This window comes from Mixophyes fleayi, chromosome 5 (assembly GCF_038048845.1).
Source record: "Mixophyes fleayi isolate aMixFle1 chromosome 5, aMixFle1.hap1, whole genome shotgun sequence".
Taxonomy (NCBI): domain Eukaryota; kingdom Metazoa; phylum Chordata; class Amphibia; order Anura; family Limnodynastidae; genus Mixophyes; species Mixophyes fleayi.
In genome coordinates this window covers 277,634,251-277,756,921 of record NC_134406.1, presented here as the reverse complement: position 1 = coordinate 277,756,921, position 122,671 = coordinate 277,634,251, and the positions used below count along the sequence as shown (strand labels likewise).

Sequence of the window (122,671 nt, the reverse complement as noted above, 5' to 3'; positions counted from 1 at the left end):
GGGGTGTGCGCTGCTCTGGGACGACTGCAGAGCATCTTTTCTCTTGATTTGTATGTGTACTCAGGAGTCGCCCTATACAGACGGCGTGATGGCGTTTTATATGCAGCTGATGTTATACAGACGCGAGGAATAATCAGGACCCCATTGTCCTCTCACTCGTTGTTCAATCTGTGGGCAGAACCCCAGGTGTGATCCCAGCACCCCCTGATTGTCAGATATAATTGACATATTTTTGGGAGCTGCCTTTTTTGGGGTCCCAGGATAAAGGCACCCCGACATTTAGCATCAGCGCCACCAATTGTTAGAAAGAAAGCAAGAAGCTGAAATGGAGAAGTGGTGATAAACATCAGTTACCATCATTCACTGTTCCAGCCGGATCCCCAATCTCACAGTACGGTGTTACGGGGCAGCTACAGGTGAATGCGCCACTGATAATAGGCGCATTCACAGAAACAGTGATGTTAGGCGTATGCGCAGTTCTGCGTGTTAAAAATGACCCTTATTGTTCCCACATTACAAAACCCATGTTCCCCGTCCCCCAATGCATCTCTTCTAGTTATAATGAGACTTTTCTGCAACGTCACATGAACACAGAGGGCGACTTTCACCTCTGTAACATACAGACATAAATCCATCTGAAATCATTGTATAATCCACCCCCTCTTCACCTATATAATAACTTGTCAAATCTAGAAATTTGAAACGTTGCTCCCATAATCTAGAGCTGGCGGTTTGGACTCTTGAAATACGTCGGCCGCGGATTAGTGAAAAGCTTCAAATATCTAGTGTTTGTTTAATCCGTGTCTTAATCCCCTCATTAAATCAGCCCGTCCTACACCTGGTACCCGGCTCCTTCACCATCTGATCCTGAACTGCAGGAAGATGCCGATGATTGTGATATTTATCATTGATGGAGATTCCGCTGATTAGGATATTTGTCGTTATCGGAAATTCCGCTGATTGGGATATTTATCATTGATGGAGATTCCGCTGATTGGGATATTTATCATTGATGGAGATTCCGCTGATTGGGATATTTGTCGTTATCGGAAATTCTGCTGATTGGGATATTTATCATTGATGGAGATTCCGCTGATTGGGATATTTATCATTGATGGAGATTCCGCTGATTGGGATATTTATCATTGATGGAGATTCCGCTGATTGGGACATTTCCGATGGCTGTATCTGTGCCTCTGGTTTGTCCCGGGAGCAGTCCCTATTTCACCCTCTCCTTGCCAGTCCCACCTGTCACTCACTCATCGGCTCAGCATGTGATAGAGACATCCTAGAGCCACGGCTCCTCCTCCCTGTATCTCTCCTGAGCAGCACACAGACCTGTCTCCTGCTCCCCCACCCTCTCTCTCCATAACACAGGAGCCTGCAGTCTGGGTCTGTGATGCTTCCCAGCTGGGATTCCCTCCTGTCTGACAGCGGAGGGGGAGGCAGAGAGAGGAGGAGCAGCATCAACAAGCAATAGCAGGCAAAACACCATCCGTCTCCTACAGCATCCCCTTCTGCCTTCTCTCCTAATAAGGGGATGCCTTCTGGAGGAGACGGCCCAGGCTGTCTGCCAGCCAGATCCTAGAGCACACGTCCTGCACCCCGTGTGTCACGGACAAAAGGGACATAGTGACAGCAGCAGGAGCAGGTGCTGGGGAGGACATATCTCCAGAATAACCCAGACCTGTCACCCGGATCTGAGGGTATGACCTCCCTCCCCTGCACGCTCAACACCGATTCCCGCCTTCCACAACAAAGGATCATGGGATAATAGCGCTCCTCGCACGCCAAGCCACTGGGATAACTCCACTAGTACCGCTATTTGGGATTGCCTCGCTGGAACACCCATATTTATCCACCACAAGCTTTTTCCCAAACCTGTTCCTCTCCCAAAGGATTAATGTCCGGAAACATTCTAACACGAAGATTTGTTGTAGACATAACAAGTGCAGCCCACAGTGCCCAGTGCCCCCTGGTCCTTTCCTGGTACCTTCCATGTAAACCTAAGGTTTTCACCCCGTGAAATGCCCTGTCCTTTGTGGGGTGCAGCTGGCCTGGGGGTATAGTCTGCCCATGCACCCAGCTACGTACGGAGCTGCATACATGGAATTTGAGTCATATTAGCATCTAATCTTTGTGAATTCACCTTCTGTACAGTATATGAAGCTGGTAACAACACCAGATATTGTGTCATTGTATATCCGTGTATCTGCAGTGTTTGTCCTTGACACTGGTTATTTTGCATGAGACACTGACTAAGCTTCATCCATGTGCTAACTGGAGGTCACACTGAATGTGTTCCCCTATTATCTTGTTGTGTAGGTATTGTTAGCTAATAATAGGCATTGCTGCTCAGCTGGATGAGATAATTGTGTGCTCACATCTCTCTATCACCTCTCGCAGTGCATTGTATGAGGAGGAGTGTGACAAGTGTCCCTGGGTTGTGTGGTGTGTTGTCTCACACTTATTGTCTGTCTGTATGTTGAATTCACGTCAGTTGTGCCCCTCCTTAATCCACCAGCATCTGATAGCCCTGGATCGCTTGTGATGAGCTCTGCAAAGAGTTAATAGAGGGCTCTGCACACGTGTATTTCCTTGTAAGTAGTATTAATGGTGAGTGGCATTGAGAGCCAGCGGCTGATTTGAATACAGGTGCAGGGGCACATTTCTCCTAAATCCCTCCCTGCTATACTTTATCATACCCCAATCATCAGGCAAGACCATAACAGCCACCAATGAGCCACAAGAAGACCACGGGCATTGGGTAGCTGGAGGGTGAAGCTACATATTGGCTGAGAATACCACGAGTGGCCCTTGTCTTCTGGTTTACCCATATCTGCGTTTTGGTTTCTCACTGGAGCGTGGAATAGTTTTATTTGGCTAAACACTGACGTTGGTCTCTCCGGTTCTCTATGTCTTCTGGATATTTTGTCCTTATCCACCTTCTGCATATTCTTTGCTTGAATTGGACTTGAAGATCATTTTTATTGATTTTGTTTGTGTTCTAAGAGTGGCAGATACCCCCTTCGTGTGATCAACATTTCTATTGGCACCAAGGAAGATAGGGAGCAGGACGTACCCATGGGATAAGGATGCCCGTCCGAAGAGGTCACGTCGCCCCTCAGAACACTTTCCTGGACACAATTATACGGAAATTTGAAGGACAAAGTAAGTGACGTGAGAACAAATTGTATTATTCACTTTGCTACCTCAGGACCATCCTTATGCTTCCTGACAAAGGGGCAGTGCCAGCTGGTGCCCCCTCTGCCAGGGAGCAGCTGTGCATCCACTATTCTGTCTCACTCTCTGTTCCTGCGTCACCACCTGCTATTTCCCCTTTCTATGTTCTCCCCGTCTGTGCCTCACACATTCACTGTATTATCTCTCCCAGTCCCTTTCCTGGCTGTCTAAATATCTGTCCTCCTTAGTGTTACTCTCTAATGTTCCAGACCCCTGTTTAGGTCTCTATATGTCACTGTTTTATCTCTGCTCTGGACAGGTTTAATCTCATATAGGACGGACGTCACAGAGGACAATTTCAGTCCCTGTGTAGCTGGACCTGTAGATTGCAAACTTCTCAGTAATTGTTGCTATAGCTCCCTGTATCTTCCCTTCATCCAGAATGTATCCGGCTCAGTAATGAGGCAGCTCTCCATCGCCGGCCTGGGGTCAGGAAGCTGTGTTAGAGTTTCTCTCTGTAATGAAATAATGTGTATTGCAGAATTATGTCATGTGGAATGTTTGGAAGCTGCGTGTTACACGTTACAGTTCTCTGCTGCGGAACCTCTTCCAGCTCTGTGTGTTTTCAGGACATTGGACTTCCAGTGTTCTGCTTTACTACTGATAAGATTGCAATTAAACTGTAATGACCTCGGGGTAAGGGGCTGTGTGTCTGCTGTGTACAGTGTGCGGCAGCAAAGCATCAAGTGTGCGGCCAACAACTTCTCATCCTGGTGTTAAAGGAACAGAAATGTGTTTTGTATAAAATGTTACTGGCTGCAAGTCTGTGCTGGAACTGGCACCGGGGTGGTGCACTCAGTGTACGGAGCCAGCGCGGCTGATCTGGCAGCACCAGGTGATTCCGTTCTATTCATTATTTCACAAACTTCCCTGGTTCTGTTCCATGTGCTGGGAACAATGCAATGTACATGGATAAATGTATACTATAGCGTGTGATGGGAACACGGCATTGTACACGGGTGAACATATACTGTAGCGTTCTAGGTTATCCACGTGATGGGAACACGGCATTGTACATGGATGAACATATACTGTAGCGTTCTAGGTTATCCACGTGATGGGAACACGGCATTGTACACGGGTGAACATATACTGTAGCGTTCTAGGTTTTCCACGTGATGGGAACACGGCATTGTACACGGGTGAACATATACTGTAGCGTTCTAGGTTATCCACGTGATGGGAACACGGCATTGTACATGGATGAACATATACTGTAGCGTTCTAGGTTTTCCATGTGTTGCATTTTCACAGGAAGGTCCAGGATTTTCCTTTGGAAAATCTACCGGTATCTACCTGGATTTGAAGGATTTTTGCACGTCATTGGATTAATGACTTCATGTGGAAGTCTCCCACCTGTTTTCAGTTTTGAGCCCCAACCTCAGGGTACAAGACCCCATATAGGAGAGCCACTATACCCACATGGGCTATTCCCCATACATAGAGGAGACCTGTACTGCCGGCTTACATGTGGGTGTTACCATTCCATTTTGGGCTGATTTCATCAATCTGTAAGGAGTATCGCTGACCTCAGTTATCCTGCACGTCCTGGGGGTCATTCCCCTCCTCGACCAGGTCTGGCCAGGGTGGGTTAGTTCTCATGTGTCAACCCCACACCATAGAGTTAAGTCGAGGAATATATCCGTGAAGTGAAAGCGATAAATGATCTGATTCATCTGTTAGTCTTAGTCCCATCTAGGTGTCTACACAATTATATGTTTTGTCTTCTCTATGTAATTTTCATAGATATTAGAGTTTTTGGAGCTGATTTATCAGACAGTCCTATTGCTGGGGTTACGGCTGTCACTGACGGTCCCTTCGCTGGGGGGGGGAGGTTCCAGGGTTGGGTTTTCTGTGCCTATTTGAATATGGTGGTGCTACTTATAGTGACATAATACGTGTTCTGTTCTGTTTCAGAATGAAGATTACAGATTAAAATCAATAACATTATTTGAATAAATTATTTGTTAATGTGTGAAGGTTTTTAAATATGTTTTATAATTCGTTTGAAGTAATGTTTATCTTTAATTCATTTTTTTAACGCCTGGACCTAAAGTCTGAGCAAGTTGGCTCATGCATGAGCACATCTGCGAAGACTGACCGACACGGCGGTAAATTAAGCAGCTGGAGGGCGCAGCTATTGTGATTTAAATTGCAATGTCACATTCTCTGTACTTGTCCATCTTGGCCTGTATGAGTATACTGTAAGTATTTAATATATTCATATTTCAGTGTAAACCGTAGCCTCATCTGTTACAGGGTGCGCAGTCACGCTTGCCATAAGAGAGCGTTGAATGTAAAGACGCCGTACACTCCAGGGTGTTCTGTGGAGTGTGGGGCGCACGTACTCTGTGCTGTACATCTTCAGCCCAGACCATTGTACCAATAACACGTAACTGCCACCTCACAGCTGTCACTGCAGTCCCTAATTTCACGCTCTCTGTATTTGCTCGCTATATCTCAGTATTAGTGGTCTGCATAGTACTACTTCTCGCACAGAACACGAGTCTTCTACATGTATGAACAGCCACTTCTTGTGCATTCATATGTTTATCAGATGTTTCTAGGGAGGCCACGTCTGTGTAATGGTCATAGGCTACCAAATTGTTATATTAAGGGGCCCATTTCTGAATGGGGGGAATCCCACTTCTCTGGTGAATACGGGTACTTTAGTCACAGTTCGGGCTTCTCCCATCTATTGAGGGGTTACTGGTGGTGAAGAGTTGTTCCGTATAATATCACTCACGTGCTCCTGCTGTGTTTTATGTAGGTAGTTTTCTATGCCTGTGAATCTGTGTGTGTGACCGGTATTAGATTTCATCTCTGAGATCCGGGACTTGTGGTCCCAGACGTGGTGAGTTTGTATTTTTAGGCCAATGTTAGGCCCAAAGCAAAAGCCCCATCCGAAGCAAGAATAGAGTCAGAATCAATCAGATTTCCAGCATATTTATAAGTAGCCAATGACTACATCAGTGCGTGTGTTGTCACAACATGGTGCCCCTGTGACATAGACAGTGGTTTGGTGTTTGAAAACAGTTATATTTCACTTAGGGTCCTAACGTTGTGCTTTTAAAAATCCCAGGAGAATGTCTGTACTATCTGAGCTGCTGAAGGGCTATAGACTTGAAAAGCCAGAAAAGGGTCCAGGGGTTATAGCTAGAGAGAGAGGGCGGGGTCCATCCATTTGGTACATTACCTGAGTGGTGCAGGTAAAAAGGCTTCAGCTCAGCTCAGTCTCTCACTGCCTGAGGACAGGAGCCTAATATCTGCCTGTCAGTTACTGTGCTGAAACTTCTCTTTGTTTTGTCTTAGTTTGTTAGTCAGGAGTGACCGATGTTTAGTTAGAGTCGGACAGGAAGGTATTTATTTTGGAGTTTTCTTTTGTTTTCTTACTGAATAAGACAGGCTGAGGACAGTTGCACAAAACCTTTGGGCTTGTGTGTAGTCTCTCAGCTGCTATAAACACCCTCTATCCCAGGACTTGGTACTGGGCCCCCCACCCGATGACACCTCTTACATCTGATTTGTCCTGACCACCACGTGTGTGACTAAATTAACCACTGATCCCAAATCCCCCAAGACAGAAACTGCCCTTGTGTGTCCAGTATTAAGTCAGATCTACTGGGTCTTTGTTTTGATTTATCTCTCGCTGAGTCGGGGACTCCGCTGGGCTCTCGCTGAGTCGTGGGGACTCCGCTGGGCTCTCGCTGAGTCATGGGGACTCCGCTGGGCTCTCGCTGAGTCGGGGACTCCGCTGGGCTCTCGCTGAGTCGGGGACTCCGCTGGGCTCTCGCTGAGTCGGGGACTCCGCTGGGCTCTCGCTGAGTCGGGGGCTCCGCTGGGCTCTCGCTGAGTCGGGGGCTCCGCTGGGCTCTCGCTGAGTAACGGGGGCTCTCGCTGAGTCGCGGAAGCTCTGCTGGGTTCTCGCTGAGTCGGGGACTCTGCTGGGCTCTCGCTGAGTCGGGGACTTTGCTGGGCTCTCGCTGAGTCGGAGGCTCTGCTGGGCTCTCGCTGAGTCGTGGGAGATCTGCTGGGCTCTCGTTGAGTCGGGGACTCTGCTGGACTCTCGCTGAGTCGGGGGCTCTGCTGGGCTCTCGCTGAGTCGCGGGAGCTCTGCTGGGCTCTCGCTGAGTCGCGGGAGCTCTGCTGGGCTCTCGCTGAGTCGCGGGACCTCTGCTGGGCTCTCGCTGAGTCGCGGGAGCTCTGCTGGGCTCTCGCTGAGTCGCGGGAGCTCTGCTGGGCTCTCGCTGAGTAACGGGGCTCTGCTGGGCTCTCTCTGAGTAACGGCGGCTCTGCTGGGCTCTCGCTGAGTAACGGCGGCTCTGCTGGGTTCTCGCTGAGTAACGGGGGCTCTGCTGGGCTCTCGCTGATTAACGGGGGCTCTGCTGGGCTCTCACTGAGTCATTTGGTTCCCTACTGGGCTCTCGCTGAGTCGCTGAGGGTTTTGCTGGACTTGCTCTGAGTCGCTAGGGGTTCTGCAGGGCTCGCACTGAGTGTGGGGCTCTGCTGGGCTCGCACTGAGTGTGGGGCTCTGCTGGGCTCGCTCTGAGTCGCTGGGGTTCTGCAGAGCTCGCACTGAGTGTGGGGCTCTGCAGTATGAGTTTTAGTGTTCCTGCTCTGTCACATCATTTTTATGTACAAAAATAATTGAATGTACTTTCAAGCATATTTACATTGTCCCCCACAGAGCTTGCAATCTTTGAATAGTGCAGAGCTGTGCTTATGAATGAAACAGTCAATGAGTTTTCCATTATTTGCATCTACCTCTGGTCTGAGCGCCCAGATTGTGGATTTTAGTTTTACTTAATTAAAAAAATGTAAAAAGTTTGAAAATAGATTCAATTTATTAAAGAATTAAAATGTAAAAACCTTCTTACATTACACAATGATATATTCCAAGAATAAATGAACAGTTTAAATGATTTTAATGTGTTATTGCTGTCCTGAGATGTCGGTAACAGAACAGTTATTGGTACATGATCCGTGCTCCCCCATCAGAAGACATAATGTGATCTTACCGCCAGGACGGTTATCCGGCAGGACTCCTACGTATAGGACAAAGAGACACCGAGCGGTGACTGGAGAAACAGCCCTGTAATCAACGGCAGCTGCGGCTTCCTCCATCTGATAAATCTGCCACAGGATTCCCAAACCTTCTGTGTTGTCCGATTATCATCGGATCCTCTTTCAAGCATTTGAAAATAAGGACAAACAGATGAGTAATATTAGTGACATTATCTGTCCACAGATCTCAGGCTGATATGTGCCTGACTGATGTTTGGACATAAGTCTGTTTACATGTCGTATGCTGCGTGCAATTCATGTCTGAACCCAAATGACACTTACTACTGCCTGTGACTTGAACGGCGGCACAGGGGAGGGAAGGGTGGACTAACGTATGCTATGTACAATAGAGGCCGTGTACAGTAACAGCCGTGTGCAGTAACGGCCGTGTGCAGTAACGGCCGTGTACAGTAGAGGCCATGTACAGTAACGGCCGTGTGCAGTAAGGGCCGTGTACAGTAGAGGCCATGTACAGTAACGGCCGTGTACAGTAAGGGCCGTGTACAGTAGAGGCCATGTACAGTAGGGGCCTGGTGCAGTAAAGGACGCATACAGTAATGGCCACGTATAGTAGAGGCCGTGTACAGTAAAGGCCGTGTACAGTAGAGGCCGTGTACAGTAGGGGCCGTGTACAGTAGAGGCCATGTACAGTAGAGGCCATGTACAGTAAAGGCCGTGTACAGTAGGGGCCGTGTACAGTAGAGGCCGTGTACAGTAGAGGCCGTGTACAGTAAGGGCTGTGTACAGTAAGGGCCGTGTACAGTAGAGGCCGTGTACAGTAGAGGCCGTGTACAGTAGGGGCCGTGTATAGTAAGGGCCGTGTACAGTAGAGGCCGTGTACAGTAGAGGCCGTGTACAGTAGAGGCCGTGTACAGTAAGGGCTGTGTACAGTAAGGGCCGTGTACAGTAGAGGCCGTGTACAGTAGAGGCCGTGTACAGTAGGGGCCGTGTATAGTAAGGGCCGTGTACAGTAGAGGCCGTGTACAGTAGAGGCCGTGTACAGTAAGGGCCGTGTACAGTAGAGGCCATGTACAGTAGAGGCCGTGTACAGTAGAGGCCGTGTACAGTAGGGGCTGTGTACAGTAAGGGCCGTGTACAGTAGAGGCCGTGTACAGTAGGGACCGTGTATAGTAGGGACCGTGTATAGTAGAGGCCGTGTATAGTAGAGGCCGTGTACAGTAGGGGCCGTGTATAGTAGAGGCCACATACAGTAAAGAGGCGCTGAAGCAGATTCCGGCCCTGGGTATCTCCGTTTCAGACATCTCATTTGCCCCAACTACAGGACAGGTGTAAGCACCGACTGATAGTGATCACTGACATTGTCATTGTTTGAAAAACTACATGTATGTGTGAACTGCATGTATGTGTGCCTCTAGATAGCACAGAACATGTGTATGTAAGTAAGAGAGACTAGGACAACACATTGTATGTACACTAGACACTAAGAACATCCTGATTTATGTGTTTAATGTCTTTCACTCCTTGCTGGATTGTTGTCAAGGATCTTATGGTAAATATGTAAAATAAATTCTGCTAATCAGCTCCAGCTGTTACCAGCCCTAAGTATAAATGTATTGGTATCAGGAGAGGTATTATGGGGCAGATACAGATTGGGCTCCTGTCCTACCCTGTGCTGCTCTATCCCCTACAGTAGTTTCCTGTTGGAGGGGCGCCGAGCGTCGTATCTGGAAGTGAATGTTCCCGGAGAGAAGAGTTAATCTCTTGCAAAGGATCATTGGTCCTAATTCTCTGCTTGGGCGATTGGTTTATCTCTTAATCCATGACTTTCCCTTTTATCAGCTGATTCCTGAATCTTAGCGAGAGGTCTCTGCCCGCTGTTGTAATGTTCGGGTGCCCGACACGTGTACAACGTTGGCCTGATTCACGTCCGTTTGCCGTTATTTGTGTGAAATAGCTCTGTGTGTCCTCGGACCTCACCTCAACTTCATGTAATTCAGGTCTGAAGGAAAATGACATCTACAGCTTGAGAGGCGGAAGGAGGTCGGAAGGGCGGCCATAGGTAATATACAGGGAGGTTGTTCTAACACAGATGCAGCCGATTTAAGTCCTGAGGTCTCGTAAGTGCGTCTGGTTCAGCCGGATCATTTGCAGCACCTACAGGGCAGGTGTAAGTCTGACTGATAGTGAGACTGTCAGGGCAACGTACACGTTAACATATGCACAAGAGATAGCACAGAACATGTGTATGTAAGGAAAATGTACTATATAAATGCTTTGTATGTACAGTACCCATTAAGACCATCTTGATGTATTTATGATGTATTTAGATGATGTATAATGGTACCTTATATTGTATGTGTGCTGTGTATTAAGGTACAGTTATACTATGTACTGTCTTGTTGGCTCTCTGTACGGCGCTGCAAACCTCATGTGGCGCCTTATAAATAAAGATGAATAATACGCTGCCCCGTACGCAGCAAGCTGCGATGCTCTGTGTGATCTGACACCTTCTATCATATACAAAAGTGGAAGCTGCTCAAATCAAATTATAGGCCATAACAGGTGCTTGAAAGGGTGGGGTTATCCTGCAAAGAACATACACACAACATTTTTCCCCCAGCACACTGCTATAGCCAGCAACAGATCTGCCATTTCTACTGTAGATAAAAATGCAAAAGTCTTTGTTGCACACATTTGCAAATGTATGTTTAAGCCATCCGCCACGCCAAGGCGCTTTTGCTAATAGGATGGTCCTACTCTAAACAATGAGAGTCCCATATATTTGGGCCATACATATGTACCTTCTATCATATCCAGCATTCACATTTTCAGCAATTTGTGCTACAGTAGCTCTTCTGTGGGATTGGACCAGACGGGCTAGTCTTTACTACCACGCACATGAATAAGCTTTGGTTACTAACCGCTACATACCCGGAACACCCCACAGGACCTGCCGTTTTGGAGAAGCTGTGACCCATCCGTCTAGCTATCACAGTTTGGCCCTTGTCAAAGTCGCACAGATCCTTATGTTGCCCATTTTTCCTGCTTCCAACTCATCAACTTCAATAACTGACTGTTCACTTACTGCCTAATATATCCCACACCCTGACAGGTGCCATTGTAATGATATAATCGGTGTTATTCACTTCTCTTGTTATTGATTATAATGTTGTGACTGATCAGTGTGTGTATGTTGCATTTAGTACATAGGACCCACATTTACTGGTAGATAAGTTTGTGTGATATGCATCAAATTGACATATTGTAAGACAGAGATTAATGTACACGTTACAAGGTAAGTGGCAGGGAGATTTTATAAAGAGGGCGTAAAATAATAGAACCAATAATTCGCTTTTATCCAGGGAATATACCTGGTGATAAGAGGTGGTGACATAATGTGGGTGAGTCCTCTGTGGGGGCTGTTACCTGATTTTGTCAGGATGGACCATCTATGCCACCCTGTCTGTTGTTGCTGGGAACCGGCTGGGCTTACTTTGCCACCGTTCCCTTTCATTATCCAAATGCGCCCTCTTGCCGCAGTAGGAGGGGCTTACAAATGCTGCCACCACTGGACTCCTTCACGGCATCCAGAGCCGCGTTCCTTCTGGGTAACTGTCGCTGCAAGTGTACCCCATTGCTGGTGTACCTGGGCTGGTACTCCTGACCTCTTACTATGGAACAGGGTTGATGTGGATGGATCCCCCCTGGCCTATCACACTGGCCAGAGCTGCTGGTATCGGAAAGCTGGGTCCAAACCTCAGAACAGCCAGAAACGGATTAGATTTGGGTCTAATCTATAGGTCCAGAGCTGGATTAAGGCTTTGAGGGGCCCGGGGCACTTAAATAGGGGGGCCCCTATGATGTAGCATGGTTATCGTTTTAGACAAATAAACAGGCAATACTGTGTGCACTACTGTTAGGTGCACACAGTTCTGCCTTCACGAGCAGTACCCGGTGAAGCGGGACATACCTCCCAACTGTCCTATGCGAGACAGTCACCCAAATTCGGGACTGTCCCATCAGATTCAGGACAGTTGGCGGACTGTCCTGCTCTCTCCTACCTGTTCTTGTCACTGTCACCACTTGTGGCTGCTGGTAACTTTAGCTCATTTGCTGGTTGTCTGGATCCTGGAATATTGGTGGCCCTATTTCGGAAAAAAAAATGGGTACATAAAATTTAGAAAACTGCAAACAGTCCCAGTGTTAAATTAATAGCACTCACATTTTATAATTAGGCCTCCCTCCAGCCACAACATTAAAATAATAATATTTACATTTGCTAAATAGATCTCTTTCCCTCCAACCAACCCTGACATTAGATAGCAAACACATTTAATATATAAACCTATTTCCCTCCCTCCAAACAGCCCCAACAATTATTTAAATAGCATTTACATTTAACAAATATTACCATTTCCCACAACAATCCCAGGCATTAAATATTTCATAATCACATTTAATAAATAGACCTCATTATCCCCAAACAGTCCCACAATCAATTAATAGCTCCCAAACCACCCCAGGATTAAATTAAAGGTCCAATTACTCCATCTTAAATTCATAGGACCCACTATTAAATTAAATAGCCCCACCATCACCTCACAAATAAAATAACATCCAATAATTAGCCCCCACGTGCACTCCACAATTAAATTAATAGCCTACCTACATTATATTAAGACCCCCCCCTCCCACACTACAGTCATTTACTGGCCCCCACACACAGTGCATTAATTCACTGGCCCCACACACACACTGCATTAATTCACTGGCCCCCCCACACACACACTGCATTCAAATTCTGATACACACAAACACACTACATTCATATGCCTACCCCCACACACACACACACACACATATATGCTGATCACACACACTTTGCAATGACATGACAAAACACACACACACACTAATAACACTTCCCTTCTTCCATCTGCGCCGTGCGCTCTCTGCAGCACTTCACACATTAGACGACATCTGTCATGTGGTGCACGTCCCATGTGACACAAGAGCTCTCAGTAATAGGCCGAATGTTTGGCCTATCACTGAGTGGGAGGGGGGACGGATCAGAAGGATCGCATGCGACAGTGGGGCCACTGCCGCCGCATCTGACAGCAACTGTAAAGTGAGTTCATGCGGGGGGGGGGGGGCCCTCGGAGAGAGGTGGGCCTGGGGCACATGCCCTCTGTGCCCCCCCCCTTAATCCAGCTATGTGTAGGTCACAGGAAATACAGCAGAGAAGAAGTTGTCAAAGCAGGATCTTGAAGCAAGTGATGTTTATTTGCTCAAGTGTCCTAATAAGGACAGTTCATACTGGTTAAAGGTACCAGTGATCAGAAAGTCAGATGGAACAATAATGGTAGATTTTAGTACAAACCAGTGGTGTTTTATATAGTTTTGGACACAGCGTAGAAGAGGGTAAGTCCCCCCCCCCTGAACTCTTTGCTGGCCCCAAGAAGTCTGAGTTATTTTTAGTATCAGAATGCAATATGTTTCCCCAAACATGGATTTAAATGCAATTTATACTTAACAAAATTTACACTTATCTGTGATATCTTATATCACGTGCGATTTACAATGTTCAGACAGGTCCTAATATTTTTGACGAAATGGCCACTCAGGAACAACAGTAACAACCTCCTGTGGTGCATTTAGATTAAAGGACATGTTGGTTACTCACATGAATCGACTTAATTAGCCTTAATGAGGACTTCCTCTCAAAGATACACAACAGACTCCTCATACAAATGCTTATTGCATCAGACATATACCTCAGGAAAGAATGCATTTCCTATACAAAGTGCCACACGATAAAGCAAAACCAGTACATCTGCAATTATACAAATAAGCGCCCTGCGCTATTTCCTTTAAATAAATTCATACAAAAAGTTATTTATAAGTGATCCAGCCACACCGATCTATGCTACACCTGTGTATATTATGGCGTGGTGGCGTTGCCTCTGTATAGACGTGTGTAAGCAGTAGCACCCCCATATGTCTAGGAGGGTACAGTAGACTCATGTGTGATATATGTATATATATATATATATCTAAAACACTGATGGTCAACCCAATATACTTCAAGGCACATATGTGCTTCCCTCCAACCTCTAAGTCAGTGTTTCCCAAGCCCGGTCCTCAGGGACCCCGAGCAGTGCAGGTTTTCCGGGTCACATAGGGACCCCGAGCAGTGCAGGTTTTCCGGGTCACATAGGGACCCCGAGCAGTGCAGGTTTTCCGGGTCACATAGGGCCCCCGAGCAGTGCAGGTTTTCCGGGTCACATAGGGACCCCGAGCAGTGCAGGTTTTCCGGGTCACATAGGGACCCCGAGCAGTGCAGGTTTTCCGGGTCACATAGGGCCCCCGAGTAGTGCAGGTTTTCCGGGTCACATAGGGACCCCGAGCAGTGCAGGTTTTCCGGGTCACATAGGGACCCCGAGCAGTGCAGGTTTTCCGGGTCACATAGGGACCCCGAGCAGTGCAGGTTTTCCGGGTCACATAGGGACCCCGAGCAGTGCAGGTTTTCCGGGTCACATAGGGCCCCCGAGTAGTGCAGGTTTTCCGGGTCACATAGGGACCCCGAGCAGTGCAGGTTTTCCGGGTCACATAGGGACCCCGAGCAGTGCAGGTTTTCCGGGTCACATAGGGACCCCGAGCAGTGCAGGTTTTCCGGGTCACATAGGGACCCAGAGCAGTGCAGGTTTATTACTTACATAAGTCTAAATCAGGGGTCTTCTACATTTAATACCTTCTGCCTACTTTTGTATCTTTGTTGATGGTAAAAAAAAATTACCGCCCTCCGGTGCCGCAGTAACTCAATTTAGCTTAAGTGGAAAGTAATTTTTAGAGGGGAGGGGATTGTATTATATAAGTAGCAGCTACTTGCAAAACTATTTTTGAAAAGGTCAAACTCTGCAGTCTTACATGTACAGGTTACTGTATTCACAGATATACATGCGGGAGCAGGTTGTTGGTGTACACTGTAACACTTTGTGACACACTGTAAAACACTGTAACACTTTGTGACACACTGTAACACTCTGACACACACTGTAACACACTGTAACACTCTGACACACACTGTAACACTCTGACACACATTGTAACACTCTGACACACATTGTAACACACTGTGACACTCTGTAACACTCTGACACACTCTTTGACACACTGTAACACTCTGACACACACTGTAACACTCTGTGACACACTGTAACACTCTGACACACATTGTAACACACTGTAACACTCTGACACACACTGTAACACTCTGACACACATTGTAACACTCTGACACACATTGTAACACACTGTGACACTTTGTGACACTCTGTAACACTCTGACACACTCTTTGACACACTGTAACACTCTGACACACACTGTAACACACTTTGACACACATTGTAACACTCTGTGACACACTGTAACACTGACACACATTGTAACACACTGTAACACTCTGTGACACACTGTAACACTCTGACACACTCTTTGGCACACTGTAACACTCTGACACACACTGTAACACACTTTGACACATTGTAACACTCTGACACACATTGTAACACTCTGACACACTCTTTGACACACTGTAACACTCTGACACACACTGTAACACACTTTGACACACATTGTAACACTCTGTGACACACTGTAACACTGACACACATTGTAACACACTGTAACACTCTGTGACACACTGTAACACTCTGACACACTCTTTGGCACACTGTAACACTCTGACACACACTGTAACACACTTTGACACATTGTAACACTCTGACACACATTGTAACACTCTGTAACACACTGCAACACTCTGACACACTCTTTGACACACTGTAACACTCTGACACACATTGTAACACTCTGACACACATTGTAACACTCTGTGACACAGTGTGACACTTTGTGACACTCTGTAACACACTGTAACACTCTGACACACTCTTTGACACACTGTAACACTCTGACACACACTGTAACACACTTTGACACACATTGTAACACTCTGTGACACACTGTAACACTCTGACACACATTGTAACACACTGTAACACTCTGACACACACTGTAACACTCTGACACACACTGTGACACATTGTAACACTCTGACACACATTGTAACACTCTGTGACACACTGTGACACATTGTAACACTCAGGATACACTTCTTGTGGTGGACAGTCTCTCTGATCCTTATATTAAGTCTAATATACTTATTAGGTGTCTGCAGTCTGTACCTATGACTATCACTGGTTAAGGGGACATCCTCCATCCTTATACACAGTTACTGTAACGTTATACGAGTCTGTACTGATTCTATCTCACTAAGATCTCTCTGTTTTCTCTTGTAGGTCGGAAGTTCATTATAGCGAACGCCCGTGTGGAAAACTGCGCTGTGATTTACTGTAACGATGGCTTCTGCTCCATGTGCGGATACACGCGGGCTGAGGTCATGCAGAGACCCTGCACCTGCGACTTCTTGTACGGCCCCCGTACCGCCTCCAGCGCGGTGTCACAGATCGCTCAGGCCCTGGTGGGATCGGAGGAGCGTAAGGTGGAGATTTCCTTCTACCGCAAGGACGGTAAGTCTGGGATCTGTTCTGTTCCTTCGGGTTCTCAGATGTTGTAATATGTTGTGGTCCTGCCAGACTGAGCCGAGTCGCCGTATGAATGTCACCGTGTGAGCAGTAATTACAGGATAGGGATATAACATATTCCTGTAACATGTCATAGAGGGACAACTAGACAATGGGCCCGGTGCAGACATGTGCAGTATTTGTGGCCCAAAGCTGCATACGCAAAAATAGGGATATTTCAGCCCATTTGCTGAGTCGCGTGAATCTCAAAATACATCCAGCTCCGCATCTATAGAATATGCGCCAGTCTGCAGCAGATTACTTACACCCACATACACAGAATCAGGGACAACACATTCGCTATTAGGCCTGATATACACATATATAACCGTCCTTCATCCTATAATATCTGCACAATCGGTGAAGACAGTGCCCAGCAGCTTCAGAATCGGCCAATCAGAAGCGGTTATCTAGCGCTGGCGATTGTTATCATCATTAGTGTATCTAGGCGGCTATGTACTAGGCCTCACATCTCCGGGATTGCGCCCTTACAGTACTAGGTCTGTGATACAACGCAGGGGCGTGGCTACTTGTCTTCTCTTGTGGGCGTGTCCAGAGTGAAATCACGCAAAGCAACTCTGCTGCATCTCGGTGTGTCCTTGTGGTGGATACATCGTGATCAGTGAGAGGGGTTTACACATTCTTTTATTTCAGAGTCTATACATTTTCCCTAATTGATTATTTGTAAATAATTAAAGCTCATTAGCTCATGTTAACGTTGTTTCTAACCTATCTACATGTGAGCTGGCAGTTTTGTGTGTGTAAAGATAACATCTGAGCTCTCTCATTCCCCTCCAATCCCCATTGAATGTGATTGACCTCGTCAGTCAGGATTACTGTTAGATTAGAGAAGTTCCTATGTCTATGCTGCCTTAGGGGGCAAATGGTAGATAACGGGGAGTCCAACCCTTCAGGTAGAATAGCAAAGTGGGACCCCTGTGTCGCAGTGATGTGAGCTGGAGGTGTATAACTGTACAGATAGGTATAAAGACACTGTCATAATGCAGCTTATTACACACATAAGAATCAGTGTAGATATAAACAAAGGTTACAACCTGTTAGTACAGTACAAGTAATTATTCATCAATCCAGAAAATGACACCAATAACTGTGGTCTATGATAGCACCAATATAATGTAACATAAGACTTATCCTGTATGTCTCAGTCTCCAGATAGAATTTACCATAGATGAAAATTTCAGACTGTAATAGCTCCTTATGGAGGTAGAGACGTCCACAATCCATTATGCAGAAGGCGATCTAGTCGCAATGTTGTAGCAGAAACACTTCTCGTTAGTCCAAATGTTTAAAGTCAGTGGTGTAGGTAGGTCCTCTATAATATAGTGGTAGCAGGACGGAGAGAAACGTACCCCTTGTAGGGTTATAGGTGCCCCGGTCTCCTTGAGTCCCTTCCATAGATACCCGACGTGTACGCCAAGAGTGGTTGTCTTGGGGGCGGAATAGTTGCGGCCACAGCTAGATCCGAACTGCGCATGCGGCTGGCGGTGTGAAAGTGCCGTTCTCTGACCTGCACTGACAGTTCAGCGGTGTGAGTGAACGGAGTGTTTGTAGTGTCCACAAAAATGCAATAACCAACGCGTTTCACCTCCAGGCTTCGTCGGGGATATAGGTGTATACATAGGGGAATGTGAGATTTATAAAAGCGCCATAGCCAGAAGTGTTCCGCAATTGGTGGATAGAAAGCCAGTCTGCTATTGGTTCAATACCTCACTGGCAGTAACCTTGGCTAATAGGAAAGGGGTTGATAATGGAGGGAATACATGGTCTATTAAAATAAATGGCTGCTGAAAATAAATAAATTTATATGTAAACCCATATATAGAAAAAATACATAGAAAAAATTATATATATGAGCTGAGGAGCCATATATTAAATATAGTGGTATAGTGATGTTATATTTGAAGAAAGCAACGCACAATAAACAGAAAGTAGGTTGTATGAGGACATTACCCCTTATTAAGCGCCCCCTACCATGTGAGAGCAGCCAACCACTTGTCAGGTTGTTGGAGTACAGTGAAATAGAGTAATGATAAGATGGAGATGTCTGTATAGTGTTCAGGATGTAATAGGGAATGAGACTATAGAATAGGAGACAGGGATGTCTCTTACTGACGGGAAAAAATAGGGACAACTATGAGGCTGGTTAGTGCTTATGGAAAGTTTCCAAGCTCACAGTCGATGTTTGATCCCCCTGGTGTTTTCATATTGAAAATCCATTTGGATTGTTCCCAGGATTATGAGCCCTATATAATGTAACGACCCCGTGATGCCAAGTAATGTAAGTTCAGCGGATCGTGTGCAGGATGGGTGCAGAGGGCTCTGACCTTCCTGATATGCCTCACATGTAATGTTCTTGTAAACCGCCGGGGCATTGTACGAGATGAATAACCGCGTCAGTGAGGTTGGTGTCAGTACGTCCTTCTCATCCAGTATTACTGGAGAAACACCGGATATTACCAGCGACACTGCCGGGTTAATTTATCTTATACAAAGGAAGGGTTAAGTGACACGTAGCGTCAGAGCACTGCGCCACCTCACAGCACTGCGCCAGGGGTGTCTCATTTTCCCATTTTGCAGCAATGTTGGGACGGGGACCAGTAGGTGTGGTCAGTAACGGACGGGGGACCAGTAGGTGGGGTCAGCAACAGACGGTGGACCAGTAGGTGGGGTCAGCAACAGACGGGGGACCAGTAGGTGGGGTCAGCAACAGACGGGGGACCAGTAGGTGGGGTCAGCAACAGACGGGGGACCAGTAGGTGGGGTCAGCAACAGACGGGGGACCAGTAGGTGGGGTCAGCAACAGACGGGGGACCAGTAGGTGGGGTCAGCAACAGACGGGGGACCAGTAGGTGTGGTCAGTAACAGACGGGGGACCAGTAGGTGTGGTCAGTAAGGGACGGGAGACCTGGAGACCAGTAGGTGTGGTCAGTAGGGGACGGGGACCAGTGGGTGTGGTCAGTGACGGACGGGGGACCAGTAGGTGTGGTCAGTGACGGATGGGGGACCAGTAGGTGGGGTCAGCAACGGACGGGGGACCAGTAGGTGGGGTCAGCAACGGACGGGGGACCAGTAGGTGTGGTCAGTAACGGACGAGAGACCTGGAGACCAGTAGGTGTGGTCAGTAGGGGACGGGGACCAGTAGGTGTGGTCAGTGACGGACGGGGGACCAGTAGGTGTGGTCAGTAACGGTTGGGAGACCAGTAGGTGTGGTCAGTAACGTACGGGAGACCAGGAGGTGTGGTCAGCAACGGACAGGGGACCAGTAGGTGGGGTCAGCAACGGACGGGGGACCAGTAGGTGTGGTCAGTAACGGACGGGAGACCTGGAGGCCAGTAGGTGTGGTCAGTAGGGGACGGGGACCAGTAGGTGTGGTCAGTGACAGACGGGAGACCAGTAGGTGTGGTCAGTAACGGACGGGAGACCAGTAGGTGTGGTCAGCAACGGACGGGAGACCAGTAGGTGTGGTCAGTAACGGACGGGGGACCAGTAGGTGCGGTCGGTGACGGATGGGAGACCAGTAGGTGTGGTCAGCAACGGACGGGAGACCAGTAGGTGTGGTCAGTCGGCCCATCCAGTCACATATCGGGTTTATGAATGTGCATTATGTGTAGATATCGCGCCGTGTGTATGAGGCCTTCTATTAGTTTGTGAGATAGGATTATAGTCAGGGCCGGCGCTCGCTACCTAGACGCCCCCATTTGGACGCCCCACGCCTCACACCTTTTCCTTTTGTTGTGTGATCATAGCTCAGCGCCGCACTCAGAGCCCATTACTAACATGAGGAGCAGCGTTCGGTGGCTTCACAGGTAACATAATTGCGGCTGCAGCTGGCGCTTAATGAAGGGGTGACGGATATAGACGGTGAATGAGAGGAGCTATGTTACTTATCCAGTGATTTAGGCGCCCCCAATCCCTGGTGCCGTCTCCTCTCACCCCCCGGACCCCATGTTGGACAGGAATGAAGCGCTGGCATGAGATGAATACAGAGGGACATGTGGCGTCGGGAGCATCGGGAAGGAGTTGGGTTGTTAAGTGCTTTGTATCTGCAGGTTCTGTGCGCTGAGGATCCGCCAAGATACAGCATTTGGCACAATCTTTTCAAGGTGATATGAAAAACAGATTTCTATTTATAAACACGTTCCATTTCTGCTGGAACATGATGAGGAGATTTACTGCCTCTCGGTGAGAGCGCTGCGGCTGGGAGTGATGTAAATCTGAGCACACATAAGTGTACGGCGCGGTGTCTGTATACGCAGCGTAATATATACTGAGCCGCTCCGTCTCCTCAGACGCAGTTTCTGTATACGCAGCGCAATATACGCAGCGTAATGTGTACTGAGTCGCTCCAATCTCCGCTCCGTCTCACTTTTTCTGTGACATATATGAATTTGTGGCGTTTGTATATTCTCCCTGTGTTTGCGTGGGTTTCCTCCGGGTGCTCCGGTTTCCTCCCACACTCCAAAAACATACTGGTAGGTTAATTGGCTGCCGACAAAATTGACCCTAGTCTGTGTGTGTGTGTGTGTGTGTGTGTGTGTCTGTGTGTATGTTAGGGAATTTAGACTGTAAGCCCCAATGGTGCAGGGACTGATGTGAGTGAGTTCTCTGTACAGCGCTGCAGATTTGGTGGTGCTATATAAATACATGGTGATGATGATGGAATATTTGCCTCGGATTAGTCTACTAAGGTGTGAAATGTGTGATTTGCTTTGTAGGGGAGATAAGAATAATCAGGTTGTGGCCCCATGTGAGTGAGGAAATATTAAGTAGGTGTAAAATAACAAAATTGAAACAAATTGCTGGTTTGAGGTATTACAGCTGTGTAATAGTGATGTTATATCAGGTATTCAGGTGGGGGCAGGGGGGCATCTGACCCCAGACCGGTCCCATAGTGGGCTATATAACCCATATATCTAATATGAGGATGATAATGATCCGGATTTGTCTGTCAGAGTTTAGATGGAGCAGTGTCTGCTGGTTGTTATTAATGCATTTATAGTACACCTTTCTGAACTAACTATTTAGTGGAGAAGTGGAGAAGTGGAGAAGTGGAGAAGTGTAGAAGTGGAGAAGTGGAGAAGTGTAGAAGTGGAGAAGTGGAGAAGTGGAGAAGTGTAGAAGTGGAGAAGTGGAGAAGTGTAGAAGTGGAGAAGTGGAGAAGTGGAGAAGTGGAGAAGTGGGGAAGTGGAGAAGTGGAGAAGTGGGGAAGTGGAGAAGTGGAGAAGTGGAGAAGTGGAGAAGTGGAGAAGTGGAGAAGTGGAGAAGTGGAGAAGTGTGCTTCTGTTGTGTGACCATTATCAGCAGAACCCAAAAAAAAATTAGATTTATTTTGTTTTAAAATGTAATGTTTTTTTAGTGAAAGTAATCTTGAGTGACATCTGTATGAAGTGGGGAACCAGTGTGTGTGTGTGTGTGTGTATGTGTGTCTCCGAACACACAGACACCCTGACCCTACATGCGCAGAGCCCCTCCAAAAACCTCTATGTTCTACATTTTAAATATTTTTCAATACTTGTGAAGGGTCATTCAGTGACATCTATATTAGGTGGGGAAAAGGGTGTTTGTGTGTGACCATCACTGCAGCTTTACGCCCCAAAAAACCTCTATATTGTAAAAATGTTTGTTTTTCAATACTTGTTGGATAAGGACTGGGATAGGGACAGGAACTGGGATAGGGACAGGAACTGGGATAGGAACAGGGACTGGGATAGGTACAAGGACTGGGATAAGGACAGGGAGAGGGCTAGGGACAGGACCTTGGATAGGAACTGGGATAGGGACTGGGATTGGGACAGGGAGAGGGCTAGGGAAAGGAACTGGCATAGGAACTGGGATAGGGACAAGGACTGGGATAGGGACAGGAACTGGGCTAGGGAGAGGGCTAGGGAAAGGAACTGGGCTAGGAACTGGAACTGGGCTAGGAATAGGAACAGGAACTGGGATAGGGACCGGGATAGGGACAGGAACTGGGATAGGAACAGGAACTGGGCTAGGGACTGGAACTGGGATATGGACAGGGACTGGGATAGAGACTGGAACTGGGATAGGGACAGGAACTGGGATAGGGACTGGAATTGGCATAGGAACAGGAACTGGGATAGGGACAGGGATTGGGACAGGGAGAGGGCTAGGGACAGGAACTGGCATAGGAACAGGAACTGGGATAGGGACAAGGACTGGGATAGGGACAGGAACTGGGCTAGGGATAGGAGCTGGGATAGGGACAGGGACTGGGATAGGGACAGAAACTGGGATAGTGCAGGGACTGGGATAGGGACAGGAACTGGACTAGGAAGAGGAACTGGAATAGGGACAGGAACTGGGATAGGGCAGGGAGTGGGATAAGGACAGGAACTGGGATAGGGACAGGAACTGGGATTGGTACAGGGACTGGGATAGGGACTGGAACTGGGCTAGGGACTGGAACTGGGCTAGTGACAGGGACTGGGATAGGGACTGGGATAGGGACAGGAAGTGGGATAGGGACTGGAACTGGGATAGGGACAGGAAGTGGGACAGGGACTGGGATAGGTAGAGGGCTAGGGACTGGAACTGGCATAGGAACAGGAACTGGGATATGGACAGGAACTGGGCTAGGAACTGTAACTGGGCTAGGAACAGGAACTGGGACAGGAACTGGGCTAGGAACTGGAACTGGGCTAGGAACTGGAACTGGGATAAGAACAGGGACTGGGATAGGAACAGGAACTGGGATAGGGACAGGGACTGGGATAGGGACAAGAACTGGGATAGGTACAGGGACTGGGATAGGTACAGGGACTGGCATAGGGACAGGGACTGGGATAGGGACAAGAACTGGGATAGGTACAGGGACTGGGATAGGTACAGGGACTGGCATAGGAACTGGGATAGGGACTAGGAGAGGGCTAGGGACAGAAACTGGGCTAGGAACTGGAACTGGGCTAGGAACAGGAACTGGGATAGGGACTGGGATAGGAACAGGAACTGGGATAGGAACTGGTACTGGGCTAGGAACTGGAACTGGGATAAGAACAGGAACTGGGATAGGGACTGGGGTAGGAACAGGAACTGGGATAGGAACTGGAACTGGGCTAGGAACTGGAACTGGGATAAGAACAGGATCTGGGATAGGGACTGGGGTAGGAACAGGAACTGGGATAGGTACAGGGACTGGGATAGGTACAGGGACTGGGCTAGAAACAGGAACAGGAAAATAAGAGTGTGTGTTAATGAGATGGAGAGGAGCAGAGTGTAGGATAATATGATACGCTGGGATGGAGAGGAGCAGAGTGGGGAGTGAGGTAGAGGAGGGTGATACATAACTGAGCACTTTGTTACAACCTGTAAATGTAAATGTGGAATAATCTCCCTTAGAGGACACTTGATACAATCTTGCATCAATTAGGTTTTCGAGTATCCATTCCAGGTCTCAGCCGATCCTGGGAAGGAGACATCCGGCACTCACTGCTAATAAGCAGGAATGTTAGGAGCTGACTGGGGTCGATGGAGGTGTCAGCTGGGCCGGAGCTCTCACCAATTACTGGATGTGGTTTTGAAGATTTACAAGAACAAAAGGGAGAAGGGCAGAAAGTATTGATCGTTACGCTGTGTGTTCTGCCCCGAGGGTCCTGTCTTCCTGTTATATAAGAGGTGTTTGTGATATCCGAGGTATAAGGAATATTCTATGTATTCACTGTTACCCTTATTGTTGCTCCTGTGTCCCCTGTTATTTCTCATTGTAAATTACATAAATTGGTCTATTTATTTAGTAGTTCCCTGTGACAAGAACAACCACTTATTGCTGCAGTAAAGAATGATTATAGGTACAATGTAACAGATAAATATCGCTGAGCTGCCCTTGTGGAGCGGGAGGGGTTAACTGACTGCGCAATGGAACTGAAAGACCAGATAGGTTGGAAAAAATGTGAAAAGTTTACAAATAGATTATATTTATTCAAAATAGAAAAAAGCTTTGTCATTAAAAAATTGTTTTTTTCCAAGTACAGTCATGACAGCAGTACAAGGTCCGCCATGGAGACCATTATTTGTGTAAGACGATGACATTGTGACCGCTATTGAAAGAGCCGGATTATCAGCCCATCTAGGGCCCAGGGGTCTCCGGTTTTTATAGATGTTTTTTCTTTGACAAACGGAGGAGGGGAGGGGGCTCCAAACCAGCATGGTCCCGGAGCCTCATTGGGGTCTTATTCTCTCTCTGCCTATTGCTGCCAGAATCCCCTGTGTTTGCTGACAGTAGGGGCCTTGGGCGTGTGTTATAGCCTGATCAAGCTACACCACACTCTAGGGGACCTGGTGCCACAATTAGGGGGGTGTGACGATGTCAGTGTGGGGGGGATGTCTGATCCCTCATTGTTGTTGCAGAATACAGACGCTCAGTAATACTGTATGACAGAAACTGACACCACTTTGTATAAATCTGTTATACTGTGTCTAGGTGCTCTGAGCCTCAACAACCAATCAGAAATGAGCTTTCATCCGTTTGGTTCACATGAGCCTATGAGAGCAGGCTGTGGACTGGGGCACATTGTGCACCTTTGTACAATGTTAGTAATTGCCCGTTAATAAGTGTTTCCTGGTATTTCTCTCTTGTGTTATGTCATTTCCATCACACAGAATAAATGTCCGGAACAGCCGACACGTGGGAGGATCTGTATTATCCATTAATTCCCTTTGGCCATTAACCTCTTTTACAATAACATATTCTTCAACCCAGCATTTGTTATACAAGGAAATTACTTTGTTTAAAATGTGTTTTAGAAAAGCTGAACGACGTCTCCGGGACTCTGTGATACGAAGCAGCCGCGTCTCTGTCCGGATGTCACCGGAGGTGGTGACAGTGGGGTGGGCAGGAGATGATCATCAGAGCTCCTGGGGGCCACAGAGACCCTAACATCACACATAAGGGCCTATTCATCAAGTCACGTATACTGAGCGCAATGTGCGTATGTTGTAAAATGCACGTAAATCAGCGCAGCGCAGATTCATCAAGGAGCGATGTGAAGATACGTGCGCTGGTGAATAAGGGTCTAGGTCTGCTCTGCTCTAATACACAAGACCCCGCAGGATACATCTAATACAGATGTGGATTATAGATTTGCAAAAGAACCTACAGGAAAATTTAAAAAAAAATGTAATTAATGCCACCTGTTAATAATACAGGTATTACTGATATGAAAGGTTTTTTATAATTTTTTTCTCCCATGAAATACATTTATTAGGATGTTATTAATATCTACTGAACATAAAATACATTCTTACAGTTGCTCCTGATTGCAGACACATGTTCTAGCTGCATACACAGCCGTCATCACTAGTGATCAGGAGGTAGACTGACCCTGTAGCTGTACACACAGCCGCCATCACTAGTGATCAGGAGGTAGACTGACCCTGTAGCTGTATACACAGCCATCCTCACTAGTGATCAGGAGGTAGACTGACCCTGTAGCTGTATACACAGCCGTCCTCACTAGTGATCAGGAGGTAGACTGACCCTGTAGCTGTATACACAGCCATCCTCACTAGTGATCAGGAGGTAGACTGACCCTGTAGCTGCATACACAGCCGCCATCACTAGTGATCAGGAGGTAGACTGACCCTGTAGCTGTACACACAGCCGTCCTCACTGCTGATCAGGAGGTAGACTGACCCTGTAGCTGTATACACAGCTGTCATCACTGCTGATCAGGAGGTAGACTGACCCTGTAGCTGTATACACAGCCGCCATCACTAGTGATCAGGAGGTAGACTGACCCTGTAGCTGTATACACAGCCGTCCTCACTGCTGATCAGGAGGTAGACTGACCCTGTAGCTGTATACACAGCCGTCCTCACTAGTGATTAGGAGGTAGACTGACCCTGTAGCTGTATACACAGCCGTCCTCACTAGTGATCAGGAGGTAGACTGACCCTGTAGCTGCATACACAGCTGTCATCACTGCTGATCAGGAGGTAGACTGACCCTGTAGCTGTATACACAGCCGTCCTCACTGCTGATCAGGAGGTAGACTGACCCTGTAGCTGCATACACAGCCATCCTCACTGCTGATCAGGAGGTAGACTGACCCTGTAGCTGTACACACAGCCGTCCTCACTAGTGATCAGGAGGTAGACTGACCCTGTAGCTGCATACACAGCCATCCTCACTAGTGATCAGGAGGTAGACTGACCCTGTAGCTGCATACACAGCCATCCTCACTGCTGATCAGGAGGTAGACTGACCCTGTAGCTGTACACACAGCTGTCATCACTAGTGATCAGGAGGTAGACTGACCCTGTAGCTGTACACACAGCCGTCCTCACTAGTGATCAGGAGGTAGACTGACCCTGTAGCTGTACACACAGCCGTCCTCACTAGTGATCAGGAGGTAGACTGACCCTGTAGCTGCATACACAGCCATCCTCACTGCTGATCAGGAGGTAGACTGACCCTGTAGCTGTACACACAGCTGTCATCACTAGTGATCAGGAGGTAGACTGACCCTGTAGCTGCATACACAGCCGTCCTCACTGCTGATCAGGAGGTAGACTGACCCTGTAGCTGTATACACAGCCGTCCTCACTAGTGATCAGGAGGTAGACTGACCCTGTAGCTGTACACACAGCCGCCATCACTAGTGATCAGGAGGTAGACTGACCCTGTAGCTGTATACACAGCCATCCTCACTAGTGATCAGGAGGTAGACTGACCCTGTAGCTGCATACACAGCTGTCATCACTAGTGATCAGGAGGTAGACTGACCCTGTAGCTGTATACACAGCTGTCATCACTGCTGATCAGGAGGTAGACTGACCCTGTAGCTGCATACACAGCCGCCATCACTAGTGATCAGGAGGTAGACTGACCCTGTAGCTGTATACACAGCCGTCCTCACTAGTGATCAGGAGGTAGACTGACCCTGTAGCTGTATACACAGCTGTCATCACTGCTGATCAGGAGGTAGACTGACCCTGTAGCTGTATACACAGCCGCCATCACTAGTGATCAGGAGGTAGACTGACCCTGTAGCTGTACACACAGCCGCCATCACTAGTGATCAGGAAGTAGACTGACCCTGTAGCTGTACACACAGCCGTCCTCACTGCTGATCAGGAGGTAGACTGACCCTGTAGCTGTATACACAGCCGTCCTCACTGCTGATCAGGAGGTAGACTGACCCTGTAGCTGTATACACAGCCGTCCTCACTAGTGATCAGGAGGTAGACTGACCCTGTAGCTGTATACACAGCCGTCCTCACTGCTGATCAGGAGGTAGACTGACCCTGTAGCTGCATACACAGCTGTCATCACTGCTGATCAGGAGGTAGACTGACCCTGTAGCTGTATACACAGCCGCCATCACTAGTGATCAGGAGGTAGACTGACCCTGTAGCTGTATACACAGCCATCCTCACTAGTGATCAGGAGGTAGACTGACCCTGTAGCTGCATACACAGCCATCCTCACTGCTGATCAGGAGGTAGACTGACCCTGTAGCTGTACACACAGCTGTCATCACTAGTGATCAGGAGGTAGACTGACCCTGTAGCTGCATACACAGCCGTCCTCACTGCTGATCAGGAGGTAGACTGACCCTGTAGCTGTATACACAGCCGTCCTCACTGCTGATCAGGAGGTAGACTGACCCTGTAGCTGTATACACAGCCGTCCTCACTAGTGATCAGGAGGTAGACTGACCCTGTAGCTGTACACACAGCTGTCTTTACTGCTGATCAGGAGGTAGACTGACCCTGTAGCTGTATACACAGCTGTCATCACTGCTAATCAGGAGGTAGACTGACCCTGTAGCTGCATACACAGCCGTCCTCACTAGTGATCAGGAGGTAGACTGACCCTGTAGCTGTATACACAGCCGTCCTCACTGCTGATCAGGAGGTAGACTGACCCTGTAGCTGTATACACAGCTGTCCTCACTGCTGATCAGGAGGTAGACTGACCCTGTAGCTGTATACACAGCCGCCATCACTAGTGATCAGGAGGTAGACTGACCCTGTAGCTGTATACACAGCCATCATCACTAGTGATCAGGAGGTAGACTGACCCTGTAGCTGTATACACAGCCATCATCACTAGTGATCAGGAGGTAGACTGACCCTGTAGCTGCATACACAGCCATCATCACTACTGATCAGGAGGTAGACTGACCCTGTAGCTGCATACACAGCCGTCATCACTACTGATCAGGAGGTAGACTGACCCTGTAGCTGTATACACAGCCGCCATCACTGCTGATCAGGAGGTAGACTGACCCTGTAGCTGTATACACAGCTGTCATCACTAGTGATCAGGAGGTAGACTGACCCTGTAGCTGCATACACAGCCGTCCTCACTAGTGATCAGGAGGTAGACTGACCCTGTAGCTGCATACACAGCCGTCCTCACTAGTGATCAGGAGGTAGACTGACCCTGTAGCTGCATACACAGCCGTCCTCACTAGTGATCAGGAGGTAGACTAGCCCTGTAGCTGTATACACAGCCGTCCTCACTAGTGATCAGGAGGTAGACTGACCCTGTAGCTGTACACACAGCCGCCATCACTAGTGATCAGGAGGTAGACTGACCCTGTAGCTGTATACACAGCCGCCATCACTAGTGATCAGGAGGTAGACTGACCCTGTAGCTGTACACACAGCTGTCATCACTAGTGATCAGGAGGTAGACTAGCCCTGTAGCTGTATACACAGCCGTCCTCACTAGTGATCAGGAGGTAGACTGACCCTGTAGCTGTACACACAGCCGCCATCACTAGTGATCAGGAGGTAGACTGACCCTGTAGCTGTATACACAGCCGTCCTCACTGCTGATCAGGAGGTAGACTGACCCTGTAGCTGTACACACAGCCGCCATCACTAGTGATCAGGAGGTAGACTGACCCTGTAGCTGTATACACAGCTGTCATCACTAGTGATCAGGAGGTAGACTGACCCTGTAGCTGTATACACAGCTGTCATCACTAGTGATCAGGAGGTAGACTGACCCTGTAGCTGTATACACAGCCGTCCTCACTGCTGATCAGGAGGTAGACTGACCCTGTAGCTGTATACACAGCTGTCATCACTAGTGATCAGGAGGTAGACTGACCCTGTAGCTGTATACACAGCCGCCATCACTAGTGATCAGGAGGTAGACTGACCCTGTAGCTGCATACACAGCCGTCCTCACTGCTGATCAGGAGGTAGACTGACCCTGTAGCTGCATACACAGCTGTCATCACTGCTGATCAGGAGGTAGACTGACCCTGTAGCTGTATACACAGCCGTCCTCACTAGTGATCAGGAGGTAGACTGACCCTGTAGCTGTATACACAGCCGTCCTCACTAGTGATCAGGAGGTAGACTGACCCTGTAGCTGTACACACAGCTGTCATCACTACTGATCAGGAGGTAGACTGACCCTGTAGCTGTATACACAGCCGCCATCACTAGTGATCAGGAGGTAGACTGACCCTGTAGCTGTATACACAGCCGTCCTCACTAGTGATCAGGAGGTAGACTGACCCTGTAGCTGTATACACAGCCGTCCTCACTACTGATCAGGAGGTAGACTGACCCTGTAGCTGTATACACAGCCGCCATCACTACTGATCAGGAGGTAGACTGACCCTGTAGCTGTATACACAGCCGTCCTCACTGCTGATCAGGAGGTAGACTGACCCTGTAGCTGTATACACAGCCGTCCTCACTAGTGATCAGGAGGTAGACTGACCCTGTAGCTGTACACACAGCCGTCCTCACTAGTGATCAGGAGGTAGACTGACCCTGTAGCTGCATACACAGCTGTCATCACTGCTGATCAGGAGGTAGACTGACCCTGTAGCTGTATACACAGCCGTCCTCACTGCTGATCAGGAGGTAGACTGACCCTGTAGCTGTACACACAGCTGTCATCACTAGTGATCAGGAGGTAGACTGACCCTGTAGCTGTACACACAGCCGTCCTCACTAGTGATCAGGAGGTAGACTGACCCTGTAGCTGCATACACAGCCGCCATCACTAGTGATCAGGAGGTAGACTGACCCTGTAGCTGTATACACAGCCGTCCTCACTAGTGATCAGGAGGTAGACTGACCCTGTAGCTGTACACACAGCTGTCATCACTGCTGATCAGGAGGTAGACTGACCCTGTAGCTGTATACACAGCCGCCATCACTGCTGATCAGGAGGTAGACTGACCCTGTAGCTGTATACACAGCCGCCATCACTAGTGATCAGGAGGTAGACTGACCCTGTAGCTGTATACACAGCCGTCCTCACTAGTGATCAGGAGGTAGACTGACCCTGTAGCTGTATACACAGCTGTCATCACTGCTGATCAGGAGGTAGACTGACCCTGTAGCTGTATACACAGCCGCCATCACTAGTGATCAGGAGGTAGACTGACCCTGTAGCTGCATACACAGCCGTCCTCACTGCTGATCAGGAGGTAGACTGACCCTGTAGCTGTATACACAGCCGTCCTCACTAGTGATCAGGAGGTAGACTGACCCTGTAGCTGTACACACAGCCGCCATCACTAGTGATCAGGAGGTAGACTGACCCTGTAGCTGCATACACAGCCGCCATCACTAGTGATCAGGAGGTAGACTGACCCTGTAGCTGTATACACAGCCATCATCACTAGTGATCAGGAGGTAGACTGACCCTGTAGCTGTACACACAGCCGTCCTCACTGCTGATCAGGAGGTAGACTGACCCTGTAGCTGTATACACAGCTGTCATCACTAGTGATCAGGAGGTAGACTGACCCTGTAGCTGTATACACAGCCGTCATCACTAGTGATCAGGAGGTAGACTCACCGTGTTGCTGTATACACAGCTGTCTTCACTAGTGATCAGGAGGTAGACCCACCCTGTAGCTGTACACACAGCTGTCATCACTGCTGATCAGGAGGTAGACTGACCCTGTAGCTGTACACACAGCTGTCATCACTGCTGATCAGGAGGTAGACTGACCCTGTAGCTGTATACACAGCCGCCATCACTAGTGATCAGGAGGTAGACTGACCCTGTAGCTGTATACACAGCCGCCATCACTAGTGATCAGGAGGTAGACTGACCCTGTAGCTGTATACACAGCCGCCATCACTAGTGATCAGGAGGTAGACTAGCCCTGTAGCTGTATACACAGCCGTCCTCACTAGTGATCAGGAGGTAGACTGACCCTGTAGCTGTACACACAGCCGCCATCACTAGTGATCAGGAGGTAGACTGACCCTGTAGCTGCATACACAGCCGCCATCACTAGTGATCAGGAGGTAGACTGACTCTGTAGCTGTATACACAGCTGTCATCACTAGTGATCAGGAGGTAGACTGACCCTGTAGCTGTATACACAGCCGTCCTCACTAGTGATCAGGAGGTAGACTAGCCCTGTAGCTGTATACACAGCCGTCCTCACTAGTGATCAGGAGGTAGACTGACCCTGTAGCTGTACACACAGCCGCCATCACTAGTGATCAGGAGGTAGACTGACCCTGTAGCTGTATACACAGCCGTCCTCACTGCTGATCAGGAGGTAGACTGACCCTGTAGCTGTACACACAGCCGCCATCACTAGTGATCAGGAGGTAGACTGACCCTGTAGCTGTATACACAGCTGTCATCACTAGTGATCAGGAGGTAGACTGACCCTGTAGCTGTATACACAGCTGTCATCACTGCTGATCAGGAGGTAGACTGACCCTGTAGCTGTATACACAGCCGCCATCACTAGTGATCAGGAGGTAGACTGACCCTGTAGCTGTATACACAGCCGTCCTCACTAGTGATCAGGAGGTAGACTGACCCTGTAGCTGTATACACAGCCGCCATCACTAGTGATCAGGAGGTAGACTGACCCTGTAGCTGCATACACAGCCGTCCTCACTGCTGATCAGGAGGTAGACTGACCCTGTAGCTGTATACACAGCCGTCCTCACTGCTGATCAGGAGGTAGACTGACCCTGTAGCTGTATACACAGCCGTCCTCACTAGTGATCAGGAGGTAGACTGACCCTGTAGCTGTACACACAGCCGTCCTCACTAGTGATCAGGAGGTAGACTGACCCTGTAGCTGCATACACAGCTGTCATCACTGCTGATCAGGAGGTAGACTGACCCTGTAGCTGTATACACAGCCGTCCTCACTAGTGATCAGGAGGTAGACTGACCCTGTAGCTGTATACACAGCCGTCCTCACTAGTGATCAGGAGGTAGACTGACCCTGTAGCTGTACACACAGCTGTCATCACTACTGATCAGGAGGTAGACTGACCCTGTAGCTGTATACACAGCCGCCATCACTAGTGATCAGGAGGTAGACTGACCCTGTAGCTGTATACACAGCCGTCCTCACTAGTGATCAGGAGGTAGACTGACCCTGTAGCTGTATACACAGCCGTCCTCACTACTGATCAGGAGGTAGACTGACCCTGTAGCTGTATACACAGCCGCCATCACTACTGATCAGGAGGTAGACTGACCCTGTAGCTGTATACACAGCCGTCCTCACTGCTGATCAGGAGGTAGACTGACCCTGTAGCTGTATACACAGCCGTCCTCACTAGTGATCAGGAGGTAGACTGACCCTGTAGCTGTACACACAGCCGTCCTCACTAGTGATCAGGAGGTAGACTGACCCTGTAGCTGCATACACAGCTGTCATCACTGCTGATCAGGAGGTAGACTGACCCTGTAGCTGTATACACAGCCGTCCTCACTGCTGATCAGGAGGTAGACTGACCCTGTAGCTGTACACACAGCTGTCATCACTAGTGATCAGGAGGTAGACTGACCCTGTAGCTGTACACACAGCCGTCCTCACTAGTGATCAGGAGGTAGACTGACCCTGTAGCTGCATACACAGCCGCCATCACTAGTGATCAGGAGGTAGACTGACCCTGTAGCTGTATACACAGCCGTCCTCACTAGTGATCAGGAGGTAGACTGACCCTGTAGCTGTACACACAGCTGTCATCACTGCTGATCAGGAGGTAGACTGACCCTGTAGCTGTATACACAGCCATCCTCACTAGTGATCAGGAGGTAGACTGACCCTGTAGCTGTATACACAGCCGCCATCACTGCTGATCAGGAGGTAGACTGACCCTGTAGCTGTATACACAGCCGCCATCACTGCTGATCAGGAGGTAGACTGACCCTGTAGCTGTACACACAGCCGCCATCACTGCTGATCAGGAGGTAGACTGACCCTGTAGCTGTATACACAGCCGCCATCACTAGTGATCAGGAGGTAGACTGACCCTGTAGCTGTATACACAGCCGTCCTCACTAGTGATCAGGAGGTAGACTGACCCTGTAGCTGTATACACAGCTGTCATCACTGCTGATCAGGAGGTAGACTGACCCTGTAGCTGTATACACAGCCGCCATCACTAGTGATCAGGAGGTAGACTGACCCTGTAGCTGCATACACAGCCGTCCTCACTGCTGATCAGGAGGTAGACTGACCCTGTAGCTGTATACACAGCCGTCCTCACTAGTGATCAGGAGGTAGACTGACCCTGTAGCTGTACACACAGCCGCCATCACTAGTGATCAGGAGGTAGACTGACCCTGTAGCTGCATACACAGCCGCCATCACTAGTGATCAGGAGGTAGACTGACCCTGTAGCTGTATACACAGCCATCATCACTAGTGATCAGGAGGTAGACTGACCCTGTAGCTGTATACACAGCCGTCCTCACTGCTGATCAGGAGGTAGACTGACCCTGTAGCTGTACACACAGCCGTCCTCACTGCTGATCAGGAGATAGACTGACCCTGTAGCTGTATACACAGCTGTCATCACTAGTGATCAGGAGGTAGACTGACCCTGTAGCTGTATACACAGCCGTCATCACTAGTGATCAGGAGGTAGACTGACCCTGTAGCTGTATACACAGCTGTCATCACTAGTGATCAGGAGGTAGACTGACCCTGTAGCTGTACACACAGCCGTCATCACTGCTGATCAGGAGGTAGACTGACCCTGTAGCTGTACACACAGCTGTCATCACTGCTGATCAGGAGGTAGACTGACCCTGTAGCTGTATACACAGCCGCCATCACTAGTGATCAGGAGGTAGACTGACCCTGTAGCTGCATACACAGCCATCCTCACTGCTGATCAGGAGGTAGACTGACCCTGTAGCTGTACACACAGCTGTCATCACTAGTGATCAGGAGGTAGACTGACCCTGTAGCTGCATACACAGCCGCCATCACTAGTGATCAGGAGGTAGACTGACTCTGTAGCTGTATACACAGCTGTCATCACTAGTGATCAGGAGGTAGACTGACCCTGTAGCTGTATACACAGCCGTCATCACTGCTGATCAGGAGGTAGACTGACCCTGTAGCTGTATACACAGCTGTCATCACTAGTGATCAGGAGGTAGACTGACCCTGTAGCTGTATACACAGCTGTCATCACTAGTGATCAGGAGGTAGACTGACCCTGTAGCTGTATACACAGCTGTCATCACTAGTGATCAGGAGGTAGACTGACCCTGTAGCTGTACACACAGCTGTCATCACTAGTGATCAGGAGGTAGACTGACCCTGTAGCTGTATACACAGCCGTCATCACTAGTGATCAGGAGGTAGACTGACCCTGTAGCTGTATACACAGCCGCCATCACTAGTGATCAGGAGGTAGACTGACCCTGTAGCTGTATACACAGCCGCCATCACTAGTGATCAGGAGGTAGACTGACCCTGTAGCTGTACACACAGCCGCCATCACTGCTGATCAGGAGGTAGACTGACCCTGTAGCTGTATACACAGCCGTCATCACTAGTGATCAGGAGGTAGACTGACCCTGTAGCTGTATACACAGCCGTCCTCACTAGTGATCAGGAGGTAGACTGACCCTGTAGCTGTATACACAGCCGCCATCACTGCTGATCAGGAGGTAGACTGACCCTGTAGCTGTATACACAGCTGTCATCACTAGTGATCAGGAGGTAGACTGACCCTGTAGCTGTACACACAGCTGTCATCACTAGTGATCAGGAGGTAGACTGACCCTGTAGCTGTATACACAGCCGTCATCACTAGTGATCAGGAGGTAGACTGACCCTGTAGCTGTATACACAGCCGCCATCACTAGTGATCAGGAGGTAGACTGACCCTGTAGCTGTATACACAGCCGCCATCACTAGTGATCAGGAGGTAGACTGACCCTGTAGCTGTACACACAGCCGCCATCACTAGTGATCAGGAGGTAGACTGACCCTGTAGCTGTATACACAGCCGCCATCACTAGTGATCAGGAGGTAGACTGACCCTGTAGCTGTACACACAGCCGCCATCACTGCTGATCAGGAGGTAGACTGACCCTGTAGCTGTACACACAGCCGTCCTCACTAGTGATCAGGAGGTAGACTGACCCTGTAGCTGTACACACAGCCGCCATCACTAGTGATCAGGAGGTAGACTGACCCTGTAGCTGTACACACAGCCGCCATCACTAGTGATCAGGAGGTAGACTGACCCTGTAGCTGTATACACAGCCGCCATCACTGCTGATCAGGAGGTAGACTGACCCTGTAGCTGTACACACAGCCGTCCTCACTAGTGATCAGGAGGTAGACTGACCCTGTAGCTGTACACACAGCCGTCCTCACTAGTGATCAGGAGGTAGACTGACCCTGTAGCTGTACACACAGCTGTCATCACTGCTGATCAGGAGGTAGACTGACCCTGTAGCTGTACACACAGCCGTCATCACTAGTGATCAGGAGGTAGACTGACCCTGTAGCTGTACACACAGCCGCCATCACTAGTGATCAGGAGGTAGACTGACCCTGTAGCTGTATACACAGCCGCCATCACTGCTGATCAGGAGGTAGACTGACCCTGTAGCTGTACACACAGCCGTCCTCACTAGTGATCAGGAGGTAGACTGACCCTGTAGCTGTACACACAGCCGTCCTCACTAGTGATCAGGAGGTAGACTGACCCTGTAGCTGTATACACAGCCGTCCTCACTAGTGATCAGGAGGTAGACTGACCCTGTAGCTGTATACACAGCCGTCATCACTAGTGATCAGGAGGTAGACTGACCCTGTAGCTGTACACACAGCCGTCCTCACTAGTGATCAGGAGGTAGACTGACCCTGTAGCTGTATACACAGCCGCCATCACTGCTGATCAGGAGGTAGACTAGCCCTGTAGCTGGAGCAAGTGATGCGGCAGAAAATGAAATAACATTGAGACGCTCAGGCCTTGACCTGGAGGTGGCTGCGTGCGCTGGAGTTTGGGACGTCCTTACTGTAAACAGATTACATCAGAACCCCCCTTCCCCGCCCTGTTCATAGGCTGTAGTAAGTGTCCTTTGCATTGACAGACGTATCTCCCGGTTCTGGGGATGCCCAGAGTCATTTTGCAGAGGACACCCTCACAATCGGCAGATATGTACCTTGGGGGATCGGCCCATAGAGTGGGGGATAAATGTATAAACGAGTTGAGGACGTTAAGTAAAACTGTCGTCCTTTCATGTAAAACCCCACGACTGACCTGAGCACAACCAATCGGATTTGGGGGCAGATTTATCACCAGGTCTATAAATTGGATTTTATTACACTTGTTGCAGCAATAAAGAAATCTCTTATCTCTGGTATTTATCAGTAAAATATTGGTTAGCGACCTGAAGGATATTCAGCTACTGCAGCAAAACTGTCCCGGGGCCCTAAGAGTTAACGTCTTACTTCTCCGGGACAGTTTCCGTAGTTATACGCAAACAAGAACTGACTTCCCAGCTCACGGAGTGGATGTTAAATCCAGATTTGAGCTTTCTGTTCCACCAATGTAGACATTTAAATGCAGTTTCTATATTTAATTTATAAAAAATGATTTTTAACGTTTGTATTGAAAATGATGGATTCCCATAATGAGGGGGCAATAGGCCGGTATAATGTAACCGTCAGCAGTAAAGGCACCCGGTGAACTTTTCTCTCCTGTTTGTTTACAATCCCCCAACTCACAGCAACTACGTAATGTCCCCGTCTCTCAATCTCCGCTGAAGAACAATCTGTGTAGACTAATTGGGTGATTGAGAAATATTTATTCTTATCGCTGGAGATTAGATAGAGGCTCCCGCATAGGGAGGTGGTGGGAATACAACACAGATCCCGTGTCAGTGACGTGTGGCTGTTATACAACAGAGGATTCTGTCCACCCCCAATAATGCCACAGACAACCTGCTAGATCCTCAGTGACTAGAATTCCAAACCTTATACAATGTCTCCATCACATGAGTCTCTCAGGACGACCGTTACAGACCAAATGCAAAAACAAAATACTTAATTCTTTCAAAGTTCAAATCCTGAGCATCCAGCATCCAGTTGTGAATGTGCGATGTGCGCTCAGCATGTCACAGATTGTAGAGACTGGCAGAAGCTTCTCAGGGAATCCAGCCCGTACTTTCATGTAGGTCCCAAATAAGGTAAAAGAGTTATCAGAATCTATTCCTACTTATCCTACTTATCCTGGTAATGTGAGTGCTGCTTCAGGAGAAATCATGGGGGAAAGTAATAGTAAATTATAGATTTGTAGAGAAATAAATGGGGAATGTGAGTCAGGTGCACTGAGTATAAACCGATCAGCCACAACATTAAAACCACCTGCCTAATATTGTGTAGGTTCCCTCGTGCTGCTAAAACAGCTCTGACCCATTGAGGCATGGACTCCATAAGACCTCTGAGGTGTCCTGTGGTATCTGGCACCAAGACATTAGCAGCAGATCCTTTAAGTCCTGGAAGTTGTGAGGTGGGTCCTCCGTGGCTCAGACTTTTTTTCCGGCACATCCCACAGATGCTCCATTGGATGGAGATTTGGGGAATTTGGAGGCAACACCTTGAACTCTTTGTCATGTTCCTCAAACCATTCCTGAAAAGTTTTTGCAGTGTGACAGGGCGCATTATCCTGCTGAAAGAGGTCACTGCCATCAGGGATTACCGCTGCCATGAGGGGTGCACTTGGTCAGCAGCAATGTTCAGGTAGGTGGTACGTGTCATAGTAACATCCACATGAATGCCAGGACCCAGGTTTCCCAGCAGAACATTGCCCAGAGCATCACACTGCCTCCGCCGGCTGCCATCTCTTCCCCAGGTAAACGATACACACGCGCCTGACGTCATTCATCAGACCAGGCCACCTACTTCCATTGCTCCATGGGCCACTTCTGGCGCTCACGAGCCCATTATAGGCACTTTCACCGGTGGACAGGGGTTCGCAGGGGCACTCTGACCGGTCTGCAGCTCCTCACGCAGCCCCATACGCTGCGATGCTCTGTGTGATCTGACACCTTTCTACCATAACCAGTATTACATTTTTCATCATTTGTGCTACAGTAGCTCCTCTGTGGGATCAGACCAGACGGGCTAGTCTTCCTCCCCACACACACACACCCATGACCCTGTCCCCGGTTCATCGCTTGTCCTTCCTTGGACCACTTTTGGTAGGTACTAACCACTGCATACTGGGAACACCCCACAGGAGCTGCCAATATGGAGATGCTTTGTTCTCATCTTCCTACTCTACCTCCTGTCCTCTTGATCCCATTCCCTCACAAATGGGTATGTCCCTGTCTCCTGTGCTCATTCCCCCTCTAACTAAAATCTGTAATCTATCTCTTCTACTGGTATTTTTCCATCACTATACAAGCATGCAGTGATTACTCCAATTCTAAAAAAACTAAATTATGACCCAAACTCTCTCTCAAATTACCGCCCCATCTCCCAGCTCCCGTGCCCCTCCAAGCTTCTCGAAAGAATTGCCTACACTCACCTCACACACTTTCTTACAGCAAACAACCTATTGGATCCTCTTCAGTCAGGCTTTTGTTCTCAACACTCCACAGAGACTTCACTGACCAAGGTTGTCAATGATTTGATCACAGCAAAAAGTAAAAACCAATACTCTCTTCTAATTCTCCTGGATCTCTCTGCTGCATTTGACACTGTTGACCACTCTCTCCTCATACAAACGCTACAATCCCTAGGTCTTGAAGGCACTGTTCTATCCTGGTTCTCATCCTACCTATCTAATCGCTCTTTCAGTGTTAATTTCTCTGGATCCACCTCTGCTCCGCTTCCTTTATCAGTTGGAGACCACAAGGCTCAGTCCTAGGTCCTCTGCTATTCTCTATCTACACCACTTCTCTTGGAAAACTAATTAGCTCCTTTGGCTTTCAGTATCATTTCTATGCGGATAATACACAAATCTGTCTATTCTCTCCTGATCTTTCACCATCTGTGTTGTCTCACGTTACTGACTGTCTTTCTGCCATTTCATCTTGGATGTCTTCTCGCCAACTCAAACTAAATCTTTCAAAAACTGAATTAATAATATTCCCACCCAAAAACAGAAGCTTCCTGCCTGACATTTTTATTTCTGTCGATAACATGACCATAAATCCCACCCCGCAAGCTCGCTGCCTAGGTGTAATCCTTGATTCACAACTGTTATTTATCCCCCACATCAACTCTATATCTAAATCATGTTACATACACCTAAAGAACATTTCCAGAATACGCACATATCTGACACAAGACACCACAAAAACATTAATTCATGCACTTATCATCTCCCGCTTCGACTATTGCAATTCCCTCCTTACTGGTCTTCCCAAAGTCAGACTTGAACCCCTACAATCTATTTTGCACGCAGCGGCTAGACTGATTTTCCTTACTAACCATTCTTCCTCTGCTGAGCCACTCTGTCAGTCTCTACATTGGCTGCCTGTATTTCAACGAATCCAATATAAAATTCTTCTACTAACATACAAGGCTGTCAACAAAATTGCACCGACATACATCTCCTCACTTGTCTCAAAATATCTCCCTACTGGACACCTCCGTTCTGCACAAGATCTACGTCTCTCTTCCACTCTCATCCCATCCTCCCATTCTCGGTTACAGGACTTTTTTTGGGCTGCACCCATTTTGTGGAATTCCCTCCCACGCACAGTAAGACTTTCCTGTAGTCTTCAAACCTTCAAGCGTTCACTGAAAACCCATCTCTACAGGCAAGCTTATAGTATTCCTCTACCACCATCTTAATCTCCCATATTTCCACCCTCTACACAGCTAACACAAGACAAGAACCCTCTGACCAACACTGCCACACACAGCCCACTCAGTACTTTTACCTTCGCATTCTAGCTGGTCCAATGTGCAATATGATGTAGCACATGCCCTTGTGTTTCAAACTCCCATTGTCCTATAGATTGTAAGCTTGCGAGCAGGGTTCTCTTACCTCTCTGTATGTATTACCCAGTATTGTCTTGTTAATGTTTGTTCCCAATTGTAAAGCGCTACGGAATGTGCTGGCGCTATATAAATAAATGATAATGATGATGATGATGATGCTCTGACCCAGCCATCTAGCTATCACAGTTTGGCCCCTGTCATAGTCGCTCAGATCCTTATTCCTGCTTCCAACACATTAACTTTAAGAACTGACTGTTCAGTTGCTGCCTAATATATCCCAGCTCTGACCGGTGCCATTGTAACGATATAATCAATATTATTCACTTTACTTGTCAGTGGTTTTAATGTTGTGGCTGATCAGTGTTTATTCTGTATAGTTTAGTAAGTTATGAATCATCTTCCTCTGTATTGTGCCTCTAACTAATAAATCATATTTAATGTACTTTAATGTTATTTGTCTAATTAGCTAATTTCCTGGCAGTTAAATTATTGAATAAAGTGCTTGTCGCCAGTAGTAAAGTAATTCAAATAATATAAATTATTTATGTAAAAGCAGAGTTGTTTTGTACGGAAACTGAGTGTTTGTTGGCACGAAGCAGCTGAATGACGTCGGCTTTCTCTCAGACTAAGGGACAGAATTATCAAACCTTCTGAAAGGGAAGAGGGAAGGTGTTGCCCATAGCAACCAATCAGATTCTAGCTGTCATTTACCCAATACAGTGTATGAAATGACAGCTGGGACGTGAATGGTTGCTATGGGCAACATCTCCACTCTTACATTTCAGAAGGTTTGATAAATCTAACTCTAACGCTTTGTAGATTTTTTTTTTTTTTTTTACAAAAAACCTTCAAACAAATTATATAACAACTATTTTTATGGTTGTTTGGCCAGTCCTAGTTTATATCGTAAAATAAATAATTTATATTCTGTTAGAGAAAATCACGGCACGTTGTCCTCTGGGTTCCGCTCTGCGCGAAATTGTATGCAAGATAAATAGTCCATTTGCAGACAGGACACACAAAGACTAATACAAACACAGCTGAGGAAAGGGGAAAACGCAACTATTGGTGACTGGCGTTTCTGTGGCGCTCCCTGTGATATAGATGGCGGATGGTGGAGACACGGAATATGAACCGGTTACTGTAGGAATCATACAATAGTCATCACGGGCGCTCTGGTTACCTGTATGTTTGTAGTAACTGTGCTGCTGGGAATACAGCCAGGACAGTTGTTCCCCATGTCCGGCGGCTGCTGCTGTCACCAAGGAGGACGAGAGCTGGTAACAGCAATGTCAGCGTCTAATGTTTAACTGTTATATCTGTGGGAGGTCGGCACAGAGATGATCTAAAGCGCAGCCACCGCTAACTGCCTCCTGCATGATACCACTAACATCCTCCTGCTCTCCCAGGGGCCGCAAGTCCTCCAGCCTTCCCAGGAGCCTCACATCCTCCAGCCCTCCCAGGAGCCGCGAGTCCTCCAGCCTTCCCAGGGGCCTCACATCCTCCAGCCCTCCCAGGAGCCGCGAGTCCTCCAGCCTTCCCAGGGGCCTCACATCCTCCAGCCCTCCCAGGGGCCTCACATCCTCCAGCCTTCCCAGGGGCCTCACATCCTCCAGCCCTCCCAGGGGCCGTGAGTCCTCCAGCCTTCTCAGGGGCCGCGAGTCCTCCAACCTTCTCAGGGGCCGCACATCCTCCAGCCTTCCCAGGGGCCTCACATCCTCCAGCCCTCCCAGGGGCCTCACATCCTCCAGCCCTCCCAGGGGCCTCACATCCTCCAGCCTTCCCAGGGACGCAGAGATCATGTCTGGGGGATTACATGGAGACACACAGGAATCACGTCTGGGGGAGTACATGGAGACACGCAGGAATCACGTCTGGGGGAGTACATGGAAACACCCAGAGATCACGTCTGGGGGAGTACATGGAGACACGCAGGGATCACGTCTGGGGGAGTACATGGAGAAACGCAGGAATCATGTCTGGGGGAGTACATGGAGACATGCAGGAATCACGTCTAGGGGGGGGACATGGAAACACGCAGGGATCACGTCTGGGGGAGTACATGGAGACACGCAGGGATCACGTCTGGGGGAGTACATGGAAACACGCAGGGATCACGTCTGGGGGAGTACATGGAGACATGCAGGGATCACGTCTGGGGGAGTACATGGAGACGATCTGGGGGAGTACATGGAGACACGCAGGGATCACGTCTAGGGGAGTACATGGAGACACGCAGGAATCACGTCTGGGGGAGTACATGGAGACACGCAGGGATCACGTCTGGGGAGTACATGGAGACACGCAGGGATCACGTCAGGGGAGTACATGGAGACACGCAGGGATCACGTCAGGGGAGTACATGGTGACGCGCAGGGATCACGTCTGGGGGAGTACATGGAGACACGCAGGGATCACGTCTGGGGGAGTACATGGAGACACGCAGGGATCACGTCTGTGGGAGTACATGGAGACACGCATGGATCACGTCTGGGGGAGTACATGGAGACACGCAGGGATCACGTCAGGGGAGTACATGGAGACACGCAGGGATCACGTCTGGGGGAGTACATGGAGACACGCAGGGATCACGTCTGGGGGAGTACATGGAGACACGCAGGGATCACGTCTGGGGGAGTCCATGGAGACACGCAGGGATCACGTCAGGGGAGTACATGGAGACACGCAGGGATCACGTCTGGGGGAGTACATGGAGACACGCAGGGATCACGTCTGGGGGAGTACATGGAGACACGCAGGGATCACGTCTGGGGGAGTACATGGAGACATGCAGGGATCACGTCAGGGGGAGTACATGGAGACACGCAGGAATCACGTCTGGGGGAGTACATGGAGACACGCAGGGATCACGTCTGGGGGAGTACATGGAGACACGCAGGGATCACGTCAGGGGAGTACATGGAGACACTCAGAGATCACGTCTGGGGGAGTACATGGAGACACGCAGGAATCACGTCTGGGGGAGTACATGGAGACACGCAGGAATCACGTCTGGGGGAGTACATGGAGACACGCAGGGATCACGTCTGGGGGAGTACATGGAGACACGCAGGGATCACGTCAGGGGAGTACATGGAGACACGCAGGGATCACGTCAGGGGAGTACATGGAGACACGCAGGGATCACGTCTGGGGGAGTACATGGAGACACGCAGGTATCACGTCTGGGGGAGTCCATGGAAACACGCAGGGATCATTTCTGGGGGAGTACATGGAGACACGCAGGGATCACGTCTGGGGGAGTACATGGAGACACGCAGGGATCACGTCTGGGGGAGTACATGGAGACACGCAGGGATCACGTCTGGGGGAGTACATGGAGACACGCAGGGATCACGTCTGGGGGAGTACATGGAGACATGCAGGGATCACGTCTGGGGGAGTACATGGAGACACGCAGGAATCACGTCTGGGGGAGTACATGGAAACACGCAGGGATCACGTCTGGGGGAGTACATGGAGACACGCAGGGATCACGTCAGGGGAGTACATGGAGACACGCAGGGATCACGTCTGGGGGAGTACATGGAAACACGCAGGGATCACGTCTGGGGGAGTACATGGAGACACGCAGGGATCACGTCTGGGGGAGTACATGGAGACACGCAGGGATCACGTCTGGGGGAGTACATGGAGACACGCAGGGATCACGTCAGGGGAGTACATGGAGACACGCAGGGATCACGTCTGGGGGAGTACATGGAAACACGCAGGGATCACGTCTGGGGGAGTACATGGAGACACGCAGGGATCACGTCTGGGGGAGTACATGGAGACACGCAGGGATCACGTCTGGGGGAGTCCATGGAAACACGCAGGGATCACGTCTGGGGGAGTCCATGGAGACACGCAGGGATCACGTCTGGGGGAGTACATGGAGACACTCAGGGATCACGTCTGGGGGAGTACATGGAGACATGCAGGGATCACGTCTGGGGGAGTACATGGAGACACGCAGGGATCACGTCAGGGGAGTACATGGAGACACGCAGGGATCACGTCTGGGGAGTACATGGAGACACGCAGGGATCACGCCTGGGGGAGTACATGGAGACACGCAGGGATCACGCCTGGGGGAGTACATGGAGACACGCAGGGATCACGCCTGGGGGAGTACATGGAGACACGCAGGGATCACGTCTGGGGGAGTACATGGAGACACGCAGGGATCACGTCTGGGGGAGTACATGGAGACACGCAGGGATCACGCCTGGGGGAGTATATGGAGACACGCAGGGATACTTTCAGGGGAGTACATGGAGACACGCAGGTATCACGTCTGGGGGAGTACATGGAGACACGCAGGTATCACGTCTGGGGGAGTCCATGGAAACACGCAGGGATCACGTCTGGGGGAGTACATGGAGACACTCAGGGATCACGTCTGGGGGAGTACATGGAGACACTCAGGGATCACGTCTGGGGGAGTACATGGAGACGATCTGGGGGAGTACATGGAGACATGCAGGAATCACGTCAGGGGAGTACATGGAAACACGCAGGGATCACGTCTGGGGGAGTACATGGAGACACTCAGGGATCACGTCTGGGGGAGTACATGGAGACATGCAGGGATCACGTCTGGGGGAGTACATGGAGACACGCAGGGATCACGTCAGGGGAGTACATGGAGACATGCAGGGATCACGTCTGGGGGAGTACATGGAGACATGCAGGGATCACGTCTGGGGGAGTACATGGAGACACGCAGGGATCACGTCTGTGGGAGTACATGGAGACACGCAGGGATCACGTCAGGGGAGTACATGGAGACACGCAGGGATCACGTCAGGGGAGTACATGGAGACAGGGATGTCTAGGGCATCACACAGAAATAAATGAATAATATTATGAGGAGAAACACGTATGATGTGTTTTGCAGAAGGACGCACTGTTGTATACTGTGATGATGATAGAATAACACAATAGATTGTAAGCTTGTGGGCAGTGGTGTCCTCTTACCTCTCTATATTACCCAGTATTGTTTATTACTGTAAAGCGCTACAGAATCTGCTGGCGCTATATAAATAAACGATGATGATGATGTACATGTGGTCCATGTAATTACCACACATTACTCTCACTCTTCCAGACACGTAACACGTCTCATTCCCACAGCTCATCATTCTTTCATGAGCGAGTCATGTACATGTCTCAGATCTCAGCATGTTGCCTTCATACCGTCAGTGATCAGATGGGAAACATGAGCCGTGTTCATTGGACACATTTGTTCGCTGTTGACGTGGTCTGAATGTGTCACCGCACAGGACACTGTCCCTAATCGTGGCCAAATCCCGACAAACATTATTTTGGTTACATTGTATCCTGTAATATTTCCGTATAGTGCATGTGACATCCTGCATGATCCTCATATAGATACATATTCTACCCCTAGTGTGACGCCACGTGACTGTAATAGCCCCTCACATCCCTTATAACCAGATCCAAGGACACTTCCCCTCGTTATCACCTCCGGTAACCTCAGACCTCTTCTTGTGTCAGTTTCGTCCTCTACTCGGATTTCTAAGGGTAAAAGGCTCCGTGTCGGACACTTGATCTGTAACATTGGAGATGGTTTATTTATTAACTCCTGGAGCCCGGTCTCTGTATTCCTGTGTCCGTCCCATCAGTCTCCGGAGATTCCTCTCATGTTTCCCGCTGAGACTGTCTGTGTGACATCTGCTGAGACTTCTACAGTAAATATCCCGGACGCTGTCATCTGGTTTGTTATTAAACTGCCCTTATGATCGATCTCTTCTCCAACGTGTGTCACCTCCTCCAGACTCCACATCCAGGGACCCAATGGGGCCCCAGTGAGGGTGAGGAAACGTACAGATATAATACCACCATCTTGTGCTATTATTTGGGTATCTAGATCTCTCTAAGACTTAAGGGGAGCACAGTGGCCTAGTGGTTAGCACTTCTGCCTCACAGCACAATTCCCAAACATGGTCTTATCTGTGTAGAGTTTGTATGTTCTCCCCGTGTTTGCGTGGGTTTCCTCCGGGTGCTCCGGTTTCCTCCCACACTCCAAAAACATACTGGTAGGTTAATTGGCTGCTATCAAAATTGACCCTAGTCTGTCTGTGTGTGTATATTAGGGAATTTAGGGCCTGATTCATTAAAGATCTTAACTTAAGAAACTTCTTTTTCAGTCTCCTTGACAAAACCATGTTACAATGCAAGGGGTGCAAATTAGTATTCTGTTTTGCACATAAGTTAAATACTGCCTGTTTTTTCATGTAGCACACAAATATCAACTTTAAATTTCAGTGTACAAATAAGCTATAAAGTATTTGTGTGCTACATGAAAAAACAGGCAGTATTTAACTTATGTGCAAAATAGAATACTAATTTGCACCCCTTGCATTGTAAAATGGTTTTGTCCAGGAGACTGAAATAAGAAGTTTCTTAAGTTAAGATCCTTAATGAATCAGGCCCTCAGACTGTAAGCTCCAATGGGGCAAGGACTGATGTGTGTGAGTTCTCTGTACAACGCTGCGGAATTAGCGGCGCTATATAAATAAATGATGATGATGATGACTTGTGTAGCCAAAGCTGATAGATCCGGATGTTCTGCCTGACTGATGATGAAGCTCTATTAATGTGGTTGTATGATGGGCACATAGAAGGCGAGATGTGGTCATTGTCGGACTACATCTACCATTGAAGGCTCCACATAGCCCAGTATCTCGATTCTTGGCCCAGACTGTGCTCCCCCTGCTGGACACTATCGGTAGTGACAGGAGAGAGGTGTAAGGAGCAGAATCATTGTTGTAAATGATTGAGACTAAGGGGTGGGGATGGCATTGACTGTAAGCGCTGCTATGTAAAGGACATTTCCCAGATGTGTATTCTTTGAACAAGGGACCTTTTTGCATTTGCCCCTTCCCCGATGCAGTTGTTACAATGACATTACATAAAGTGCAGCTGTGAATGATCAGTCTTCTGCTGGTTGGAGATTTGGATTAAATTGTGCCATGGGGAGATATCTATTCATAGAACACCTGCGTCCTCTGTGATTGTAGGGGGTCTTAGGGAATGTATCCCTCCTGCGGTACATAGGTCACATCCAGGTATATCTGACACAATTCAGGAGTCCAAGGAAACATAATTAGCTCTCAAGGGTTGGCTGGAAATAGCTTTTTTATCTCTCCGTCACCCTTAACAAGCTCCTCCGCTACGTTTCCTCTCACAGCGCTGTCCATAATTAGTCAATGATGCTTCCACTGTCAAGGACGTTACCAGCTATTAACCATGAGAGGAGGGGTGGTCTCCTTCCATCTCTCTAACATATTATCTAATTACCTGGAGGGAAGCCAGAGGACACGTTACCTGTAGAGAGGACAGTGGGATATTACTTGTGGGGACACGTTACCTGTAGAGAGGACAGTGGGATATTACTTGTGGGGACACGTTACCTGTAGAGAGGACAGTGGGGACATTACTTGTGGGGACACGTTACCTGTAGAGAGGACAGTGGGATATTACTTGTGGGGACACGTTACCTGTAGAGAGGACAGTGGGGACATTACTAGTGGGGACACGTTACCTGTAGAGAGGACAGTGGGATATTACTTGTGGGGACACGTTACCTGTAGAGAGGACAGTGGGGACATTACTTGTGGGGACACGTTACCTGTAGAGAGGACAGTGGGGACATTACTTGTGGGGAAACGTTACCTGTAGAGAGGACAGTGGGGACATTACTTGTGGGGACACGTTACCTGTAGAGAGGACAGTGGGGACATTACTAGTGGGGACACGTTACCTGCAGAGAGGACAGTGGGGACATTACTTGTGGGGACATGTTACCTGTAGAGAGGACAGTGGGGACATTACTTGTGGGGACACGTTACCTGTAGAGAGGACAGTGGGGACATTACTTGTGGGGACACGTTACCTGTAGAGAGGACAGTGGGATATTACTTGTGGGGACACGTTACCTTGTGGGGACTTGTGGGATATTACTTATGGGGACACGTTACCTGTAGAGAGGACAGTGGGGACATTACTTGTGGGGACAAGTTACCTGTAGAGAGGACAGTGGGGACATTACTTGTGGGGACATGTTACCTGTAGAGAGGACAGTGGGGACATTACTTGTGAGGACACGTTACCTTTAGAGAAGACAGTGGGGACATTACTTGTGGGGACACGTTACCTGTAGAGAGGACAGTGGGGACATTACTTGTGGGGACAAGTTACCTGTAGAGAGGACAGTGGGACATCACTTGTGAGGACATGTTACCTGTAGAGAGGACAGTGGGGACATCACTTGTGAGGACACGTTACCTGTAGAGAGGACAGTGGGGACATCACTTGTGAGGACACGTTACCTGTAGAGAGGACAGTGGGGACATTACTTGTGGGGACATGTTACCTGTAGAGAGGACAGTGGGGACATTACTTGTGAGGACATGTTACCTGTAGAGAGGACAGTGGGGACATTACTTGTGGGGACACGTTACCTGTAGAGAGGACAGTGGGGACATTACTTGTGGGGACATGTTACTTGTAGAGAGGACAGTGGGACATCACTTGTGAGGACATGTTACCTGTAGAGAGGACAGTGGGGACATCACTTGTGAGGACACGTTACCTGTAGAGAGGACAGTGGGGACATTACTTGTGGGGACATGTTACCTGTAGAGAGGACAGTGGGGACATTACTTGTGAGGACATGTTACCTGTAGAGAGGACAGTGGGGACATTACTTGTGGGGACACGTTACCTGTAGAGAGGACAGTGGGGACATTACTTGTGGGGACATGTTACTTGTAGAGAGGACAGTGGGACATCACTTGTGAGGACATGTTACCTGTAGAGAGGACAGTGGGGACATCACTTGTGAGGACACGTTACCTGTAGAGAGGACAGTGGGGACATTACTTGTGGGGACATGTTACCTGTAGAGAGGACAGTGGGGACATTACTTGTGGGGACACGTTACCTGTAGAGAGGACAGTGGGGACATTACTTGTGGGGACATGTTACCTGTAGAGAGGACAGTGGGGACATTACTTGTGAGGACATGTTACCTGTAGAGAGGACAGTGGGGACATTACTTGTGGGGACACGTTACCTGTAGAGAGGACAGTGGGGACATTACTTGTGGGGACATGTTACTTGTAGAGAGGACAGTGGGACATCACTTGTGAGGACATGTTACCTGTAGAGAGGACAGTGGGGACATTACTTGTGGGGACATGTTACTTGTAGAGAGGACAGTGGGGACATCACCTGTGGGGACATGTTACCTGTAGAGAGGACAGTGGGGACATCACTTGTGGGGACACGTTACCTGTAGAGAGGACAGTGGGGACATTACTTGTGGGGACACGTTACCTGTAGAGAGGACAGTGGGGACATTACTTGTGGGGACATGTTACCTGTAGAGAGGACAGTGGGGACATTACTTGTGAGGACAAGTTACCTGTAGAGAGGACAGTGGGGACATTACTTGTGGGGACATGTTACCTGTAGAGAGGACAGTGGGGACATTATTTGTGAGGACACGTTACCTGTAGAGAGGACAGTGGGGACATTACTTGTGAGGACACGTTACCTTTAGAGAAGACAGTGGGGACATTACTTGTGGGAACACGTTACCTGTAGAGAGGACAGTGGGGACATTACTTGTGGGGACAAGTTACCTGTAGAGAGGACAGTGGGACATCACTTGTGAGGACATGTTACCTGTAGAGAGGACAGTGGGGACATCACTTGTGAGGACACGTTACCTGTAGAGAGGACAGTGGGGACATTACTTGTGGGGACATGTTACCTGTAGAGAGGACAGTGGGGACATTACTTGTGGGGACACGTTACCTGTAGAGAGGACAGTGGGGACATTACTTGTGGGGACATGTTACCTGTAGAGAGGACAGTGGGGACATTACTTGTGAGGACAAGTTACCTGTAGAGAGGACAGTGGGACATCACTTGTGAGGACATGTTACCTGTAGAGAGGACAGTGGGGACATTACTTGTGGGGACACGTTACCTGTAGAGAGGACAGTGGGGACATTACTTGTGGGGACATGTTACTTGTAGAGAGGACAGTAGGACATCACTTGTGAGGACATGTTACCTGTAGAGAGGACAGTGGGGACATCACTTGTGGGGACATGTTACCTGTAGAGAGGACAGTGGGGACATCACTTGTGAGGACATGTTACCTGTAGAGAGGACAGTGGGGACATTACTTGTGAGGACAAGTTACCTGTAGAGAGGACAGTGGGACAACACTTGTGAGGACATGTTACCTGTCAGAGAGGACAGCGGGGACATTACTTGTGGGGACATGTTACCTGTAGAGAGGACAGTGGGACATCACTTGTGAGGACATGTTACCTGTAGAGAGGACAGTGGGGACATCACTTGTGAGGACATGTTACCTGTAGAGAGGACAGTGGGGACATCACTTGTGGGGCATGTTACCTGTAGAGAGGACAGTGGGGACATCACTTGTGAGGACATGTTACCTGTAGAGAGGACAGTGGGGACATTACTTGTGGGGACACGTTACCTGTAGAGAGGACAGTGGGGACATTACTTGTGGGGACATGTTACCTGTAGAGAGGACAGTGGGGACATTACTTGTGGGGACACGTTACCTGTAGAGAGGACAGTGGGGACATCACTTGTGAGGACATGTTACCTGTAGAGAGGACAGTGGGACATCACTTGTAAGGACATGTTACCTGTAGAGAGGACAGTGGGGACATCACTTGTGGGGACATGTTACCTGTAGAGAGGACAGTGGGGACATTACTTGTGGGGACACGTTACCTGTAGAGAGAACAGTGGGGACATTACTAGTGGGGACACGTTACCTGTAGAGAGGACAGTGGGGACATCACTTGTGAGGACATGTTACCTGTAGAGAGGACAGTGGGACATCACTTGTAAGGACACGTTACCTGTAGAGAGGACAGTGGGGACATTACTTGTGGGGACATGTTATCTGTAGAGAGGACAGTGGGGACATCACTTGTGGGGACATGTTACCTGTAGAGAGGACAGTGGGGACATTACTTGTGGGGACACGTTACCTGTAGAGAGAACAGTGGGGACATTATTTGTGAGGACACGTTACCTGCAGAGAGGACAGTGGAGACACGTTACCTGTAGAGAGGACAGTGTGGACATTACTTGTGGGGACACGTTACCTGTAGAGAGGACAGTGGGGACATCACTTGTGAGGACATGTTACCTGTAGAGAGTACAGTGGGACATCACTTGTAAGGACATGTTACCTGTAGAGAGGACAGTGGGGACATCACTTGTGGGGACATGTTACCTGTAGAGAGGACAGTGGGGACATTACTTGTGGGGCATGTTACCTGTAGAGAGGACAGTGGGGACATCACTTGTGAGGACATGTTACCTGTAGAGAGGACAGTGGGGACATTACTTGTGGGGACACGTTACCTGTAGAGAGGACAGTGGGGACATTACTTGTGGGGACATGTTACCTGTAGAGAGGACAGTGGGGACATTACTTGTGGGGACACGTTACCTGTAGAGAGGACAGTGGGGACATCACTTGTGAGGACATGTTACCTGTAGAGAGGACAGTGGGACATCACTTGTAAGGACATGTTACCTGTAGAGAGGACAGTGGGGACATCACTTGTGGGGACATGTTACCTGTAGAGAGGACAGTGGGGACATTACTTGTGGGGACACGTTACCTGTAGAGAGAACAGTGGGGACATTACTAGTGGGGACACGTTACCTGTAGAGAGGACAGTGGGGACATCACTTGTGAGGACATGTTACCTGTAGAGAGGACAGTGGGACATCACTTGTAAGGACACGTTACCTGTAGAGAGGACAGTGGGGACATTACTTGTGGGGACATGTTATCTGTAGAGAGGACAGTGGGGACATCACTTGTGGGGACATGTTACCTGTAGAGAGGACAGTGGGGACATTACTTGTGGGGACACGTTACCTGTAGAGAGAACAGTGGGGACATTATTTGTGAGGACACGTTACCTGCAGAGAGGACAGTGGAGACACGTTACCTGTAGAGAGGACAGTGTGGACATTACTTGTGGGGACACGTTACCTGTAGAGAGGACAGTGGGGACATCACTTGTGAGGACATGTTACCTGTAGAGAGTACAGTGGGACATCACTTGTAAGGACATGTTACCTGTAGAGAGGACAGTGGGGACATCACTTGTGGGGACATGTTACCTGTAGAGAGGACAGTGGGGACATTACTTGTGAGGACACGTTACCTGCAGAGAGGACAGTGGAGACACGTTACCTGTAGAGAGGATAGTGTGGACATTACTTGTGGAGACACGTTACCTGTAGAGAGGACAGTGGGGACATTACTTGTGAGGACATGTTACCTGTAGAGAGGACAGTGGGGACATCACTTGTGGGGACATGTTACCTGTAGAGAGGACAGTGGGGACATTACTTGTGAGGACACGTTACCTGCAGAGAGGACAGTGGAGACACGTTACCTGTAGAGAGGATAGTGTGGACATTACTTGTGGAGACACGTTACCTGTAGAGAGGACAGTGTGGACATTACTTGTGGGGACATGTTACCTGTAGAGAGGACAGTGGGGACACGTTACCTGTAGAGAGGACAGTGGGGACATTACTTGTGGGGACACGTTACCAGTAGAGAGGGCAGTGGGGACATTACTTGTGGGGACACGTTACCTGTAGAGAGGACAGTGGGGACATTACGTGTGGGGACACGTTACCTGTAGAGAGGACAGTGGGGACATTACTTGTGAGGACACATTACCTGTAGAGAGGACAGTGGGGACATTACTTGTGGGGACACGTTACCTGCAGAGAGGACAGTGGGGACATTACTTGTGGGGACACGTTACCTGCAGAGAGGACAGTGGGGACATTACTTGTGGGAACACGTTACCCAAAGAGGTTATATCGGCTAATGACTTTTAGTGTGGGGACTGTTGTCCGTACAAGACACAGACACAGGGGGTAATTTAAACCCCCCCCCCCCCCCCCGAAGTACCGCTGCATTATAGATATTACCGTTATATCGGTTATATTTACCTGGCTTGCAAAAAGCCAGCGTTAAAAGTACCATAATAACGGTAATAGTTTTAGCGCGGCGGTACTACGGGGGGAATTGAATTCCCTGCACAGAATTGAAGAAGACTTTTGGGCAGGGTCATACAAGAGTTTTCAGGGTTCCTTGTATATTCAGTTACAGGGCCTAATTGTGCAGCTGAGAATTATATATTGGGGGGATTTCAGAAATGTGTTTTTGGAAATCATTGAAAAACTCCTTCCTAGAATCTTATTAACACATAATATAAGGAGTTATTTACACTGTACACTTAGGGGCAGAGTATTAAGCCATAAACCAAGTGCAGATGGCTTTTTCCTCATAGTTTAGGCATGTTAAAGTAACACATTTGTTAGCAAACACCGAGCGCCGGAGATATAGGTATTTCTCGCATTAGACTAGGGGGTAAATGTATGAACGTGCGGGTTCTTCAACACCCGCGAATTCAGCTTCTTCGGCGATTAAATTTAAAGCGGCGCTGCCTTGTAAAGGGAAGTTTCCCTTTACAAGTCAGCGCCACTTTAAATTTAATCGCCGAAGACGCTGAACTCGCGGGTGTTGAAGAACCCGCATGTTAATACATTTACCCCTAGGTATCCACAGGCCCTACAGTTTTCTATGGGGTCTGCAGGCTGGGCCTAACTTTTTGGAGCTTGTTCCCGATAGAGAAATCCATCTGAAGATGATAAGGTTTAGTACGGATACCGGCTCTATCCTAAGGTCGCGCCCGTGAAGTAATGACTGGATCAGAATCTGTAGTTGTTAGTGAAGGAAGTCACCGCCGGACGACCTCTTATCAGACGCGCTGTCCCAGGATGGCTCTTTAATAAATGGCCGCGTTCAGTCGGACCTTATCAATTCCATAATGAATGATACTTAACCGGGAGGGAATACGGCCATTAGTAAAATAGGCCCCAAAATATTTATTGCTAATGAATTCATTGTTAGATATAAAAAATAATGTTAAGGACTTGTAAGTGTAGATGCAGTGTCTGTATCATTATGCAAGAAGCATTTTAACGTAGAAAATAAAATTTAACTATGCCCAGTTTTTACCAAAAACATCCAGTTGTTATGTATTGTTTACCTTGTATTAAACAATTTATATGGGCTCACATGTTTTATAGTAACGGAGAGGAAACATTGTACATACAGTGGTGTAGACGGAGAGTAGACCGTCCAGTTTATCCCTTCGTCCTCCAGACTCCCAGGTGATCCATGGGAGGGTAAATGTCTGAGATACTGAGATGACCAGTATACTGTGTGCACACAGATACAGCTTGTATCAGACATGGTTCTATAGCACAGACTGTGTATTACCCAGATGACCAGTATACTGTGTGCACACAGATACAGCTTGTATCAGACATGGTTCTATAGCACAGACTGTGTATTACTGAGATGACCAGTATACTGTGTGCACACAGATACAGCTTGTATCAGACATGGTCCGATAGCACAGACTGTGTATTACCCAGATGACCAGTATACTGTGTGCACACAGATACAGCTTGTATCAGACATGGTTCTATAGCACAGACTGTGTATTACCCAGATGACCAGTATACTGTGTGCACACAGATACAGCTTGTATCAGACATGGTCCGATAGCACAGGCTGGGTAGTTGGTCCTACTGTCTCTCATCACCCCTCCCTGTAGAATGTAAGTCCTCGTGGGCAGGGTCCTATCTACCTATTGTGCGATCTCTGCCTCCTGTACCTCGTACATCCTGTCAGGTCTTTTGCTGCACCCTGTGTTAGTCCCTATAGCATTACTCACATCTGTGCTACTGACGTGTATTATCTCATCTATTTGTTACTTGCTTCTGTATCCGGCGCCTTATTAATAAGTAAATAAATAAATAATAATAATAATAATAATAATACATGAAACAACTACAGTGTTTGCACATAACTATATTTCCCAGAATGCTGTGATCAGGGAGGGGCTCTGTATTGCAGACCGAGCCCCCGCTCTGGCTAGGGCTACGGTGCAGTAATAAGCAGTACGGCTCCGGCAGTGTAAGAGTCACACCGGACTCCCTGAGTATATGGTCTGAGCACATTAGTGGCTGAATCTACAGCTTGTCACACCGGGATGTAATTAATCATTCATGCCAGGCTCTGGTCTCTGAATACCTTACAAGATAAAAGAATAGTGGCTCCCGGAGAAGCAGTGAGCTAATGACAGGCAGGTTTTTAAAGACTGATAAATGATTGAATAAATAGGTTTTCAGCCAGTGGTGTCTCTGTACAGCTGCTCCCCCTACAGGTGCGAGCGTAGAACTGCAGCCGGTTCCTATAAGATTTCTGTCTGTGGAATTTCTCCTAAATGTCCCTGTTCTAATGTACTGACTCCCCAATCATTATAACTTTGTATGTCCTCCATTAGACTGTAAGCTTTTACCTCTCTGTATATCCCATTATATATATATAAACAATGAATGAAATGCATTGTCTTTTAAAATAATTTTAGATATATTGTCTCTTTTATATAATTAATAAGTATTTTGCCCCATGAGATGAATGAATAGTATTTAATTGTGCCCATTTCTGCAGTCTGATACACCTACGGGGCCCCGCGGATGGCCGTCTAACCTTCAAAAGGGCCGCACAACCCTTAATCACAGTAATAAATTAAAACAAAGGACACCCAGTGGTAACCTCCTTATAGTAAACTGAAATGTAATCACTAAATTACTTTACTAGCAGAGTTCAAGACCTTTTTTCTACACTACATTATATGTATAAGTTCTTTCATTGAAGTTACGGTAAGTGCCATAGATACTTCTGTTCACTGGATAACGCAGCGTTCAGCTGTCCGTGTGTCAGCGCCTGTTCTGGGGGCCACAGAACAACTTTTGAAGGGTTTCTGCTTTACTCTTTCATAAACATTTCTGCTATCTGTGGCGGAACAACCACGTCAGGCAAAGAGACCTTCCATTGTGACAGCAGCCTGAAAAATGGCCGTTAATCTCCTTTACCAGAAAGTGGGAGGCACAACAGGTCACATGTGGCAGGTAACTCAGTAGAGCTGCAAATAACTGTCATAGTTTCCAGACCACACAACAGGTCACATGTGGCAGGTAACTCAGTAGAGCTGCAAATAACTGTCATAGTTTCCAGACCACCTAGCAGGTCACATGTTCCAGGTCACCCAGCAGGTGCACAGGGAGAGTTCACTAACTGTCACAGTTTGCAGAGTGTGTTGACAACAGTCACTTTTTCCAGAGGACAATGGTAATGCATTGTTGTAAACAGGCAGACTTTTTGCAAAATAACTGAAATGAAGCAACCGATTAAAATGTCAATATGTTTCTGCAACTCTGCAGACCAAGACATTTAATTTGGTATATGATGTGCTTAGACAACAGCATCATAGAAATAAGTCACTCATAAAAGTCATACTTATGCTATTACTATATAGATAGTACATTGAATGAAAGAGACACATGTCTGTAATAACATAGCAGGTAATCAAATGTTACAGACTATAACAAACAATTATGACAGTAAGGCAGAAGGGAGCTGGGGGCCGCAGGTGACGGCTCAGAGGGCCACCAGTTGCCCATCGCTGGTTGCCAAAAGCAGAGAGGTAATTGTCCAAAGCCAGGGGTCATACACAGGTACAATCCAAGGATAAGTAGGATCGCTGGTCTGAAGGTTGATGATCATTAACCTGCAATGTGAGCTTGCAGCGAGCTGCGTTCTATAGATCCAGGAAAGAGGTCAGAGCATCGGGTGCGAACAGGTCATTGCCAGAAGCTGGTCATTAGGAGACTTCCAGGTCTGCAAACATATAATGGAATCATCAGGGGTGAAGCAACATGTAAACTGCAGCTGAATGGACGTATCTGCTTATCTCTCATCTGATCATTGCTCACATAGAAGAAGAGGAGATTACACAGTTCTATGAAGAAGTGTATTGGACCCAGTTAAACATGGAGCAATAACTAGAAAAAACAGAATCCACTATCACAAATAAAGAGAAACTACACAGCGCCACCTATTGTCCCTCCAGTGTAATCACTCAAGTAATACTTAGCCTGTAGATGTTGTTATTCTCTAACAAAATCAATGCTAGAGAAAGCATATTGGTGTCAGACACTGCCTATGTGACCTAGTGGAAGGTGCAACAGACAGAATTATAGCTGATGCCTTGATAAAAACACCACCAAGATCAAAGATGGGACTCATATGATAAATACATGTCGAGAAGGGGTATTACAGTATGGTTATTTATATACTAATAATGAATACTAATGCACCGTTTGTTTTTTGTATTATAAAAGTTGTTAATAAAGTTTAACAGAAATACATGGAAGACAGGAAACTAGAAGGTGACAGTTGAGTGCGATGTTAGTTGCTGCAGTGTAAGAAGCGGCTTCAATACAGTTGGACAATATCCTGAATTATCTGCTGCTAACAACAGTGCATATCGTGCAGTATCATGGCTACTGTGCAACGAGTCCCATGTTCCAAGTCACCCAGCATAGCTGCAAATAACTGTCACAGTTTCCACACCACCCAGCAGGTCACATGTTCCAGGTCAGCCAGCAGGTGCACAGAGAGAGTTCACTAACTGTCACAGTAAGATGCTGTCTATACTGTATATTATATAGGTACTACAATACAGGTTGATGGGTTCTTACTAGAGGAAGATGAAATTGAATTAGAAGAAGTAGGTACATGAATGAATAAAGGGTGGGGGGTTGGAGAAGAGAGGTACGAGAGGAGCTTATAGGTGATGATTGGAGAAGAGACTTTGTCTATTCAGAAATGTAATCATTGTTTTCATCTTATTTGTTGAGAGAAACATACTATAAACATCTCTGAGAAGATGTCATGTCAGAAGGAAGAGAATATATGAAATGCTTGAGCCATGCTGCCATCTAGTGGACATAACTTTTTTTACATCCAGTTATCACTGCATTAATACCTGGTGTGATTGTTCCAGAGCTGCGTGTTCTGAGGGTTATTTTGCAAAGTGCAGAACGTTCTCTGTGTGATGCAAAATCAGCTTCAGAACCACCGTGCGCCTCAGTCTGTGCTAGTGTGCCTATATAATGTGGGACTAAGGAGAAATAGGGGCTCAGTCACTTGTGGACACGTGCGCTAAGAACAGACGCACCTAAAAAAGCTCATTTATAGTTATGTGTGGAGTCTCTGGCATCTGAGAGGACCACACGTCCTAGTGGGTTCTTGGAAATCACCTAGCAGATTGTCGCAACCAAAACGTAGTTTATACTGGAGATGATAATATAGACAGACGAATACACAATCACCAGACAGATGCGATTATTTACAGGTACAACACACACGTGATGGAAGCACAGTTCCTGGTCACCAATCCACCAGCATATGTCAGTACTCCCAAACACAGGTTATATCCCCTTTAATATTCCCACAGTGGTGGATCTAGTGGTGGGGGGATTAGTGTGTGTCTATATTAGGGAATTTAGACTGTAAGCTCCAATGGGGCAGGGACTGATGTGAATGAGTTCTCTGTACAGCGCTGCGGAATTAGTGGAGCTATATAAATAAATGATGATGATGATGATAGTAGCAGGATTGTGATAGGTGGGAAAATAATAAGACTTAACCGTGAGTGTCCCCTCCTTTCCCCCTCTATGGTGGTTGGGGACCATTGGCTCCTAGTGGAGAAGATGCCTAGGAGTCTAATCCAGGGTGCTGTATAACAATGACCTTGCTGGCTAAACATGAAAAGTTTTATAGTATTATATCTGTGTACAGTACCACAGAGTAACAAGAGATGACAGTAAACTATGAGACAGCTCAGAGGACACAGAAAGGGCCGATGGATCTCAGATGTCTTTATGCTCTAGTCACACGAGTCCAAAGATCGCACCGGTGGTTCCACAGAACCTTAAGAAACTTTGTGTCCAAGTAACGGCTCAAAGCTCAAATCATGTGGCCCAACGTGACCGATCACCTGCATTATATTATATATATATTTAGAGTTAAATACTGGAGAAGGGTATTGGGAAGCCTGAGATATATAACATTATACACTGACAGCATAGGGGGGATATAGAGCCCTGGAAGTGGTACTGATTTCAGGGATCCTGGTACTCAGATAACTTGCCTGGCTCAGTTTCCGGTTGGTCAGCCCAATCTGTTATACTGGGGCCACACTCTGCTCTCATTGGATCATGGAGACCAGTTTTCGGGTTCAGATTGATTCTTCTCTTTGGGAACCAGTTTTCTGTTTCTCAGTAGTTTTATTGTGAGTTTAGTTGCATTGCCCTAGTGGGGTACAACTGCTGGACACAAATGATGGGGTACAACTGAGGGGGCACAACTGAGGGGACACAACTGAGGGGGCACAACTGAGGGGGCACAACTGAGGGGACACAACTGAGGGGGCACAACTGAGGGTCACAACTGAGGGGGCACAACTGAAGGGGCACAACTGAGGGGGCACAACTGAGGGGGCACAACTGATGGGGCATAACTGAGGGTCACAACTGAGGGGGCACAACTGAGGGTCACAACTGAGGGGGCACAACTGAGGGGGACAACTGAGGGTGCACAACTGAGGGGACACAACTGAGGGGGCACAAATGATGGGGTACAACTGAGGGGGCACAACTGAGGGGACACAACTGAGGGGGCACAACTGAGGGGGCACAACTGATGGGGCACAACTGAGGGGGCACAACTGAGGGGACACAACTGATGGGGCACAAATGATGGGGTACAACTGAGGGGACACAACTGAGGGGGCACAACTGATGGGACACAACTGATGGGGCACAACTGAGGGGGCACAACTTATGGGGCACAACTGAGGGGACACAACTGAGGGTCACAACTGAGGGGGCACAACTGAGGGGACACAACTGAGGGGAAAAAACTGAGGGGACACAACTGAGGGGGCACAACTGATGGGGCATAACTGAGGGTCACAACTGAGGGGGCACAACTGAGGGTCACAACTGAGGGGGCACAACTGAGGGTGCACAACTGAGGGGACACAACTGAGGGGGCACAACTGAGGGAGCACAAATGATGGGGCACAACTGAGGGGGCACAACTGAGGGTCACAACTTAGGGGACACAACTGAGGGGGCACAACTGAGGGGGACAACTGAGGGTGCACAACTGAGGGGACACAACTGAGGGTGCACAACTGAGGGGGCACAACTGAGGGGGTACAACCGAGGGGACACAACTGATGGGGCACAAATGATGGGGTACAACTGATGGGGCACAACTGAGGGGACACAACTGAGGGGGCACAACTGATGGGGCACAACTGAGGGGGCACAACTCATGGGGCACAACTGAGGGGACACAACTGAGGGGGCACAAATGATGGGGTACAACTGATGGGGCACAACTGAGGGGGCACAACTGAGGGGACACAACTGAGGGGACACAACTCATGGGGCACAACTGAGGGGACACAACTAAAGGTGCACAACTGAGGGGACACAACTGATGGGGCACAACTGAGGGGGCACAACTGATGGGGCACAACTGATGGGGCACAAATGATGGGGTACAACTGATGGGGCACAACTGAGGGGACACAACTTAGGGGACACAACTGAGGGGGCACAACTGAGGGGGCACAACTGAGGGGGCACAACTGAGGGTCACAACTGAGGGGGCACAACTGAGGGGGCACAACTGATGGGACACAACTGAGGGGGCACAACTGACGGGGCACAACTCATGGGACACAACTGAGGGGGCACAACTCATGGGGCACAACTCATGGGGTACAACTGATGGGGTGCAGACCGTTCCATGTTTTATCATCTTACCACATTTTAATTTTGATAATTTTATTTGCTTTTATTTACTGGTGTAAATAATCTATTCTGGCCCTGATTTATATTTCAGATACGTCTCAGCCTTGTGTACACATACTTATTGTTCACCTGCCCGGTGGCCACATTGGTTTTTAGTTTTGTTAATCTGTACTCATTCCCCACATGAAGAGCTTTTGCTTTAAGAATAACTGCTATATAAAATATATTTATCCAGTCTCTATGCACAGCCGTCAGGCTTATATTTACAAAGTCTGTATAATCTGGTGTTAGTCGACATCTAAAGGGCTACACTAAGAAACTAATAGGGGTTGGAAAAGTGGAGATGTTGCCTATAGCCATCAATCAGATTCTAGCTGTCATTTTGTAGAATGTACTAAATAAATGACAGCTAGAATGTGATTGGTTGCTATATTATTATTATTATTATTATTATTATCGTTTATTTGTTAGGCGCCACAAGGTATCCGCAGCGCCGTACATGGTACAAACAGTAGACTATACAGGGTAAAACAATACAGAACAGTAAACACAAAATACCAGAACTTCAGAAACTCCAGGCAGGCAAATACTGTAAAGACGGAGCGGAAGAACAGGTATGGAGACGGGAGGGGGGGCCTGCTCATACGAGCTTACATCCTAAGGGAGGGTAGACAAAATCAGGCACAAGAGGGAGCCAGTGAAGCAAGGGGGAGAGAAAAAGGAGCCAGTGAAAGGTTAGGTGGATGGTTGGTAGGCCTTAAGGAACAGGTGAGTTTTAAGTGCCCGCTTGAAGGAGCACAGATTGGGTGAGAGACGGATGGAGCGAGGGAGGTCGTTCCAGTGAAGGGGGGCAGCTCGGGTGAAGTCTTGTATTCTAGAGTGGGAAGAAGTAATCAGAGTGGAGGAGAGGCGGTGATCATTGCCTGAGTGCAGGGAACGGGCGGGAGTGTGGATGGAGAGGAGGTTAGAGATATAAGGGGCAGTAGACTGGGAGAGAGCCTTGTAGGTGGTGGTGAGGAGTTTGAAAAGGATTCTGTAGGGGAAGGGGAGCCAGTGTAAGGCAAGGCAGAGAGGGGAGGCAGAGGAGGAGCGGCGTGAGAGGAAGATGAGTCTCGCAGCTGCATTAAGTATAGAGCGGAGGGGGGCGAGGTGGGAGCAGGGGAGGCCAATAAGGAGGAGATTGCAGTAGTCGAGGCGGGAGATGATGAGAGCATGGATGACAGTTTTGGTGGCATCTTGAGAGAGGAAAGGACGGATCCGGGCAATGTTACGGAGTTGGAAGCGACAGGCTTGGGCAAGGGATTGTGATGTGGGGGGCAAAAGAGAGAGAGGAGTCAAGAGTGACTCCTAGGCAGCGGAGTTGGGTGACAGAGGAGATAGTGGAGTTGTTAACAGTTATAGAGAGGTCATGGTGGGAACGGCGTCTGAGTGGGGGAAAGACAATGAGTTCAGTTTTGGAGATGTTAATTTTAAGAAAGCGTGAAGACATCCAGGAGGAGATGGCTGAGAGGCAGTCAGTTACACGAGAGAGGAGGGAGGAGGAAAGATCAGGAGAAGAGAAGTAGAGTTAAATATAGTCAGCATATAGGTGATACTGAAGACCGAACGAAGAGATGAGAGCTCCAAGGGAGGAAGTATAGAGCGAAAAGAGTAAAGGGCCAAGAACAGAGCCCTGAGGGACTCCAACAGGGAGAGGGGAGGGGGTGGAGGAAGAACCAGACGTGGATACAGAGAAGGAGCGGTTAGCAAGGTATGAGGTGAACCAGGCATGAACAGAGCCAGAGAAGCCGAGAGAGAGAAGAGTATGCAGCAGGAGGGGGTGGTCCACGGTGTCGAAGGCCGCAGAGAGGTCGAGGAGGATGAGTATGGAGTAGTGACCCTTGGATTTGGCTGATAGGAGATCATTAGTAACTTTAGCCAGGGCTGTTTCGGTGGAGTGGAGGGGGCGGTAGCCGGATTGGAGAGGGTTAAGGAGGGAGTTGTCTGAGAGGTGTCTGGTGAGGCGGCTGCAGACAATCCGCTCAAGTAATTTGGAGGCATAAGGGAGAAGAGAGATAGGGCGGTAGTTAGAAAGAGAGGTGGGGGTCAAGATTGGGTTTCTTGAGGATAGGCGAGATAAGAGCGTGTTTGAATGAGGATGGGACAATGTCAGAGGAGAGTGATAGGTTGAAGAGGTGAGCGAGGTAAGAGCAGGCAGTCGGAGAGAGAGAGCGAAGGAGGTGGGAGGGGATGGGATCCAGAGGACAGGTAGAGGGTGGAGAGGAAAGAATAAGGGAGCGAACTTCTTCACCTGAAGTGGGGATGAAGGATGACCACAGCTGGTTAATGGCGGGAGGTGACGTGGTGAGGGGGGCGGGAGGGCAGTGGGAGGAGGAGATGTACCGTCTGATGGCTTCAATTTTGGAAGAGAAAAATGAGGCAAAGTCAGAGGCAGAGAGGGAGGGTGGGACAGTGGGAGGGGGGGGAGAGGAGTGAGTTGAATGTGGCAAAGAGGCGGCGGGGATTTGAGGACTGAGAAGAGATAAGGGACTTAAAGAAGGATTGTTTAGCGATTGTAACCAGTGTAGACAATGTAAATGGAGAGCAGTTGCAAAGCAATAAAACAATGTAAAGTGGAGGATAATGAAATCACAATCTAAGCAATATAGACAATGTACAGTACAATAAAGGTGGAGTAAATAAAATAAATAGATTAAATTAAACAGTATGGTAGTATGGTGAAATGAATGAAGTCACGATCTAAGCGATGAAGACCGTGTGCAGTGGGGAACAATAATATAAAATAAGAGGTGGAATAAATAAGATAAATAGATTATAAATAAAATAAATAAATAAAATAAATAGATAAATTAAATAAATGGATAGATGGTATGGTGGAATTGAGCACAAGAAAAGGCAGTGAGGGCTGCAGGTATCGGGAGAGTTCAGGAGAGGTCCATGTATTCACAGGAGCAGTTCGAGGGGACCAGCGTTCAGGAGCAGGAGGGTCCAGGAGTAGTTCGTGAAAGACCAGCGTTCAGGAGCAGGAGGGTCCAGGCAAAACGGATCGGAGATCAGTCCACAGGGGCAGCGGTGGGTGAATGGATGCAGAAAGGAGAGATCCAAGCCAGGGAGGAGCACGTGAAGGACGGTCGGTGACAGGCAGGCCACGCGGGGTCCGGACAAGGAGAGCGGGCCAGGCGGTAACCAGAGGCTGAGGTGGTAGCAGCGGGGAAGCGTCAAGCAGGAGACTGCGAGCACCAGGGATGCATCAGGAGCCAGGGGCAGGCGGCAGGAAGCTTGATCGGAGCTTGGTCGGAGACAGCAGGAAACAGCTGAGAGGTAGGCCCAAGCCGCGGCCTAGAGTGGGTGGAAGTGGTGGCGGTGGCCGGGAGTCAGGACGAGAGGCAAGGCGGCAAAACCCAATATCCAGGAAGGAGCGGTGGAAGCAGCTGGGCTGGAGCCGGACTGTGAGCCAGGTAGGAGCAGCAGGCCGGAGCCGGGGGCTCGATTTGGAGGCACCGCAGGAGGCAGCCGTTCTGAGGATTGCCAACCTCGCTGGAGCAGGCTGGAGGCAGGAGTGAGTGGAGGTAAGTGAGGCGGGTGGAGGAGGGAATGACAACGGAGAGGCGCCGGTCGCGGGATTGGCAACATCTCCACTTTTTCAAACCCACTGGAAACTCTCAGCTTGATACATTTATCCCGTGGTCTCCAGAAGGATATGTTTTTTTGGTTTTTTTTAATAGTGAGTCTATACATGATACCTCTAGTTTATATATAGAATACTGTGCAAAAGTTTTAAGCAGATGTCGTTAAAATGCTGCAAAGTAAGAATTCTTTTAAGAATAGAAGTGTTAATAGTTTATTTCGATCAAATTAACAAAATGCAAAGTGAATGAACAGAAGAGAAATCTAAATTAAATCAATATTTGGTGCGACCACTCTTCTCCTTCAAAACAGCATCAATTCTTCTAGGTACACTTGCACAAAGTCAGGGATTTTGTAGGATTATAGTCAGGTGTATGATTAACCAATCATACCAAACAGGTGATAATCATCATCATTTTCATATGTGGGTTGAAACACATTCATTAACTGAAACAGTTGTGTAGGAGGCTTAAAACTGGGTGAGGAAGAGCCGAACTCTGCTGCAAAGGTGAGATTGTGGAAGACAGTTTCATGTCACAGGTCATACACCCAGGTCATAGACGCAGGTCATACACCCAGGTCATACACCCAGGTCATAGACCCAGGTCATACACCCAGGTCATACACCCAGGTCATAGACCCAGGTCATACACCCAGGTCATACACCCAGGTCATAGACCATGGCAACGCTGAGCACAGCAACAAGACACAAAGTAGTTATACTGCATCAGCGAGATCTCTCCCAGGCACTGGGGTTTCTAGATGTGCTGTTCAAGCTCTTTTGAAGAAGCACAAAGAAACAGGCTGTCACGGTAGGACTGCAGGATTTGCTACTGACAGCTCTGACACAACTAAACGAAGAGGCACGGAGTCTAACGCACCCCCGTTATTCACCAGGGACCCCCGCAAGGAGGTATGGACTTGGCTGCGTGAGGTGCGCAGGTCGCTGTTCTCCGGGTTAGTCACCAGTGTGCTAGTGTGGAACAGGAATAGTTGAACGGTCCGGGTCAGAAGCCAAACAGGAGCGAAGTACCCAAGGATAATGCAGGGAATGGTCAGAGGGAAGCCAGAGGTCAGAACCAAACAGATGAGAACGGTACCAGGGATAACACGAGAGAGTAGTCTGGAGATCAAGCTACAGGTCAGATCCAAAACACTGAGCTGGAACAGGAACAGAAGGCTGGAGCTGATGAACCAATACTCTGGCGCCAGATACAGCCAGAAGGAGGTTTAAATAGAGGGAAGTATTCCTTGATTGGTGCTGCGGATTTAGCTGTTAAAACGCAACCAACCACAAAGCAGGTAAAGAGTCTCCAGTCAATATGCGACGAAATGTGATGCTCTGCACATGCGTGCGCAGGGTAGCCACCCGGACCCATGAAGAGTGTCTCGTTGCTAGGCAGCGGGGTGCCGTCAGTGAGCGCAAACAGGCGTCTGTCCCTGACACCTAGGAGGGGTGCGGGGATGGAGCCTGACACAGGCAATGTTGAGGATCGTAGACACAGTGGTCGGCCAAGGAAACTTGGTGCATCAGATGAAACATGACACATCATGCTTACTTCCCTTCTAAATCAGAAGATGTTAAAACCTCTGACCAGGACTGTAATATTGCTATTGAGAGGTGTTATAGCACTGACTAAAGGAAGAGTTTGTACCAGACAAATCTGCTGTATTTAAAGTTATCTGCAAGCTGTCTGGGACATAGAGAGCAATCATTTTCCACAAGAGTTTGTCTATATTGCATCAGAAGTTTGATTCTATTGTGAAACTGCCTAAAATGGTTGCTGATGAGAGAATTGCAAGTTGTTTAACCCTACAGTTGCTGGAAGAGAGCTGCTTATTCCATTAGATGGATTGCAAAGTGGACACTGTCCTTTACACTGGATATCGTTTATTGTGCAAAAGTGCTGTTGTTTATGGAACTCTGGAGTCACCCATGCATCAAGTTGATTACTGGTTTCACCTTGTACAAGTATAAAAGTAAATAAGCTTCATGTGACAGCTGAAACTTAGCTTAAACCTGTGGATTACAATTTAGCCCCTTGGGTTCTGTAAATCATAAAGTGAACTAGAAAGCATCTAACCTGAACAAGCTGGATTAATCCTTGTTGCATCTCTACTGATTTTTGCCTGATAAGTGTAATCAGTATAATTTCACTAAAAGTATTGTGATTGATTGGTCTATATTGTCTGCTGCCGCAGCATTTATTATAATAGTCTAATTAACTTGTAGCAACCGGGTTGTCTCCTAAAGTATCTATCCAGTGAAATCGAATTCACTGAAGCACAGTGCCTGAGTTTAAAGTGGGATATATTTATTTATATTTATTCAGTGACTTATGTGTTGTGTCGATTTATGCATATTGTTGAACCAAGATTTCTAAAATGTTATTTATTTTGTGACATGTTGAATAACATTGCATGTTGATGGTATTGTGCTATTACTTCCCTACACTACCGCTACTGCTCTGCTGCTGTGATAAAGCCTTATGCCACAAGCACAGAGAATAAACCCCTCGAGTTTATGGAGTTTTAGCCCTTTGTTCCTTGTTTGATTCCAACACTACTGGGGGATCCTTCGCCTCTCTACCATACCACCGAGCCTGTAGAGTCCTTCCTTCCACTACTTCTGGGGTGCCAACCATCTGCCCCGTTACAACCCAGAAGAATTGATGCATTGATGCTGTTTTGAAGGCAAAGGGTGGTGACACCAAATATTGATTAGCTTTAGATTTTTCTTCTGTTCATTCACTTTGCATTTTGTTAATTGATAAAAATAAACTATTATCACTTCTATTTTTTAAAGCATTCTTACTTTGCAGTGTTTTTTCCTCATCTGCCTAAAACTTTTGCACAGTATTGTATATAAGTAAACTGGATTGTAGATCTTGAATGCAACAGCTCTTTGTAACAGTACAGATTTGGGCGACGGTCGGAGTATGTGACTAAATATATAAAATGTGTGAGATAATACATGCCAGGTTGGAAAATGTAAAAGCATAATTTGTGTAAATAAAAATGTAAATCTCTATATAAAAGCTTGGGTTGCAATAGTAAAACCTTGTGAAATTGAGAAGCGACTGTCTAGATGATTATCCAAACAATCCTTGGAAGCAGTGGGCATCCGTGAATAATAAAAATACAGGATGATGCAAAAAGATAAAGTTTATTAGGATCAGGATATAGTGATAACAGTTACACACTCGGTCGGCACATAGACCTGCTCAGTATTGGGTGCACAGGATCCGGCTGAACAATAAACACAGGAGTTGAATCGCACGTCCTTACTGTACAATGGCTACGTTAGACCCCCGTCCTTCCCCCTTCTCATGTCATAGGGGTCCTAAGTGTCTATTGCGAACGGATATGAATTGCCTACAATTGCGCTCATTGGTGTCATGTCCGTTTGTTGGCACGCGCAGTCGGAATCGCGCATGATTCAATACTCTAGTGGATGTATGCACGAACATCATATAAAATAGGTTTACTATCTCTCTAGCGCTCTTGTAATGACCCCACCTAGATTCCCATTTAAATACAAATGTAAAAGAAAACTGATGTCGCTTCCAATTCATAACAAACTACAAATAATGTTCCATTAATAAAGTCCAAGTTAGAAAAATATTTTTTTCCATAGATATGTTGGCTCAAGAAGCTTCAATAGATTAATCAATCCACAGGAACACAGCAATCAATGCCACAAAAAGAGCAACATAGTGTAATAGCGTAAAAACCACCAGAAATAGATGTTAGTGAGTTAAACCCACAGTTATATTGATGATGTAGAACGATTCCTTATCCCTAAGTGTCTCCTGTGAATACAAGGAACAAACACTGAGTGTAATAACGTACAATCTATATGTACAAGGAGCTGCACTTAGCTGCACTCACAGGTACATAATCAGAAGGTTTTCCACGAGGCTTCTAATCAGTGAGATGTGAATGTCCTCATGAATAAGATAAAAGATGGGAAAGAGAGACAGCGTCTTTAGTGTATCACTTTAATATAAAACTGATAAAATATCAAACAATATTATACTCACAAACACCCATCTGTGAAATAAGTGTGTAAATATCCAGGTAATAATACAATAATAAGTTATTTCCAGGGAACAGAAATGCTCCTACTGTGATATTAACGTCTGGGTCAAGACGGATTTGTCTCTCTGATTTTCCTCCTGATTACAGACGTGCGCACACTTCCTATCACCCATAGCGTTTCGACAGTCTCGTCTTTTTCAAGGTGGGGAAGGATCGGTGTTAACCTTTTAATCTTCTAATACCCAATTGGGTCCATATTATTATTTAATACAAAGTTTTAGCCAACTGCATAAAAATAACATTTTTGTAAGATTAACATCTTAGTACTTGTACACGACATTGTGACGTACCCGACCCGCAGACTAACCTGGGGGTCACCTCCGCTTCTCCCGGTGCTGAGGCTTTGCATCTGTCCAGGGACGGGCACCAGCTTGGATTCTCGCAGACCCATCTTTTGTCTTCTCTGGCTTTCAGCCATAGGCTTAGTAGCCGTTCCCACCACTCACCTCTCGCAGGTATTTAAGGCACCTGTGCCTCCCTCAAATTGCCAGATCTTCTTGTCCTTCAGTCTGCTCAGTTGAGGATTAGTTGGCTCCCTGCAGGCACCTATCGAACCTGGGTAACCAGAATCTCCAGCCTTCCAGCTGTCCTGGTCATCTGGATACCTCTACCAGTATTATACCTAGACAATCTCCAACCAGTCTCGCCTGGGGCTCGCCCAGAGAACCTCCACCTGCCGGGCTGAATCGGCCAAGACCAAACCTCCTTGCAGGGGTCCCTGGTGAATACCTTCACCCCGTCAGATTCTGCATCTCCGTGGTAGGCAGTACTGAGCCACGCAGCCCACAATGGATCCGTAAAGTCTTGCCTCTAGCGTGATAGACATGCAGTATGACTAAAGTGACTTTGGACGGTGGTGAGACCCAATATCCTGCTCCTTCCTGCAGCTGAATTGTCAGCAGGAGCAGAACGTGACGTCTATCTGACAGACCATAATGTGGAACCAGATATCCTGCTAGTGCTTGTTCACACACTACATATATGCAGTAATTACAGTTATTATAAAACAATAGATTTGTCATCATCATCAACATTTATTTATATAGCGCCAGCAAATTCCGTAGCGCTTTAAAATTGGGAACAAACAGTAATATTATTATTATTATCGTTTATTTATAAGGCGCCACAAGGTTTCCGCAGCGCCGTACACAATACAAACAATGGACAGTACAGGGAATAACAGTACAATACAATAAACGAGTAGTACCAAAACTTCAGAGGCTCCAGGCAAGGCAAGTGAGTGGAGGTTGGAGCAGAAGAGAAGGTAGCGAGACAGGAGGTAGGAGGTCCCTGCTCATACGAGCTTACATCCTATAGGGAGGGTAGACAGACGACAGGCACAGAGGATGTCGGAGGAGTGGAGCAAGCGCTCCCCTCTACTGAGGAGAGTGAGCATGGAGAGAGGGTTAGGTGGAAGGCTGGTAGGCAATGCGGAAGAGATGAGTTTTGAGTGCCCTTTTGAAGGAGCACAGGTTAGGTGACAAACGGATGGACCGTGGGAGGTCATTCCAGTGCAGGGGGGCAGCACGGGAGAAGTCTTGAATTCTGGAGTGGGATGAGGTGATCAGAGTGGAGGAGAGGCGACGGTCATTGGCTGAACGCAGGGGCCGGGCGGGAGTGTGGATGGAGAGGAGATTGGAGATGTAAGGGGCAGTGGAGTGGGAGAGAGCCTTGTATGTGAGGGTAAGAAGTTTAAAAAGGATTCTGTAAGGGAAGGGGAGCCAGTGTAGGGCAAGGCAGAGAGGGGAGGCAGAAGAGGAGCGGCGAGAAAGGAAGATAAGCCTCGCAGCCTCATTGAGTATAGAACGAAGGGGGGCGAGGCGAGAGCGGGGGAGGCCGGTGAGGAGAAGGTTACAGTAGTCCAGTAATAAAACAATACTGGGTAATACATACAGACAGAGAGGTAAGAGAACCCTGCTCGAAAGCTTACAACCTATAGGACAATGGGAATTTGAAACACAAGGGCATGTGCTACATCATATTGCACAATGGACCAGCTAGAATGCAAAGGTAAAAGTATTGAGTGGGCTGTGTTTGTTGCAATGTTGGTCAGAAGGTTGTTGTCTTGCGTTAGCAGTGTAGAGGATGGTAATAGGGTAATCTAGGGAAATTAAGATGGTGGTTGAGGAATATCATAAGCTTGTCTGAAGAGGTGGGTTTTCAAAGAACGCTTGAAGGTTTGAAGACTAGAGGAAAGTCTTACTGTGCAAGGGAGGGAATTCCACAAAGTGGGTGCAGCCCGGAAAAAGTCCTGTAACCAAGAATGGGAGGAAGTGATGAGAGTGGAAGAGAGACATAGATCTTGTGCAGAACGGAGGTGTCGAGTTGGGAGATATTTTGAGACAAGTGAGGAAATGTATGTCGGTGCAATTTTGTTGACGGCCTTGTATGTTAGTAGAAGAATTTTATATTGTATTTGTTGAAACACAGGCAACCAATGTAGAGACTGACAGAGTGGCTCAGCAGAGGAAGAACGGGTTGCAAGGAAAATCAATCTAGCTGCTGTGTGCATAATAGATTGTAGGGGTTCAAGTCTGACTTTGGGAAGACCAGTAAGGAGGGAATTGCAATAGTCGATACAGGAGATGATGAGTGCATGAATTAATGTTTTCGCGGTGTCTTGTGTCAGATATGTGCGTATTCTCGAAATGTTCTTTAGGTGTATATAACATGATTTAGATATAGAGTTGATGTGGGGAATAAACGACAGTTGTGAGTCAAGGATTACACCTAGGCAACGAGCTTGCGGGGTGGGATTTATGGTCATGTTATCGACAGAAATAGAAATGTCAGGCAGGAAACTTCTGTTTTTGGGTGGAAATATTATTAATTCAGTTTTTGAAAGATTGAGCTTGAGTTGGCGAGAAGACATCCAAGATGAAATGGCAGAAAGACAGTCAGTAACGCGAGACAACACAGATGGTGAAAGATCAGGAGTGGATAGACAGATTTGTGTATCATCCGCATAGAGATGATACTGAAATCCAAAGGAGCTTATTAGTTTTCCAAGAGAAGTGGTGTAGATAGAGAATAGCAGAGGACCTAGGACTGAGCCTTGTGGTCTCCAACTGATAAAGGAAGAGGAGTAGAGGTGGATTCAGAGAAATTAACACTAAAAGAGTGATTAGATAGGTAGTATGAGAACCAGGATAGGACAGTGACTTCAAGAGCTAGGGATTGTAACGTTTGTATGAGGAGAGAGTGGTCAAGAGTGTCAAATGCAGCAGAGAGATGCAGGAGAATTAGAAGAGACTAATGGTTATTACTTATTGCTGTGATCAAATAATTGACAAACTTGGTCAGCGCAGTCTCTGTGGAGTGTTGAGAGCGAAAGCCTGACTGAAGAGGATCCAATAGGTTGTTTGCTGTAAGAAAGTGTGTGAGGCGAGTGTAGGCAATTCTCTCGAGAAGCTTGGAGGGGCATGGGAGCTGGGAGCTGAGATGGGGCAGTAATTTACGAGAGAGTTAGGGTCAGAACTTTGTTTTTTTAAAATGGGAGTAATCACTGCATGCTTGAATAGTGATGGAAAAATACCAGTAGAAAGAGATAGATTACAGATTTTAGTTAGAGGGGGAATGAGCACAGGAGACAGGGACATACCAATTTGTGAGGGAATGGGATCAAGAGGACAGGAGGTAGAGTAGGAAGATGAGAAGAGAGTAGAAACTTCCTCTTAATTTGTGGGATCAAATGAAGAGAGAGTGTCAGAGGGTGCTACAAATGAATTGAGTCCATTGTTTGTCAAGGGAGATGATATAATTTCAAGCAAGATCCTGGGCACGGATGGTAGTTGGAAGATTTGGGGCAGGAGGATTCAGAAGAGATTTAAATGTGTTAAAGAGGCGTTTGGGGTTAGAAGCCTGAGCATAGATGAGAGATCTGTAGTATGCTTGTTTAGCAGTGTCCAGAGCATTTCTGTAGGAGTGGTAGATATCAGTATATGTGATGAAATCATTAGAGGTACAAGATTTACGCCAGTGACGTTCTGCTTTCCGAGAAAGTTTTTGTAGAGTTCGTGTTACTGTAGTGTGCCACGGTTGGCAACGAAGTCTACGCGAAGTATGTAGTGTCGCTGGAGCCACTTGTTCCAGGGCAGTTGCTAGGGTTTGGTGAAAATGGGGTACTGTCCGATCAGGGGAGGAGAATGTAGAAATTGGGGAGAGAAGGTGTTGGAGAGAGGTGGAAAACTGTTGAAGATCAATAGAGTTGAAATTCCTGCGGTTGTGAGGAGGTTTGGAAGAGTTTGACATTGGGGAGGATAAAGAACTGGTGGTGAGCGAGTAGCTAATAAGGTTATGATCCGAGAGGGGGAAAGGAGTGTTAAGGAAATGAGAAACTGAGCATAGTCTAGAGAAAAGAAGATCAAGACAGTGGCCATCCTGATGAGTAGCAGATTCAATCCACTGGGAGAGGTCAACTGTGGAGCTTAGAGAGAGTAGTTTGGAAGCAGCATTGGAACGTGGATTAGAAATTAGGGATGAGCGCGCTCGGATTTCTGAAATCCGAGCCCACCCGAACGTTGCGGATCCGAGTCGGATCCGAGACAGATCCGGGTATTGGCGCCAAATTCAAAAGTGAAACTGAGGCTCTGACTCATAATCCCGTTGTCGGATCTCGCGATACTCGGATCCTATAAATTCCCCGCTAGTCGCCGCCATCTTCACTCGGGCATTGATCAGGGTAGAGGGAGGGTGTGTTAGGTGGTCCTCTGTGCTGTTTAGTTCTGTGCTGTTTAGTTCTGTGCTGTTTAGTGCTGTGCTGTTTAGTGCTGTGCTGTGTTCTGCAGTATCAGTCCAGTGGTGCTGTGTGCTGTGCTCTGTCCTTCTGAGGTCAGTGGTGCTGCTGGGTCCTGTGCTGTGTCCTGTTCAGTCCAGTGGTGCTGTGTCCTGTGCTCTGTGCTTCTAAGGGCATAGTTATTTCCCCAATATTCCCCTGTGTTTAAAAAAATAAAAAAATTTTTTTTTTATAAAATACCAAAAACTACTTTAATATTTTTTAATTACCACAAAATTTTCACAACCAATCCTGCAGTATAAGCCCATTGGTACTGCAATATTACCAAGTTCACACATTCAGCAGTAAAAGTCCAGTGGTACTGCAATATTACAAAGTTTACACATTCTGCAGTATCAGTCCAGTGGTGCTGTGTCCTGTGCTCTGTCCTGCTGAGTTCCGTAGTGCTGCTGGGTCCTGTGCCGTGTCCTGTTCAGTCCAGTGGTGCTGTGTCCTGTGCTCTGTGCTTCTAAGGGCATAGTTATTTCCCCATTATTCCCAAGTTTGTAAAAAATAAAAAAAAAGTAAAAAAAAATAAAAAATTAAAAAAAAAAAAAAAATATAATAATTATAACCAAATTTGCAAAACCAATCCAGCATTATAAGTCCATTGGTACTGCAATATTACCAAGTTCACACATTCAGCAGTAAAAGTCCAGTGGTACTGCAATATTACAAAGTTTACACATTCTGCAGTATCAGTCCAGTGGTGCTGTGTCCTGTGCTCTGTCCTGCTGAGTTCCGTAGTGCTGCTGGGTCCTGTGCCGTGTCCTGTTCAGTCCAGTGGTGCTGTGTCCTGTGCTCTGTGCTTCTAAGGGCATAGTTATTTCCCCATTATTCCCAAGTTTGTAAAAAATAAAAAAAAAGTAAAAAAAAATAAAAAATTAAAAAAAAAAAAAAATATATAATAATTATAACCAAATTTGCAAAACCAATCCAGCATTATAAGTCCATTGGTACTGCAATATTACCAAGTTCACACATTCTGCAGTATCTTGTGCTACATATAATGGAGAGCAAAAATTTGGAGGATAAAGTAGGGAAAGATCAAGACCCACTTCCTCCTAATGCTGAAGCTGCTGCCACTAGTCATGACATAGACGATGAAATGCCATCAACGTCGTCTGGCAAGCACGATGCCCAATCTCCTAGTACAGGGCATGTAAAATCCAAAAAGCCCAAGTTCTCAAAAAACAGCAAAAAAAGAAACTTAAAATCATCTGAGGAGAAACGTAAAGTTGGCAATATGCCAATTACGACAAGTAGTGGCAAGGAACGGCTTAGGCCCTGTCCCGTGTTCATGACTAGTGGTCCAACTTCACCCAAGGATCAAAGCCCTCCTCCCCCCCCCTACAAAAAATTTAAGAGAGTTATGCTGTCAGCAACAACAACAAAACAGCAAAGAACTCTGCCTTCTAAACAGATGACATCACAAATCCCCAAGGCGAGTCCAAGGGTGTTGTTGGTTGTGAACCCTGACCTTCCCATCACTGTACGGGAAGAGGTGACTCCATCCAGCATTTGCAGCACGCCCTCTGCATATGCTGGAAGGATCACCCACAGTCCAGTTACAGATTTGGCTAATGAAGGTGTGAATGTTGTGCACTGGGAGGAGGATATTGATGTAGCTGGCGCTGAGGAGGATGTTGATGATTATGATGCAGACAGATACCAAATTGCATTTCTCAATTTCTATTTATATTCTAGATTATATAACGGCTGAAAAGTTTTCTGTTTTACTCCTAGTGGAGAGGGGATCTGATGCAGACAGATACCAAACTGCCTTTGTCCATTTCTTTGTATATTTGAATTGCTAGTTCTACAGTCTATGCAGGCTGCTTTATTTATATTCAACTACAAGTGTAGGGCGGGGTGGGGGGCATAGATAGCCACCAAAGTAACGTGGTCCATTTAATTTCACTTTCTAGCTCCACAGTCTGTGCAGCCTGCTTTTTTTTATCTTCAAAGTATTTATATTTACAAGCCTTGCAATCTAAATTAACTAGAGGTAGTGACGTGGTAGAACTCCAAAAGGCAGTTTGGAAGCCCCTGTACAAACTGGCTCTATTTTACCTGAGTTGTCCCCCCTCCAGTGTGTACTCGGAAAGAGTTTTTAGTGCAGCGGGGAACCTGGTCAGTGAGCGGCGAAGGAGGTTGCTTCCTCACAACGTTGAAAAAATGATGTTTATAAAAATGAATAATCAATTCCTCAATGAAGTACAGCACTGCCCTCCAGATACTACAGAGGGACCTGTGGTTGTGGAGTCCAGCGGGGACGAATTGATAATGTGTGATGAGGAGGAAGTACACACTGTAGGGGGAGAGGAATCAGAGGTTGAGGATGAGGACGACATCTTGCCTCAGTAGAGCCTGTTTAGTCTGTACAGGGAGAGATGAATAGCTTTTTTGGTGTGGGGGCCCAAACAAACCAATCATTTCAGTCAAAGTTGTTTGGTAGGCCCTGTCGCTGAAATGATTGGTTTGTTAAAGTGTGCATGTCCTATTTCAACAGCAGACCTCTCAACTGCAGCTCATCCCTCCTCTGCGGGGATAATGTCTCCTGTGCTCTGACACGTCACTCTGTGTACTCTCAGCCTCAGGATCTGACACTACAGCTACCATGCCTCTTGTAGCAGCCCTCACTCCAGGGCCTCTTCCATGTGCAGTGTCCCCCTCTCTCTTGGGTTCACTATAGTGGCATGGAGTTCTCCCCCTCATCCAGGGCACACATTCCTTGCCCTGGCTCAGTCACCACGCTCAGACTTCCAGGCAATGCTGGGGGAGCCTGGGAGCTTCCACCCCAGGTCCCCAGCTACAACTCTCCTCTCCTGTGTCTTCTCTCTCTTTCTGACACTTGAAAGATCGTGCCTTTAAATGAAAAAGTCAGTCTTGATTGCACGACTATGTGCAAGTGCAACAGGGACATTTTTTTGGGTTTACAAAGTCAAACAGTAACACTACGACCCTGTCTGTCTGGGGTCTGTCAATGACGAATTGTCTGGAGCATGTTTTGAGGAGGTATTGTGGCCCCGGTATCAAATTGGGTACCGGGGCCACCCCACTATGCAGTCCAGATACTTGTTTGGTGGAATTCCGACACGTGGAGGGTTTTTTAATTATATTGTGGCCTCGGTACCAAATTGTGTACCGGGGCCACCACACTACGCAGTCAAGATACTTGTTTGGTGCAATTCAGACCAGTTGAGGGTTTTATTATTATATTGTGTGGACCACTCTATCTATACCACACTACAACTCTATACCACTCTATTTCCTACTTTAATTCTATTTAATTCTATTTCCTACTTTAATTCTATTACTAATTAATTACCATAAAGAGGAACCAAAAAAACCAATTTTACCAAAAGTATAATATGACTTAGACTTACAAACACTACACTTGAAAGATCGTGCCTTTAAATGAAAAAGTCAGTCTTGATTGCACGACTATGTGCAAGTGCAACAGGGACATTTTTTTGGGTTTACAAAGTCAAACAATAACACTACGACCCTGTCTGTCTGGGGTCTGTCAATGACGAATTGTCTGGAGCATGTTTTGAGGAGGTATTGTGGCCCCGGTATCAAATTGGGTACCGGGGCCACCCCACTATGCAGTCCAGATACTTGTTTGGTGGAATTCCGACACGTGGAGGGTTTTTTAATTATATTGTGGCCTCGGTACCAAATTGTGTACCGGGGCCACCACACTACGCAGTCAAGATACTTGTTTGGTGCAATTCAGACCAGTTGAGGGTTTTATTATTATATTGTGTGGACCACTCTATCTATACCACACTACAACTCTATACCACTCTATTTCCTACTTTAATTCTATTTAATTCTATTTCCTACTTTAATTCTATTACTAATTAATTAACATAAAGAGGAACCAAAAAAACCAATTTTACCAAAAGTATAATATGACTTAGACTTACAAACACTACACTTGAAAGATCGTGCCTTTAAATGAAAAAGTAAGTCTTCATTGCACGACTATGTGCAACAGGGACAGTTTTTTTCTTTACAAAGTCAACTAATAACACTTGGACCCTGTCTGTCTTTAACATACTTAATGGGATCTCAATGACGAATTGTCTGTAGCATGTTTGGAGGAGGTATTGTGGCCCCGGTATCAAGTTGGGTACCGGGGCCACCCCACTACGCAGTCCAGATACTTGTTTGGTGGAATTCTGACACGTGGAGGGTGTATTTATTTTATTGTGGCCCCGGTATCAAGTTGGGTACCGGGGCCACCCCACTACGCAGTCCAGATACTTGTTTGGTGGAATTCTGACACGTGGAGGGTGTATTTATTTTATTGTGGCCCCGGTATCAAGTTGGGTACCGGGGCCACCCCACTACGCAGTCCAGATACTTGTTTGGTGGAATTCTGACACGTGGAGGGTGTATTTATTTTATTGTGGCCCCGGTATCAAGTTGGGTACCGGGGCCACCCCACTACGCAGTCCAGATACTTGTTTGGTGGAATTCTGACACGTGGAGGGTGTATTTATTTTATTGTGGCCCCGGTATCAAGTTGGGTACCGGGGCCACCCCACTACGCAGTCCAGATACTTGTTTGGTGGAATTCTGACACGTGGAGGGTGTATTTATTTTATTGTGGCCCCGGTATCAAGTTGGGTACCGGGGCCACCCCACTACGCAGTCCAGATACTTGTTTGGTGGAATTCTGACACGTGGAGGGTGTATTTATTTTATTGTGGCCCCGGTATCAAGTTGGGTACCGGGGCCACCCCACTACGCAGTCCAGATACTTGTTTGGTGGAATTCTGACACGTGGAGGGTGTATTTATTTTATTGTGGCCCCGGTATCAAGTTGGGTACCGGGGCCACCCCACTACGCAGTCCAGATACTTGTTTGGTGGAATTCTGACACGTGGAGGGTGTATTTATTTTATTGTGGCCCCGGTATCAAGTTGGGTACCGGGGCCACCCCACTACGCAGTCCAGATACTTGTTTGGTGGAATTCTGACACGTGGAGGGTGTATTTATTTTATTGTGGCCCCGGTATCAAGTTGGGTACCGGGGCCACCCCACTACGCAGTCCAGATACTTGTTTGGTGGAATTCCGACACGTGGAGGGTGTATTTATTTTATTGTGGCCCCGGTATCAAGTTGGGTACCGGGGCCACCCCACTACGCAGTCCAGATACTTGTTTGGTGGAATTCTGACACGTGGAGGGTGTATTTATTTTATTGTGGCCCCGGTACCAAATTGTGTACCGGGGCCACCACACTACGCAGTCAAGATAGATAGATGCGTATCATAGATAAAGTACATTCAGTGGTGTGGGGCAAATTGAAAAATATTCAAAATGCACTGACATTATCAAAAACAAGAGGTTGTCACACGCTAAAACTCCAACATGTATATGATGGAGAGGATGGAGGAGCAGCCGTATGTGTAGTGTAATGCAGACCTGTTGAAGGTTTTTTATATATTTTATTGTGGTGCCCAGTGCCCACTCCTCTACGCAGTCCAGGTACATTTATTGGTGCGAATCAAACAAGTTGATGGTTTTCTTATTATATATATTGTGGTGACCCACTCCTCTACGCAGTCCAGGTACATTTATTGGTGCGATTCATAAAAGTTCAGGGTTTTTAATATATTGTGGTGACCCACTCCTCTACGCAGTCCAGGTACATTTATTGGTGCGATTCATAAAAGTTCAGGGTTTTTAATATATTGTGGTGACCCACTCCTCTACGCAGTCCAGGTACAATTATTGGTGCGAATCATAAAAGTTCAGGGTTTTTAAGATATTGTGGTGACCCACTCCTCTACGCAGTCCAGAAAGATACCTTTTTGCAACGTTTTGGACTAATAACTATATTGTGAGGTGTTCAGAATACACTGTAAATTAGTGGAAATGCTTGTTATTGAATGTTATTGAGGTTAATAATAGCCTAGGAGTGAAAATAAGCCCAAAAACTTGATTTTTAAACTTTTTATGTTTTTTTCAAAAAAAATCCGAATCCAATACCTTAAATCCGAACCGAGACCTTTCGTCAAGTGTTTTGCGAGACAAATCCGAACCTCAAAAATAACGAAAATCCGGATCCAAAACACAAAACACGAGACCTCAAAAGTCGCCGGTGCACATCCCTATTAGAAATAGGGATGTTGAATCACCCATGATGATGGTGGGGATGTCAGAGGATAAGAAGTGAGGGAGCCATGCAGAATAGTGTTCAAGAAATTGTTGGTGTGGATCAGGGGACAATAGATGACAGCAAAACACATAGAGAACGGGTTAAAAATCCTAACAGCAGGTACCTTAACGTGAGTGATGGGACATTTGGTAGAACTGTGAACGTGCACTGTGGGGAGAGGAGTAGTCCAACCCCCCCTCCTTGTCTGCCTCCAGGTCTGGGGGTGTGGGTGAGATGGAGACCACCATGTGACAGGGCTGCAGGTGAGGCAGTGTCTGATTGCATGAGCCATGTTTCTGTTATTGCTAGAAGGTTGAGTTTGTTTGAGAGGAAGAGATCATGTATGGAGGTAAGTTTGTTACAAACAGAGCGTACATTCCAAAGGGCACATTTAAAGGACTTTGGAAGATGAGAGACAGGTGATGTGTTTGAGGTTTTCTGGATTTCTGTAGTGCTCAGATATATGTGTGTGGGAGAAATGAGGGGGTCCTGGATTAGGTGATATATCACCAGCTAATAGAAGCAGGAAGGAAGAAAGGTAGGAAAGATTTATGGGTATCTATCAGCTATATAGTCCTCTTGTCTCTGTATGTGTCAATTACACAGATCATACCAGGGGCAAACGCAGGATTTGTAGAGGGGGGTTTCCACGCCACGCCGCCAGTGGGCGTGACCAGCATGCATGGGGGCGTGGCTATATTTTTAAACAGTGCTTGGCAGCTCTCCAACTCTTCCTATCCCCATAATATACATGGGCAATGCTGCGTGCACTACTGTTAGGTGCACGCAGCTCTCCTTTTTCAAGCAGAGCTGGGTGAAGAGGGAGCAGGGTCCAGCTACCTCAATTATACAGTGCCCCAGGCATGGAGGGGGTTTCCAGGCACTAGGAAACACCCCCCCCCCCCCCTCGGTTTGCCTATGTATACAGATCAGGAGAAGTGGTACTGTGCAGTTCACCCCATGTAAATAGCAGGAACAGGTAATATCACTGATCATACAGAATGAGAGAAGTGGTACTGTGCAGTTATGGGGGAGGAATAATCCTGATTTTCCGTCTGTTCTGCAGTTGTAAGATTGAGACCTTGAGTTACACATTCAGTCTCCAGATCTATCCTGTCTCTGTCACGCTGTCCATGTGTCCTGTGTTGTTCCTCTTCCTGATACAGACCAGTCGGTTATCCTGCACCAGTAAGCCCAGGATAATTGTACTGGTGTCTGGTATGAAATAACGTTTGTGAGCGGAGAGTACAGCAGCTAATTACTGATGTGTTACAATTTACAGCCAGAAGGTGGCAACCTAGAGTCAGACTGAGCCTGGCAGGAGATTTGCGAATATCCATTATATATACACAGATCAGCCACAACATTAAAACCATCTACTTAATATTGTGCAGGTTCCCCTCTTGTTGCCAAGACAGCTCTGACCCATTGAGGCATTGACTCCATAGGACCTCTGAAGGTGTCCTGTGGTATTTGGTACCAGGACGTTAAGAGCAGATACTTTAAGTCCTGTAAGTTGTGAGGTGGGGCCTCCGTGGCTCGGACGTGTTTCTCCATCACATCCCACAGATGCTCGGATTGAGATCTGGGGAATTTGGAGGCCAAGTCAATGCCTTGAACTCTTTGTTATGTTCCTTAAACCATTCCTGAACAAGTCCTGCAGTGTGACAGGGGCATTATCCTGCTGAAAGAGGCCACTGTCATCAGGGAACACCGCTGCCATAAAGGGGGGTACTTGGTCTGCAACAACGTTTAGGTAGATAGTACCTGTCATAGTACCATCCACATGAATGCCAGGACCCAGGTTTCCCAGCAGAACATTGCCCAGAGCATCACACTGCCTCTGTCGGCTGCCTTATTCCCATAGTGCATCCTGGTGCCATCTCTTCCCCAGATAAGTGATGTACATGCACCCGGCCACCTACATGATGTAAAAGTAAACCAGGCCACCTTTCATTGCTCCATGCTTCAGTCTGGTGCTCACGTGCCCATTGTAGGTGCTTTCAGTGGTGGACAGAGGTCAGCATGGGCACTCTGACTGGTTTGCGGCTACACAGCCCCATACGCAGGAAGCTGCGATGCTCTGTGTGTTCTGACACATTTCTATCATAACCAGCATTAACATTTTCAGCAATTTGTGTTACAGTAGCTCTTCTGTGGGACCAGACAGACTAGCCTTTGCTCCCCACGTGTATCAATGAGCCTTGGACACCCATGACCCTGTTGCCGCTGTTTATCCTCCCTTGGATCACTTTTAGTAGGTACTAACCACTGCATACCAGGAACACCGCACAAGACCGGCGTTTTAGAGATGCTCTGACCCAGACGTCTAGCCATCACAATTTGGCCCCTGTCAAAGTCGTTCAGATCCTTCGTTGCCCATTTTTCCTGCTTTCAACACATCAACTTCAAGAACTGACTGTTCACTTACTGCCTTATATATCTCACCTCTGACAGGTGTCATTGTAAACAGATAATCAGTGTTATTCACTTCTCTTGTTAGTGATTATAATGTTGTGGCTGATCGGTGACTATGTGGTTTACGCTGCATATATAGAACACATCACACGCAGTGGTGGAATCTCCCTTCACTATCCCCCTGTTTTTTTCATATGTCAGCTCTGGTTACAGAAAGGTATTTCCAGAAAGAACATCCACACTCTGTAGTTACCACTAATCAGCTTTGTCTGACTCCCAGAGGTTATAGTTACAGCGTCCGCCTGTCTCCCCGGGGTCTCAGAACCAGATCGCAACAAAGGACCCCAGCACCGATCCATAGACATAACCTCAGTTATACGGAACATAGAGACCCCAGCACCGATCCATAGACATAACCTCAGTTATCCGGAACATAGAGACCCCAGCACCGATCCATAGACATAACCTCAGTTATCCGGAACATAGAGACCCCAGCACCGATCCATAGACATAACCTCAGTTATCCAGAACATAGCAGAGGACACAGTTATAACACAGGTGACAAATCCCTCACATGTCCCTTTACTGGACTTTACATGGTGCAGGACGTTATTACTTCTTCCTGGCATCAAATCTTATAGACCGTTAGGTATTGGCCGATTTATTACAGAGCAAAAAGCCGATTTGCTGGTATACTTTTATACGCTTCGCCCGATGCATGAAAGCGTTACTGCCAGAGGGAACACGGCTGTCACATATGTTTACATGGAGAAGCCTGTGGTACATTTATCGCTGGAATATATGTTCTGTTATCACCATCTCAGGGCGACAGATGAAATACTTTCTTCTTTTTATTTTAAATGATCTATTTTTTAATTTCTTTATTATTTATTAGTGGTCTTTCAGCTTCACTGTGCATCACCAGCTGACGTATGCGCATATTTACACAGCCGGCGAAGCCGTAAGTTCCCCCCACCTGTCGGGGCAGCAGTTTTTGATAAATAAGGGGCTGGTTTTTATTGCAGTAATATGAAGCGGTTTTGATAAATAGGCTCCTTCGTTTTGGTTCATTTTCCATAAATTTGGCTCCAGGAAGATCCCTCAGTGACATCTGTAAAACACTGTGTTAGAAACACAAGACCCAGCTGGGATCTTCGTGACTTCGGCTACTGGCAGGAGACTGCGCTCTATATACGGCGGCTGAGCAGTGTTTACAGACTCTCCAGACTTATTTGTTCGCTCCGCTCCTCTGGCATCTGCCCAGCGTCTGTTTACACAAATCTCTGGTATCCGCCTTTTGCCATTTGAAGCTTTGCCTGTTATATATGTAAACTGGGAGAACACGGCTGGTGGATTAAAGGCTGCTCTTGTCAGAATTAAGGGATCAGAAATGGACAAGTAGATTACTCCCCCCCCCGGGTGATTCCTGTCTCCTGTCACCTCGCTGTGTGCGGGGGATTTCTGGTTGTTAGGAAACGTGGCTGGGATTAGGGAGGATTAAAGCCTCCTCCCACAGCGCGGCTGAGCCAAGGATTATACCAGTGTTTGTGTATCTTGTACACTTGTCACCCAATTAATTTGGGAACAGCCATTTCTACTCTCTGGGTGGAGCCACTCTAAAGAATATGAAGGGGTCCCCTTTAAGGGGGTTTCCCAGAGAAGTATCAGCTTGTTGGAAATTACACGTGTTTAAGTAACAATGTAGCAGCCATTCAGATTCCACTCGTCATTTCCAAAACACCCTCAGCTATTTATATAACACCACTAATTCCGCAGCTCTGTACACAGAACTCACATCAGTCCCTGCCCCATTGGAGTTTACAGTCTAAATTCCCTAATCTACACACAGACAGTCTAGGGTCAATTTAATAGCAGCCAATTAACCTACCAGTATGTTTTTGGAATGTGGGAGGAAACCGGAGCACCTGGAGGAAACCCACGCAAACACGGGGAGAACATACAAACTTCTCACAGATAAGGCCATGGTTGGGAATTGAACTCATGACCCCAGTGCTGTGAGGCAGAAGTGCTTACCACTGAGCCACTGTGCTGCCCATCATCACTCTCATCATCATCATCATCATCACTCATAATCATCATTACCACCCTCATCATTATCATGATCTATGTATAAGGCAACATATCATTCTGAGTATTCTAGTTTTCAGACATTTGCTCCATGAAGTCAGGGTCACCCCACCCTCCACAGTCTAATACATGGTCCATCATCCTGGGTTGCACCCACCACTTCTGACCTCGCGTCAGAGTCCTTTATGAGCTGGTTACACTTGTTGGTATTCTCGCAGAGCACTGTGCGCCGAGCCACCAGGAACAGGTAGAACTGGACACATGGGGCCTTATTTACAGTTGGACTGATTTGCATCCAAAACATATGTGTAAAATGCGACAAAAATAGTGCATTTACGTGTTTATTCTGAGTTACACGCACCTTTAGATCACCTGCTGCTAGGTATACCTGCGGATGTGTGAACCTCTAATTGTGTCGCAGTTACGTAAACACATCCTTACTGTACGTGGACTAAACGTACCTGTCCCTTCGCTCCTCTGTTCGGCTTCTCTAAGTGCAAAGAGTCATTAGTGTAAGATAGGGGTGTGCACCGGCCACTTTTCGTGTTTTGGGTTCCGATTAGCTTGAGGTTTTGGGTTCTGATTGGTTTTGCCAAAACACCCCACTCAAGGTTTTGGTTTTGATTTAGGGTTTTGGGTTGTGATTTATTTTTAAAAAAGCATAAAAAGTGCTAAAATCCATTTTTTTTGTTGTTTTTTTTCACTCCTACACTATTATTAACCTCAATAACATTCAATAGCAATCATTTCCACTAATTTCCAGTCTATTCTGAACACCTCAAACCTCACAATATTGTTTTTAGGCCAAAAGGTTGCAGTACTAATATTTCTGGACTGCAGGAACAGTGAACGTAGTTATATATTGCAGTAGTATTTTTTTTATACTGCAGGAACAGTGAACGTAGTTAGATATTGCAGTACTAATTTTTTTATACTTTTTTTATAATTTTTTTATAATTTTTGTATACCAATGGACTGAGCAGGACAGAGCACAGGACACAGCACCACTGGACTCAGCAGGACAGAGCACTGGACAAAGCACCACTGGACTCAGCAGGACAGAGCACAGCACGAGATATAGCAGGACAGAGGACCACCTAACACACCCTCCCTCTTCCCTGATCAATGCCCGAGTGAAGAGGGCGGCGGCAAGCGGGGAATTTATAGAATCCGAGTATCGCGAGATCCGACGGCGGGATTTGGACTCATAGCCTCGTTTTCAGTTTTTCTCAGCGCCAGGAAATACCCGAACAGTGCTCAGATCGCCCTCGGATCCGCACTGTTCGGGTGGGCTCGGATTGCGATAATCCGAGTCCGCTCATCCCTGGTGTAATATGCATCCGAATCTGCATTCAGTCCCATAACACAACAATAATGGACTCACATCCAACTCTACATGAGCCCTATAAAGTACTGCTGGTTACTGTAGTGCTGACAGATCGCTAGTGATAGCACCGTGCACTTATACGCACGTCACTAGTACACCAGCAAATACATCACAACGTCTTATTTCTGGACCATGCAGTGTCCGGTGTGACTGTGTCTCTGCTGGTTGTAATATCAGATATAGTGGGTCTGCTCTGTAGGAAGAAGCAGCCCTCATACACGACGGAGGAATTGCTGACATGCAGCAAATACGTAAATATATAGCAATAAACAGAGGTTATATATAGCATCGCACCTGCGACATCGGGGATTACGTAGCTGAGTCTCTGAGTGCATAATTCATCACTAACCTGAAACAGCCACAACAAGACATTACTGCCGTCATTACTCTGATGTGCGGGACGTGCTCATTCACTATGGAGGTATTAGAAGATTTCTATCCAATACATTAACTCCATATATTACATTCAGCCCTGGAAAAGAAGCCAACATGTTACTAAAATATATCCAATAAAACAAATTAAAAGAACCAATCTCTGCTGGGGTGGGAGGTTTGCCACCTAATGGTGCTGTAATGAGGATTGTACCAATACCTGTACTTAGTGCTAATAACAATGTGAGACCAGTCTCAGTGATAAGATATGTAATATTGTTCCCGCTTTATGTATGTTTCATATCTGTACTTTCTATAGAATTGTAGATTGGTGCAGAGCTCACACTGCGCACGCGCAGGACTCGTGTCCACATTCACATATTTATACACACATACAACATCATTCACTTATATATAATGTATATAATTACCAATGTAATATTATGATAGGATCTATTTCCCCAGCTACCCTGTCTGATTGTCCCTCTTACAGTCTGTAAGCTGACCGTTCCTAGTGGTGCTCGCCAACTGTAAGTGTGAACTGCGCAGTAGTATGGTGCCGCCAGTTGTGGCAGGATAGTGCTGTCACCACCAGGTTCCGTCTCTGGCTCTGGGTGTAGTGTATAGCTGCTACAGCGCCTTATTGCTGGTTACTTTCTGCCTGGCTCCTCCTGGAGTGCTTACTATGGACCAGAACTTCTGGGTATCGGGCAGAGCGTTGACTCCAGGTGCTGGGTTCAATGTAGGACAGCCAGAGAATGGATTAGGGTGTAAGCTCTTATGGTCACAGGAATACAGCAATTATAGGGGTCTCACAGTACAGCCAGGCAGTGAATTAGAGTGTTAGCTCTTTTCTGTCGGTCACATAAATATATATATAGTATATATAAATATATAGTATTGTAAACTTTGAGTAACAATGCTGAAGAAGAGGAATATAGTATTATATCGTGACTGCGTGCAATTCACGTAATACACAGTCTGTGCTGAATATAGCGTCCGTCGCACAGATATAGCTGACATGATGGACATTCTACGCCGTCACTATGTCGCACCTGATTCTGCACAATCCAATATGACGGGGGCAGTTCTGTCATTTCAGTGACCTGAACCTATTTCTTATTACTGTTGTGTATAGATGTGAGGGTGAGTGCACACGGGACCTTCAATTAGCGGATGAGAAATATTTTACTTTGCGTTCAAGGACCTCAGCAGCGTTTCCAAAATCAAAGGACAACCCCCAATCCTGATATAAAGACACTCAAATTTGCCTCTTTTCCCCCAACCTCTCCCTCCTCCTAAACGTCTCTGCCGTCTCCATCTCCTCTCACACGTCTCCACCGTCTCCATCTCCTCTCACACGTCTCCACCGTCTCCATCTCCTCTCACACGTCTCCACCGTCTCCATCTCCTCTCACACGTCTCTGCCATCTCCTCTTCGGATGTCCCAGCTCACAAACTTAATGGGCCTTATTCATTAAGGAAAGTAAAGCAAAATAATGAGTAACTCTGCACCTTGGCAAAACCATGTTACATTGGAGGGGGAGGTAAATTTAAAATGTGGGGACAGATTTATAGTTGGGATAGGGACTGTCCTAGATTAACTTTAAATTTCAGTGTAAACATAAATCTAGTATGTGTGTGCTACATGGAAAAACAGCCAGTATTGATGCAAAATAATAAACTAATGTGCACCCCTTGTATTGTAACATGGTTTATCCAGGAGAAAACTTACACATTTTTTTGCTTTACTTTAATGAATTCAGGCCCACATATCTAAAACCGAACTCATTTCCTCCCCTTCCATCCTCTCTCTGTCCCACCAGTCCTCTCTGCAAGTGACCACCGCCTCACATCACTGATTACCTGTTCCCTCTCCCACCTTCAGGATGTCTCCCGCACTGCTCCCAACCTGTGGCACACACTCCCACACCATGACTTTCTCCCTAGCTAGAAACTTGCCCTATAAACGCAACTTCCCGAACAAGCCTCCCCCAACCCACTCCTTTACACCCCCCCTCCCCCCCAACCCACTCCTTTACAACCTCCTCCCCCCTAACCCACTCCTTTACACCCCCCTCCCCCCTAACCAACTCCTTTACACCCCTCCCCTTCCCCCCTAACCCACTCCTTTACACCCCCAACCCACTCCTTTACACACCCCCCTAACCCACTCCTTTACACCCCCCTTCCCCCCTAACCCACTCCTTTACACCCCCCCCAACCCACTCCTTTACACCCCCCATCCCCCAACCCACTCCTTCACACCCCCCTTCCCCCCTAGCCCACTCCTTTACACCCCCCAACCCACTCCTTTACACCCCCTCCCCCCTTACCCACTCCTTTACACCCCCCCATCCCACCTAACCCAATCCTTTACACCCCTCCAACCCACTCCTTTATACCTCCCTCCCCCTAACCCACTCCTTTACACCCCCTCCCCCCTAACCCACTCCTTTACACCCACCCACCCCCCTAGCCCACTCCCTTACACCCCCCTCTCCCCCTAACCCACTCCTTTACACCCCCCATCCCCCCTAACCCACTCCTTTACACCCCCCATCCCCCCTAACCCACTCCTTTACACCCCCCCATCCTCCCTAACCCACTCCTTTACACCCTCCCACCGCCTACTCAGTCCACACTGAGTTATTGGACCCAGCAGGCCCACCACACTGAATTTGGAGGGGATTCCTTGCCCACTATAGAAGGACACTGGGGGTAATTGCGCCACAGAAGTCTGTAAGATCTAATCCACAGGTTCTAGGAACATTATAAAGGAAAAGAGCATGTAACCAGTGACCCAGCCCAAGGTAGCAGATGCTCCCAGCCTGCCCCTAGTTGTCACTCGGCCATAGATTAGGATATGCAGAGCATGTTGTAGACAAGATTAAAAAAAAACTTTTTAGTATATATGTCGGTCCTGCTAGATAATGAGGTTATTCAAGTGTAAATGATGCTTCATTAATGTAACATCATTGTCATCATAACCATTTATTTATATAGCGCCACTAATTCTGCAGCGCTGTACAAAGAACTCACATCAGTCCCTGCCCCATTGGAGCTTACAGTCAAAATTCCCTAACACACATACAGACAGACTAGGGTTAATTTGTTAGCAGCCAATTAACCTACCAGTATATTTTTGGAGTGTGGGAGGAAACCGGAGCACCCGGAGGAAACCCACGCAAACACGGGGATAACATACAAACTCCATACAGATAAGGCCATGGTTGGGAATTGAACTCATGACCTCAGTGCTCTGAGGCAGAAGTGCTAACCACTAAGCCACCATGCTGCCCAACATATAAAATGAAAGGTTTTGTTTGCAAGTTGGATGAGTCTGAGGGGTATGTCTACTGTCCGGCAGACACATCTCTGAATGCGACGTACATACACATTCACTTGTGTGCGATTCCTTCAGTCCATGGGTGCAGATTACATTGCGTCTCGTGAGTGTAGATAAAATGTATTTATACTAGTTCACAAATGCTGTCGTCCATTTGGATATGTGTTTAGTTCTTAGAGTTGTGGGTACACTGTGTATTTGCATGGTTGAGAACGGAACGCATGGAAACCATTTGGTATACCGGGCTGCTGTGGTGACATCATTGGGGTCCTGGTTAGACTGTACCCAGAAGTGCTGGCGGTGTGATGCCACATTGACGTCATCTCTCTCCTGCAGGTAGCTGCTTCCTCTGCCTCGTTGACGTGGTGCCTGTGAAAAATGAAGATGGTGCAGTCATCATGTTCATCCTAAACTTTGAGGTGGTGATGGAGAAAGATCTTCTGGTTTCTGCAAATAAAAACTCCAATCACCGGGTCCAGTCACATTGGTTTCCCCCAGGTAACTGTGCATTAGATTTTCCTAATGTCTTGTATTACTTATTCCTTGTGTCCTGTATAATAACCATCCCTTGTGTCCTGTATATTACCCATCCCTCATGTCCTATATATTGTCTGTTCTTTGTGTCCTGTATATTACCCATCCCTCATGTCCTATATAATGCCTATTCTTCATGTCCTATATATTGTCTGTTCTTTGTGTCCTGTATATTACCCATCCCTTGTGTCCTGTATATTACCCATCCCTTGTGTCCTGTATATTACCCATCCCTCATGTCCTATATATTGTCTGTTCTTCGTATCCTATATATTGTCTATTCTTCGTGTCCTATATATTGTCTATTCTTCGTGTCCTATATATTGTCTATTCTTCGTGTCCTATATATTGTCTATTCTTCGTGTCCTATATATTGTCTATTCTTCGTGTCCTGTATATTGTCTATTCTTCGTGTCCTGTATATTGTCTATTCTTCGTGTCCTGTATATTGTCTATTCTTCGTGTCCTGTATATCGTCTATTCTTCGTGTCCTATATATTGTCTATTCTTCGTGTCCTATATATTGTCTATTCTTCGTCTCCTGTATATTTTCTATTCTTTGTGTCCTATATATTGTCTATTCTTCGTGTCCTATATATTGTCTATTCTTCGTGTCCTATACATTGTCTATTCTTCGTGTCCTGTATATTGTCTATTCTTCGTGTCCTATATATTGTCTATTCTTCGTCTCCTGTATATTTTCTATTCTTCGTGTCCTATATATTGTCTATTCTTCGTGTCCTATATATTGTCTATTCTTCGTGTCCTATATATTGTCTATTCTTCGTCTCCTGTATATTTTCTATTCTTCGTGTCCTATATATTGTCTATTCTTCGTGTCCTATATATTGTATATTCTTTGTATCCTATATATTGTCTATTCTTCGTGTCCTGTATATTGTCTATTCTTCGTGTCCTATATATTGTCTATTCTTCGTGTCCTGTATATTGTCTATTCTTCGTCTCCTGTATATTTTCTATTCTTCGTGTCCTATATATTGTCTATTCTTCGTGTCCTATATATTGTCTATTCTTCGTGTCCTGTATATTTTCTATTCTTCATGTCCTATATATTGTCTATTGTTCGTGTCCTGTATATTACCTATCCCTTGTGTCCTGTATATTACCCATCCCTTGTGTCCTGTATGTTACCCATCTCTTGTGTCCTCTGTATTACCTAGTCTTTGTGTCCTATATATTGTCTATTCTTCATGTCGTGTATATTGCCTGTTCCCCTTTTGATAGTAGTAAGCATTAGAGGGAGTTTAAAGAGATATATAGTCTTTGTAGCATACATAGATACACACAGAATGGAACTGGAACAGTTACTGAGTGTTGCCTCCTTGCAGGTAGAGGGAAATCTTTCCGGTTGAAGTTCCCCACATTATTGGCTCTAGCCGGCAGTAAGCAGTCTCTCCCACAGGAGGACCCTGATGTGGTTGTTGTAGACTTCTCCAAGCACAGCAGTGACTCCATTGCTCTAGAAGATGTCACCATGACTCCAGTGGACAATTGCATTGGCTGTTGCCCCGAGGACCAGCAGGCCTTGATCAGCAGTACAGAGCCCAAGGTATTTTCTGAAGAAGATGGCAGCAAAGATCCTACCGTGCAGTCTTCTCCCCGGGCTGACAAGGACCACCTGAACTTGGACATGTCTTTCTCCAACTGTAGCCTAACGCGCAGTCGTTCCCGGGAAAGTTTCTACAGCATTCGCAGGGCCTCTTCCGTGGACGATATAGAGGCCATGAAGGTTGAGTTGGACAAGAAGTTCCGTAACCGTAACTCCAGCACAGGTATGTTCTCCAATGTATGTTGGTTTTCTGTTACATACGTAGATGGATTCCTCCCACACATACATGAGTTACATTCCTATAGGTTCTTTGTCACCCTATCCATGGGATCTATTTCGGTAGACCCACCCTACACATTCATGAGGATCTTCATATACAACATTATGAAAGACGGATTCTGTTTCTTTGTTGTCAGAGACGGATTCATCTTTTGCCGACTCGGTCAATGTTGTCACCAACACCAAGCATGCTGGGAGATTTCCCAGCGGTGGAGCTTAAGGCCTCTGCTCACTCCCACCCAAATGATACTGATTACACACAAATACCCCAGCAATCACACCTAGTTCATTCACAAACATTTCCACCATTTCTCTCTCCGAAATCTGCCCCTGTTCCTTATCTGCCCCCCTAAGTCTCCTTTCCTCAGCTGTCCTCTTTGTCTTCCATAGTGTCTGTCTACCAGTGGTTTAGGCACCAACCTGCTTTGTTTAATACAGGATTTCTGAGATCTGTCAGAGCTGCGTGTTCCACACATATATGTAACGGGGGATTTTGGGGCACCGTGGGGCCACAGAGAGTGGACCACTGTGGCCCCCTGCTTCTACAGCACTGTCAGCAGCTGAATCACCCTGTGAGGGGCTTCTTATCCCTTCTCTCCGCCAGCAGAGACTACGTTACTGATCAGCCAGAAATGTGAGGGAAGCAATTAATTAGGGGGTAACAGGATTAGCTCAGGATCAGGGTAATCTGTTTCCATAACTGTCTTCTGGTATTCACAGATCAGTAACCCTTTAATTGCCTGGTTCCTGCCAGGGGGGAGAAGCTACAAATGTCTGTAGTAACATGAGGATTATGTGATGGAAGTTGGAAGTAATAGTATAATGTACGTATAGCGCTGCTGAAAGAGAGATATATGTCAGAGTACAATACTATTACCCTGACAGGACAAGTAGATATTACTCTGTATTACAGCAATTAGAACCTGTCTCCAGTAAATAAGATAACAGAAGTCCAGAGACTGGAGAACCGGACCGGTCACTGGTATAATATCCTAGTGCTCTAGTTCCAGACATCAACTGATCAGGGAAAATGTCACCTGAATTATTGTTATTATTGTGTGCTCCATTTCAGCTCAATGTTCTGTTAATATGTTTAAACTGTATGTTAAACCTTACTGGTCTCTTCTTCACGTGTCCAGCACTATACAAACCTCACAGATCTTTTCTTCATGTGTCCAGCGTTATATAAACCTCACAAGTCTCTTCATGTGTCCAGCACTATATAAACCTCACAGATTTCTTCTTAATATGTTCTGCACTATATAAACAGGTCTCTGTGATCTTCCTTCTTCCTGTAATTACTTCTTCCCAGGTGTATTGGTGGATAGTCACAACATGGATAAGGCTGGTCACACATTTATGAATATGATCAATCCATTTCATTGTTTTCTCACTAGTGTGCTATGCAGATGGTGGTTACGTTTAATGACATTACGGTCAGACCGTTGTATAGTGCGTACTTCTGGTAATCAGCTGGCCAGACGGAAAGAGATCATTGTAATGTGGATTTTCTGCCAGACCAACAAATGATTAGACCTAAGCAAGTCCTCTCTCTGCAGGTGCCATGAACAATGTCCGAGTCAGTCTCTTAAACTCTACGTCAGATTCAGATCTCATGAAGTATAGAACTATCAGCAAAATACCGCAGATCACCCTCAATTTTGTGGACTTTAAGGGAGACTCTTTTCTCACCTCGCCTTCTAATGAAAAAGAGATCATTGCACCCACCAAGTTGAAGGACCGAACCCATAATGTCACCGAGAAGGTCACCCAGGTAAGACTTTTATCATTGTTGAATGTGTGCTTTGGTACATTTTATACACTGCAAATTAAAAGATGACACAAGTTTCTCTGCTGGTGTTGCTGAATTGTCAGAATACGGTCATGTCTCAGTTGGATCATGTTGGATCGTGGTCATGGTTGTGACTCAGTTGGATAATGTTTACTGGTCAGAACACTGTCATGTGTCAGTAGGATTGTGTTCAATGGTCAGAATACTGTTGTAGTGGTCTCTGTGTTGAAAATGTTAAATGGATAGATCAAGATAAAGACTGTGTCTCAGTTTGATAATGTTGGATCATGGTCAGATCGTGGTCTTGGTCATGTGTCATTTGGATAATGTTAGATCATGGTCAGATCGTGGTCTTGGTCATGTGTCAGTTGGATAATGTTGGATCATGGTCAGATAATGGTCTTGGTCATGCGTCAATTGGATAATGTTGGATCATGGTCTTGGTCATGTGTCAGTTGGATAATGTTGGATCGTGGTCTTGGTCATGCCTCAGTTGGATAATGTTAGATCGTGGTCTTGGTCATGCGTCAGTTGGATAATGTTGGATCATGGTCTTGGTCATGTGTCAGTTGGATAATGTTGGATCATGGTCATGCTGCTAATGTTGAATGGCCAGAACACTGTTTAGTGCTCTCGCACTTGAAAAATGTTGAATAGTCAGATTGTCGTCATTGTTGTGTTTAAGCTGAATAATTTTGAATGGTTAGATATTGGTCCTGGTGATTTATCAGTTGGATAATGTTAAATAGGGTCCTGGAGGAGGATTATATTGTATTTATACTCTTAACACTTAATAACACCTTGTAGGTTTAAAGCAGACTGACTTGTCTGAGTAATTTGGATGTATTCTCATGAATATTATGTGGCTGCCTCCATTGAGTATTTGGTGATGGGCCCATCTGAGCTGTGATTCCCACAGTGTGTACATCCAGGCTCCCAGTATACCGCTGTCCACACACACTGGACCTTTTTCCAAATGTTTGGGAGATCTGGAACGCAACTATTTATGTCATTAGTCCGTCATTAGCCAATAGTGACGGCGAATAGTGGATCCTATTTCTCCAGCTACAGTGAGCGCAGTATAAGTGGAATATACGATAGAGGATGGTAATCAATCTCCCTCGTGTGTGACCCTTGGAGATTGCAGAGAATTGAGGTTTTCGTTGTAAAGTTTTGTTTTATGACTATTCTTAGCATGTGATTTGTCTATTCATCTGCCGTCGGTTCGATTTACAGTTACATAAAATAAATACAAAATATTAACATTAAATTACATTTTTCTGAAAAATATTCAATTATGAGAAATATTTCACTTTCCAGTAGACACAAAAGATAACAAATCTCCAGTTATTTGTGGCACCATAAAGTGATTTGGTTAAAGATCCGCCTTAGATTGCCGCTATTTACTCATAGACGTGATGAGTTCTCTTCAAGGTTTTCTCAATAAAGATGGATCTGTGGACCAGGCTCGTTTGTGAGATTGATTACTGACTCGCTGTACAGTGTAATGAAGCATGGACAATATTTCTTCTTGTTCAAATTCCAAGTCTTCCCATCTGTAACAGGAACACAAAGCCATAATCACAGCAATGGTTTACAGTGGAGCTGAATACACAAGAATAACTTTTACTGGTAATAAACCTCCGTCACACAGGTATCTATGTGACACTGTTGTTCATCCACCATCTGGAGGATCTCAGCCTACACGATGGGAACAACATAGAAATCTCTCTTATACCGGCTGTTACTCAGCAGTCAAAGAAATATTTCTGACAAAACAAATGGATAGCGCTTAATGCTGGGGTGACGCAGCTGGTCTCACAGATCACACTCTGTGGTCTCTCAGTGAACCCTGTGGAGAACATTTGGTGGTTAGTGATCTCTGCTTTACACCATGGGTAAAAATGCACACACACACACACACACACACACACACACACACACACACACACACACACACACACATGCACACACACATGCACACACACATGCATGCACACACACACTCACACAAACACACACACATGTACACATACACACACACACACACACATGCATGCACACACACACTCATACACACACACACTCATACACATATGCACACACACACTCATACCCATACACACACGCATACACACACACTCACCAGGGGTGTGGCTGGATCACTTGGAAATAACTTACCGTATAAACGTATTTCCATTAGTGGTGCAGTGTGACAATGTGCTGATTTTTATATTGGAAATTGTGGCTGGATCACGTAGATATAACTTATTGTAGGTGTGGCCGGGTCCATCTTGAAATGTGCTCCAGCGCCGGGAGGGTTAATACCCGGAGCCAGAGGGGTTAAACCTCAGGGCTAAGGAATGTAGAAATATATTAAAGGATATGTTTATAAATTTAAATGTGTATATATATATATTTATTCAATCTATGAGTGCTGTGGGGCCGGTTAGTAACCATTGTGCAGCACCGTAAAGGTTAATTCCCGGTCGCTGGGAGTGTAAATACATTTATAATCATATTGACCATGTATTGATTTATTATGATGTTTTGGAGGAAATGTATTTCTGCAACTGTCTGAGGAAAGGATCCCATTAATTATCTTCATGTGAGTGACCAACACTAGTTTTGCCTGAATACACAGCAGATACTTGTTACCTATTATCCTGTCTTGCTAAAAGGATAGGCGCACTACATGAATAATACAACCAGCAAGTAATTTAGGAAATTACATATTGATGTGAATTTTTCTAAAGCTTATAATTGTGTTAACTCCAAATTTAGAGAATATAATACATACTAATGCTAATCATTAAATGTAATATCTCAGACTTTGTGGTGCCAGCTAGGATCAGTGGGCTGGGCTAACCCCTGCCAACATGTGTATCAGAAAGAGTATGTAAAGATCTGTGTTTTACCATGTAATATATTATACCATCTGTAACTTCTGTAAAGATCACTAGTACCATAAACTAGTGTGTAACTGTCCTTATTTGGATACTTGAGCTAATAAAACATCACTGCTTAAAGATCCTGCTACTAACCCTGCTGTAATTCCTGTGACCTGTAGATTAGACCATATCTAATCCATCATTAGATCTGGTTGTGTCCTCCCAATTATATGGCTGTGTTTTCCAACTGAACATTGGCCACATCCTCCCAGTGAAAATGGGCGTGTAAATAATCACTGCTCACACTAGAATGTAGAATACAACTCTGTGAAGTTAGCAAATTGTGCTTATATAACAATTGTAACAAAAGGAGGCATTTAGCTGGCAATCTGCAACGATAGAATGCAAGCAGAGTATAACACATTTGGGCAGCAGTGCACCTAGTTTAAGGATAAACAGGTGGAGGACATATGTGTGACAAAATAATGGTATAGACTCTGATTTATCTTATATGGTTAGAAAGTGCCTTTTCCCACAGCTACAGGGCCTGTCTGCAGCAAGAGCAATCAAACAGAAGCAGGTGGTGATAGCGCCCTTTTAAAGGGAAGGTGGGAGTGTCACCTGGCCATCAAGCTAGTGCTGTGAAAGGAGTGTCAGGTAGATAAACCTGTTTGTTTCACTGTTTAGGGTGACCGATGCTAGAAAAGCTGGCCGGTGTCTAGAGAGCAGGTTTCTGGTTACTTAGTTTTCAGGGTCACAAGAAACCGAATGAAATGTTTTTGTTGTCAAATACTTTGCCATCTTGACATTAAAACAAAGTAAAAATCAAGAAGTTGTTTGCTTATGTTTCACTTGTGTGCTTTTGCTACGAGTGGTGTTAGAAGTTAAGGGAAGCAAGTTTCCGCTACCCAACCCGCATAGATGTAAACATGGAGCAAGTGTTGAGAACCCACGTGAATGTGCCGCTGCGCAACAAGAGCAGCAAGCTCAGGTGCACAAGTTGCAGATGCACAGGAGGAAAACCAGGCTCTTAAGGGGAGCCTTAGTCCAGGTGAGGTGTGTCAGAAATGTACCACATGGTCCTGCTCTGCAGAAAATGTCACCAGCTGATGACATAGAAGCGTATCCTGTGTCCTTTCAGAGAATTGCAAAAAATGCGACATGGCCTCCTGAAGTTTGGGCTGAGAGGCTGGCACCATATCTAATTGGCGAAGCTCATCAAGCTTATAAGGATCTGGATGAGGACCGGGCCTGTTTATCCAAGGCTAAAGTCTGAGATACTGACTTACATTGGGGTTTCGGCGCCAGGCCAGGCCTAGTTCTATCACGATTGGAGCTATGATAAAGACAAACCGGTTAGAGCACAATTGGCTGAGCTTTCCAAAATGTAAAAAATATGGCTGCAGCCTGAGGAGAATATGCCTACCCCGATTATTGAAGTTCTGGCAATAGATCACTGCATCCAAGGGCTGGACCATTGTCTACAAAAGTGGGTGCTGCAATCAGACCCACAAACTTATGAAGCATTTGCCACAGTGATAGAGTGATTTTGTGCTCTACAGCAACTGACCAAACCACCTGCATTCGTGCCGATGCTACGTCAAAAGCCAGGTTTAACAGTCCTTGCTACGGGGCCCAATGGCAGAACTGCTGTGGAAAGAGAGCTGGTTACAAAGGTGTCTAATCCGAAGTGCTTCGAATGTGGTGCGCCAGGACACTTTAGGGCCAAGTGTCCTAAACTACCAGAAACCATGAATTGTTCTGTTCCATATGTTGGGCCTGCTTTCCCAAGCTATTGTACAATGAGTACCGCATCAGGAAGTCCTTGATTGTTCTGGGTGACTGTGCTTATCAACCAAAACCTTGTTTTGGCATTGGTTGACTCTGGGAGGGAAGTTACGTTGGTTTCCAGCTCTGTCTTGCTCAAAACCATAACTACTTGGTTGCCCAAGGGTGAAGGTCCTGTGGGTACATGGGACGTCTGAGGAGTATGAGAGAACACTTCTGCCAGTCACACTTAAAAACTAAACAGTTATGGTGGTAGGTGTCATAGCACCTAATCTCCCATATCCACTCATTCTGGGGTGAGACTTCCCACTATTTAAAGAGGTCCTTGGTGAGCAGGTCCGGAGGAAGCATTAAGTGAAACGCGTTGGAAGGGTAGCTGTATCGCCAATCTGTCTCTGATTCTTGCCAGGACCGACAGAGGAACAGCGCTTGTACCCGTCTCTACATTCACCGCATGCACACTTTGGTGTCAGCCGCGGCCGCGACTGCACCAGTCTATCAAGGATCACGCTGCACTCATCGTTTGGAGTCAGTTATCCGGGGAGTCTTTACAGCGCACCAACCCTATAGGGGTAAGTTTATTATTACCAGCAATCTACATCAACATTGTTTGGATGGAACTTTTATGATTGATTATCCAATAACATCGTGAACACCGGAATTTATCCACGCTGCAGATTCATAGACTCTATGCTTGGTTTTCTGGATTGTTTGTATGCATTTTGAACTTTATACCTTATGTTGCCTCTGAAGATAACACAATCTCATTGAAGGCGAGGCACTATATATTTTTTACTCATCAAGAAACTGACATTCCGAGTATCACTTGGATTATGATACACCTATTGGACTCAATCTACCTCTCTGGGACTTCTGTGTCCAACCTAATGAAGACTTTGTTAGCTGTTTGAGGTTTGAACCAAGGTATTATACTGTTTGCCTTTTATATTACTGTGCAGTCCAATTTTGCATCTATTTCATAAGTTGTTATTTATATCATTCTTTGTGATATCAATGTATTAACCATAAATTGGAATTAAACCAATACTTTTACACGATTCATACATATGTGCGCCAAGGGGACATCTTTTGTATACATGCCTATTTAAGGGTCGGAACTACCCTTGTTAATCCTCTTCCCCCTGAGCAGCAAGACCTATGCCCTTTACATAGACCAGGGAGCGCTCACCAACATCCATTATCTCTAGGTCCGGACGGACATACCTGCAACTAATGCAATGGTCGGAAGCCCAGTCTTTAAGGATCCGCCGAAAAATCCACAACATCTGGGGGTAAATGTATGAACCTCCGGATTCTTCAACTCCGGCGAGTTCAGCGTCTTCAGCGCTTAATTTTAAAGCGGCGCTGCCTTGTAAAGGGAAAATTCCCTTTACAAGGCAGCGCCGCTTTAAATTTAAGCGCTGAAGACGCTGAACTCGCCGGAGTTGAAGAATCCGGAGGTTCATACATTTACCCCCTGGACGTCGATCTTTGTGAACTGCCAACCCGGAATGCTATCCTGGGGGTCACGTCAGGAGTTCCACAGAAGCATCCACCTACGGGGAAACATGAACAGTCCAAACTAGCATTGGCTGGTGACATCAGAGAGCATATGGACTGATCCACAATACCAATTTTGTTTCCTCTGCAGGATTTTGCTCATGACTAACTTAACAATGCGGACCTGATTCATTAAGGATCTTAAATGAAGAGGTATCTTATTTCAGTCTCCTGGACAAAACCATGTTACAATGCAAGGGGTGCAAATTAGTTTTCTGTTTTGCACATAAGTTAAATACTGACTGTTTTTCATGTAGCACACAAATATTTCAAAAATATCTTTCTGTATAGAGTTGCTTTTGTACAGGGGGTAAATGTAGAACAGTTAATGGTCCCTTAGGTCCATGTACCTGTAGTGTTAAAAGCAGCACATGCACACGTCTGTAGGAGACACCTGGGGGAAGATAAAACACGGGAACAAGTTCTGCTCAGGTTTTACTGGCCCGGTGTACACATGGCAGTGAGAAGGTATTGCTGGTCCTGTCCCATTTGTCAGAGAACCTGTTCCAAGCAGCTGTACAGGGCACCTCTCATCCCATTACTAATAGTACAAGTTCCCTTTCAAGGGATAGCCATGGACCTTGTGGGGCCGCTGGAGGAATCCATTTGTGGGCATCAATATATAATAGTGGTTCTCGAATATGCGGCCAGATATCCAGAGTGGGTTACCCTACAAAACATAAAGTCCAGCATCATATCTAAAGAACTTATATTGATGTTCACACACTTGGAAAAACCCAAGGAAATTGTCACAGAACAGGGCACCCCATTCATGTCCAAGCTGATGAAGGACATGTGCCAGTTTTTAGGACTGAGGGGTCTTCACACTTCCATATACCATCCACAAATGGACGGTTTGGTTGAAAGCATTAATTGCACATTAAAGCACATGTTCAGGAAAGCTGTGGTATAGTAAATAAAGGATTAGGACACTGTTATTCCCTGTTTGATGTTTGCCATCCGTGAGGTACCTCAAGCCTCAACAGGATTTAGTCCCTTTGAATTATTGTTTCAGGACCTGAATTCGGGATAGCCAAGTGGTATCTTGGATATGCTAAAGGAAGGGTGGGAGCAGCAAAGCCCTAGGGAGCAAAATCTGGTACAATTTATGTATGAGAGGCTGGGAAAGATAGGGCCCCTTGTACAACAACATGTAAAAGAGGCTCAGGAGTGGCATAAGATAAGTTGTGATAAAAGTGCTGTAGTCTAAACTTTGAAGCCTGGGGACAAAGTCCTAGTCCTGATTCCAACCCAGGAAAGCAAACTTTTCGCCCACTGGCAAGATCTATATGAAGTCCTAGAGTACTTTGGTCCTGTCAATTACAGGGTCCTTCAGTTGGGGAGGAGAAGGGAAGAGCAAATATGCTATGTCAATCTTCTTAAACCTTGGTATGATGAGGACACCTCTCCTCGGGTAGTGAGTACTCCAGGTAAAGTTGTCCAGATAGATTAGCCTGCAGAAGCTGGTTGGTCAAATCTTCATTTTAGTCCTCTGTTCCTCTTCAGTTCTACAAACACCTGATTTTACGAAGAGGTTCTTCCTTCAAATTGATGCCTCCAGTGTCAGCTTAGGTGCAGTCTTATTGCAGAAGACGTTGCTTCCAAGGCATCAAAAATATGCCACAGTGGAGAAGGAATGTCTTGCCATAAAATGGGCTACTGAAGCGCTATTATCTCCTAGGCAGAGAATTCTGCGTATCATGCACCATTGCAGTGGATGCAGAACAACTGGAAGGGAAATACCAAGGTAACCCACTGGTTCTTGGCACTGCAACCTTTCAAGTTCTTAGTAGAACTGAGATTCTATCCAGTAGACCTCGTATTCTGCATAAAAATGCAGATGTGTTGTCATGAATATTTGCACTTACTTGGTGACGAGTGATTATATGTAATAAAGGAGGCATTTAGCTGGCAATCTGCAGAGAAAGGATGCAAGCAGAGTAACACATTTAGGCAGCCGTGGACCTAGTTTAAGGATAAACAGGTGGAGGACATATGTGTGACAAAATGGTGGTATAGAGTCTGATTTAACTTACATGGTTTGAAAGTGCCATTTCCCACAGCTACAGGGCCTGTCTACAGTAAGAGCAATCAAACAGAAGCAGGTGGTGATAGCTCCCTTTTAAAGGGAAGGTGGAAGTGTCACCTGCCCATCAAGCTAGGGCTGTGGATGGAGTGTCAGGTAGAAAAACCTGTTTGTTTCATTGTTCAGGGTGGCCGATGCTAGAAAAGCTGGCCGGTGTCTAGAGAGCAGGTCTTTGTTTATTTAGTGTTTTGGGTCACAAGAAACTGTGTGGAATCTTTATGTTGTCAAATACTTTACCATCCTGACATTAAAACAAAGTAAAAAGCAAGAAGTTGTTTGTGTGTGTTTCACCAGAAGTGTTCTCTTGCCACACAATATATAAAATGATGTAAGAAACCGGCCAGCCCGTGTGGGGCCGTAAACAGAGAGAATGCCTTCTCATGTCCTCTGACACCGGAGACGTTCTGTGCCTGATTCCTGGCACTGCCTTTGTGTCCTGTGCTCCAGTCTCCTTCTTCCAACACTGCGATACCTGACCCAGATTCTAGGCCGTCCCCAGGGACCTCCTCTCACACTTAGATAGATGGCATTGCTGCTTTCCAGGTGGATGGAAGGTGCTGAGATTGAGAATTTCTGTGTGTGTTTGTGTTTCCACGTATTGTTGTGTCATCTCTACAAGTGATGCACTCAGTGTCTCTGTGCCTTATGTCATACTGGTGTCTACATGCTACACGTATGTTCAGATCATTTTTCAAGGTTTGTTTTAGCGTTATAGCGCATGCAATATACAATGGGACTGACTCATGTCAGGAAGCACAGAGCTGGAGCAGAGTTCCAACTGTATTAAAATCCACTCTCATCCGAATCTGGGTGTAAGTGCTCTCTGCTTAAAAGTTACAGAGAGTGACACAGCGCACTGAGTGCAGTCACAGACCCCCTATATTCTTTCTAATAATTCATCAGAGTAATATATATAAATAATTACTATGGGGGGGGGGGGCACCCACACATGACAACAATTCAGAAAAAAGGAAAAAGAAAAGAAGATGTTTGTACAAGGGGCACGCTATGGCGTGTAAGAGTTACCTGCTGTATGTAGACTGGCAGAACAGAGGGCAAGATACTCACATATGTGTAATATAAAGTCCCATCAGAAAGTAAAAAAAACCATTTATATTCTATAAAATGAATTAACAACTGATACTATAATCATTAATAACAAAATGTGTTTTAAAAATATATTTTTTTACATTAAAGACATATTAGGATGCTCTTAATGCGTAATCTACAATGTGTTTTTATATTCTCTCTCATTGCACATACATGTTCTGTGCTAGCTAGTGGTATACATACGTGTAGTTTGTAATACAAACACAGATGTCATGTCATTCCTCACTGACACCTGTCCTGTATTTATTATTATTATTATTATTATTAATTTTTATTTATAAGGCGCCACTAGGTATCCGTAGCGCCGTACAGGGACAGACAGAAACACTGGTCCATATGATACGGCTAAAGAACCCAGGACTCAGCCGTATCAGCGTTGGATGTCCTTACTGTACCTGGCTGCGTTCCTCCGCACCTTCTATCCCCCGTTCTCTTTCCCAAGTCATGTCAGCAGTCATTGTCATTTGCATTCAGACATGAATTGCATACGATGGCGTTCAGTGGTGTAAGGTCCATTTCAGAGCTTGCGCAGCACAATTTCACTCAAGATACGGCACGCAAATAGAACTGCGTCCGAGCATAAATCAGGTACAAAATGTGCACAAATAGATACAAATCAGGATTTTCAGAACATGTAGTTCACATAATGTCAGGGATGTGATAGGGACACTGGTAACTCGTCTCCGCACTGTCACTTCTTCTAGGTGAGGGGTCTCTGCTCAGATATTACATGTACAGTGAGAGGTCTCTGCTTAGATATTACAGGTACAGTGAGAGGTCTCTGCTTAGATATTACAGGTACAGTGACAGGTGAGAGGTCCCTGCTCAGATATTACAGGTACAGTGAGAGGTCTCTGCTTAGATATTACAGGTACAGTGACAGGTGAGAGGTCCCTGCTCAGATATTACAGGTACAGTGAGAGGTCTCTGCTTAGATATTACAGGTACAGTGAGAGGTCTCTGCTTAGATATTACAGGTACAGTGACAGGTGAGAGGTCCCTGCTCAGATATTACAGGTACAGTGAGAGGTCTCTGCTTAGATATTACAGGTACAGTGACAGGTGAGGGGTCTCTGCTCAGATATTACAGGTACAGTGAGAGGTCTCTGCTCAGATATTACAGGTACAGTGACAGGTGAGAGGTCTCTGCTCAGATATTACAGTGACAGGTGAGAGGTCTCTGCTCAGATATTACAGGTACAGTGACAGGTGAGAGGTCTCTGCTCAGATATTACAGTGACAGGTGAGAGGTCTCTGCTCAGATATTACAGGTACAGTGACAGGTGAGGGGGTCTCTGCTCAGATATTACAGGTACAGTGACAGGTGAGAGGGGTCTGCTTAGATATTACAGGTACAGTGACAGGTGAGAGGTCCCTGCTCAGATATTACAGGTACAGTGACAGGTGAGAGGTCTCTGCTTAGATATTACAGGTACAGTAACAGGTGAGAGGTCCCTGCTCAGATATTACATGTACAGTGACAGGTGAGAGGTCTCTGCTCAGATATTACAGGTACAGTGACAGGTGAGAGGGGTCTCTGCTCAGATATTACAGGTACAGTGACAGGTGAGAGGTCTCTGCTCAGATATTACAGTGACAGGTGAGAGGTCTCTGCTCAGATATTACAGGTACAGTGACAGGTGAGAGGTCTCTGCTCAGATATTATAGGTACAGTGACAGGTGAGAGGTCTCTGCTCAGATATTACAGGTACAGTGACAGGTGAGAGGTCTCTGCTTAGATATTACATGTACAGTGACAGGTGAGAGGTCTCTGCTCAGATATTACAGGTACAGTGACAGGTGAGAGGTCTCTGCTCAGATATTACAGGTACAGTGACAGGTGAGAGGTCTCTGCTCAGATATTACAGGTACAGTGACAGGTGAGAGGTCCCTGCTCAGATATTACAGGTACAGTGACAGGTGAGAGGTCTCTGCTCAGGTATTACAGGTACAGTGACAGGTGAGGGGTCCCTGCTCAGATATTACAGGTACAGTGACAGGTGAGAGGTCCCTGCTCAGATATTACAGGTACAGTGACAGGTGAGAGGTCTCTGCTCAGATATTACAGTGACAGGTGAGAGGTCTCTGCTCAGATATTACAGGTACAGTGACAGGTGAGAGGTCCCTGCTCAGATATTACAGGTACAGTGACAGGTGAGAGGTCTCTGCTCAGATATTACAGGTACAGTGACAGGTGAGAGGTCCCTGCTCAGATATTATAGGTACAGTGACAGGTGAGGGGGTCTCTGCTCAGATATTACAGGTACAGTGACAGGTGAGAGGTCCCTGCTCAGATATTACAGGTACAGTGACAGGTGAGAGGTCCCTGCTCAGATATTACAGGTACAGTGACAGGTGAGGGGTCCCTGCTCAGATATTACATGTACAGTGACAGGTGGGAGGTCTCTGCTCAGATATTACAGGTACAGTAACAGGTGAGAGGTCTCTGCTCAGATATTACAGGTACAGTGACAGGTGAGGGGTCTCTACTCAGATATTACAGGTACAGTGACAGGTGAGGGGTCTCTACTCAGATATTACAGGTACAGTGACAGGTGAGAGGTCCCTGCTCAGATATTACAGGTACAGTGACAGGTGAGAGGTCTCTGCTCAGATATTACAGGTACAGTGACAGGTGAGGGGTCCCTGCTCAGATATTACAGGTACAGTGACAGGTGAGAGGTCCCTGCTCAGATATTACAGGTACAGTGACAGGTGAGAGGTCTCTGCTCAGATATTACAGTGACAGGTGAGAGGTCTCTGCTCAGATATTACAGGTACAGTGACAGGTGAGAGGTCCCTGCTCAGATATTACAGGTACAGTGACAGGTGAGAGGTCTCTGCTCAGATATTACAGGTACAGTGACAGGTGAGAGGTCCCTGCTCAGATATTATAGGTACAGTGACAGGTGAGGGGGTCTCTGCTCAGATATTACAGGTACAGTGACAGGTGAGAGGTCCCTGCTCAGATATTACAGGTACAGTGACAGGTGAGAGGTCCCTGCTCAGATATTACAGGTACAGTGACAGGTGAGGGGTCCCTGCTCAGATATTACATGTACAGTGACAGGTGGGAGGTCTCTGCTCAGATATTACAGGTACAGTAACAGGTGAGAGGTCTCTGCTCAGATATTACAGGTACAGTGACAGGTGAGAGGTCTCTACTCAGATATTACAGGTACAGTGACAGGTGAGAGGTCCCTGCTCAGATATTACAGGTACAGTGACAGGTGAGAGGTCTCTGCTCAGATATTACAGGTACAGTGACAGGTGAGAGGTCTCTGCTCAGATATTACAGGTACAGTAACAGGTGAGAGGTCTCTGCTCAGATATTACAGGTACAGTGACAGGTGAGACGTCTCTGCTCAGATATTACAGGTACAGTAACAGGTGAGAGGTCTCTGCTCAGATATTACAGGTACAGTGACAGGTGAGAGGTCTCTGCTCAGATATTACAGGTACAGTAACAGGTGAGAGGTCTCTGCTCAGATATTACGGGTACAGTGACAGGTGAGAGGTCCCTGCTCAGATATTACAGGTACAGTGACAGGTGAGAGGTCCCTGCTCTGATATTACAGGTACAGTGACAGGTGAGAGGTCCCTGCTCAGATATTACAGGTACAGTGACAGGTGAGAGGTCTCTGCTCAGATATTACAGGTACAGTGACAGGTGAGAGGTCCCTGCTCAGATATTACAGGTACAGTGACAGGTGAGAGGTCTCTGCTCAGATATTACAGGTACAGTGACAGGTGAGGGGTCTCTGCTCAGATATTACAGGTACAGTGACAGGTGAGGGGTCTCTGCTCAGGTATTACAGGTACAGTGACAGGTGAGAGGTCTCTGCTCAGATATTACAGGTACAGTGACAGGTGAGAGGTCCCTGCTCAGATATTATAGGTACAGTAACAGGTGAGGGGTCTCTACTCAGATATTACAGGTACAGTGACAATTGGGAGATGGGTCTGGTTCAGATTATGAAAGATGTTCTGCAGAAAGCACAATGTACAGTTGTGTGAGAATCTCATTCTAGTTATGACAGATACAAGTCAAGCTCAGATAAGTCTGAATTTTTCCCTTCAGAAACTGTTATTTTAGTCTTTTTATAGAAAGGGTCTTGGAACGTTCTGTCTCTCCCTTATTAGGCAGTGTACTGTGTATATATCTACATAAGCAGTCATGGGTTTAGGTTACATTTGCGTTCCCTGGTCATTTCCAGCCTGGACAAAGTGAGACGATAGAGAACAGTCCTTTATTAGGCCTCAATCAATGAGGAATGGAGGCCAGAAGGTCAGAGCCGTGAGGCGCCGCAAACTGGTCATTGGTATCTCGCCAAACAGACTGACAATTATGGGGGTATGTAGTGTAAAGAATATAATTATCACACAGTAGGGCATAGGACATTGTACACACAGTGATATATTGATATACAGAATGATATATTTATACTGCATTAATATAGATCCATTCAGGAATAGAGAGAAGATGGGAGAGGAGTTATAGGGAAATTAATGTGTGACTAGTTACAGGGAGAGGATGGGAAGGAAGTATTGGGAGAGAATGCAGAGGAATTATTGGGAGGGGATGGAGCAGAGTTATAGATATTTAATGTGGGAAGAGTTGTAGAGAAAGAATGGAGGAAGCGTTATTGAGGATGGGTGTGGAGTCATTGGGAGAGGATGGGGAGGAGATGTTGGGAAATTAATGGGTAACTAGTTATAGGGAGAGAATGGAGGAAGTATTGGGAGAGAGTGGGGAGGAGTTATTGTAAGAGGATGGGAAGGAAATATTGGGAGAGAATGGGAAAGTGTTTTTTGGAGAGTTATTATTATATGATGGGAAAGCATTAGTAAGAGAGGATTGGAAACAGTTACTTAGAGAGGATGGGAAACAGTTGCTGGAATAGGATGGGAAGGAGTTATAAGGAGAATATTAGAAGGGGGTATTGGGAGAGGATGGGAAGGCGTTACTGGGAGAATGCTGAGGTAGGGCTCGGAGCAGTGAGGAAAAGGGCTGGGTCAGTGAGGATAGTACTGGATCAGTGAAACGAGCACTGTGTTACAAGGAAAGCACTGAGTCAGTGAACAGATAGTTGGATCAGTGAGAGTGCTATGTCAGCAAGGAGAGCACTGGGTCAGTGCGAAGATTGTCGGGTTAGTTAGGAGAGTGCTGGGTCAGTGAGACAAACATTGTGTTATGAGGAGAGCGCTGGGTCAGTGAACAGACAGTTGGGTCAATGATGAGAGTGCTGGGTCAGTGAGAAGAGCACTGGGTCAGTGAGAAGAGTGCTGGGTCAGTGAGGAGAGCACTGGGTCAGTGAGAAGAGTGCTGGGTCAGTGAGGAGAGTGCTGGGTCAGTGAGGAGAGCACTGGGTCAGTGAGAAGAGTGCTGGGTCAGTGAGGAGAGCACTGGGTCAGTGAGAAGAGTGCTGGGTCAGTGAGGAGAGTGCTGGGTCAGTGAGACGAGGACTGTGTTATGAGGATAGTGCTGAGACAATTAACAGATAGTTGGGTCAGTGAGGAGAGCGATGGGTCAGTGAGATGATTGTTGGGTCTGTCAGGAGAGTGCTGGGTCAGTGAGAGATTGTTGGGTCTGTCAGGAGAGTGCTGGGTCAGTGAGGAGAGTGCTGGGTCAGTGAGGAGAGCACTGGGTCAGTGAGAAGAGTGCTGGGTCAGTGAGGAGAGTGCTGGGTCAGTGAGACGAGGACTGTGTTATGAGGATAGTGCTGAGACAATTAACAGATAGTTGGGTCAGTGAGATGATTGTTGGGTCTGTCAGGAGAGTGCTGGGTCAGTGAGAGATTGTTGGGTCTGTCAGGAGAGTGCTGGGTCAGTGAGAGATTGTTGGGTCTGTCAGGAGAGTGCTGGGTCAGTGAGGAGAGTGCTGGGTCAGTGAGAAGAGCACTGGGTCAGTGAGAAGAGTGCTGGGTCAGTGAGGAGAGGGATGGGTCAGTGAGATGATTGTTGGGTCTGTCAGGAGAGTGCTGGGTCAGTGAGAGATTGTTGGGTCTGTCAGGAGAGTGCTGGGTCAGTGAGGAGAGTGCTGGGTCAGTGAGACGAGGACTGTGTTATGAGGATAGTGCTGAGACAATTAACAGATAGTTGGGTCAGTGAGGAGAGCGATGGGTCAGTGAGAGATTGTTGGGTCTGTCAGGAGAGTGCTGGGTCAGTGAGAGATTGTTGGGTCTGTCAGGAGAGCGCTGGGTCAGCAAGGAAAGCACTGGGTCAGTGAGGAAATTATTGGGTCAATTAGGAGAGTGCTGGTTCAGTGAGTAGAGGATGTGAAAACGTTTTTGGGAGAGTATCGGAAACAGGTACCATGAGATGATGGTAAAGCGTTACTGAGAGAGGATGGAAAGGAGTTATTATTAGAGGATGGAAAAGCAATAGTAGTAGAGAATTGGAAACATTTACTGGGGAAGGATGGAAAGTAGTTACTTAGAGAGGATGGAAAACAGTTGCTGGGATAGAATGGGAAGGAGTTATAAGGAGAATATTAGAAGGCGGTATTGGGAGGAGGTGGGAAGGAGTTACTGGAAGAGTGCTGAGTTATAGTGATGAGAGCACTGGATCAGCGAGGAGTCAGTGAGGAGAGTGTTGGGTTATGGGGAGATCATTTTTTCAGTGAGGAGAGCACTGTGTTTTGACGAGAGTGCTGGGTCAGTGAGGAGAGTGTTGGGTCAGTGAGGAGAGCGCTGAGTCAGTGAGGAGGGTACTGTGTTATGGGAAGACTGCTTGATCACTGAGAAGAACACTGGGGTACAGGGACCGTGTTCGGTCAGTGAGGAGAGCGCTGGATCAGGGAGGAGATCACTGGGTTATGGGGAGAGCACTGAGTCAGTGAAGAGAGTGCTGGGTCACTGAGGGGAGCGCTGGGTTTTGGGGAGAGTGCTGGATCACTGAGAAGAGCACTTGGGTACGAGGAGCTTATTCGGTCAGTGAGGAGAGCAATGGGCTATGAGAAGTGCTTTGGGTCAGTAAGAAAAGCACTGGGTCACTGAGGAGAGCGCTGGGTCAGTGAAGAGAGTGCTGAGTCACTGAGGAGAGCGCTGGGTTATAAGGAGAGCACTGGGTCAGTGAGAAGATCACTGGATTATGGGGAGAGCGCTGGGTCAGTGAAGAGAGTGCTGGGTCACTGGGGAGAGTGCTGGGTTAAGGGAACAGCACTGGGTCACTGAGGGGAGAGCTGAGTTTTGGGGAGAGTGCTAGGTCAGTAAGGAGAGTGCTGGGTCAGTGAAGAGAGTGCTGAGTCACTGAGGAGAGTGCTGGGTCACTGAGGAGAGAGTGCTAGGTCAGTAAGGAGAGCGCTGGGTTATGGGAAGAGTGTGGGTCACTGAGGAGAGCGCTGGAAAACCAGGGAGAGTGCTAGGTCAGTAAGGAAAGCGCTGAGTCATTGAGAGCGCTGGGTCACTGAGGAGAGTGCTAGGTCAGCAAGGAGAGCGCTGGGTCATTGAGGAGAGTGCTGGGTCACTGAGGAGAGTTTTATGTCATTGAGGAGAGTGCTGGGTCATTGAGGAGAGCGCAGTGTCATTGAGGAGAGCGTTGGGTCACTGAGGAGAGCGCTGGGTTATAAGGAGAGCGCTAGGTCGTGAGGAGAGTGCTAGGTCACTGAGGAGAGTGCTGGGTCACTGAGGAGAGTTTTATGTCATTGAGGAGAGTGCTGGGTCATTGAGGAGAGCGCAGTGTCATTGAGAAGAGCGTTGGGTCACTGAGGAGAGCGCTGGGTTATAAGGAGAGCGCTGGGTCGTGAGGAGAGTGCTAGGTCATTGAGGAGAGCGCTGGGTTACTGAGGAGAGTGCTGAGTCACCAGGGAGAGTGCTGAGTCACCAGGGAGAGTGCTAGGTCAGTAAGGCGAGCACTGGGTTATTGATGAGAGTGCTGGGTCACTGAGGAGAGGGCTAGATCATTGAGGAGAGTGCTGGGTTATTGAGAAGAGCGCTGGGTCACTGAGAAGAGTGCTAGTTCAGTAAAGAGAGCTCTGGGTTATGGGGAGAGCGCTGGGTCACTGAGGAGAACGCTGGGTCATTGAGGAGAGCGCTGGGTTACTGAGGAGAGTGCTGAGTCACCAGGGAGAGTTCTAGGTCAGTAAGGCGAGCACTGGGTCATTGATGAGAGGGCTAGATCATTGAGGAGAGTGCTGGGTCATTGAGGAGAGCGCAGTGTCATTGAGGAGAGCGTTGGGTCACTGAGGAGAGCGCTGGGTTATAAGGAGAGCGCTGGGTCGTGAGGAGAGTGCTAGGTCACTGAGGAGAGTGCTGGGTCAGTGAAGAGAGTGCTGAGTCACTGAGGAGAGTGCTGGGTCACTGAGGAGAGAGTGCTAGGTCAGTAAGGAGAGCGCTGGGTTATGGGAAGAGTGTGGGTCACTGAGGAGAGCGCTGGAAAACCAGGGAGAGTGCTAGGTCAGTAAGGAAAGCGCTGAGTCATTGAGAGCGCTGGGTCACTGAGGAGAGTTTTATGTCATTGAGGAGAGTGCTGGGTCATTGAGGAGAGCGTTGGGTCACTGAGGAGAGCGCTGGGTTATAAGGAGAGCGCTGGGTCGTGAGGAGAGGGCTAGGTCACTGAGGAGAGTGCAGGGTCATTGAGGAGAGCGCTGGGTTACTGAGGAGAGTGCTGAGTCACCAGGGAGAGTGCTAGGTCAGTAAGGCGAGCACTGGGTCATTGATGAGAGGGCTAGATCATTGAGGAGAGTGCTGGGTTATTGAGAAGAGCGCTGGGTCACTGAGAAGAACGCTGGGTCACTGAGGAGAACGCTGGGTCACTGAGGAGAGCGCTGGGTCACTGAGGAGAGTGCTAGTTCAGTAAGGAGAGCTCTGGGTTATGGGGAGAGCGCTGGGCCCCTGGTGTCTGACCGATGTCCCTGGTTATACTGTACCACGTATCATCGTCTCTCAGCTGCAGTGATGTGTGATTGATGGCTGCAGGATCGTTATCAGCAAGGACACATCAACCCTGTGATCTGATCTGCTGCCCGTTTAATTAATGACACAGTGTAATAACGGCTGATCCTGCCAGCTCCTCGTATCATCCAGCCTGTCTCATCCATCTCTCCCAGATGTCTGATGTGTCGCTCTGAATCTTGTAGATATGTCGCCTTATTATGTACTTTGTGTGAGGCGAGCGGGTTCACAGCGTGCAGAAGATGCTGACAGGACACATAGATCCGATCACTGACTGTCAGCACTGCTGTTATAGGGGTGCTCTCATGGGGGTGATGTTATAGAGGTGCTGTCATAGGTGTGATGTCATAGTGGTGCTGTCATAGGGGTGATGTCATAGTGGTGCTGTCATAGGGGTGCTCATAGTGGTGATGTCATTGGTGTGATGTCATGGGGGTACTGTTATAGGGGTGATGTCATTGGTGTGATGTCATGGGGGTACTGTCATAGGGGAGATGTCATAGTGGTGATGTCATGGGGGCGCTGTTATAGGAGTGCTGTCATAGGGGTGATGTCATTGGTGTGATGTCATGGGGGTACTGTTATAGGGGTGCTGTGAGACCCTCAGACCTATATCCGTGATTGCTGTATATCTCCATATCACAGGTCCATGTTTCTGTGTAATGGTTGAACTGTTTATAGCATACAATGAAATAAACATATTCTACAAAAAAACAACTCTTCAGTAAAAGTGGGCATCACTGTATCACCTCACCTGCTGCAGACCCTGAACCCCTTATCTGGGTCCCCTAGTAACCACTAGGCACAGCCCATCCCAGAATCCGCTCTCCACACCCCGGTATATACTGAGTATACACTGATAATGATCACACTGTATAATAATACTGAGTATACACTGATAATGATCACACTGTATAATAATACTGAGTATACACTGATAATGATCACACTGTATAATAATACTGAGTATACACCGATAATGATCTCACTGTATAATAATACTGAGTATACACTGATAATGATCATACTGTATAATAATACTGAGTATACACTGATTATGGTCACACTATATAATAATACTGAGTATACACTGATAATGATCATACTGTATAATAATACTGAGTATACACCGATAATGATCTCACTGCATAATAATACTGAGTATACACTGATAATGATCACACTGTATAATAATACTGAGTATTCACTGATTATGATCACACTGTATTATAATACTGAGTATACACTGATAATGATCACACTGTATAATAATACTGAGTATACACTGATAATGATCACACTGTATAATAATACTGAGTATACACTGATAATGATCACACTGCTCTGTATAATAATACTGAGTATACACTGATAATGATCATACTGTATAATAATACTGAGTATACACTGATAAGGATCAAACTGCTCTGTATAATAATACTGAGTATACACTGATAATGATCATGCTGTACTGTATAATGACACTGAGTATACACTGATAATGATCACACTGTATAATAATACTGAGTATACACTGATAATGATCACACTGTATAATAATACTGAGTATACACTGATAATGATCACACTGTATAATAATACTGAGTATACACTGATAATGATCATGCTGCACTGTATAATAATACTGAGTATACACTGATAATGATCACACTGCTCTGTATAATAATACTGAGTATACTCTGATAATGATCACACTGTATAATAATACTGAGTATACACTGATAATGATCACACTGTATAATAATACTGAGTATACACTGATAATGATCACACTGCTCTGTATAATAATACTGAGTATACACTGATAATGATCACACTGTATAATAATACTGAGTATACACTGATAATGATCACACTGCTCTGTATAATAATACTCAGTATACACTGATAAGGATCACACTGTATAATAATACTGAGTATACACTGATAATGATCACACTGTATAATAATACTGAGTATACACTGATAATGATCACACTGCTCTGTATAATAATACTGAGTATACACTGATAATGATCATGCTGTACTGTATAATGACACTGAGTATACACTGATAATGATCACACTGTATAATAATACTGAGTATACACTGATAATGATCACACTGTATAATAATACTGAGTATACACTGATAATGATCACACTGTATAATAATACTGAGTATACACTGATAATGATCATGCTGCACTGTATAATAATACTGAGTATACACTGATAATGATCACACTGCTCTGTATAATAATACTGAGTATACTCTGATAATGATCACACTGTATAATAATACTGAGTATACACTGATAATGATCACACTGTATAATAATACTGAGTATACACTGATAATGATCACACTGCTCTGTATAATAATACTGAGTATACACTGATAATGATCACACTGTATAATAATACTGAGTATACACTGATAATGATCACACTGCTCTGTATAATAATACTCAGTATACACTGATAAGGATCACACTGTATAATAATACTGAGTATACATTGATAATGATCACACTGTATAATAATACTGAGTATACACTGATAATGATCACACTGTATAATAATACTGAGTATACACTGATAATGATCACACTGCTCTGTATAATAATACTGAGTATACACTGATAATGATCACATTGTATATTAATACTGAGTATACACTGATAATGATCACATTGTATAATAATACTGAGTATACACTGATAATGATCACACTGTATAATAATAATACTGAGTATACACTGATAATGATCACACTGTATAATAATACTGAGTATACACTGATGATGATCATGCTGCACTGTATAATAATACTGAGTATACACTGATAATGATCATGCTGCACTGTATAATAATACTGAGTATATACTGATAATGATCACACTGCTCTGTATAATAATACTGAGTATACACTGATAATGATCACACTGTATAATAATACTGAGTATACACTGATAATGATCACACTGCTCTGTATAATAATACTGAGTATACACTGATAATGATCACACTGCTCTGTATAATAATACTGAGTATACACTGATAATGATCACATTATAATAATACTGAGTATACACTGATAATGATCACACTGCTCTGTATAATAATACTGAGTATACACTGATAATGATCATGCTGCACTGTATAATGACACTGAGTATACACTGATAATGATCACACTGCTCTGTATAATAATACTGAGTATACACTGATGATGATCACACTGCTCTGTATAATAATACTGAGTATACACTGATAATGATCACACTGTATAATAATACTGAGTATACACTGATAATGATCACACTGCTCTGTATAATAATACTGAGTATACACTGATAATGATCATGCTGCACTGTATAATGACACTGAGTATACACTGGTAACAGTACGTGTGTTACGAAGCAGCCTCTGTCAGGCGTGAGGAGGGGGTCTCGGCAGACAGACTACTGTGTAACAGTAGAGGGGGAGAAGTGGAGGATACTTAGGTGAGGATGACTGTGGGAGAGGAGGAAGTCTGAGCAGGTGATTGGGGGACAGGGAGAGTGCTGGATGGGTGCAGGGAGCTATAAAGAACTAACAGGGAAGGACGCAGAGATGAGAGCAGCTGCCCGAACCCATCTACACGCAGGGATTAGATCTGTCACAGCTTTCCTGCAGCTTACATGGGACCTTCCCCATCTCTGACACACAGCTGCGGGGATCCCTGTCTTCACAAGACACCAGCCAAGCTCCTCTACTACCTCACAGCACCCAGGATGCCAGCAGCATGGAGACCGCTGGGCACAACACTGGGCACAACACTGGGCACTGGAAGATCAGCACCTCCAAAGACATGAACCATGAGGAGCTGAGGAGGGACCGGCTGCTCTTCCAGGGGTCTCATCCCAATATGTCCCTGAAGAGGAAGGAGAGTGGACGGAAGGACACCAGGGTGAAGAGGGCTGTACGGATCTCCAGTCTGGTGGCCCAGGAGGTAGGAGGACCCCAGGGGTCAGTGTGTGGGTGACCTGTACTATGTGTTGTGTCCATAGGCGTCTCTGGGACCCCCTCTTAGGCATTGTTGGGGTCCTGCGGGTGTCTGACTTAGTCTGGGCAGTCATTAGGGGGCATGGATGGGTCACAGTGTCTGTAGATATAGGACATGGTCTGATGGGGAACAGATGCAGATTATTTATCTTCCCTGTGTGTACTCTGTGTCTCACTAGTAGCTAATAATTAATTCAGACCTAGAGCGTGTAACCCCATCACTGCCAGTCACTGGGAGAGACAGAGGCACCTGGAACAGTGGGTGATTTCAATGCTGTCTCAGACATTGTCACTGGGGGTCTGTCCAGGACCACTCGCCTTATACTTAAAAAGATTCTGCCCTATATTTTATAATCCGCAGTGCATGTTTTCTGGATATCCTGTACATTATTTACTAGGGGATTGTCTAACATAAAGATAACCTGTTCCTGTAGGAAGATGCTGGAACTACGGCAGAGTTATAACTATCGCAGTCTGTAATACTGGGACGTAGCGCTGCTAAGCAGACCTGGCCCTGAGGGTTGTCAGAGACCAAGTGAATGAAATGAATCATTTCATACAGTGTAAGAGTTATCTACAAATGTATCCAGCTCGTCTGCATTAATCTAATTCACTTGGGAGCCAGAGACACAATTTGTCTTCACTTATCAGTCGTGTTACAACACGGTCCTGCGTTCCTCTGTGCCACTCAGACTGCATCCATCACCCCCTCTCCCAGTACCACACCAGCGCTCAGTCATTACCTACTAATCAATACGTTGTTATTGGCCCTGCTGTGTGCTGTGAGCCGTTCAGGAGGAATTCTCTAGTTTAAGAGCTCTTTGGTCTACTTGCTCTATATCTTGCTTCTTTGTTAAATGCTGCAATTGTAGGTAGAGAATTTTACACTTTACCACTAGATTGTAAGCTCTTTGGAATAGAATTTCTGTTATAGTGCCAGGCGGTTAGCATTGCTACCTCACAGCGCTGGAGACCTGGGTTCTGTTTTATCTGTGTGGCGTTTGTATGTTCTTTCCCGTGTTACATACTGGTAGGTTAATGTCAGTGTGTGTGTAGAGGATTTGGATTGTAAGCTTCACTGTTGTAGGATTGATTTAATATTCTCTGTAAATGTGTTTCATAATATGGTGGCTCTATATAAATACTGGTAAATTATAATAATTTGCTCAGAGTCCTCCATTTAATCTTTTGATTGCAAGCTCCTTGTAACAGTTTTATCAGAACATCGCAAGATTGTATACTAAACTCTCAGGATAGTGTCGTCTTTTAGATTGTTAGCTCCCATAGCTAAATTATATCATATCCTGGAGGCAGGTTCTCCTTCATCGCAATCATTTCTATATAGGACACAGGTCTATCAAGTTCAAACGTTTATAAAATTGTAATTATGTTGATAGAGAGGAAGACAAAACACCCCCATCCCCTCCCAGTCACAGCTTGGGGGGCGTTGTGTTGCTGACGCAGTCCATGGCGCTCATTACGTCCCCGCCTCCCTCACTACATTTACTCTACGTAACAAAACTTTAGCATAAAGAGCTGAGAAATAGGGAAAGATAAACTGATGGGGTCTATTTATGATGCTGTGTGAAGTAAGGCTCTGTTATCACTGCGTACAGTTTATCAAAGGGTTAACGCCTGAGAAATCACAGGTATAACTAGTGGTGAAAAGCGCAGCTTTCCTTCCTGACGCCTTATGGATGGTGTAATCTAATTAATATATGGTCTATAACATAAGGGAGAAAGGGAGAGAATTAATCTGTTGCACCAATGGGTGAGAGCTACAGACCCAATAATTCAATATTGTTCAAGATGAAACGTTAATTGTAGTGTTGTGTGGGGGCAACCACAAGACAGACAAGAAGTTTGTTAACAAGGTCACATAAGATCACTATTGTTCTATTGGTAAAATTATGGAGGAACACTAATAGTTATAACTTAACTTTTATTATAATAAATGTTAAACAAAATACCAGCGAAATATCTAAAATTACTATACAAATAAGGACAGACAGTGAGTGAGGGTAAAATAAGCTGGATATACTGATCACCATCTCTCAAATTATTGCGGGGAATTTCATATATGCCTACAGAAGTTACAAAACAAATTTCCTCCAACATTTGCCTATTGTATGAGAAATCAGTACATTTGCAATGATACTATTTGAAACAAATTTATACAACACCCAGATCATTTACCGGCTAATTATAACTCTCAGTGGACATAACACATCGTATCTCCGCACATTGTACATCATATGCAGACTACAGGAGGACATAGAAGCAGCCGCAGAGGTTAGCTGGAGAAAAGCCTTCATTGGGATGGGCACATTTCGCTGGTGCTTCAACTTCACAGATTTGATAATTCATCATCATCAATTTATATAGCGCCGCTAATTCTGCAGCGCTGTACAGAGAACTCATTCACATCAGTCTCTGCCCTATTGGTGCTTACAGTCGAAATCCTCTAACTTATACACACACAGAAAGAGAGATACTAAGGGCAATTTAATAGCAGCCAATTAACCTACCAGTATTATTATTATTATTATTATCATTTATTTGTTAGGCGCCACAAGATTTCCGCAGCGCCGTACACAAAGCAAACAGTAGACTATACAGGGTATAACAATACAGAACAATAAACAAAAATACCAATGCTTCAGAAACTCCAGTTAGGACAATGCAGTAGAGGCGAAGTAGAAGAACAGGTGTGGAGACAAGAGGGAAGAAGGCCCTGCTCATTCGAGCTTACATCCTAAGGGTGGGTGAACGAACAGACACAATTGGAGGAATTTGAAGTGTGGGGAGAGGGACCGGGAGGAGAGAGAGTAGAACGTTTGGAGGAGATGCGGGTTAGGTAGAAGGTTGGTAGGCTTTAAGGAACAGGTGAGTTTTGAGTGCTCGTTTGAAGGAGCACAGATTAGGAGAGAGACGGATGGAGCGAGGGAGGTCGTTCCAGTGGAGGGGGGCGGCACGGGAGAAGTCTTGGATTCTGGAGTGGGAAGTGGTGATAAGAGTGGAGGAGAGGCGGCGGTCATTAGCTGAGCGTAGGGAGCGGGCAGGAGTGTGAATGGAGATGAGGTTAAAGATGTAAGGGGCCGTAGACTGAGAGAGAGCCTTGTACGTGGTGGTAAGGAGTTTGAAAAGGATTCTGTAGGGGAAAGGGAGCCAGTGTAAGGCAAGGCAGAGAGGGGAGGCAGAGGAGGAGCGGCGTGAAAGGAAGATGAGTCTTGCAGCCGCATTGAGTATAGAGCGGAGGGGTGCGAGGTGGGAGTGGGGGAGGCCAGTAAGGAGGATGTTGCAGTAATCAAGGCGGGAGATGATGAGTGCGTGTATGATAGTTTTGGTGGCTTCCTGAGAGAGGAAGGGACGGATGCGGGCAATGTTGCGGAGTTGGAAGCGACAGGCTTGGGCGAGGCATTGAATGTGCGGGGCAAAAGAGAGAGAGGAGTCAAGAGTGACCCCAAGGCAGCGGAGTTGGCCGACAGAGGAGATGGTGGAGTTGTTAACAACGATAGAGAGGTCATGGTGGGAAGGGAGTCGAGGTGGGGGAAAGACAATGAGTTCAGTTTTAGAGATGTTAATTTTGAGAAAGCGCGAGGACATCCAGGAGGTGATGGCTGAGAGGCAGTCAGATACACGAGAGAGGAGGGAGGTGGAAAGATCAGGGGAAGATATGTAGAGTTGAATGTCATCAGCATAGAGGTGATACTGAAGACCGAAAGAGGAGATGAGAGCGCCAAGGGAGGAGGTGTAGAGCGAAAATAGTAGAGGGCCCAGAACAGAGCCTTGAGGGACTCCAATAGGGAGAGGGGAGGGGGTAGAGGAAGAACCAGACGTGGATACAGAGAAAGAGCGGTTAGCAAGGTATGAGGTGAACCAGGCATGGACCGAACCGGAAAGGCCAAGAGAGAGAAGAGTTTGCAGCAGGAGGGGGTGGTCTACAGTGTCAAAGGCCGCGGAGAGATCGAGGAGGATGAGTAGGGAGAAGTGACCCTTGGCTTTGGCTGATAGGAGATCATTGGTAACTTTGGCCAAGGCAGTTTCAGTGGAGTGGAGGGGGCGATAGCCAGATTGGAGGGGGTCGAGGAGGGAGTTGACCGAGAGGTGTCTGGTGAGGCGGCTGCAGACAATCCGCTCGAGTAATTTGGAGGCAAAGGGGAGAAGAGAGATAGGGCGATAATTCGCAAGGGAGGTGGGATCAAGATTGGCTTTCTTGAGGATAGGAGAGATGAGAGCGTGTTTGAATGAAGAGGGGACTGTGCCAGAGGAGAGTGATAAGTTGAAAAAGTGAGCCAGGTGAGAGCAGGCAGTAGGAGTAAGAGAGCGAAGGAGGTGAGAGGGGATTGGATCAAGAGGACAGGTAGAGGGTGGAGAGGAAAGAATAAGGGAGCGAACTTCATCACCAGATGTAGGGGTGAAGGAGCACCAGAGCTGATTAATAGAGGGCGGTGAAGCGATGGTGGTGGCGGGAGAGGGATTGGAGGAGGAAATGTTCAGTCTGATGGCCTCAATTTTGGAAGAGAAAAAGGTGGAGAAGTCAGAGGCGGAGAGGGAAGATGGGAGAGGGGGAGGGGGGGGAGAGAGGATGGAATTGAAGGTGGCAAAGAGGCGACGGGGATTGGAGGACTGAGAAGAAATGAGGGACTTGAAGTAGGATTGTTTAGCAAGGGACAGGGCAGAGCAGAAAGAGGAGAGCATAAATTTAAAGTGGAGGAAGTCAGCCAGGGAACGAGATTTCCTCCAGAGGCGTTCAGCTGTGCGAGAGCATTTTTGAAGGAAGCGTGTAAGTTTTGAGTGCCAGGGTTGGGGAATAAGGCGCCGGCGGCGGATAGAAGAGGCCGGGGCGACAGCGTCTAAGGCAGTAGTGAGGGATTTGTTGTAGACAGAGGACGCCTGATCAGGGCAGGCCATAGAGAGCAGCGGTGATAGGAGAGTTTCAAGAGAGGAGGAGAAAGAGATGGGGTCAATGGCATCGAGGTTGCGCCTGGTGAGGGTGGCTTTAGGCGAGATGTATTCTGCGCATCACCGATGGCCGCACGTATTCTGTGGATCACCGATGGCCGCACGTATTCTGTGCATCACCGATGGCCGCACGTATTCTGTGCATCACCGATGGCCGCACGTATTCTGAGCATCACGATGGCCGCACGTATTCTGTGCATCACCGATGGCCGCACGTATTCTGTGCATCACCGATGGCCGCACGTATTCTGTGCATCACCGATGGCCGCACGTATTCTGTGCATCACCGATGGCCGCGCGTATTCTGTGCATCACCGATGGCCGCGCGTATTCTGTGCATCACCGATGGCCGCGCGTATTCTGCGCATCACCGATGGCCGCGCGTATTCTGCGCATCACCGATGGCCGCGCGTATTCTGCGCATCACCGATGGCCGCACGTATTCTGCGCATCACCGATGGCCGCACACGTATTCTGAGCATCACCGATGGCCGCACGTATTCTGTGGATCACCGATGGCCGCACGTATTCTGTGCATCACCGATGGCCGCACGTATTCTGCGCATCACCGATGGCCGCACGTATTCTGTGGATCACCGATGGCCGCACGTATTCTGTGCATCACCGATGGCCGCACGTATTCTGGGCATCACCGATGGCCGCACGTATTCTGTGGATCACCGATGGCCGCACGTATTCTGTGCATCACCGATGGCCGCACGTATTCTGGGCATCACCGATGGCCGCACGTATTCTGTGGATCACCGATGGCCGCACGTATTCTGAGCATCACCGATGGCCGCACGTATTCTGTGCATCACGATGGCCGCACGTATTCTGCGCATCACC

General features: G+C 46.7%; 1 protein-coding gene across 1 annotated transcript; it reads left to right on the top strand.

Moving 5' to 3' along the window:
- Window positions 1-1,402: 1,402 nt before the first annotated feature.
- On the top strand, window positions 1,403-116,837 carry LOC142159548 (voltage-gated inwardly rectifying potassium channel KCNH2-like). Its single transcript, XM_075214440.1, has 6 exons — window positions 1,403-3,171; window positions 16,630-16,860; window positions 90,640-90,801; window positions 92,187-92,630; window positions 94,246-94,484; window positions 116,523-116,837. Exons 1-6 carry the CDS (start codon window positions 3,096-3,098, stop codon window positions 116,835-116,837), a joined length of 1,467 nt encoding a protein of 488 aa, XP_075070541.1. The 5' UTR covers window positions 1,403-3,095.
- The last annotated feature ends 5,834 nt before the right edge of the window (window positions 116,838-122,671 follow it).

Bases quoted from the DNA above. Each gene is read 5' to 3' on its own strand.
- LOC142159548 (XM_075214440.1), top strand. From the start codon at position 3,096: ATGCCCGTCCGAAGAGGTCACGTCGCCCCTCAGAACACTTTCCTGGAC. The intron at 3,172-16,629 runs GTAAGTGACGTG...TTTCTCTTGTAG, and splicing joins ACGGAAATTTGAAGGACAAA to GTCGGAAGTTCATTATAGCG. The intron at 90,802-92,186 runs GTAACTGTGCAT...GCCTCCTTGCAG, and splicing joins GTCACATTGGTTTCCCCCAG to GTAGAGGGAAATCTTTCCGG.